Source organism: Pseudorca crassidens, chromosome 16, assembly GCF_039906515.1.
Source record: "Pseudorca crassidens isolate mPseCra1 chromosome 16, mPseCra1.hap1, whole genome shotgun sequence".
Classification (NCBI taxonomy): Eukaryota; Metazoa; Chordata; class Mammalia; order Artiodactyla; family Delphinidae; genus Pseudorca; species Pseudorca crassidens.
In genome coordinates, this window is record NC_090311.1 from 20,303,300 (window position 1) to 20,447,478 (window position 144,179).

The 144,179-nt window shown below is 38.8% G+C and overlaps 1 long non-coding RNA gene across 1 annotated transcript; it reads left to right on the top strand.

The window, feature by feature from the left end:
- Positions 1 to 20,902: 20,902 nt before the first annotated feature.
- Positions 20,903 to 100,084, top strand: LOC137208406 (uncharacterized). Its single transcript, XR_010935621.1, has 3 exons — positions 20,903 to 21,549; positions 93,163 to 93,251; positions 99,959 to 100,084. It is a non-coding gene; the product is annotated as an uncharacterized lncRNA (long non-coding RNA).
- Positions 100,085 to 144,179: the final 44,095 nt, after the last annotated feature.

Here is a 144,179-nt window from a genome sequence, read left to right on the forward strand (position 1 = left end):
GCCCTTTGGCAGTAAGTATTGAAAGCTAAAAATGTTCATTCTATTTTATCCAATATTTCTTCACATAGGGATTTATCCTAAAAAATTAATCATAGGCACACAAATATTTATGAACAAGTATAATGTGAACAATAGGAAACAACATAAAATCTAATAACAGGACACTGACTAAACAAATTGCAGACACAATGCAGCCACACACAGTCAAATTTTAAAGGAATACTTAATGGTATGAAAGATGTTCATAATGTATTAAGTGAGAAGCAAGTTACAAAATAGTAGATGCAGAATACACCCCATTTTGCACAATACAGCTAAATGAAAACACATGCAGATATGAAAAAAACGGAAGGGTTGACATCAAAATCTGTACGTTTTGTCTTTGGAATGAGGAATAACTAAGTAATTTTTTTCTGCTTTACTTTTCCTTTTCTGCATTTTAAAAATACCTCCATTGGATTATCCTAACATAATCACTCTGCACTAAGTATTTAGGTGCCTCTTCTCAGTAAAGAATTCCAAGCACAAGTGTTCCTAAAATTAGCAGTGATAATGAAATTGCTCCTCCTAGTCACCCCCTTTATGGATCTTCAAATTTAAAAGGCTTCTCCATCTGGGGAGTTTCTCCAGACAACAGTGGAATCAGACGACATGGGAGGCTACGTGGAGCCCAGACATTTGGTTTTTATCTACACTGAACATGTGGAAAATCTATGAAAGATCCAACAAATCTGCAATGTTCAAGAAGTTCCCTAACGAGGCTCAGAGCAACAATTTTATCTCAAACCAAAATCTACCCCCATGTTACTACTTCCTTTTTCTACTGCAGGAATCCTTCCCAAACTCTCTCAACACATTTCTCCAAGGAAGCAAACTGGGATTCGGACTTTATCAGCTCATACTGACTGCTGCTATGTATTCACATGGTTTTGATCACTGTACTATTATTTTCAGAGGTAGGGAGTCTCTGAGAGTCATGGAGAAAAAAGCAGTTCAGCTGATTATAAATCAAAATCTAAGACTAGTTAGTTTGGACCACTCTTTTGGTGCCCCCAATGTAGAAATTCATTTTCCTCCTATATTATGTGTTTTTCCATAGTATCCTGATGATCTGTACAGATTTTTTTTCTACACATATTAAATTCATTTATTTTGCTTATACTAACCTTGAAACATTTTACTTTTTAAAGTACAGTGATTCCTTTATTTACTGATACTGCCCAATTTTGTTTGCCAAAGAGCAGAGCTCTCAATCGCTTATTTCACACTTACTCCATATGCTTGACCAATTTTCCATTCTCTCTCCAGTAAATCACGATGACCATTAAACAAGGTGAAACATGATGTTCTCAGCAATCATCTCCCCAAAAAGATCTACCTAAAATAAATCTCTGTTCTCTTAACACTGAAACTTGCATAACTGCTTTCCCCAGTAAGAGCAGATATACTGAATGGAGTTGTGGTTTGGCACATCATGAAGAATTTTAAAGTTCTTCACTTTATTGACCAGTTAAGTGACAAACTAAAGATATCTGGATTAGTGAGGAACCCGGACCCCATATCATACAATTATCATTTGGACTCTTTAGGAAAAAGCATTTAGATATATTGATACTTAGGGAAAAAAATCTATAGCAGGGATTAGATAAAGAATTCCAAAATCTGAAGAGTTTTCAGGCAGAACTTTTTGGTCTGGAGTAAACATTAAAATCACCTGATCTATCATTCTTTCTGCTATATACAAGTAGATCTTTGTGTAAATGGAGAAGACAGTCCTAAATTGAGGTCAAAGACCAATACTGACTCACATTAAGAAAAAGTGTCTTAGACACTTTCCCAAAGATCTAATTAAACAGTTTACCTCCATAAATATTTAGTAAGAGACTGCTGAGAATTTGTCAGAGAAATTTAGGAGATATTGGGTAGGAATTAGCTCTGTTTCATCCCAAATCATACATCTGAGAATATTTCAGTGACAGTTGTCCCTTGAAGCCTGTAAGTGGAAGGTAAATAAGAAAAAAATTCAATCATAAGCATGCCCATCTCTTAAAGATCATTGATTTGGCACCCGAATGTCTATTTTATGCACCTTAAATGTGCTTCCTGTGTCCAGAGATACAATGTGGTACTGGTAGAATGAAAAATGAACTGGACCTCAGGAAAGAAAGCCTGAGTTCTCCTGCCACTGGAAAGCTGTATGACTTTGAGTATTAACACCATCTGTCTAAAGTTGTATTGCAAGGATTATATCCATAACCTTTTGAAAGCTGTAAAATATTTTACAGATATTGAGTAATTTTAGTTACATATATTAGATGGAAGTTATTTCAATGGGAATGCTCATTTGTAGTTAATAAACTCTTTTCCAAAGTCCCAGTTTTCTAAGAAACACAAAGACCAACTACACATCTCATATGATTGATAAGTAGTTTCTAACCCCCCAGAAATGCTGGGTTCTTTTTCTTTTTTGCCTGCGGTCGGCACACTAAACATATTTGTTTCTACACTGTAAATAATCGCCTGAAACAGTTTCCTCTTATTAGTTGCTATTATCCATCGTTGGCTTATATCTTGATTTCTCTACATATGAAAAATAAGTCAATTTTATGTAAATCATCTAGAATAAGAGCAGAATAGAATAATTATGCAAAGAAAATCCCTTGAATAACTAGCTCTGGCATAGATGGCATGCATGGAGAACAACAATATTAACAAATACGGGTACTATCTTTAAGGGGATGTGGAATGATTTACATAAAGGAAATTATGGTTGTGCAATATCAGATACAACAGTCAAGTTACATGGCATTTCACTGCAGAAACAGGCTGAGCATCCATCTCCATCGTTTACCTGAGTCACAAGCCCGAGGCTTTCAGCTCACTCACCATGGGAATCAGTGGGGCCCAATGGACTGAGTGTGGGCTGTATGGGCTGTGGACTCATTTAGTCACCTTGGGCTAGATACTTAGGCCCTTGGAACAATTCATTCATGAAAAAGGGAGCCTCTTTTTGTTTTTTGTTTTTACCATCAACTTGCCTCAAAGGGTTACAGTGGGACTGGTAGAGACAGCAAGATTATTTCAAAGTTGAGCCTTATCATCCACCTGAGTTTGGAAAAATAAAGCAAAATCAAAATCCATAACCTAGAATCTGCCCCCAGTCATCTCAGAATGCTGTTGAACTATCTGCATTGGTTTGGATGGATAGGAAACAGTGATATTTGGTGGGTAAATGTTAATTTTTGGAATCAGACTGCCTGGTGTAGATGCCAAATCTGCTACTTCATAGGTGTTTAATACCAGGAAATCATTTACCCTCGCTGGCCTTAGTCTTTCACCTGAGAATGAGGATTATCATTGTAAAATCAGCTTGTTTGGAGCTATGGAATGAAATAATTCATTTCATGGGGTGTGCCAGTAAATGTTTGGCAAGCAGCTCTTCAGGTTGAGGTGGAGAGGTCAGCACATGCTGATTTCCATGGTGTAAGTGCCCCACCCTGGCCATTTCAAGCTGGGAAGATGTCCATACAATCAGCTTGCTGGCCCCAGCACACACTATTGATATAAATCACTTAGCGCTGTGCCTGGTATCTTACAGGGCTCTGTTACTGTAATTAGTTATTATTGTAAACTTCCTCATTATTTTGTTTTGAATTTTATTATTACTGAACTTCACTAAACTCCCTTGCTACCCTTCCTCCAAAATATAACAAAAGATAGAAAAATTATAAATTAGGGAAATGATAACGACAATTAAAAAAATAAAGCGAAACAGAAAGTCTCCTTAATGTCTCTTGTTTAGAAGGAAAAGCCAAGAACTAGAAGACTTTTAGGTCTTATTCTGCACTATGGCTCATCCGGCTTGGGCAAGTCATTTAATCTCTCTTTGGCTCAGTTTTTCTGCCTGTAAAATGGGTGAAATAATTTGTGCTTTGCCCACTTTACTGGAAAGTTTGAGTATTAAAATCAGAAACTTATAGGGAAATTCTTTATAAACTTAACAAGTTTTGTTTTATATTCAGAATCATCGATTCAGTAATCCAACTTACGAGATTTATCCTAAGGAAATACAGTCAGCTGCCCCCTATATCCACTGGTTCCTTATCCCTAGATATGGAAGTCCAACTGTGCTATGCCATAATCTCCACAGATTTTGGTAGCTCTGGGGGTCCTGGAACCAATTCTCTGCAGATACTAATTACGCCTATATTTTTATCTATATCTATATGTTTCTGTACAACACCCTGCATCCCCAAATCCCAGCTGTAATGATAAAGAAGTAAGAAGGCTTTTTAAAAAACCAAACAATTGAAAACAACTAAAATGTACATTATTGTATTTAACCTGTTTCAGGTAATTTATCTTAGGTAAATGCAATTGAATGTTATGTTAATGTAAATGAATATTATGCAAATGTATATGCATATTATGCTATCATTTTAATGTTAATAAAAGATAACTTTGCCATAGAATAATATTGTCTTCATGAATATAAAAACAGTATTTTTCTAAGAGAAAAATTTTATGACAGATTATATGGCAAAGAGTCACAACTGTATTATATTACAGACATAATGCAATATATGGTACAGTTGGGGAAAAAATTGGGAAAGAAATGCAAAAAGGACAAAACTGTGATGTTACAATCATGGATTTCATGCTATAAAAGCCATGAGTAAAAATCAAAATTTAAAAAACCCATTATGAAAATAGTTACAGGGTAATAATGTATTAATGGAAATCCAATAAGTAGAAAGACATCAGCCCAGAGAGTCATCTCTTTCAAAATGACCCTCCAGGGGTGGGATAGGGAGGGAGGGAGGGAGACACAAGAGGGAGGAGATATGGGGATATATATGTATGTATAGCGGATTCACTTTGTTATAAAGCAGAAATTAACACACTGTTGTAAAGCAATTATACTCCAATAAAGATGTTTAAAAAAAATAACCCTCCATATTTTTTTCCCATATCAGGCCTAGTTATTTGACTAATTACTCCAACAAAGGTGATTTTTCTGAGACCTGAGAGACAATGGAAAGGGTGGCAACTTTTTAAAACTAGAAATATAGAAATTTGAGCTGGTGACAGCTCTTCTTTTCCAGGTAAAACACATAACAAAATTGTCACATATACTGTCTCATGCCCATGGTCAACCCTCCTAGAGAGAATGGTACACTGAAGATTTCTGACAGAGGCAGACCTTGCCTCCCATTCTGGTCCACATGTTGGTGCTCAGATGACTTGAGTTTTGACTTGATTTACTCTAAGCCATGACTCTGGGGCCTTAGTTTTCCTTGACCTCCAGTTTGCTGCTGACTTCTTACAACCATATGTTTCTGTACAATACCCTGCATCCCCAAATCCCAGGCACACCTATGGCGCATACTCCAAAGCTCTATGGGGGCCCTGTAAATAATGACGCAGGATAAGAACCATATCTCTATTCTCTCATGGGTCTGAGTTACCATTACCTTTGCGGGGGGGTGGGGCGGGGGGCGGGGGAATCTTAAAGAACACCGGAATGAAACTTGGAATGTGCAATAAAATGAAGAGCAATAAAATTTTATCGACAACACTTGACAGAAACAACAGCCGTTTTCTGTGGCTATCAACAGGCTTTAACTTGAGTTTACAAACTAAAAATCATACAGGGGCAGGCAGATGGCACAGAAGGTGATGAAGTTGCTGAATTCTGTTAAGATCTAGGGTAACACGTTGCTAGTTATGCTATGTTTCAAAACACTCTGTGAACTAAATACACTAGCCACTCAGAACATGTCTGCAGGCTGCTGGTCTGCTCTAATTCATGCCTGCTGCCCAACATAGTGTAGAGAATAGCAGGGATGCTCGTGTGGTGATGTAGCATGTCCGGTTGAGAGAGAATGACCTCTGCCTGACCTTCCTTGCTGTGTCTCTCCCCTCGCTACAGCTGACCCCACAGATCCCTCTGTTCTACCTCTAAGACCAATCTGGGCTTAAGCCAGAAAGGATGTAAATAGTTCCTTACTGCTTTGACACAGTAATGCATACCCTCTGGTTCCCCACCTTGTTCCCAGAGTCTCTGTCCATCCCACCTTCAGGAGTCCAATCAATTCCCAGGTACATGCACCCAAGCACCTGGCTATACTGACTGCCTTCCAATTGCACCCGTTTCCAGAACATGATTCCTATATTAGTTATTGCAGAAATGAAAGCCAGGTCCTGCCTTCTAAACTGATAAAGCTTCCTTCCTGTGCCTTGTATCAAATGAAATGCCTTGGGACAAACATGACTGTCCTTTAAATGTAATATCTAAGCTGATGGGCTCGTAGTTTGATTACAGAAAAGGTTTTGTGGCTTAGACAGAGATGATCAAATGCCCTCTGGATTTTATCAAAAGCTGTGGTGAATTACTAGAATGTAATTCTGATGTTTTAAAATATGCTTAACAGAGCTGAAGATGACTTTGAGTTCCCTGTCAATAAATTAATCAAAATAGTTATTATATTGATAGTTGATATATACCTCTTTACTCTATGCTCAGTACTGTGCTAGGAGCTGTAAGGGATTTAGAAGAAAAGTAAACCACAGTCTCCGTCCTCAAAAAGTTTATATTTCAGATGTGGACCCTCACAATCATACTGAGAAAAAGAGTATACAATAAAAGTCAATATATAAATAATAAAAGTGAACAACTACTGAGCTTCTACTGGGCTGGGCAATTTACATAAGTGACCCTGTATCCTCATAAAAACTCGGAAAGTTGTCAGTTCTCCCTTCCCCATTTTACACGTTATAAACTGAGGTTCAGAGACCTCAGCCTGAGGTCACATAGTCAGCAGAATGGTGGAGCCAAGGGTGTCTAGATGCTGCTCTTTCCTCTGAATGAGCGGTTCTCATTCTTCTCTGTGTATTTGAATCAACTGATGTACTTTAAAAAATACAGATGCCTGGGTCATGCCATCAGAGATTCTGTTTATTTGAGGCCTGGGTATTGGCATATTTAAAGAATCCTAGGTGATAAATGTCCATCAGCAAATGAATGGACAAAGAAGATGTGCTATATATACACAATGGAATACTACTCAGCCACAAAAAAGAATGAAATAATGTCATTTGCAGAAAAATGAATGGACTTAGAGATTATCATACTAAGCGAAGTAAGTCAGATAAAGACAAATATCATATGATATCATTCATATGTAGAATCTAAAATATGATACAAATGAACTTATTTACAAAACAGAAACAGACCCACAGACAGGAGGATAAATTAGGAGTTTGAGATTAACAGATACTAACTACTATATATACAATAGATAAACAACAAGGTCCTACTATATAGCGTAGGGAACTATATTCAATACCTTTTAATAAACTATAATGGAAAATAATATGAAAAAGAATGTATATATATATATTTTTACATAACTGAATCACTTTGCTATACAGCAGAAACTGACACAACATTGTAACTTAACTATACTTCAATTAAAAAAAGAATCTTAAGTAATTCTAACATGTTACCAAGGTGAAGAACCACTGTGCCAAATCATACTGCCACCGTGCAGCCTAATGCTAAAAACAAGTATACGGTATTCTGAAGAGAGAGTTTGATGTGGGATGAGACAACTTGTCCCTAAACCACAGACTTACAGATTAAGCATCTTGCTCCAGAGTTGCAGCAACAGGTACCTGATTTCATCGAAATCTGTAAAAAAGAGATAAATGGATGAAATTTGTAATATGTGCATATTGCTCATTACTGATTGCACTGTGTCTTGGTACTCTTCTCATTTGAGCTTCACAACAACCTGTAGTGTGATAGGTCAGGTAATTTACATACTAATGAGAAAACTGAGACCCAGAGTGACCAAGTGACTTACTGAACCTCACTTGGTTCCTTAGTGCTCATTTCACTGCATCACTCAGCTGCTCCCACAGCATGGAACTTCGTGGCACTGCTGCAAGCTGAATGGTGAGATCAATCATTGAAGAAGCTGCTAACTGAGTGGGGAGCAGGGTATAGCTATATTAAGAGTAATCGCTACTCTAGGAAGTACTTTTTAAGCTCCTAGGACAGATATAGCTCAGCCTGTATTATCATAACCATCCCTCTAAATAAATAATTTAAATTAGGCTATGCATGTTCATGAGCTTGTGAAATGCAGATAAACACATTTTTTCCCAAGCCACTTGCTCAGGGCATTAGCGTGCATTTCCCTCCATCCCACATAACCCCAAATATAATGGCTTGAAACACTTCAGACCACGATGAGAGGAAGGCGTAGGAATGCCCATTCAAACAAGGGGCAAAGCATCGAATTAGTAGCTTTCAGCAAAACTACCCTATTTGGCCTGTGCTTCCAGAAAACAAGTTGTTATAGAAAAATTAATTTGGGGAGGCAGCTACACGAAGCTTCTACAACAGAGCGAGGAGCTGAAATACCAGATGGTGCTATCAATGAAGAGCAGATGTTTGTCAGTGAGCTGGGATCCGGACTTTAAATTCCCAGAGTAAAAGGATTTTCTAAACAGAGAAAAGCACTGTTATAGGTCCCCTCTATGGAATCTCTGCACATTGTGGAACTTTCTGGAGTTGCAGACCCAGCTCATTCTGTGTCAGTGCATTCCTCTTCTTGGCCTCTTGTGGATCATTTCACTTTTCTAGAAGACCTAAGGAAAAGGGGGACTTCTGGTCCTAGGACACTTGAGAAATCTGTTGACTGGTAATCAGAAAATAAGGAAGGAAAGAAAAGAAAGCTCCTAAATCATTAAGATGTATTGTCTATTAAATAAAATAATATTAGACAGCTAAAAGAGATATAAATCAACTAATATGAAGAGGTAAATGTTACTCCCACATACATTTAATTCTTCAAAAAATGTTCCTACTGCAAATATTTTCTGAAGAATTATTATCATTAATATCATTTCCATGTGAGAACACAGAGTTGCCATTTTGAGGTCACCAGATCTGGGTATAAATTCCAGCAGCAATTTAAGAACACACATTATGCTGTCTTGCTTTCAAGTAAAAAATAGTTAATTAAATAGGAAATGAATGGATCCAATAAAGAGCCAGAAGACTGGGCCTTGAAAAGCAGGTAAGAAAGTCCTTCTTCTCCCAAGGAATTGGAAATGACTTGAACGCAGCTTGGAAACCCTATTAAGATGGAAGCCATGTGCACCTCAGGTAGGAGGAGGCCAGCAAGCCTCATACATTTACTACACAGCCTGTGTCCAAAGGGCTTCCCAAGGCCTCTCATTTCTCAACAATGAGCTGAGAAGCACGTGCGTTTATGTGTTACTGAAGACATCCTGGTTTGTGACCTCTATTCTCTCCAGTTATCATCCTCCTTGAAGAGTCCCTCCACCTTCTATGGAATGTAAGGGATGTCTAACAGGCAGTCCCTCCTCAACATGCAGACAAGGGAAGAGCAGGAGATAGAATGCCAGGGAGCACATTGATACTTCCCTCTGGCTCATAAAAATGCTTTATTTATATCGAAAGAGAAAAATATGACTGAGGACACACCTTTACCCACTTCTAACACATCTTTTCCAAGTGGCAATCACTGATTGCATGTGAAAAAGAAAATATAATTAAAAGAAATATAACTAAAATTAAAAACTTCTCCAAATCCAGAAATCCTGTCCACAAATTTAGTAGAGAAATAAAATAATAATAGAGAAATAAAATTTAATAATGCTTATTAAATAAGCATTGACCCAGAATGGGATGCACATCACAGGCAATCCTGAGCCTTCAGTAAAGACTGACAAGTATGAAAGGCTGGCACCTCCCATTCTGGGACAGGTCAAAGTTATCACATTCAACACAGAGAAATGAATCAATACTATGTCCTGGGCCTGTATTTAGTGAGGATTTGATTGACACTTGTCCCTCTCACCCCTGGAGACAGGAGTCCTCAGGAGAAAATAATTCTTCCAACTCCTCTATCAAGGTATCTCCCTTCTCCTCCCTCACACAACCTTTACCTGTTTGCCCAGACTCAGACTTTAAGGGCCAGAAAAATCCTTTCCAGAAGTGGTAGTCCTCAATCAACTGGCAGATGTCAGTAAATATTAAACAGTCTAAAAGTTTCAAGTGTTGGCAAGGCTTATGGGAAATGGGTCCTGTCATGCATACCTAAACTTAATCTAAATTTGAAAAATCAGTTACTCTTTCATTCATGTCTTTGGTCCTTTAATGGAAAGGTGAAAGGAAATATGTGCATTTAATACCTGATTTCTGGAATCCCATAATTGCCTAGGCTTGGATGAGACATGGGTATTGTGGATATCCACTGGCCTTCAGCAGACACCTGTTATGATGCCAGTGTTACAATAATTATCACACATGGATTGCTAATTATCAAAGATTGGGACTGCAGAAATTACACACAGTACTCATAATGGCTATGCATGGTAGCCTATTAGCTCAGAAGTGTAAGAAATATAACTTTCATTCATTTTAACCAACATAATTTAGCCCCATGTATCATCCAGCTGGACTAGATAGAAAATCAGTTTCAGTCATTACGGGGCCCCTTCTATCCACAGAACTATTCTAGCATCTCGAGACACAGGTAATGTCCAGAAAAGGGAGGCAGAATCCCTTCTTTCCTTGCATGCTGACTGCTGACATCCTCACTGTCCATGCCTGTAGGGGGCGCTCTTTTTATTGACTCCATTTGTGGTATGAGAGACTCTGGGGTGAGGCTAGGTCCTTGGTGCTGGTGGTGTTATCCTGGTGACCCTTGCATCTATTCTTCTCTAGAGCCTGCCTAGGTGCTGTCTCAGCACCCCCTACCCTCACCTGCCCAGGGATGTAGAGCTCGCTCTCTTCCCCCAGCATGAGGGCACTGCTTCCTGCCTTTGGAAAAGCTCTGCACTCTTCTTCAAGCCACTCTCCACTTTCCTGTAAAACCCTTTATCTTTAACAGACTTGGATCTTTACTATACAAAGGGGAGCCAGGAAGATAGGCAAAGTCTTCCTGCCTTCCAGGACAAACACATGTGCATATACATTTACCACAGATTGTTCTGAAATCACTTCATATTTTTACAGTGCTTCAAATCACAATCATGAACCAAAACTGGCATAGATGGTGAAATGATTCAAGTTGTTAGAAATTTTGGAGTGGCTAGTGATTTTGAAATTACCTGTGAGTGAATCTTTCATGAGGTTTCTAAAGTTACTTTTTTATTTTGTGCAGAAATCTGAGTTATTCACCTTTACAGATCTGTATTTAGATATATTTGTATCTTTATTTTGGCAATGCAGAAGATTAGTGACTCAGAGCAGTTAAGCCATTTAAGTTAGGTTGCACAGGGACTTTCTGATTAAAGACTAAATGCTGTTCAGAATCACACACATGTGCGTGCGCGTACACACAAACACACTCAGCCAGCTATCTCTTCACTTAAATGTGAACCGCCTTAGGTTAATAACATTCAGAGAGGCAATCAAGTTCATACTTTATTAGAGACAAGGACTGAAATACAATATAACAAAATGCCATTGCCTTTGGGTTTATTTCATGGCCCTCATTCAGTACAAACACACCCCTAAACTGTCTTAGGATTCTGATTCTCAAGTTAAGTCTATGTAGGAAGCTCTTGAGGGGATAGCCTGTCTTGGGGCTTTAAATTCATATGATTGTCAGTTGCCATCGGTACTATCCAGGTACAGAGCCTTCTTGATAAAAAAACAAAACAAAACAAACAACTTATTCATCTGAAGATAAAATGACTAAGCAGGGACTGAACTACTTCTCACTATTCTGAGCCAAACTGAGGTTATCATGAGTTAATATTAACAAGAAAGAATGAAGATAAATTTGATGAATAAATGTATACATCAAGAAAAAAGAAAAATCTCAAATAAACAACCTAACTTTAAACCTGAAGAAAATAGAAAAAGTAGAATAAACAAAGCCCAAAGTTAGCAGAGGAAGTAAATATTAAACATTAGAGCAGAAATAAGTAAAATGGAGAATAATAAAATAGAGAAGATTAACAAAACTAAGAGTTGGTTATTTGAAAAGATAAATAAAATCAACAAATCTTCAGCTAGACTAACCAGGAAAAAAGAGAGAAGGACCCACCCCCAAATAAAATTTTAAATAAGAGACATTACAACTGATACCACAGAAATATAAAGGATCATGAGACATTACTATGAACAATTATACACCAACGAAGTGGACAACCTAGAAGAAATGGAAATATTTCTAGAAACATACAGCCTACCAGGACAGAATCATGAAGAAATTGAAAATAATGAGTAAGACCAAAGTTGAATAAGGATATTGAATCAGTAATAAAAAAAATCTCCCAACAAAGAAAAGCCCAGGGCCAGATGTTTTCACTGGTGAATTCTACCAAAAATTTTAAAAAGAATTAGTACTAATCCTTTTCAAACTCTTCCAAAAAAATTGAAGAGGAGGGAACATTACCCTGATACAAAAGCCAGATAATGACTCTACAGGAAAACTATAGACCAATATCCCTTATGAATACAGACGTAAGAATTCTCAACAAATGCTAACAAACTGAATTCAGCAGCTCATTAAAAGGATTATCAAGTGGGATTTATCCCTGGGATGCAAGGATGGCTCAACACACACAATCAATAAATATGATACATCCTATTAATAGAATTAAAGAAAAAAATATGATCATCTCAATAGACACAGAAAAAGCATTTGACGAAATTCAACATCCTTCATTATGAAGGAACATACCTCAAAATAGTAAGGCCATATTATGACAAGCCCACATCTAATATTATACACATGATGAAAGGAGAAAGGTTGAAAGCTTTCCTCTAAGATCAAGAACAAGACAAGGATGCTCACTCTTACCACTCCTATTCAGCATAGTCCTGGAAGTCTTAGAACAATCAGGCAAGAAAAAGAAATGAAAAGCATCCAAATCAGAAAGATAGAAGTAAAACTGTTTCTGTTTGCTGATGACATGGTCTTATATAGAGAAAATCCTGTAGGCTCCACCAAAAACTGTTAGAACGAATAAATAAATTTAGTAAAGCTGTAGGATCCAAAACAAATGCTGGTGACGATGTGGGGAAAAGGGAACTCTTGCATGCTGTGAATGTTAATATAAATTGGTGCAGCCCCTATGAAAGACAATATGGACCCATCATTCACATTCTGGGCTCAGTTTCCTCATCTGAAAAATACAGACACTTACACCAGCCCCACATTTTCATGGAGTTCTCATGAGATTCAAATAGGAGAGCAAAGTGTTTTGAAAAGCTAAAAACACTATCCAAATGGAAGATTGCATCATTATTTCTTACTATGTGCTTCCTCCTAGACATAAAATGAACAGATTTTTTTTTTTCTGACAGCCTTTCTGAAATTAGAGGGGAGGTGAGACTTTGTCACAATAACAGTTTTATAAACACATAGCTGAAAAGGCAAAATTTACAGCAAATAATTTATCCTTCCATTTCTATTCTGTCCCAAAATAATGCTTTTAAATTTGGATGCTCTTTTTGCTAACTCTGTAGCAGGACAATGTAAAATAAATTTTGTACTCAACAAAAAGTTTTTCTTGAAATCAAATGAAAAGTGTTTCCCTGCATTTACCTGTATTTGGTAAGCAGAGATGTCTTGTTGGATGCCTCCTTCCTACTAATTAACTCATACTCTTATGCATTCACCTGAATGTTTTCTTCTGCAAGCTGAGCGGAAATTCCTCCCAGGAAACACTTCAAATATCCTAAGAGGTCCCTTCTTTGTAACTCCAAATGAGAATGGGAACATCACTTTAAACTAAATTGTCATTCATTGCTGTAAGGAAACAGGTGAAATGTTGCATTCTGTGAATGATTGCTTCAAAGAACAAAGCCCAAATGTCGCAGGCTAAAGCAATGACATTCATGTTTTGTCCCATTTATTTTAACAGGTGCAGTTATGCATGTTCACGTAGGTAAATAAAGTGGCAGGCAGCATGCTGGCAAAAAGGAAAGACACGTTTTTGCCAAAGAAAGTCTTACTGTAGCTTAAGGTCATCAAATTTTGCCTGAGATGAGCACCAAGCTACTTTGCGTGTTCTTACAAATTTTTTGTAATGCACAGTACTGGGAATCTTTTCGAAATTGCATCCTTCAATGAGATAAGTAAACAACCCTCTAAAAGCAGTCACATGGGGAATCCCAGGTTTGGCCCCCTGCTGGTGAGGGATTCAAGGCTGACTTTGGCCTCAGGGCAATGCTCTCTCTCTGGAAGGCCACTGATTCTATGGAGCCCTGGGACTTGAGAAGGGAAGGCAGAAAGATGTCCTTCTCCTTTCACTGTGCTCCTTTGGGATACAAGGCTGAGACAGAATAACAACTAGAAGAATTGTGAAAAGAAGAGATGCAAAAACTACAGAAAGCAAAGGCAATGTACATATAAAGGGGATAAATGATGGTACACTGGCATGAATTTAATACTTAAGAACTATGGCTATAACAACCATCAGAAAACTGAAACCAGGAAAATGACTAAAATTGTTTATTTCTAGGAAGGGAGGTTTCAGGTGAGGAGCAGTGAGATCAAAAGCTGTTGCTTTTTATGATAACCATGAATTTTGAATTTTTATTTAATCATCTTGAATTTTTATTTGAATAAAATTTTTATTTAACCATGAGCCTGTATTACTTTGATATAAATAATTAATGAGGGATAATATAAATATGGCACAGACTGAAAGGACATAAGTTGAGATACAGTGTGAACTAAATCCCAGACAAATGGTTGGGATCCATGAATCCCCATCTTAGAAAGCTTCCCAGAAAATTATGATAACTAACACGTATTGAGTCCTTATGATGTATCGGGTATCATTTTTAGAGCTTTATGTATATTAACTTATCTAATCTTTACGAAACATTGTGCAGTAGATACTATTGTTCCCATTTTACACAGAAGGAGACTAACAGCTAAATAGGTTGATCATTTGCTCAAGTGTACATCACTAGCTCCAGGGCCAGGGTTCAACCCCAGGCGCTCCGCTGGCACACACTGTGTTTGTCTGCTCTGCTACACCCAGGTGACTCCAATGCACAGGAAGGTCTGAGAACACTGAGTGACAGGATGGATTTGTGGGGGCCCCTAATTTAGAAGGTCCAAGGTACAGCTTGGGAAACACTGCAGTAAATATTTAATGGTCTTCACTTTTACTCCTAAACTTAGACCTTTGGCCCAGATATTTCCAATTGAACTCCATACCCCTACACCCTACAACCTATTCTGTATATTTCAAATGCACCCCACCACGTCTTAGAACAAACCCACAAAATCCTGTGAGTGGTTCTTCTCTTGGTACTCCTTGTCCTAAGGAAGAGTATTACATTCCACACAGGTGAGCAAGTCTGAAGCTTGGAAATCACTCCCTCATCTTCATTCCCTCATCACCCGCATCACCCTGCAGTCAGTAACTGGTGCCTATCACTCTTCCCTAAGTCTCTCACAAAGCCACATGCTTTCTCCTTGACTCTTGTAATCACCCCTCAAATCCATTCCTCACACTACAGTGAGTGTGAAGAAGATACAAAGAAGTCTCTCCTTAACATTTGCCATTAACCCCTTCCTGAGCTGCACTGCCTGCCTCCTGGGCCGCAGATTGGACTCTCCCCCATCCCCATGCTCCAGCCATAAGGCCTTCCTTTAACTTCCTCCATCTCCCCGTGTGCCTTTGACCTCAGCTTCTGCACAACACAAGCTGGTCCCTTTGCCTGGAATGCCCCCCTCCATCTGGCTTAGGAAAATTACTTAATCACTCAAAGCCTTGGTTATCTCATCTGTCAAGTGGGAGTGAAAGTGCCATAGATCAGAGTTGTTAAAAATACGAAATAAAATAAAGACAGAATGCTCCTGGCACAAAACAGATGTTCACCAAATTTGTTTCCCTAAAAATATCCCAGAATCTTAAAAATTTCCCAATAACCTTCATATAAAGATAAATTCATTTAAACTTGTTCTCTAATTGTGATTTATAAAACTTCAAAGTAGGAAAGAACCTTTAAAGATCTGTTTATCTCATTTTAGAAATTTATTAAAATCATAATGTATCTTTCAGTGAAGCGTTTGTGCTGTAGTTTTTAACTGCTGTCAACTTAATCATATCCCTTAGAGTGTGGAGTCTTTGTTAAATGTAGATGTTAGATGGTTATAATTTTCAAATTACTGCTTTGTTTGTTAACCCATCAGCAAAAATAAGTAATGAAAAGTATGCACTTTTGGAGGTAATTACATGAAAAAGGATTTCAAATAAATGAGCAAATAAAGAAAGTAGCATCTAATTTGTAATTAGACATTATAATCCTTGATAATTGGCAAATGAATTGAACCTTTATGTTAATATACAGTTGACCCTTGAACAACGTGGTGGTTAGGGGAGCCAACACTTCCTGCAGTTGAAAATCTGCCTATAACTTATGGTCGGCCCTTCACATACGTGGTTTTCCTGTATTCATACTTCCAAATTGGCAGATTTAACCAACCGTGGATCATGTAGTACTGCAGTACTTACTATTGGAAAAAATCCTTGTATAAATGGACCTGCACAGTTCAAAGCCATGTTGTTCAAAGCCATGTTTTTCAAGGGTCAACTGTGTCAGGTGGCAGCAGAGTCACATTCCCAACGAGGGTGAAATGACTAATAAAAATACTATCAAGTTGGGGGTGGGGAGGGATAAACAGGCTGAGCACAGAGGATTTTTATGGTAGTGAAACTACTCTGTACAATACTATTGACATAATGATGGATACATGTCATTATACATTTGTCCAAACCCACAGAATGTACAACACCAAGAATGAACTGTAATGTAAATTATGGACTTTGGGTGATTATGATGTGTCAATATAGGTTCATCAACTGTAGCAAATGTACCACTCTGCTGGGGGATGTTGATAATGGGCCAAGCTTGTGCAGGGGCAGGGGCTATATGGGAAATCTCTGTACCTTCCATTCAATTTTGTGATAAACTTAAAACTGCTCTAAAACATGTCTATTAAAATACTATAAAGAAAACGGAATTATTGAAATAACAAAAGTATAATTATATAAGGAACTTCAGTAAAAAGATAAACTCAACTTGTTATGGTCACAAAGGGAGTATTTAAAGTACAGTATGGACATGCTTGCTTTTGAATATAAAAACTAAGGATATATAAAAACAAATTATTTTCCACCTTCTCCCCCCCCACTGTGTCACTGTCTGGTCCTGCTGGGTGTATAAACCCACTTTGCGAATGAATTTTATACAGAAGAAATAGAGAGGGAATATCAGAGAAGCAGGGACAGTAGTGTGGAAGCTGCTAGGGTAGACATGATAAGGAGAAAGAGGTGAGATATATTTTTCATGTTTAGAGTCTTCAGATTTCTTGTAGGAACCACCTATCTATACTCACTGCCTGGCCGCTGACATCAACTTCCCCTCCCCCTCCCCCACCCACTGGAGAGCTCATCCTTCTAGCATCCCGTCAGTGGGATCTGTTCAAAACTCTTAAGGAAAGGGTGGATTAGAAACTACTTGATTATATTAGTTCACTTCTCTACCTGATTAGGCTATTTCTTTGGTAGTTTTGTTAAAGGAGATGTATTTGGGGAATTTGTGGTGTTTTTTAACCACTTCCTGTTGACAGTGGGCAGAGGGGAGCAGAGATCTATGAATTAAAAGGTAGTGTAATAGTAGTAACCACACACACACACACACACACACACACACACAAAACCCAAGCAGACCACAAACCAACCTTGGAACTAATTTAATCTAGATCTTTCTGATTAAACCCTTCTTCAAATGGAAAACTAAAACTGGAGATGAAAAAAATGATGAAGCCTTAGTGAATTCCTCTCAAATGGATCTCAAACTTCCCCATTCCAAGGAGCTTAGGGAGGAAGTTCAGGAAGAAAGGAAATGTAACCTTAATGGGGAGAAAAATCAGCTGTATTTTCACCAAGTTTCTGCAGGAAGTACTTCAGGTTGGAAAAATAATTTAAGGCAGTAACAGTCCTAAGTTGAAATGTAAGCACATTAAGGCAAATAAGTATTGGCTCATAGCCTTCAAATATTCTGATTTCTTCTCTCCTACCCACTTTATATATGCTTTTCCCAGTCCTATGTTTGACTAGGTATCTATCTGGGTTCTACTCTTTAATCTGCTTTTCCTCTCTTGGAGGAACTCCAGCATACTTACCCAGGTTGGAAAGGAGGTAAGCTGGACTTGAAGAGAAGGCATTAAGAAAATGATTCTGGGGCTTCCCTGGTGGCGCAGTGGTTGAGAGTCCGCCTGCCGATGCAGTGGGTACGGGTTTGTGCCGCGGTCCGGGAAGATCCCACATGCCGCGGAGCGGCTGGGCCCGTGAGCCGTGGCCGCTGGGCCTGCGCGTCCGGAGCCTGTGCTCCGCAACCGGAGAGGCTACAGCAGGGAGCGGCCACAGCAGTGAGAAAGAATCCGCCTTCCATTGCAGGGGACAAGGGTTCAAGCGCCCTGGTCCGGGAGGTTCCCGCACGTCGCAGAGCAATGAAGCCCAGGTGCCACAACTACTGGGCCTACGCTCTGGAGCCCGCGAGCTACAACTACGGAAGCCCGCGTGCCTAGAGCCCATGCTCCGCAACAAGAGAAGCCACCGCAATGAGAAGCCACCGCACCGCAACGAAGTGCAGCCTCCGCTCGCCGCAACTGGAGAAAGCACGCACGCAGCAAGGAAGAGCCAATGCGGCCAAAAATAAATTAATTAAATTAATTAATTAATTAATTTTTTTAAAAAAGAAAATGATTCTGGAAAGCTTTCTGAGTAGAAGGGAATGGCTTAGCCTGGATTTCACAAAGAACACTTGTAATCTAGGGTGAGGGAGAATCTCCACTGTCCTTTCTCCTATCTAGAGGCCACATCCCACCAGATATTGTTATCTTTATGGAAGGGTACAGAGCTAGGCTCCAAGGATGAGACATTATTCAAGGGACAAAAAAGGGAAATTTGGAAGGTAATTCCAGGCTGTTTTAATGTTAGACATCCCTCCATTAAATATCAACACATTCAACCTCATTGGCTGAGAAGGCTGCCCTCCTTCTATTCCTACTTACCTTGGAGTGATCTTAAGAATTATGACTCAGGGAACTTTGTTATAATCCCACCTTGGGAGAGTTTGTGCAAGAGAAGTTTTCTTGAACTCTACTGGAAACATCAGTGAGGATCTATTCTTATGTTGTCTTCAAGGTAGGCCTGTCATAGACACAGGGGTCAAATTTTTAGTGATGTTACCATGAAAATAGCAATGGAAAACACACACACACAGGAATTATTATTATTATTATTTTTGTAATAGGCATGAATTGTTCTCAGATTCATTAATTTAGTCATGGATATCTATTTTCTAATTCCTATATACAAATAGCAATGTTACAAAGTCTATGACGACTTAGAAATTTGAAGACATTTTAGCCGTATTTTTTTTTTGAACATCTCTTTTGGAGCATAATTGCTTTACAATGTTGTGTTAATTTCTGCTGTATAACAAAGTGAATCAGCTATATGTATACATATATCCCCATATCCCCTCCCTCTTGCATCGCCCTCCCACCCTCCCTATCATAGCCCTATTTTTTTTTAAATTTATTTATTTTTGGCCGCATTGGGTCTTCGTTGCTGTGCGTGGGCTTTCTTTAGTTTCAGCGAGCAGGGGCTACTCTTTGTTGCAGTGCAAGGGCTTCTCTTGCTGTGGAGCACAGGCTCTAGGCACGCGGGCTTCAGTAGTTATGGCACGCAGGCTCTAGAGCTCAGGCTTAGTAGTTGTGGCCCACGGGCTTAGTTGCTCCGCGGCATGTGGGATCTTCCCGGACCAGGGCTTGCTTGAAGCCCTGTCTCCTGCATTGGCAGGCAGATTCTTAACCACTGCACCACTAGGGAAGCCCCCTATCCCGATTTTTTAAAAAGACTGGCTTTTAAATAAAAACTTAGTAATTTAAAACATATTTTTAAAATTCACCCACCAAAGATCTTCATCTGAACCTTTAAACAGCAGTTGAGATTCTGGGCTGATATGATCCTACAATTCAAAACTTTAGATACTGGAGGGGACTTTGCCATCTACACAACCCCTTCATTTTAAGGCTCAGTTAGCCGAGAGGTGGCTGGAATATGGATCCTGTACAAACGAGTGGCAGAATATCCAGTACTGGAGCTGAAGTTGGCTAACTCCACTTAGGTTCATTCGGAGACACTAAAATGCACATATCACCACCTCTGGGCTCCGCCTGAAGGTGAAAACAAGATCAATGTTGTCTGGTACCTGCGAGGGATATCTGTGTCATCCTTGGCCTTCCGCATATTTCTAAGTAGGGCTGCAAAGGTGAGCAAAATCCAACACAGGGCTTTCTCTCCTGGAACTCGCGATTTAGTCTTTCTGTCTTCAAGAAGTTTGCAGTATTTTGAGGAAGCCAAAACACACACCCACAAACCTGCGAAGGTGGCCTGTGGGAAAGTGTTCTTTTAAATAGGATGAGGTGCACAATGAGAGAGGAGCACTTTCGGAAGTCGGGATCCAAAGCACACACAAGATCAGTGATTAGCATCATTTTCTGCCCAGGCCAGGAAACACACTTTGTGCTCCAGGTCAGGTCAAGATGCCCCCAAACAGAGAGGAGGAAGCCTCCACCTCACGATGTAGTGCCAGCTTTGAGACTGTAAAGTCCGCGGGGTTAGAGCAGCCGGCCGGCGGTGCGCCAGCTAGTGGGTGGGGGTCTTGGCGGCGGCGGTGCACCCAGCGTGTCCACAACCCATGCCGGCTCACTGTGGGGAGCCTGGCGCCAAGCGGGACCTTTTGCCGCTCCGGCTCTGCGCATGCGCTCCGCAGGCGGCGCGTCCGGCTAGCGTCGCGAGACCCCAGCTCCAGCCCGCGTGGTGACGCCTTGCTCCTCGCTGGCGGTCGCCGCCTGCCCGCGAAGCTTCGGTGCATCCACACCGCTGCCCGACTTGGCTGGAGCTGGGGTTCTGAGAGACTGACCCCTACAGCCGGCCAGCAGAGAGCCCCACGCCGCCGTCCCTGGTCCGGGATCCACTCCGCTCTTCTCCGCTCCCACGATGGGAAAAGTTGGCGCCGGCGGCGGCTCCCCAGCCGGGCCGAGCGCGCTCCTCGCCTTCACGGGGCTCTGGGTTCTCCAGGTACTGGGTGCCTGCGGCGGCGGCTCCTGCTGGGTCCCTCGGGCCTAGGGTCCTCACCCTCAGGGGACTTCTGTCCCTCACCAAGGCCAAGAGGCCGGGCTCCTGCCACTTCTTTGCCTCGTTCCGTGCGCTCCCTAATCTGAGGGGACCAAGGCGAGGGCCCGGACTGCGACCCCCGAGAGCCGGAGCACAGGACCAGTACCCAGGCGAAGCCACCCACCTGGAGCTGGAGAGCTAAGGCTAGTCAGTATCGAACTGGCTCTCGACAGGGAGACTCCAAACGCGTCTTTAGACTTGGTGCACTCTTGTGGCCACGACAGCAGCCCGAGGAGAGGAGAGGTGAGGGGTGAAATTGTTAACGGTGATCTCCTGGAGAATGTGAGTAGATGGGGCTTCTAAACTCCGGAGTTGCTGCAAACTTAGAGCCTTTGAGACCATCTTCTACAGAAGTGACCTCCATCCCACCCAATCCCCATGTTCCTTTCCAAAGCCCAAACCTGACAGAAACTTCACAGTGAGCAGACAGTGTGACCTGTCTCCCTGCTCACAGGGGTGTGAAGACCAGGCCAAAAATTGGGAGCCACAAAGTGTCAGGGCTATGGAGATGAAAGAGTTAAATTTCAACAGGCTGTCTTTCCTTCCAGGGACTTTACTTGCTGGGCTTTCTTGTGGGCTTAAGTTAGACCCAAAACTCTCCTGTTTGTAGGGGAATTTAGATGAGGATTCCCACCCCTTCTACCTTCTTCCCTCAGAGGGGAGGAGAATGCCAGTGGACAGTCTGCCCTTAGAGATTCCCTTTTTGTGGGAACTCACCACAGGCGTTACAGGGAGGGAGCTCTGTGGCATCTTCTCATCTCATGGAGAGTGTGGTCAGACTGTCCAGCCTGTGCATGAGCCGCCGTTCCCTGGTGTGATCACTCCTAGGAAAAGATATCCCAGTGACAACAACCCCCTCTTGTCCCATTGCCTCACCTCCTGTAATGAAGAGAACAAAATCATAGGCCTCCTCCCTGCTTTAATGGAGGAAAGGGATTGCTGTATTCCTGCAGGCTGAAACTGGGGAGAGAGGCATGAGTAGGCTTGGGCGAGACACAGAGCAGGTGGAAGCCAGTAATCTTTGATCTTTTCCGGGGAGGTTTTATGTTTTTGAGAAAATTCTTCATCTTTTCAACCTGAAAGAACGGTTACAATTTAAGCTGATCCTAGAAATTTTAACTTCTTGAGAAAAAAAAATCTTGGATGCCATAGGTAAAGACTATTTTAAAGTGTTCTCCAGGCATTGAGAACATTAATACCAAATAAAGGTATCCTTCATGGTGTTTTCAGTTGTCATGTAATTGCCAGAAACGTTCCCAGAGGGGTGTCACTTTTAGTTGTGACTCATTGCCAGCTGGTAATGAAATTTGTGAACACATTAAAAGTTTTTGTGAATCCCTTTGGTGTCCAGGCACAGATTGTATTAAGACAAATCACAATAGCAGTTCTTACACCATCAGCTAATTTTGCCTCTACTTTTGAACTTCAAGTAAATATGTACTATTTTGGATCTGGCCTCTTTGGCTCAACATTATGTTTGTGAGATTCATGTGCAGCTGTCCTTTTAGCAAGCAAGTATTGCTTGCTAAAGAGTAACATAATCCTATGAATATCTTGGTTTGGTTTTAACTTGTTGGTGTGGTACAACAGAAATAAAATGTCAAACATATTTTATCAGACTCCTACCGTGTACCCAGGCTCTGTGCTGGGCACTAGGGAGACATAGATGACAAAGTTAGGGAAGCTGCTCCCCAAGGGTTATCAGTCTGAGAGTCTTACTAACCCAAGACCATTACATTGTGACAAATGTTGCAGAACATATGTGTAAGAGTGATAGGAACACAGAGCTGATTGGGGGTCACATTCTCTAGGGCATTGTCATTGTCACAGAGGAGGCAAATATCTGCTAGTTCTTGAAGGATGAGTAACAGCTCAGCCAAGTAGAAATTTGAGATGGAAACTTGGAGGTTGTTATAGGAAGATGTCTCAGTTTGGCTCTGTCAACCAGACTTGAGATGTGGTCTCTGAATCCAGATTCCTTCTCTGTCACAGTGAGATGTTCTGCACTACTCACCCTCACGGGCTTCTGGGTGAGATCTAAGGAGTTGTTGTTATGATACATTTCTCATGCTAAGAGTGCTGTATATGTTACCAAATGCAAGTCCGTGTGCCCGAAGCACAGTGAGGCCAAACAATACCAAGACATCGGCGTTTGGAAGAGAGAAAGTTTTATTGCACGGCCTTGCAAGGAGACCGGTGTTGCGTGTCTTAAAAACCCCGGAACTCCCAGAAAGCCCTTTTATAGGAGAGGTGAGGGAGGGGTGTGGTTAAGTTGTTGCAAACTTCTTGGTGTCAGATCCTTTGTTCTTGAGGTCAGGCCACGGTCAGGTCACGGTGTTCCTGTAAATTTCCACCAAACAAATCGTATTCTCTGTTCTGACAAGAAAGGGCAAGGTCCCAAGGCACAACTTTCACCCTCCGAGGTCCTGGCTCTGCGGGGGCTGGTTACCCTGCCCGGGAGCGTTCATCCAGCACCCAGTCTGCGTCCTCCCGCCAGTGCCCAGGCCCAGCTGAGGAGGTAGATGTCAGCTGGTGGCATCCTCAGGGACAGGTCCCTAGACTCTACCCAGCCATCATCACTGAGGGAGCCAGGCCCCCAGGACCCAGCCTCCCCAGTCTGCCCAAACGGCAGGGGCCAGGTCCCAGGGACTGAGACCCATGCAGACTGCCGCTGCCATTAGGTTGCAGAGGCGGGGATGGGGGAGAGGTTCACTGCCACTTTAAGGCCTGGGCCTGGACTGTGGGCGGCCTTGGCGAGGGCTCTGGAACCCTGAAGTACACAGCCCCCAGCCCGTTCCCCAGGCCCCCCCCCCAGCACACCTGCTGGCCTGAGGCTGGAAGGCCTGGAGGGCCCTGGGGAGAAGGCTGCGATGTGCCTCTCACCTAACTGTCCGCTGCTGGAGGACAGCTACCCACCCGACCTTTGGCCTAACCTGGGCCTTCCACCTAAAGCGCTAGTGGTCTCATAGTAACGGTTGCCTGGTAATGGTAGTGGCAGCGGGCCTGCTAACGGCTCTGCACCGCACCTCTTCTATCACACTGTCGTGGTTGCCCAGTAACAGTCACGCGGTAAAGGCTGCCTGCCAATAGCTGCACACCCACCCCATCCCTATTGCATATAGAGATAGCAATCATCATTAACTATAAATAGATTCATCAATACTTATTGAACACAACCCATGTGCCAGGAATTCCTCTGATGATGGTATCAAGAATGGAAGAAGTAGCTCTCCCACCATGGGAGAGCTATTTTTATGTTCTGTTACGTTATGCATATGTTACGCTTTTTTTTTTAATTGGGGTATAGTTGTCTTACAATGTTGTGTTAGTTTCTACTGTACAGCAAAGTGGAGTTCCCTACAATATACAGCAGGTTCTCATTAGTTATCTATTTTATGCATATTAGTGTATATATGTCAATCCCAAACTCCCAGTTCCTCCTACCCCCTCCCCTTTATGTTATGCTTTTTACAAGATGCCTTGAAAACTGGTAGTTTGTGTGAGGAGTAACTGCAAAAGTGAGGAAACCACCGAGGAAGGGTGGTGAATATAGAACTTGTCAGCCTCAAAAATAAAATAGCCAGTTATTTTACCAGCAAAATGGGTTTACTTGGGAATAGCAGAGAATTGCAATTCGTGACAGGCAAGCTATGATGAATTATAGGCAAATCCAAATAGACAAAGGGAAGGTCAGCTTTTATGAGGGTTTAGGAGGAACTTGGGGAGTGTTGTTTTGGATAAAAGTTCATTGGAGAGGAACAGGAATTTGAGGTTGTGGCAGTTTCTTATTGGCTGCAAGTGGTGGCTAAAGCATTGTTGCTGAGGCAGGGAGATGCTTAAAAGCAAGAGATGAAATTTCCATGTGAAAAATGTCCTCCTTTGTACTAGAAGAAAAGTAGTATTCTTATCATCATGGATAAGAAGTTGAGACTGAGAGAATTTTACACAAAGAATTAATTGTATCCAAACAGACCTTGTTAAAATGATTTTTATTGTTGTTCTTCCTGCTGGTTATGCAGGCAGCCACGAGTGGTACATGCATGAGAGCTTTCCCTTCAGGGCTTCCTGACTCCATTTTAAATGAAGTTTTCTTTTATTTATTTTCACATTTCCCTATTTTGGTCAAGATCTTTCCTCGAAAGCATTGCTGATCAAGAGTCAGGTTGTCCATATTTAGTGGTTTTTGTCGCTTTGGTACCAGGAAGGACCCTTAGTGGTTGTCATGTTTCATGTCAGAGGGAAAGTGCATAGCAATTGGAAACCATTGAAGCCACATTTGAGTAACAAGGAGGGGCATGAGGAAGAACTCTCAGGGATTTCCCATCTAAAGTCTATATCCCATCTAGGTTGTAAGCATTAGAGATCATCTTGAAGCACTGAGCTAGTGTCACCCTATTGGGTATGTCGTTTCTAAAGGTTTGACAGGCAACAGGTACAGAGCTTAAAAATAACTGTGCAAAAACAGTAATTATGCAAAGCAGAGTTAAAAGTAATATAAGTCCAGTTTGTATGATGTTAGCCAGATAAACAGATCAAAAGACCATAGAGTATCAGGGGAAATTTGTTGTGATCAGTGCACTTGTTCCCTGATCATGTGTAATTGAATTTCTGCCTCTCCAGAGGTATTTATCCATGTGCAACAGGTGGTATTTTCTATCATACAAATACCTCCTTGTTTAGCAAGTAGATAATTAAGGGCCATGCCATTGTCTAAAACTACTTTATCCAAAGAGTCACGTGGTCATTTTTGGCCTGCTACTGCTTTGGCCGTGGAATTGTCTTGCTCTCCTAATGTTAGGGAGAAATTTCTGATCATGTGTTCATTGGCACTTATTCTGATCCTAAGGAGAAAGGCTCTTCCTGTGGAGGCACACTTATAGTCATGTATGCCCCTGGGTAGTTCCTGTTTAAGGTGGCCATGGAGGCTTAATGGGGTGGACCGTGGGAGGCTTCAAAAGTCTTACTTTGTAGCTGATGTCAAGGGGACACTGGGTGAAATTAGCAGTAACACTTGTGACAAGTGAAAAAATTTGTTACAGGATGGACTAAATGGTCACCATTGTCAAGAATTGATTGAAATTTCTGGTGGCAAGCCCAACAATTAGGTAAGTTTCACCCTTTTGTAATAGATGGAAAAATGCAGATATGGGTGTTTCTTTCCAAGAAAAAAAGGGAGAGGATAAGATAAGTAACTGTGGGAAAAAGGTATACAGGTCTGGTCCTGACATCTTGAGAAAGCTGTCTCCTTCAGCTGTCTTCTGCTTCAATTCCTGCAGGTGAATTTGATTCAGAAGTCTCCAGCGCTTGTATAGGACTAGATGTCAGGTGGAGCCTTCTTTACCTATAAGATGTGCACCTAAGGCTTGAGTCTCTAAAGTTTGGCTGCCATCTGGGTAAAGTGAGGAGGACCCGGTATAGTCCCTTCCAAGGAAATTTAAGGGCAGTCTTTGTTCTTACTGATTCCAAATCAAAAGGGTGGGAGAAAATTGGAAACAGTTTAGAGATTTGTAGTCTGATATTTGAGGAAACCAGAAGAGTTTAGTATCCAGTCCAGTTTACAGGTGTATAACAGAGCCTTAAAGACAATTAATAGGATAAGAACCTAATATCTACAAAGATGCAAAACTAATTTCTCCCTCCATAATTATCCTCCTTTTTATCAAAGATGATCATAGTAAAACTAATTTGTTTACATTGAAATGGCCTGATTATTTACATTAATGCGGCAAGAATAATGATTGACCATATAAGCCCTTTTTAAGGTTACTTTGCTGGAAGTTTACAAGCAAGGTACTAGGCTGATTTTTCCCAGCACTTCCTTAAAATTGTTTGGTCATATCTGAGTCTTTGTATATCTCTCTCCAATATGACATTCTATTCAAATTCTTGGTATTGTAGCCTGTATTTCCGATTGTGTCCTGTTACAAGGAGAACAGGTTCTTATTGAACTCATGCAAATGACTATACTGCCATAAAAATAAGAATACTCAAATGAGAGTTTCCAAATTCTGGAGAGATAAGGCAGAGAGAAAAAGTAAATGCTTCATTTTTGTTTACAAGGTACATTTTATCAAATTGCTGTGAATCATAGATAGCCTAAGAGAAAAAGTTTCCTTAAATATGGAAAACTAAAATGTTAAAAAATTCAGCAATGTTTCAAATAAAAAAGTCATATTATAATTATTCTCCTCAGTTCATTTAGTCCCATACAATTACTTCTTGTTGGTCTTGATCTTTTTTTTTTTAAGATTTATTTTTATTTATTTATTTACTTTGGTTGCACCAGGTCTTAGTTGCAACACGCAGGATCTTAATTGTGTCATGTGGGATCTTTTAGTTGCCGCATGTGGGATCTAGTTCCCCAATCAGGGATCGAACTCGGGCCCCCTGCGTTGGGAGCTCTGAGTCTTATCCACTGGACCACCAGGGAAGTCCCGGTCTTCATCTTTTGTTAGAAGTTTTGCAAAGCCATCAGTTTCTTCATTAGAGTTCTGTAAATTCTTACCTAGTTCAGTGGTATGATCTGAAAAGTTATCAGAAACCTGTATTTTTCAGTACTTGTCAGAGTCCTTTCCATGAATCTCTTGCAGTTTCGCAGGAACACTTTTGTAATGTTGTTTTAATATAATTTTGAGGGTGAAACTAACCAGCATGGATTCCTACTGCTTATCAGGAAAATTCTGGCTGGTTTTCCTGTTTTTAAATTTAACATTGTATCATAAGCATACTCTGCAATGTTACAAATAAGTTGGTCATTTCAAAACAAACCTGCAATGGATATATTTGTGTCTATTACTTGTTTATTCCTTGCATTATTTTTTTATGTGAAAATTACAAGAAATATGCACACTGGGTCAAAGAGTGTGAATTCTGTATGTCATTGTGCTTTCCTGAAAAGTAGTAACAATTTATACTGCTGCGCACAGTGTATGAAAGTGCTAATCTTATTACATCTTTATTTACGTGGTTGATATTATCAGTGACAAATATTTCTACTATCATCCTGGGTGAAAAACAGTACTTTCATGTTTTAATTTTCACTTCTCTGATTACTAGTGAGAATAACATTGTTCCCTTATTTTGTTTAAGGGAAATCCCATATTTAGTTGGGATTTCCAACTGATTTTTCTGTTCACAAGGCAGGAAGGTAAAATAGGCATATATAAACTGTAGAATGTGCTTCTTAACAGGGTTACAAATACAAAATCGCTACATCTATTTGAGCAGAGTGGGAAAATTGATGAAGTTGTGATGCGGGGCAGGGGATTCAAGAGGTATAGATGCAATAAAGTTTTTCAGTCCTGAGTTTTTTTTTTTTTTATTCTTGGGGGGAAGGAAATGCAGAAGCATGCTGTACCTGCAAGTGCTCAATTCAGAGTAGCAGAATTACCAAGGAATAATTCTTTCTCTTATAGGTTCTGCCTCAATGTTCTCACTTCTTTTCTTACATATTTTCTTTTGCCCATCCTAGGAAACTAAATCTTGGCAACATTCTAATGGTCACTTTCTGATTAGTACCTTTTAGAACTGACACGTTTTAGCCTGACATTTTCTTTCCTTCATTTCAAGGGTCTTAAGATCCAACCTTGTTTCTCCAAGATGATTTCTTGCCAGGGGGTGGCAGCCTGTTGCTTTCAAGAGAAGCAGGAAGAAGCTTTTGCGTGTAGAGGGCGGGGTGGAAGGAATATGGTGGGTAAGAGATAACTGGAATTTGGGGGCAGATAAAAGCTGTTGAATCTACTTGATAGTAGGATCGATTTGGCAGTTTTGCTTGAACAGTTTTTAATGATGACTGATTTATACAAACATATTGCATAAGCTTTAGGATTACTCTTGGGAAGTTTTGGGGGGCACCCTACAGAGAAAAATGTTTATTTGATTTTTTTTTTTCTGCTTCCAAACTCTCACAAAGAGATTTGATTTCATCAGAAGATACAAGCACTTGGCCCTCCCCACTACCACCCCAGGAGTCCACCACCCTGAGTCAGAGGATAAGTAGCAATGGGGTAATCTCAAACTCCTCTTGCTAAGGTTAAGGTTTGCATCATGCTTGTGACCATTTCATCCATGTGTTAAATAGTGGGCCTGAGAGAAAAAGGAGGATTTTTCCTTAATTCCTGGAGGAGAAGTAATTATGATCATTTTATAAAAAGTTTGGGTGAATTGGGGAAGCAGAACTCCCAGAGCTATAATGGTCCATACACTGGTTAGTGAGGTCTCTCAGTTTGTCTTTGCACCTCCAAATAGCTTTGCCTAAGCCATTCTTCAGGGAGGTAAGGAGCTGGAGAGCATGGAAAGAGCAACAAATGATGATTAACTAAACTGGGGTTCTCTATTTTTTTTTTTAAAGATTTATTTGATGTGGACAATTTTTAAAGTCTTTATTGAATTTGTTACAATATTGCTTCTTTTTTTTATGTTTTGGTTTTTTGGCTGAGAGGCATGTGGGATCTTAGCTCTCCGACCAGGGATTGAACCCATACCACCTGCACTGGAAGGCAAAGTCTTAACTACTGGACCACCGGGGAAGCCCCCAAACTGGGGTTCTTGATCACAATCCACCACCAGTTGGTTGAGGGACTAGGTGGACACTTTCATGTCTCTCTGGGTACCAGACTTTCAACTACAACAAGGGAGGACTGTGCTGGACAGTCTCCAGGGTCAACTCCTGCTCTAAAATTTTGTGAGGCTTCCATCTTTCCTGTCTTAAACTTCTTAGGCAATCCAATCCCATCTTTTAAAATTAATATTTCCTTAAAATGGGCTCTGGATACATAACAGGTTGTATATTTTCTTCACATTTCCCTCACTGGGGACAGTAGCATATGTCTTACTTCTCTGTGTGTATTTTGCTCCACAGGAAGGTTCTCCTGGTGAGAAAGTTAGTGAGCTCAGAAAGTATTCTTGTCAACTTTTTGTGCTTCCTTTAGTTGGCTGAGAGAGCCCTCTGAATTGCCTGTTCAGCTCCATTAGATCGCTAAAGAGCAGTTCATTCATTCATTCAATCATTCATTATTCATATTCTCACAAATATTCAGTGAGATCTACTGAGTTGCAGGTACTCTGCCAGCTTCAGTAGTGCTTCCCAAGGACTGTTTGAGAGTCTACTACCTTTCTCTTGCCTAAAAACAAATCTGTCTACATGGGTGGAAGATCCTCAGAGTCTCAGAACTTCCCTAGAGGCAGGAGTTGCAAGTGAGGGAATAGGCAGTCCCTCAACAGAACCTTCCCTACAGGCTCCCACCCTTATGATTTAAATCATAAGGCACGCTGCTCTGAAGGTGAGTGGGACAATCCTGGGCAAAGGATTTTCTAATTTGTACACAAGCATCTTATGGAATGTGGTGGCTCTGCTTCCAGGGTCTAAACATCTGAGATTTTATTCCTTCCCTCCTCCTTCTTGGATTCTTTCTCATATTCAACTCTAGATCTCCACTCCCACAAATGAGAGATTTTGGCCCATGATGGACCCTTCCTTTTTTTTTTAATAAATAAATTTATTTATTTATTTTTGGCTGCGTTGGGTCTTTGTTGTTGCATGTGGGCTTTCTCTAGTTGCGGCGAGTGGGGGTACTCTTCGTTGTGGTGGCTTCTCTTGTTGTGGAGCACTGGCTCTAGGTGCACGAACTCCGTAGTTGTGGCGCATGGGCTCAGTAGTTGTGGCTCATGGGCTCTAGGTGCATGGACTCAGTAGTTGTGGTGCACGGGCTTAGTTGCTCTGCGGCATGTGGGATCTTCCTGGACCAGGGCTCAAACCCATGTCCCCTGCATTGGCAGGCGGATTCTTAACCACTGCACCACGAGGGAAGCCCCATGGACCCTTCCTCATTTAACACTTTTCCTTGGTAAAAAATGCTCAAAAATGCATTTAAATTTTTATGAAGCTCTTGGTTTATTATACTAATAAATCCTCTTTTGGTTTGTGAAAGATTTTTAGTAAACACAATGAGTTTATATAGAAATTAAGGTAGTTCTACATCTTTTAATTAGACAGACATATATGTAAAACGAAACAAATATCTACTGGAATGGAAGAAGGATTGGGCTTGAAGGAGAGTTTATCCTCAGTTATTTTCATAGGTTAATTTGCAGACTGTTGACTCACAGGGTCCTTTGTGGTAGCGCCTCCTCCTTAGAAAGAGGGAAGGTCTGGTTTTTTTGCCTCCTTCTCCCCCTGATATTAGTGATGTCACAGGCAAGGAAAGCAGTGTGCATCTTTCTAGGGAGAATGGAAGAGGCCTGTCCATTTCCCTGATACAGTCTTTCTCAACCATGGCTGCACATTAGAATTGCCTGGGTGCTTCACAAAGATCTCATATTTGGACTCCACTGCAGAGTAATAAATGGCAATTATAATCTCTGGAGTTTGGGCATCAGTGTTTCTTTAAAAGCTCCCCGGAACCCGTGCAGATAGATGGAAAACCAGTGGCCTGTGTTTTCCAAGAGTTTGACAATAGCACAGAGTAATTAAGGAGCATTGATGGGCCACATTGAAGTTGTTCCGTTCTGTCTTTTGTCACAGAAACACATGCTTGTGGCCCCTTTGGTAAGGGACATAAACAAGGAGTTTCACTGACAGACACAGCACAGAGAGAACATAGATACGTATACAACCCTGATGAGCGACTCACACATCACAGACAGAGGCACATGCACACACCCCCCCATGGTCCATGGTTAGAGACTATGGCTCCTGACACACATATACACATGTATCCTGGTACAGAAGGACAATCCTAGAACTTCATAAAAAAGAACACGGGTGCAGACATATACCCACACACATTCATAACATAGACTCTGGATACATATCCAGAGAAACATGCACTCAAGAAGAGGTAGACATATAGTTTCATGGAGAGACAAACAGTTATACACAGAAAGAGACACACACACAAGAGTTCACGTGTATAGACGTAGCCAAGGATACACACAGAGACACAAAGAGACCTACATTCACAGAGATATGGAAGGCAACATAGAGGCCCATTTAGGCACCCTGAAGTGAAGACACACATGCTCATAAAAGCACTCTCAGGCAATGTTAGGACATTTTGTGGTAAGATCTTGAAGCATAGAAGTGCCTTTGCCTAGATCTGTTTCCAAGTGGGCATGAAGCATGCAAATTGTGTAGCCTCAGAGGAGTGAACACACTAGCTTTCGATGGAAATAGATTCTGCCGAGAAGTTCTCCTTCGCAGGGCCCTGCAATCTTGGGGAAGGAACAACAACAGCACAACAACAACGAGATGACCCCTGTGGGGTGCTGGCAGCTCTGGAGACTAGAACAAAAGATCCTGTAATAGTAATTCCTTACAGTGCACCAATTTCCCTGCCACCTTTGAACTCAAACTTATCACTTGCAGCATACTTTACAGGTATAATGTCATTTGATCTTTAGAACAACTTAGTGGGCTAAGTTCTATTTTTTGCCCTCATTTTGTAGGTATGGAAAGTCAGGCACAAAGAGGTTAGTTAAGTAACTTTCCCTGGGTCACTCAGCTAACAGGTTCAAGTTCACGTCTGACTTGAGGCTGTGCTCCTCTCCACTCCTGACACTGCTACCTATTCCACTGAGAGGTATTTGCAAGCTGACTGTTCCTACTCTTCAGCTGAGAAGACAGAGGGTCAGAGAGGCTAGGCACCTTAGCCAGGGCTCTTGAGGGATAAACTAAAGCTTTGAATCTGAGTGTCTGGTTCCTTGGTTTGAACCTGCCTTTACTACAGAGATGGACCTTTGGTTCATTCCTTAGGCTTTTTGTGAACTTGATGGTGTGAAGTTGGTGATTCTGAGGGTAAGGACCCAGAACTATGAATGAACAACAATGGCCGTGCCACAACTTTACTAAGAGTCAGGATATTATTCTCCTAAAAGACAGAGGGGTTGGAAGCCTTTTCTGTTTCTCTCTACAGCTCTGCCTGTCTGAGAACTGGGCATCTTCTCTTTGTACTACACGGACCACTGGAATTTAAAAGCTCTTGAATTTGAATTTGTCCTGGCAGAGTGTCCAGAATGTGACCTGGCATCCCATCCCTTGGGGGCAGATGACGTTGACTTTGGGAGGATCTATTTTCTGTGCACGTGTGTCTCACTGGAATGACACTCACTGGATAGGCAGCACCTTGGTCATAGTGTCCCATTGTGGGATCCCCTCCAGACCTCTCCCTAGCACTCTGTCATGGAGAGGACTGTGCCTCGGGGTATGCATATGATGTCACCTGTCCACCAACAGTCAATCAATGGTTTATCAAGCATTTATCATATGCTTTTCTGTCATGGTTACAAAGCGGGTGTTCCTGTACTCAAGGGGTTTATGATTTAATTGAAGAGAAAATTAAACTGATCAACTGATTAGTTGATCAGTTAACAGTTAAACCAGAGGATAGAGATTGGAAGTGGGATGATTGAATCTGACCAGGAGCTAACTCCCCTCACCCGCACCCCACCCCCAGAACACACACATATAATGCTTTAAAAATGTATTTAAATGAGTTGGCAATATTTAAAGGTCAAAATATTTCACATAAAAAATTTGGATTCCTAAAAAACAAAAAACAACACTGTTGATAACCAAATGACCTAAAAACACAATTAAAAGTGAAGACTGTAAAACTGGATTTAAAAAGAAGATCCAGTTAGGGTGACTTTATTATAAGAAACACATAAATAAAAAGACACAGAGAGGTTTAATGAAAAGGACTAAAAATGCATTTAAAGTGTATATATATATATATATATATATATATATATATATATATATTTTTTTTTTTTTTTTTCCGGTACACGGGCCTCTCACTTTTGTGGCCTCTCCCGTTGCGGAGCACAGGCTCCGGATGCGCAGGCTCAGCGGCCATGGCTCACGGGCCTAGTCGCTCCGCGGCCTGTGGGATCTTCCCAGACCGGGGCACGAACCCGTGTTCCTTGCATCGGCAGGCGGACTCTCAACCACTGCGCCACCAGGGAAGCCCTAAAGTATATTTAATACAATGAATAATCATGAGAGAGCTAGAGTAGCTGTGCAATATGAGAAAAAAATAGTCTTCATAACAAGGAAGATTTGCACGTGTAAAGAAGAAAATTTCATGATGAAAGGGTTAATTCATCAACAAAACATAGCAATCCTAAATGTGTAAGCACAACAACATAGTTTCAAAATGCATAAAGCAAAATCTGGCATTACTGAAAGGAGAAATAGATAAACCTATAATTATGATTGGATATTTCAAAACATTACTCTAAAATTTGATTTAATAATTGCCACAGAAAAACAGTAATGATGTAGAAGACTTGAATAGCACCATTAACCAGCTCGAGCTAATTGATGTTTATAGAACACAGCACTCAGTAAGAGCAGAAAACAATCCTTTCACATGGGATATTCAAGACGGACCACATACTGAGCCATAAAACAATTTTCAGTAAATTATGAAGATTGAACTCACACAGAGTATGTCCTGTGACCACAACAGAAGTAAATTAGAAACCAATAACAGGAAGATATCTTGGAAATCCATGAAACTTGAAATTAAATAACATACTTCTAAATAATTAACAGATCCAAGAGGAGATCACAAGGGAAAATAGTTTTAACTGAATGAAAATGAAACAAAACTTCAAAATTGTGGCCTGCAGCTGAAGCAGTGATTGTGGGAAATATATATATATATATATATATATATAATTTATAAGAATTATATTACAGTGTTAACCTTCTAGCCCAGGGGATTAGATTACAGGGCAATTACAATGTATGCCTTGACACTTCCCATAATTTTCAGTTTTCCACAAAGACCTTTCATTTTCTTAACATTCAGAGAAAATGATATTAATTTAAAAAACTGAGATTCAAAGATATTTTATAACTTTCCCAGTCTCAAACAGCTGATCAAGGAGTGGGTCATTTCAGATTTGAATCTAATGGTGTCTCAGTTAGAAAACCCACATCCTTATCACTGTGTTGTGCTGTTTCCCTGTAATAACCTCTGGGCAAACCCTTGTCTTAGTTAAGCACACTCATAGTACACAGTTCTTTTTGTCTTGCAGCACTCCAACATGTTATCTCTTGTCCATCCACAATGAGTGGGGCAAGTGAAAGGAAACTGAGAGTAAAACTCTTCTGTCTTAGGACTAGTATTCGTGTTCCACGTCTTCTGGACATTTGTGAACGTTTTAGTACTTCTGGATGTGTGAGCCTCAACTGATACTTATCAATAAAACCCATCCAAGTGAATATGCCTGTATTAGAAGAGTTCAGAGTGTGGATATATGAACTTCACTGAATCTTTCAGTAGAAACCACGTTGCTGTGATGGCAGAGACCAAGAGGAAAGTTCTACCAAGTTTATTTGAGGAGGTCCTTGGAGTTGTCCTTGTTCTCACTCTTCGTATAGCCTGGTTATTCAACTATTTACTGGGTTTAGTAAGATACTCTAGTATCTTTTCCTATTTGCTTAAGTTGGTTTTTGTTACTCCAGATCAAAAGAACCCAATATTCCTAATTAAGCTCACCCAGATATTAAATAGCTAATGGGGATTTAAATACAGACTGGTTGAACTCCAGGACAAGCAACTGTTTATATTCATGTTCAAATGGAGTAGATGATAACTGCTGTCCAACAATATATTGTAGTCTATGCACACTTGTTTTGAAGAATAAAATCGACATTTGTGTAACTTTTCCCTTATTCATGTTTGATTGATTTAAATGCTTTCTTTTTCCTAGAGCACATTTAGCTTATTTTTAATGAAAAAAAAAAAGAAAGAAACATGTTACTTATGCAGGAATGTTTCCTTCTCTCCTTCTCCACCCCCCAAATGCACATTTCCTGGTTCAAAAATCTTTCTGGAGTTTTCTTGACAAGATTGCCAGTTTTCAGAAGTTTTCTAGTAAGATCAAAGTACAGATAACAGGACAAGAAGGCAATCTGCTGGTTCTTCACTCTTCCCTCATAAGGAACGGAGTTGGTTCTCACACCCAAATAGTTCTGCGGTGTGGTGTTCAGAGGTGACTGACAACAGTGGGCTTTTTTATACATTCCGGAATCTCATGTTCCTCTGGAAATTCAAACAGCAGATCCCAGCTCGCCTGCAAACATCTGCTGTTCATTGATAGCACTGCCAGTCTCTTATTTCAGCTCTTCACTCGGTTGTGAAAGCACCTGTGTAGCTGCCTTCCTGAAGTTGTTTGTTCTGAAATGGCATGCTAGAAGCATAGGCCAAATAGAGTAAGTTTGCTGAAAGCTACAAGTTAATTTGATGGTTTTCCTGCTCTTGAATGAACTTTCTGATGCCTTCACTTTCTCACAGTCTGAAGCATGTCAGTTCATTACATTTGGGAAAATACATATTAATGTGTTCAGTAAGTAACTTGGGAAGAAATGTGTTTATCTCATTCCCTCAAAAGCTGATGGGCGTGCATTTCCTAATCTGAATAATTTATGATCATACAGCTTGGATTGCTGGATTGCATTTGTCACAGGTACTTTTGCAGTGCTTCCTGGAGAAGTGATTAGTTTTAGTACATCCATACCCTTTGCCTTATTCAATTAGTAGCTCCTTGAATTATTGATTTCATAGTTTAATTTGCAGTGGTGTCATCAGGGCCAGCTTCACGGGCATGCCACCTGTGCAGTTACTTAGAAGGGCCCCATGCTGCTTTAATACCCTGCAGTTGCTGTTTTGAAATTCCTAATACACTTTGAAATTCTTAATACACTTTGAATCCTGATTTTCATTTTGCATTGGGCCCCACAGATAGGTATCCTGTCCTGGGTGTCATCAAGCTGCAGGGACATGGGGGTGGGCTAGTCAGAGTCGAGTAATGAAATGAGCACAGAGCTTGCTAACTGGGTAGTTGTATGACCTGCAGCAAGTTTGATCCTTGGTTTTCTCAATAGGAAACAAATAAATAAAATAACTACCCCTACTTGCTCCCAAATTCTTGTGATACTTAAAATGAAATGATGCTTGTGAAGATACAGTGTAAGCTTTCGTGAATAATATGTATATATTAGTATTATCCATTCATTTACTTTTTCTTAGACCTGAAGTCAAGCTATGACTACGGAACAAGTTGATTAACATTTAAGTCCCAGGTGGCTGGGAAACACCTGTTATAGGGCACATTATTTCTTCCCAGCATACCTGCTAGAAATTTTCCCTTACTAAAAGCTTTTAATATGTATATTCTTTAGTACTTGGGCCATGCAATGAATTATTGTTTTAGTTCACTTCTACTCCTTGGCCGTATAGTACACCACGTGATATCCTAAAAAACTATTAAATGCCAGACTGTAACTGAATAAGAATCTTAAGAGGAACTCAGGATCTTGCATTTATTTTGTGTTGCTTGGTTTTGTTTTAGGTGGAAAGGACATCAACTTTGGTATCAGAAAGACTTGGCTCTGCCCATTTTGCTGTGAAAATAAGTGAGAACTTTCAGAATTGTTGTGAGGCTGCAAAATCACTCTTTAAAGTGACTAGTTCCATAGATCCTCAAAATGTGGCAACTATAATTATTTATTTTTATCTTTTATTGTGTACTCTTGTTTCATGAATAGTGTGTGTGTGTGTGTGTGTGTGTGTATCCACAACTGGATTGTAAAGTCTTTGAGGTCATAAACTGTGGTTTACTCTTCTTTTTAATCCCCTACAGCTTCTAGTATAGTGCTGAGCATTTAACAAATAAGTTCATAAAAGCTATTTTTTGATTGATTTTTTTTGACAGAACTGAAATTAAAAATCAGCTCAGCTTTGTCAAATGCATTTATAAACACCAAAATTGCATTCTGGTAGACTAACCACAGATTTCAATAAGATCCTAAGAGCATTTGTTCATCTGTGTCTAGGCTACAGAGACATTTTTTAATAATCAGTCTGTGAAGCCCATCAGTTTAGAAATTCCATTTGGAGAACTGATAAATGTGTCCTGAGTCATTCCAGGCTATCCTGGACTTCAAGAAGCAAGCTGTGCATAAGTTTTGAGGATGGTGCCTGTATATCATTTCTGAAAGGACTAATGCATATGCCACGTTTTACAAACTGGAGATACTGAGGGAGTGTGGTAGAAAGTGTCAGGAGAGTGTGTCTGAGCACAGAGAACAGGACTGTGACACAGCTGGGGAATGAGAAGTCATTCAATAGTATCAGAATAACAAGGAATGTGGCTGGGGAGTGACGATGTCTAATGGTCAGCGCTGAACCTTACCTTTCTGGAAATCCCAAAGAAGAATGGTTTGGCCTTAGTTAAGGTTCACTGGATTTGGGGAGGAGAGTAAGGGGAAAGGATGAAAATACACAAGTGTTTTGTGCTCTAAGCCTGGACTTATCTTAGAAGTAGAGCAGAACTGAACCTATAGATGGGAGGACAGTGGCCTCAGTGGTAGTGCACGAGACGTGTTCTTCAAGAGATGAAGAGCAAGGGAGGTCAGGCAGAGGGGCTGGACTCCTGTCCCCACTGAACTTACTGCACTACTGGATGAGCTCCTCTGCTGTTATCTCCACTGAGATGGGAAGCAGGCAGAAGTCAGGGCAGACTGGAGGCTCATAGGCATGTTTTATGTCATTTTTAAAATAGTACACACAGTGTTTGTGCCAGATAGATCCTAGGGTAACCTCATGATTTCTATGCCCTAATATTCATGTCCTGTGTACTCTCTTCCCCTTGAGCGTGAGCATGAATTGTGATTTGCTTCTAGCCAGTAGAACATGCCAAAGTGACAAGGGATTTTGCAGATGTATTTAAGGATCCAAATCAGTTGATTTTTATTTAAACAGAATGATTTATTCTGATCTATCCTGGGTGGGTCTGGAGTGAAAGCCATTAAAAGAGAAACGGGGTCCTTCCCTAGGTGAGAGGCTGTCCTCATGGGTTTGACAAAGTAAGTGATCATGTTGGAGAAGCCCATGTGGCGAAGAGGTGGTCAACCTTGAAGATCTGAGGCAAGCTTCCAGCCAAAGCCAGTAAAAATCTGGCTTATACAGTTGCAAGGAAATGAATCTGAGTGAGCAGATTTTTCCCCAGTTAATCCTGCACCTGAGAATTCAGGCTTGCTGATGTCTGTCCTGAAGCCTTATGAGACTTTGAGCAGAAGACCCAAATAAGCCATGCTCAGACTCCTGACCCACCACCACCATGACATAATATGTGTGTGTTGTTTTAAGATACTAAATTTGTGGTAGTTTGTTATGCAAAGACAGAATACTAATGCAGTGTTTTAAATAACAATGCAATCAGGCAGGAATCACTCCAGGTCTTTGTTTTTATTTTATTTTACTTTATTTTTTTCTAGCTTTATTGAGGTATAATTGAGCAAGTAAAATTGTATATATTTAAGGTGTACGACATGATGATTTGATATACATGTACATTGTGAAATGATTACCACAATCAAGTTAATTATCAGCTTATCTATCAACTCTCAAAGTTACCTTTGTATGTGTGTGTGTGTGTGTGTGTGTGTGTGTGTGTGATTAGAACACTTAAGATTTACTCTCTTAGGACATTTCAAGTATACAATACAGTACAACATCTCCCCATTTTCCCTGTTCTCTGCCCCCTGGAAACCACAGTTCTACTTTCAGTTTTATGAGTTCAACTATTTTAGATTCCACATATAAGTGAGATCATGTGTTATTTGTCTTTGTCTGGCTTATTTCACTTAGCACAATATCCTCCAGATTCAACCATATTGTCACAAAGTGACATATATATCACATTTTCTATATGCATTCATCCATCGTTAGACATTTATGTTGTTCCTATGTCTTGGCTATTGTAAATAGTGATGCAATGAACATGCGGGTACAGATATATATACCCAGAAGTGGGACTGCTGGGTCATATGGTATTTCTAGTTTTAATTTTTTGAGGAACCTCTATACAGTTTTCCATAATGGCTATACCAATTTACATTCCCACCAACAATGTACAAGGATTTCCTTTTCTCTATAAATTAGCCAATACTTCTTGTCTCTTATCTTTTTGATAATAGCCATACTAACAGGTGTGAAGTAATATCTCATTGTGGTTTTGATTTTTATTTACCTGATTAGTGATATTGAGCACCTTTTCATATACAAATTGGCCATTTGTATGTCTTCTTTGGAAAAATGTCTATTCAGGTTTTTTGCTCATTTTTAAATTGAGTTTTTTGTTTTTTTGGTTTTTTTTTTGCTGGAGTTATATGAGTTCCTTATATATCTTGGATACCAATGCCTTATCAAATATATAGTTTGCAAATATTTTCTCCAATTCTGTAGATTATCTTTTCATTTTTTTCATTATTTTCTTTGTTGTGCATAAGCTTTTTAGTTTAATGTAGTTCTACTGTTTATTTTTACTTTGTTTCCTATGTTTTTGGGGTCATATCCAAAAAGTTGTTGCCAAGACCAATGTAAAGGTGCTTTTTCCCTATGGTTTCTTCTAGGAGTTTTATGGTTTTGGGTCTTATATGTAAGTTGATCGATTTTCAAGTTAATTTTTGTGTATGGTGTGAAATAAAGGCCAAATTTCATTCTTTTGAATGTGGATATCTAGTTTTCCCAGCACCATTTATTGATAAGACTATCCTTTCTCTATGTTACATTCTTGGTGCCCTTGCCAAATATTAGTTGACCATATATACATGGATTTATATCTGGCATCTCTATTCTGTTCCATTGGTTTTTTGTGTCTGTTTTTATGCCAGTACTATACTGTTTTGATTACTATAGTTTTGTACTATAGTTTGAAATCAGGCAGTATAATGCCACCCACTCAAGATTCAGGGTCTTTTATGGTTCCATATGAATTTTAGAATTTTTTTTCTATTTTTGTTAAAAGTACCATTGGAATTTTGATAGGGATTGTATGGAATCTGTAGATTGCTTTCAGTAGTATGGACATTTTAGCAATATTAATTATTCCAATTTATATACACAAGATATCATTCCATTTATTTGTATCTTTTAAAATTTATTTCATCAAAGTCTTATAGTTTTCAGTGTACAGATTGTTTATCAACTTGGTTAAATTTATTCCTATTTTATTCTTTTTGAAACTATTGTAAATGGGATTGTTTTAATACAAGGACCTTGGGAGCTTCAACCTTTCTCCTGCTGATATTTACATGCCTGATAGGCATGTACATTTGCAAACTCTTAGTTGAAGCCTTTGGATGGCTACAGGGGTTTTCTGTTGTGTCTTTCAGACATTAGAATTGTTCTTCCTCATTTTATTGCATATTCCATGACTCAGACTTTTTAATCTTTGAGATTTCCTATGCAGAGGTAATGGGAAGTCAGACCAAGAAGAAAGCAAAGGTTGAGTTTGTATTTCCAATCATTAGCTATAAGGCACCCAAGTAATTTTGACTTGTGTGTCTTAGGTATGCATGGAGTTTGGGGGGGCAGAGAGTTGTGTGAAGGCGTACAGTTGCAAGAGATCAAAGCAAAAGTGGTCCAGTGCTCAGGCAAGCAAAGCAGCCTGAATTTTCAGGGAATCCAAATCGGAGGTCAAGGAATGAAGGTTCCAGAATCTTGGCAGACAGTAAATAAAACCTATACATCCGTCATCTGAACACCTTGTTCAGTTCAATTTAGAAGAAAGGTCTGTCTTTGCCTGGAATGTCTTTCCACCAGAATAGTGGTGGTCCCAAGCATAAGACTGCTTGAGCCAGAGCTCTGATACGTGTTTGTTCCTGGCTGAGCAGGTCTGCCAGCAGCTCATATTTAAACATATTTCTAGCTTAAGGAAGTTGCCTCCTTTTCCTGCTTACAAGGCTCAGGAAAATTACCTTTGTCAAGTAAATAATAGAATAGCTGGGTCTGATACGGACACAAACACAGAGAGTCACTGTGAAAGGAATGACCGCACGAGTGAATGTCTTCCTACTTACTGGAATTCAATGAGGCTGATTTCCATTAGCACCTAATTACCACATAATAATTTATCGTTTTCTGAATCCAACAACACATAAAAAGGATCATACACCATGATCAAGTTGGATTCATTCCAGGGTCACAAAGATGGTTCTACATATGCAAGTCAATCAGTGTGATACACCACATCAACAAAAGAAAATACAAAAACCAAATGATCATCTCAATAGATGCAGAAAAAGCATTTGATAAAATTCAACATCTATTCATGATAAAAACTCTTGCCAAAGTGGGTACAGAGGGAACATATCTCAACATAATAAAAGCCATTTATGACAAACCCACAGCCAATATAATACTAAATGGTGAAAAGCTGAAAACCTTCCTGCTAAATTCTGGAACAAGACAAGGATGCCCACATAGTATTGGAAGTCTTGGCCATAGCAATCAGACAAGATAAAGAAATAAAAGGTATACAAATCAGAAGTGAAGAGGTAAAATTGTCATTATATGCAGATGACATGGTACTATATATAAAAAACCCTGAAGACTCCACACAAAACTATTAGAACTGATAAATGAATTCAGCAAGGTAGCAGGATGCAAGATTAATATAGAGAAATATGTTGCATTTCTTAACAGTGAAATATCAGAAAGAGAAAGTAAAAAAAAGTCCCGTTTAAAATCACATCAAAAAAACGCAAAAACCTAGGAATAAACCTAATCAAGGAAGTGTAAGACTTATACACCAAGAACTATAAATCATTGATAAAGGAAATTGAAGATGATTCAAATAAATAGAAATATATCCCATGCTCTTGGATTGGAAGAATTAATATAGTTAAAATGGCTATATTACCCAAAGAAATCTGCAGATTTAATGTGATCCCTATCAAATTATCCATGACATTTTTCACAGAGCCAGAACAAATAATCCTAAAATTTATATGGAACCACAAAGGACCCAGAATTGCCAAAGCAATCCTGAGGAAAAAGAACAAAGCCAGAAGCATAACCCTTCCAGACTTCAGACAATACTACAAAGCTACAGTAATCAAAACAGCATGGCATTGGCACAAAAAAATGACATATGGATCAATGGAACAGAATAGAGAATCTAGAAACAAGCCCACACATGGTCAATTAATCTTTGACAAAGGAGGCAAGAATATACAATGGAGAAAAGACAGTCTCTTCAGCAAGTGGTGTTGGGAAAGCTAGACAGCTGCATGTTAATCAATGAAGTTGGACTACTTCCTCACATGATACACAAAAATAAACTCAAAATGGCTTAAAGGCTTAAATATAAGACTTGATATTGTAAAACTCCTAGAAGAGAACATAGGCAAAACATTCTCTGACATAAATTGTAGCAATATTTTCTTAGGTCAGTCTCCCAAGGCAAAAGAAATAAAAAGCAAAAATAAACAATTGGGACTTAAACTCAAAAACTTCTGTACAGCAAAGGAAACCAGAAACAAAATAAAAAAGAAGCTTATGGAATGGGAGAAAATATTTGCAAACAACGTGACTGACTAGGGATTAATTTCCAAAATATATAAACAGTTCATACAACTCAATATCAAACAAACAAAGAAACAATCAAGAAATGGGCAGAAAACCTAAATAGACGTTTCTCCAGAGGTGACATACAGATGGTCAACAGGCACATGGAAGGATGCTCAGCATCGCTAATTATTAGAGAAAGGCAAATCAAAACTACAATGAAGTACCACCTCACACCAGTCAGAATGGCCAACATCAAAAAATCTACAAATAATAAATGCTGGAGAGGGTGTGGAGAAAAGGGAACCCTCCTATACTGCTGACAGGAATGTAAATTGGTGCAGCCACTCTGGAAAACAGTATGGAGGTTCCTTAAAAAACTAAAAATAGAGTTACCATATGATCCAGCAATCCCGTTCCTGGGCATATATCTGGATAAGATGAAAACTCTGATTTGAAAAGGTAATGCACCCCAGTGTTCATAGCAGCACTATTTACAATAGTCAAGACATGGCAGCAGCCTAAGTGTTCATCAACAGAGGAATGGATAAAGAAGATGTGGCACATGTATAAAATGGAATATTAACCATAAAAAAGAATGAAATAATGCTATTTGTAGCAATATGGATGGACCTAGAGATTATCATACTAAATATGTAAGTCAGACAGAGATAGATAAATATTATATGATATTACTTATATGTGGAATCTAAAAAACAGTGCAAATGAACTTATTTACAAAAACAGAAACAGACTCACAGAAAACAGACTTATGGTTACCAGGGGGAAGGTAGGGAGAGGGATAAACTAGGAGTATGGGATTAACAGATACACACTACCATATATAAAATATGTGAACAACAAGGATTTACTGTATAGCACAGGGAACTATATTTAATATCTTATAATACCCTATAATGGAAAAGAATCGAAAAAAGAATATATATATATAATCAAATCACTTTGCTGTATACCTGAAACTAACACACTATTGTAAATCAACTATACTTCAATTAAAAATAAAAAACCTATTTTCCATATACTTTGAATATTTAATTTTTATTCGTTATGATTTTTATAGAAAAAAATCCCAAGACTTTAACACAATTGGCTCATCTTTTTTTGCATTTCTTTATCATTTTTGTTCAAGTGCACCATAATTTTTGCATTATTATACTTTATAATAAAGTTTTTTCTACCAACTTTCTACTTATTATTTTGTCATTAACATCTCTCACGGAGAAGCATAGTCTATATGAAATAATCTTTAATCATAGCATTCAATTGCACACTTACTTAAAAAAGTAAATTTACTAGCATAATTTACTTAAAAAAAGACTAAGTAAAATAAAGATCGTATCAGTGGTTTCCTATTGTTTGATATTATTAAGAGGTTTCTTCTTTGAATTATTTCTTCATTAATTATATTACTAGATCACTAGTTAAAAATATGAAAAAGTCATATGTTTTAGGTTTTAATACAACTTCAGTGATGTGAGCAAATTGCATATCATTTCCCCCATTTATAGCTGAGAAGCAGGCTAAGAAAGTTAAGTGATTTTTCCAATTTAAAACAGTCATTTACTGGCAGAACCATTCTTATAACAAGTGATCTCTGATTCTTGATTTTTCCTTTTAAACAAGGGATATCAAAAGCCTTTTCTTGTTCAGCTTTGTTCTGTTGCGCATTTAAAATTTTCTTTATTATTTCCCCAATTCATAGTTTTTCCATATTTGGTTACAAGATTTTGGAGAAAGGGTTTCAAGGGAAGAGAGAAGAAAAATTTGGTGGATTTAATATATTTAGATGGCTATCATTATATGATAGTGAACTAAGATAATAATAAATATTAATAACGACCTGCACTTATTAAATGCTTCAATATGCCAGGCACTGTGCTAAAGGCTATTAATCAGTTATCATAATGTTTTCTTCAAGCCCATGAGGTTTTTGGTATAGAAATTCCTATTTACACATGAAGAAACTCAAGGCCCAGAGAGGTTAAATATTTTTTTGCGGTACGCGGGCCTCTCACTGTTGTGGCCTCTCCCGCCACAAATGCCAGATAAGCTGGGGCTTAAAAAGCACATGATGTAACCTCAGCTCCCCCCTTTTTATCACCGAGGTCCTGTGAGCAACTCTCCCTCATGCCTGGTGGTTGCAAAATACTGTTTTCATTTACATCTTTAATGGAAGGTGAAGGGGTAGGCCGGCTAGTCATTAGGAAATAGGCTTTCAAGCTGAAAATAAAAGAAGGGGATTATCAGAACTGTGCATTTTTCTGAGTATCCATTTCAGACTAGTCTGGATAAAGCACTGCAGACATTACTGTCTGGAACAATTTCATATTATCTCTAGGGCTGAATCAGGTGACCTGTCTGTAATGGGAGCTTTTTTTCCTATGCAGTCACTTCAAAAATCCTATTGTGATGGAAATGGCCTGGCCAAATCTGCTTCAATTGCATCCAGACTTCAAAAGTCATTTCATAACTGCTTTTAATATAGCTATTTAAAGGTATAACCTCCAGATGAATTTCTCCATCTATCTCCCTTATAGAAATAGCAATTTTTAATAAGAAAGAGATAATTATTTCAATATATCTCTTATCACTTGGCATTTTGAAATTATACCTACCTTGGGTTTTTCAAGTACATTGTGCATGTTTCCATAATTACAAACACACTCCTGTCTCTTTTCTTCCTGCTAAGAAAAAAATCTTTTGGAAAGGGCTTATTGATGGCTTACAATCAAATGTGCAAATAATGTGCTTAGATAACATTAGAACATCTCTGATAGGGTGAAAATTTATTTCCTTTTCAATACGTATGATGAAAAACTTCAAAAGCACATGTACTTAATGATTTCACCATGAAGAATGGAATTCCACACTGATGTAATTCTAAAATTCAGTATTGCTTGTACATTGCATAGGAAGGATGGACAGAAGAGCAGTAGCTTAGGAGAGGGCCTGGGCTCAATAAGACATGAGCGATTAGACTATCAGCTCTTTCGAAATTTCTTTTAGAGTTTGCAGAGACCAAGATCCTGCATCTCTCCTAGAATTAATATATATTATTTCTTTAAAATAGTGAGTCTGAAAATATCACTCAACAGCTACCTCCATTGAAGTGTCTGTAGTGCTCTTGATTCTGGATAGAGCCATATCCCTTTGACCATCTGGGTCACCATGTCAAGTTTTAATGGTCTTAGAAATGTGTTGAGCCAGGTAATGAGGTCTCTGGAGTCCTAGAAGCAATAAGTTTGGTTCTGGCTCTTTCTCAACTGGACATGATCTTCCATGTTGGCAGCATCCAAACTAGTGCTGGTATCATGTAGGGCAGCACATAGTAGCATGTAGAGTACCATGTAGAGAGTCCTCCCTTTTGCAGAAGTGAGGGCTATTATTGTACAGAATAATGAGAACAGGGCAAAATAGCACTGGGTTCCATCTCTTTGATGAAAGCAGTGGAGGAGTCCAGGGAATATTTAGCAAATCCTCATCACGTTTACTCTTGAAACTGTAGTTTGATTATCTCTACTGCTTTTCTTAGATGGGAGAATTTTGTTACACTACGCAATATTGTTGCTAATGAACATTTTAGATGAATAATGCTAAGTAAGAAAAGGTCCTACCCTGTCTTAAGAAATCCTTTAAGGCCCAGGCTCATACTTTGGTAATTAAACCTTATAGCAAGTATGCATAATAGTGACAATTTCTTCATTACATTTGCCAATGACTCTATGAATTATCTGTTGATACCCAGGGGTTGGATTATTCTAGTTAATTATTGTGATTTGATGCTAACATAACACCTTGGGAATCCCAAGGAATTATGTTAGGATGGTGAAAACTTCATCCCCATCAGTAATTATGAATTTCTTGTTAAGTGAGAAGGCAGCCTGAGATAAATTACCCTGGGTAATTTTAATCAAGAGCTTAATTTTAATGATCACCTGCTGCACAAATAAAATACAAGAAGCAATGAAACCACCATTATCAAGGTAAGTCATATGTGTCTCTGAGGGATGTTATTTGTAGCAATGTTCGTTAAGTATTTCTGTAAACTCTGAATGGACTAACAGGATGGTAGAACAAAACCACAACGATAGCATAAATATGTAACTAAGTAATGGAAAGTATCTTATCTTGCACTTGATGATTGCTTTGGGAGTGTCCTTTAGTTTAACAGCTACATGTCTTGTTCTACAACCAGGCTGAATATTTCTCTGAGACAGTGTCCACACTGTCCTAACAATTTGAATTTCTCCATGAAACAAGAACCTAATACAAGTACAAAACCAGCTCTTCTCTAACTAGACATTTAAGGGAACAAACAGATAAAAGTAGTTTGGACAAGTGAGAAGAGTCAGAAGGGAATGAAATGTGAAAAGATAATGATGACTTATTGGTACATCCTTTCCCAAAAAACTGATTTTGGCTTTCTGTGTTAATATAGAAGAGCATAGGCTGCCATGTCTTAGGACAAAGAAAATAATGCATTTCAAAAAAACTGTATCCATGTATTTTTCTCCTTACTTAATTTTTCTGAGTGTCTGTTGTGCTGAGTTTCATGGCAAAGTTACAGGATGCAGGATCAATAAGACTTCTCTGTCAAATAAGGTCCTTCACCCGAGGCAACTCAGTCTTGGCAAATTGGTCCCTCCCCTGGTGTAGAATTTCCTAGGTCTCCAAAGGCTTCTCAGAGTTGAGGAATTTGCCTGACATACAGGAAACGTCAGGATGTTTCTCTGCAGGGAGCAGTGACTTTACCAAGTGAACACGGTGCTACCAAACTCAGGTTCTGCTGCTTGCCCACGGGAAAGCCATTACTCTAGAGACGAGTGCTGGTAGGAATGGAAAGCTTGCTTTATTCAAGAGGTTGGCAACCTGGTGAGAAGGCAGACTCATGTCCCAGAACCAACTCCGAAGATTCTGCTGGCCATGAGAGTTTTTAAAGGGAAAAAGGGGAAGTAATCTCAGTTAATCATCAAGGTAGGGAGTAGGATTCTTTGCCATCTCCCACTGCGTGCAGGCTTGTCAGCTTCTTGTGATCTTTCTTTAGATGCTATTCTCATTCACACAATTTGCTTGTGAGAAGGGTAAGTGGGGGAAAAGATATATTCATCTGTTAATTACTTATTCTTCATTTCTACTTCTTTAATCCAAGAAAAGAATCAACAGGTTAGGCGAGGCATTCTGTGATCAAAAGATTTGAAAATTGTGCTTAGGCAGGACTTTAGTTAAAATAGAGCTTTGCTAAAGTGACAAGACAAAAGGGCCCCCTGCAAAGAGCTGCTTCCTGCAAAGGTCTGTTTCCTGCAAAAAAAAAAAAAAAAGCTGCCTGCAAAGAGCTGCTTACAGTTCCCCACTGTCAGACATTATTTCATGTCTATGGAATTATGGGTGAAAATAACTTCTTCATGTTGTTACAGGGCACCCTATCCTTAGGGTGGGAGATGTCGACGCGGGTCTGTAGCATCTTTTTGCTGACAATTTTAGTTGCTTGCTTACATACATGGGCAAGCAAGTTACAGTTAGTTTTCCTCACAGAGGGACAGATTATTGTGAGCAGTAGTGTTAATCCCATTCGCTTGAGGCTAGTTCTTAGAATTGTGCTAGCCATAGATTCAGTACTGCTCACGATGGAGCAGCTTATGTGGTGGCTACAGTCTGTTCATCATGCAGTTAGCTTTTTCCCTCTGGTGGCAGTTATAGTATCTGTAAAACAGCTCAGGAATGTGCATCAAACATTGAAAGATTCTGTGACTCTATTGTCCTATTCATTAACTGCTTGAACCTGCTCTTTTGTAACTCAGGGAGGCCTGGGAGACTTCAGCTTTTCTATTACAAACAAGAGGCAGGGGACATGGAGGGGCCTTTGTACTTGGGAGGGGGCTCAGGGTTCTGCTCAGTTTCAGTAGGGTTCTACCATTTCCTCAGTAGCTCTGTTGGGTCAGACTAAAAGCAGAGTTAGCGATCTGCTGGATGGGGCTGCCCAGGGCTTTGTGTAGGAGACATAAAAATGAATATGATGTGGCATCTGATTTCAAGGAGCTTATAGATATCCTATCAGATAGGTATTCATGCTCACATGAATCAGAATTTCACAAGGCAATAAGCACAGGAGAATAACGATTCTGAATGTTAGTCTTTAGACCCATGTTTCAAAGTGGGGCACTTTGTAAACCCATTCAAGATAATGAAATTTTGTATCCTGGCTCTGCAATTCGCCAGCTATATGATAATAGTCATTTAAACCTCTCTAAACTTTGGTATTCTCATCTGTAAAATGAGAAAAATGATAGTATACCCTTACAGGGTTATTGTGAGATGATGAGATTAAATATGTCAAGTGCTTATCACATTGTCTGATAAGATGGGTATTGAATAAATGATAGCTATTATTTTTAACCTTTAATGACCTTATTCTGTAGCCCACGTGCTTTCAAGTGCTACCAAGTGCTACACTTTGGTATCCCAACGGTACACCAGGGTAATTAGATTGTTGGTTTTAGTCCAAAAAATGACTTATTATTGCAACTTACTAGTAAGTTTATTGTTTTGCTAAATTAAGACTATATTAAAACAAACTGTGATTTCCCTCAGCTTTGCTAAAGTACTTGAGCTATAGAATAGGTGCTTAAGGTCATTAAGGGTTAAAAAATTCATAGGCATAATGCTTATTAAGCAAAGCTAATTTCGTTTAAAAGTAGCAAAGCATTTGCTTCATACCTGGAACTCTTAGCAAATTAACTCTCATTCTGTATGAAAAGGAATCCTGGGTTTGAAAGGAAATTCAGGTCTTGAATTAGGGTGAGAAGACGGAAAATGTGAGGAAATAATTTTGTGTCTAAATGGCATAGAGGGGACTTCCCTGGCAGTCCAGTGGTTAAGACTCCACGCTCCCAATGCAGGGGGCACGGGTTCAGTCCCTGGTCGGGGAACTAAGGTCCCGCATGCCACACAGCGTGCCGCCCCATGCCCCCCAAAAGGCATAGATGACATAGAAAGGGATAAGTTCTTGTATCCTAGACCCTGGCCCTTTAAGAAATCTCTGGCGACATCTGTCATGGGGAAGCTTTTTTTCCCCTTGTTACCTATGGGTTTATAATGACTTAAATACTTTCTGAAACTCATCATTGCTAATGAGAAACAAACATCAAAATCTGAATCACTATGTGTTTTTCAAATGTGAAATTTTCTCTTCCCTCACTGTTGAAAACCCACCACTCCTCTTACTTATTCAAATTCTATGTATCCCTGAAGACTTTCCTTGGCCTCTGTTCTGTCTTCCAGGATCACCCAAGTCCCAGCCAGTTCCCAAAGCAGTACTCGATTGATTGCTTGATTCTGTGCTATTCCATGGTGTTTGCTTATTCTCTCATGAGTGAAAATTCATCCTCCTCAAAGAATTTCAAACTCTTCAAAAGCAGAGGCAGTGATGCCTCCACATGGCTTGACTAGGTTTCTGTGAAAAAGTCAAGTATCCTTGGCACTGTTCAGGGAATCCTTTTCTGGCTTCCCCTTTCACCAGTGGCTACACTGTAATACTGAGGCTGGATTATTGGTTTTACCTAGGCCTAGGGGCCATGGCCTGACTGGGCTGAGCCATTTGACAAATGAATTCAAGACTTGAACCTCATTAGTGTCCCATGGTAATTAAATGAGCTAACTAGCCCCAGATTTAAGATAGCAAAGACAGAGTTAATTGGATGAAACAGCAAGGAAAATACAATTGCTGTTTCATTTTATAGTTGGGAATGGGGATAGTAGAGAGCAGGGGATGGAACAGGCTTGCTTGTGAGTGGGAGCCATGTGGCATGCCCTGTCAAGAATTTATTTGCTTGGGGCCTGAAGCAGTGCCTGAGAGAGAACCCTAAGGAAGAATGGTCTGGGGATGAAGAAAGCTTCCATTGTTGGAGGTGAGTGACAATTCTGTATACAGGTGGAATTCATTACTTAGCTTTGTCTCTTGAGCCAGCCCCTGAAGGAGTTATTTATATGATTAGTATAGCACACTGGGGTAAAACAGAAATAAACTCTGCAAGGGCTTTGTGCATAGGAACATTCTTTGGGTGTCCCTATGACAAAGCATCCCCCAAGGGACATAGGAATCCTTCTATGTATCACAGTAATAGCTTACCACATTGTCACTTGGCTCTAGTGCCTCTGCTAAGGAGGAAATAGAAAACCTGGTGTTTCCTAGTGGACACTCAGCTAGAAAGAGAAACATCTGAAGGGCCTAGAGAAAAATGACAGACCTCTTCAGCTTTTCTGTTCACAGTTACTCTTTGAAATACATCTGTAACTGCTAGCTAGGATGTATTGTCTGTCACCCCCGTCAGCCCCTATCATCTTTTTGTGGGAGCACTCAAGATACCTGCAAAAACTAAGCGTATTATCATTCACTTATAATTCTCTCCAATTACTATAAAAACAAAAGACTTAAGTTTTAGACAAATAACCAAAGAGAGTTAGCAAGGGAAACGTAAACAGAATGTGAATAATAAATGTTTTTTTTTTCTGTTCAATTCTTTCTCATTCATTCACTCTAACTTCTTGTCTTTAAAGGTATTTATGAAATAAGAGGCAATGCTGTTCCTTCTCTCAGGAATATATATTTTACAGTTAAAATGGAGGATTGAATTTTCCTGAGGCCATCTGCAGTTTACTCTAGTGGGACTTAGCCAGCTCTAGAGAAGTGGGATTCTTAAAATATCATGAGCTTATACCTTTAGAAGAACCATGTGTTGTTCCCTTATAGGAAGCTGCCTCTGGTGGAAGGGAGGAATTTCTTTTGTTGTAAATAGAATAAAAAGAGAGGCTGATACTTGAAATGTTTGAATGAGGGCTAAACATTGTTTCTGAATAGGGAATTATCCATTATAAGGCTGAAAATTTAAAAAGTCAAACGGGAAAATAATTCAGGAATAAAAATGAAGACCTTGCATGTTATTAAAGAGCAAGGAGACTTGTGCTTTCTGAGTATGGTGTTTTCTCCCTGCTCTATCAAAAGAAATTCAGACCTGTGACTTAGTGATAGGGAGATAATTGGGAAATGGGGCACTTGCTGAATTTACATGATGAAGCGGGGGAAATCACCCCCAGTAAATAAATGGATATGCTGGTTGGGCTGAATTCTGAGCAGTGTGAGTTGGGAGGGTGTGGGTGGGTGGAAGGAGCTCAGTAAGGGGCAGTCACAGAGCAAAAAATGAGATTCTTTAGGCACTCAATGGTTTCTAGTGACCTTCAGGGAAGGCTTCAAAGAAAAACCAGAGCTGAGCAGTAGTAAAAGTGGTAAAAACAGATTTTATTCAGGACGACTGCAATAGGAGAAATGAGACCTCAGTATAGAACCGGCTCAAGTCCAAATATAGCATGGGCAAGTGGGAATTTATAGCCACGGAGCAAAGTGACGGTCAGTAAATGGAAAATTACTAAAAGGAAATAGTCACCCAAGTCCAGGAAGCACAGAGAGTCCCATACAGGATAAACCCAAGGAGAAACATGCCGAGACACATAGTAATCAAATTGGCAAAAATTAAAGACAAAGAAAAGTTATTGAAAGCAGCAAGGGAAAAACGACAAATAGCATACAAGGGAACTCCCATGAGGTTAACAGCTGATTTCTCAGCAGAAACTCTACAAGCCAGAAGGGAGTGGCATGATATACTTAGAGTGATGAAAGGGAAGAACCTACAACCAAGATTACTCTACCCGGCAAGGATCTCATTCAGACTCGATGGAGAAATCAAAATCTTTACAGACAAGCAAAAGCTAAGAGAATTCAGCACTACCAACCCAGCTCTACAACAAATGCTAAAGGAACTTCTCTAAGTGGGAAACACAAGAGAAGAAAAGGACCTACAAAAGCAAACCCAAAACAATTAAGAAACACTCCCAAACTCATTCTATGAGGCCACCATCACCCTGATACCAAAACCAGACAAAGATACTAGAAACAAAGAAAATTAGAGACCAATATCACTGATGAATATAGATTCAAAAATCCTCAACAAAATACTAGCAAACAGAATCCAACAACACATTAAAAGGATCATACACCATGATCAAGTGGGATTTATTCCAGGGATGCAAGGATTCTTCAATATATGCTAATCAATCAATGTGATACACCATATTAACAAATTGAAGAATAAAAACCATAAGATCATCATCTGAGTAGATGCAGAAAAACTTTTGATAAAATTCAACACCAATTTATGTTAAAAACTCTCCAGAAAGTGGGCATAGAGGGAACCTACCTCAACATAATAAAGGCCATATATGACAAACCCATGGCAAACATCATTGTCAATGGTGAAAAACTGAAAGCATTTCCTTCAAGATCAGGAATAAGACAAGGATGTCCACTCTCACCACTATTAGTCAACATAGTTTTGGAAGTCCTAGCCATTGCAATCAGAGAAGAAAAAGAAATAAAAGGAATACAAATTGGAAAAGAAGAAGTAAAACTGTCAGTGTTTGCAGATGACATGATACTATATATAGGGAATCCTAAAAATGCCACCAGAAAACTACTAGAGCTAATCAATGAATTTGGTAAAGTTGCAGGGTACAAAATTAATGACAGAAATCTCTTGCATTCCTATACCCTAATGATGAAAAATCTGAAAGAGAAATTAAGGAAACGCTCCCATTTACCACTGCAACAAAAAGAATAAAATACCTAGGAATAAACCTACCTAGGGAGACAAAAGACCTTTAGGCAGAAAACTATAAGACACTGATGAAAGAAATTAAAGATGATACCCACAGATGGAGAGATATACCATGTTCTTGGATTGGAAGAATCAATATTGTGAAAATGACTCTACTACCCAAAGCAATCTACAGATTCAGTGCAATCCCTATCAAAATACCAATGGCATTTTTTTACAGAACTAGAACAAAAAACCTTAAAATTTGTATGGAGACACAAAAGACCCCGAATAGCCAAAGCAGTCTCGAGGAAAAAAAAATGGAGCTGGAGGAATAAGACTCCCTGACTTCAGGCTATACTACAAAGCTACAGTAATCAAGACAATATGGTACTGGCACAAAAACAGAAACATAGATCAATGGAACAGGATAGAAAGCCCAGAGGTAAACCCACGCACCTATGGTTAACTAATCTATGACAAAGGAGTCAAGCATATACACTGGAGAAAAGACAATGTCTTCAATAAGTGGTGCTGGGAAAACGGGACAGCTACATGTAAAAGAATGAAATTAGAACACTCCCTAACACCAAACACAAAAACAAACTCAAAATTGATTAGAGACCTAAATGTAAGACTGGACACCGTAAAACTCTTAGAGGAAAACATTGGAAGAACACTCTTTGACATAAATCACAGCAAGATCTTTTTTCATCCACCTCCTACAGTAATGGAAATAAAAACAAAAATAAGCAAATGGGACCTAATGAAACTTCAAAGCTTTTACACAGCAAAGGAAACCATAAACAAGACAAAAATATAACCTTCAGAATGGGAGAAAATATTTGCAATCGAATCAATGGACAAAAGATTAATCTCCAAAATATATAAACAGCTCATGCAGCTCAATATTAAAAAAAAAACAACCCAACCCAAAAATGGGCAGAAGACCTAAATAGACATTTCTCCAAAGAAGACATACAGATGGCCAAGATGCATATGATAAGCTGCTCAATATTACTAATTATTAGAGAAATGCAAATCAAAACTACAATGAGGTACCACCTCATACCAGTTAGAATGGGCATCATCAGAAAATGTACAAACAACAAATGCTGGAGAGGGTGTGGAGAAAAGGGAACCCTCTTGCACTGTTGGTGGGAATGTAAATTGATACAGCCACTATGGAGAACAGTATGGAGGTTCCTTAAAGAACTAAAAATAGAATTACTATATGACCGAGCAATCCCATTACTGGGCATATACCCAGAGAAAACCATAATTCCAAAAGACACATGTACCCCAATGTTCATTGCAGCAGTATTTACAATAGCCAGGTCATGGAAGCAACCTAGATGCCCATTGACAGACGAATGGATAAAGAAGATGTGGTACATATATACAATGGAATATTACTCAGCCATAAAAAAGAACATAATTGGGTCATTTGTTGAGATGTGGATGGATCTAGAGACTGTCATACAGAGTGAAGTAAGTCAGAAAGAGAAAAACAAATATCGTGTATTAACGCATGTATGTGGAACCTAGAAAAATGATACAGATTAACTGGTTTGCAGGGCAGAAGTTGAGACACAGATGTAGAGAACAAACATATGGACACCAAGGGGGGAAGCCGCAGGGGTTGGGAATAGTGGTGTGATGAATTGGGCGATTGGGATTCACATGTATACACTGATGTGTATAAAATTGATGACTAATAAGAACTTACTGTATAAAAAATAAAATAAAATCCAAAAATTCAAAAAACGAAAAACAAACAAACAGACAAAAACTAATACTAAACTTTCTTTGGGTTATTTGTACGGAAATATGTTAATATAAATGTTTCAGACATTACATGAAATTCCTAAAAATCTTATATGTTCTAGTATATGTTATAAGTCTTAATTCTAATTATTATTTTAAAATGTATGTCTCAGAAATAACTAAATTTCCTTGTCAATTGCATTATTATGAACTTTCATCAAATCTTAAAAAAAAAAAAGAGTGATCAGATAGAGAGGATTAGGGATTCTTACTAACTAACTTGGCAGGGTTATTGCTAAAACTGAATTTTATGAGGAAGTGTACAGATGGGTTGGGAGATGGTTCGGGAGGCTGATTAAAGTTTGGTCAAGCAAAGAACCTTTGTCAAAGCTTCATATAAGCGAGTACCTGCGTATCGGTGGCTGGGCTAGGAGAATGGTCCTGGGTGTCACCATCTTCATTGTTGGAGTTGAAAGATTGAGTTAAAAGGGTGTGAAGAACTTAAGTGCTGGTTTGTCATGACCAAAATTTGTTATTACTGATATTTAACCAGGAGGAGGGTTGAGGGATTTCTTTAGCCAAATACTCCATGGAGAACTTCTGCTTCTCTCCTTTAAACATACCTCACCAGGAGCTGCCACCTCACAAGTGCTTCTTAAATATTTTCTGAGGATCTCTAAGAACAAGAGCAGGGTTGGTGCTGGAGACTGAGAAGAGTTTCCCTGTGGCGGCAGAGATGGATTGCTCTTTGGCATAAAAGCTGTGCTTGACAACCGCGCATTCTTCAATATGCTGCTTCCAAATTGGTTCATGAAATCTAGGTACTAGTCTGACACTATGGTTTAAAAATCCTGCAATCCATTAGTATGTGTACTTGACACAGCATATTCTCTGTGTTCCTTGAATAACCATGTGCAAGTTGAATCATATTTTAAAGTTTTCTAATGAGTCTCACTTTTTAAAAGCCTTATGATCATTATATTTGAATAATCTGAATATTGGTTAGCTTTAGCTAAGGGAAGAAACATGATATTATATGGAAATAATCATAACCACAATTATTATATTGTCAATAATAAGAGTTAATGTAGCAAGCATCTATAAGTCATTGTGCTGGATAATAAAGTCACATTCATTTTCTCACTATATTATTTGGGGTTCCAGGATAATATACTTGTGTAGGTACTGCATCAAACAAGTGTCACCTTGTAAAGAGATTTTATTTTGTCACTAAACTGTCCCCTAAGTTAGTTGAAAATCGTAGGTCCTAAGATATAAATAGCCTCATGATACATTGTTATGAGGCAGTAATTTGAATTTTGGTGCAGGTGATGAGTGTGAAAAATGTGTGTGTGTTCAGCTTCTTGCAATATAATTTGGAGGAATGGCTGGGTTAATTGTGTGTAGGTAAATAGACTTTGCATGCTAGCCACTCTTGAGAGTCAAGACTGTATCAAGCTATTCCCATAGGAGAGAAAGCTTCTTGGCCTTTTATATAGGGCAGTTTGAGGCATGGGGACATGCCATCTGGTCTGTTTTGATGTCACAAACCTATACATGAATTGTTGACCCTCTTTGATCACATGAGGCTGACCAAGCCGCCTTTGATTCCCAGAAGCTTGGAACCTTTCTCTTTTGTCTGCCATCCCTCATGCTCAGCAACTTGCCAAAGTAACATCTTTCTCTGAGGTCCATTGCATTTCTAAGTACATTTTAGAATCAGCTCATCAATTAAAAAAAAAGCAAAGTTTTTTTTTGTTGTTGCAGTTGCTTTGCTTTTATAGATCAATTTGAAATTTGGGAAGCATTGATAACGTAATGATATCGTGTCTTGAAATTCATGAACTTAGAATCTCACCCTATCTAGATATCTTAAAATTTCTCTAAGCAATAATTCATTGTACTTTTTTTGTGCCATGGTCTTTCACATCTTTTGTTAGATTGATTGCTATATATATTAATAATTTTTGATGCTGTTGTAAATCATATTGCTTTTCTAATTTTATTTCCAAATTTTTTTTGCAATGTGATTTCAGAGACAACACCATGCTGATAGCTGTTTGACTCTGAGCCTAGCCAGAGTGAAGAGACCTTTTTAACATGCCAAACATTCACTTGGGACTCAAGAAAAAGTACAAAGAGTAAAGTAATCGATTATGGAATATTCATGTTGTATCTAGCACCTTTCTAAATTCACTTACTAATTTCAGATTTTCTATATCCAACATCATGTTATCTGTGAAAAAGACTATGTCACTTCTTTCCTTCTAATTATTATGCTCTTCATTTCTTTATCGTGCTTTATTGTGCAGGCTAGAAGTTCCAGTAAAATATTGAATGGCAGTGATTATAGTGGACATCTTTGTCTTATTCCTGACATTAGGGGAAAATGATAACAATAGTTTACCTTTAAGTATGATGTTAATTATAGGTCTGTTGTAGATACTTTTATCAGGTTAAATATTTCTACCTTTTTCTAGTGTGCTGAAAGCTTTTATCATAAATATATAATAAAACTTATCAAATTCTCTTTCAACAATAAATGTTCTTGTTCATCTCTTGTAATATTTCTTGCCTTAGAGTCTAGGTTACTGATATTAATGGAGGCAGAATATTTTATGTAGCGTTTATATGGTATAATTTATTCTATCATTTTACTTTCAACCTATCTGTGTCTTTATATTAAAGTGTATTTCTTATAAATAGTAAAGTTGGATCTGATTGGTACTAGCCTGACAATCTCTGTCTTTAAATTGGATTGTTCACTTAACATATTTGGAGTTAATTGCAGCATCTTGCTATTTGTTTTTTATTGGTCTTTTTAATATATATAATATACAATATATATAATATATATATTATATATATATATATTTTTTGCGGTATGCGGGCCTCTCACTGCTGTGGCCTCTCCCGTTGCGGAGCACAGGCTCCGGACGCGCAGGCTCAGCGGCCATGGCTCACGGGCCTAGCCGCTCCGCGGCATGTGGGATCCTCCCGGACCGGGGCACGAACCCACGTCCCCTGCATCGGCAGGTGGACTCTCAAGCACTGCGCCACCAGGGAAGCCCTATATATGTATTCTTTAGGGCACCACAACAGTCCCATTCCATAAAATTTAAATCATAAAGAAAATGTACTTGCAGGCAATAGGAAGAACTGGCACTATGACAGAAGCTGTTCTATAAGATTATGCCCAATTGTGAAAGCAGAAATTTTCTAAAAAATATGAAATTTCAAAATGAGAGAAACAAGTTGCTTTCAAAGATCTCTCTGATATCATTGCAAAATGCTTAGTATGTGTTTTCGTTGTGGTTTCAGAATAGGAACATTTCCTGCTCTTTTTACAAAGAGAAAAAAGATTTTCTATAATGAAAATTGGCCCCCATATGGGACTAATGCTGATGAGTTACTAGCCTAAAACTATACCAGTCATAATCCCTGAAGTTTAACTTTCCAACTCTCCAGGATTTTCAAAGAAAAAATTAATTTTATCCGAAGACAAAAGCGTTACTATTTAATAAAACTAAGCCAGATGACTGTGTCAGTGAAAAAATGAGGAATTTACATAGAGCCCTTCTCTGTTTGAATAGGACCACTGAATTAAATAGTGCTAACTCCCAGACCTGAAAGGTGATGTGAATGAGAGAAAAAATTTTTGACTGAAGAAATATGTGGCTACTAAACTATAAGATATCCAGTGAATTTGAGTTAGCAAGAGAACAAACTTGTGTTCTTAGAATCATTGTCCTTGCAGCTGCTGATGAACTGTGGACATGTGTTATATCAAATCATCCAGGAATTTGGCAGCATTATATAATAATTTATTTACCAGAATGTCACTAAGGCCATGGAACATATAATGCAACCAATTGGTTTTTCCTGTGTTGGTCCTCTTGGGGAGTGGTTCTGTAGTAGGTACATGACTCAAACCAGTAGAATTAGGATTAGGCCTGAGATTTGTGCTAAAAAATGGGAAAGTAGTGTTTTTAGAAATCAGAATAGACTGGACTCTGCTGCAGAAAAAAATACTCCCTGACAGCTTAATTTCTTGCTCATATCCAGTCTAATTCAGGATGGGCAGCCCTCTGCTATATTGTAGATCTTCTGTATGAAACATGGGGCGTCTAACAGGATGCAGGCCTTTTTGTATTTTATGAACACCCTTCAAACAAGATGATTTATTGAGCTCTTTTGCAGGATTTTGCCAGTTACCAACACCCCCCCCCCCAGCTGCAGCATCTTTTTTGACAAGTTCAGTCTGTTCTCTCTTATTGCAGCAAACTCTCAGTCCTGATATTTTCATACAGATTAGTCTTGTCATATCAACTAGATTGCACATTAGTTGAAATAGAGTCCTGTATCCCCCTGGTCATAAGTACAGTTTAGAGGACATAATAGTTTTTCAAATAAGATTTCTTGGTTTTTTGATTCGTCAGTTCTCAGAGATATCTGACATTGCAGCTCTTTTCACTTTATGTACTCAGACATTTTATACAAAGGGAAAAACAAAAATCTTGAATTGTGTCTATAAATCTTTTCATCTTTGTTACTAGCCAGTAAAGGAGCAAGGGGCTGAGATGTAATGTTTCAAGTCATGGACCTCCTTTGACCCCACAATCAATCTCTCCCTAGGTATCTTCAGAGTTGAACATTTGTAACTGATGGATGCTTCCCATCTCGCCTGTTTACATTACTGCTGGTAACAAAGTTGTGTTGAATATTTTATAATTTTCTACATTTCCACTCACTGCTTTGACACCGTTGTAGGTTGAGTGCTGGTGTGCCTAAATGAGTAACAGAATGGTTTATTGTTCTAGAGCCATCTCTTGTTCTAGCACCATCATCTAAGGTCTAAGGCTTTTGGGAGATATCAAACTGTTACCTGGTACATAATCTGCTAATTAAGGAGCATCAGTTAGCAAATGAATAGAAATGAGCTATCATGTAAAAACCAATTTTGGTCCACTTAGCATACCTCCTAGAACCATCTTTCAGCAAGAAATTTCTAATCTATATTAAATTTGCGTTTAAAAAATGGAAATGGAGGCCAATGGATCAATATAAACAAGAGAAGAACTGACTCAAAATCATTTTCACTTTTTAACCTGAAATGTGCTCTCAGATTCAGTATGTTATTGGTATTCACTTCATCTTCAAGGAATTTTATCATTAGACATCTTGATAGCATGAGAAAAGTGTCAAAGCCCAATATTTTTCCTGCTGAGTCATCTAGGTACCTCTTTGGAGGCCTTTGTATTACATTCTGGGCAAAGAAAAACCTGGTTCTGAGAAGCTATTATGTGGAACTGGGGTCTGTTTTGCTTGGCACGAATGATGTCCTAAAGTGGCAGTCAACAAAGTGGTCAAATGGAGCAGCCTTGCCTTTCCAAAGAAAAATACATGAGGAGCAGCCTATGAGGTAGGGCTACTGAGAAGCAGGTCTCTTTAAAAGGTCAAGATTTCTAGGTGAGTGAAAACTTGTCTGCTAAAAAGCCTCTGAGTAATGGTTCTCCTTAAACTCACCCTAGATTTTATCTTTTTATTTTACCCAAATAAAAAATGAATTTACCCAACTGAGACATATGGAATCACATCTTAAAGTTCTCAGGACTTCCCAAGTCCTTTGTCCTTTGCCTGAGCCCAGCAGTCCTGTTCTGCAGCCAGTCCGTTGCGTTCCTTCAATAAGGCCCTATTTGCTGCAGCCCTGTTGCTGCCAGGAGTCCTTGTCAGCACTGCTTCTTGGCAGGTCTTCCTGGGAGCTAGTGGTACTCTAATAAATTTGAGAATGCAGATACCTGACACAATCCATTAGTTTTGGAGTCACACATTCTCCTGGCTTGGCCAGTATTGTCTGAGTCATCTGCCTCTAAAGTCAAGGGGAAGAGGAACTCAGGCATGAGGGTCAGAAAATGAGGAGGGAGGAAAGGAGGAAGATGAAGAAGAGGAAAAGGACATCCTCTATAGTTGAAAAGCAGAGCAGAGAGTTGAAGATTTTAAGACTAGAAGAGGTTAGAATTTAGGTGTAAAGAAGTGTCAAGAAATCCAGACTTACCATGCTATTTAATACAAAGGACAATTCTGGCCCAGGAAAGCATGATGATTTTGATGATGATGATGGTGATGATAACAATAATTGACATTTATTAAGTGGTCATTGTAGTCAAGGCGTACTTTTAAATTGCTTTGCATATCTTTCTAATCTGCATCTTATAACAAACTTACAAAGTATATGCTATTAACGTGTCACATGTAATGAAGCTGAAGCTCAGGAATGAGAAATAGCTTGCCTAGGGCAGCACAGGTAGTGGGCACGGAGCTGAGATTCTGACTTAATTCTAACTGATCCATGGTATGTGTCTTTCTTTTTTCAATTATTTTAAATATTGTAGTAGATACTGTAGGTACACTGCTCAGATACCCTCTATCACTTTTACCTGCTCTGGGCGCGTAGCTACTAATTTCTGTGTGCCTCTCCTAAGAACTCACTTCCACAACTTTCTTTTGAGGACTATCCTTGGGCTACTGGAGCCTCTTTGACCAGAGCAGGAAGTGTTTAGTAATTTACAGCCCCCTGTATGACCCCAAACCAGTGACTGACTGGTGTAGCGGCCTGAAAACCTAACAACTTTGCATCAGGTTGGGACAGACAACTGTGATAAACTACAGAGGAGTTGATCTCCAGAGCTCCTTATTGGATCAGGCAGAGAATGGGACTTCACCTGATATCATACGTTTGTTTGGCCTCATCCCCCTATGCATCTTGCAACTCCCACTCCTTTACTGGTTTCTCCTGGTGGCATTTATTAATAAATCACTGGGACACTAATCTTTGTCTCAGTGTCTTGTTTCTGGGGAATCTGAATTAAGACAAATATAGTTTGCTCTTGCTCCAAATTTGACCTTGGAAAAAGAAGTAATTTTAATAATGGGGTTTATATAATAATAATGTCTACATCTAATGAAGAAACCTTAGAAATTGTCTCAGTATTTCAAAATTTTTTTAATTTATTAAAGTACAGTTGACATACAATATTAGTTTCAGGTGTACAACATAGTGAGTTGACATTTATATACATTACAAATTGATGACAATGATAAGTCTAGTGATCATCTGTCACCATAAAAAGTTATGACAATATTATTGACTAAATTCTCTACTCAGTACATTACATCCCCATGACTTTATTTATTTTATAACTGAAAGATTGTATCTCTTAATCCCCTTCACCTATTTTGCCCAAACACTTACCCCCTTCCCCTCTGGTGACCAACGGTTTGTTCTCTGTATCTATGAGTTTGTTTCTCTTCTCTCTTATTTGTTCATTTGTTTTGTATTTTTATATTTCACATGTAAACGAAATTATACAATATTCGTCTTTCTCTGTATGACTTATTTCACTTAGCATAATCCCCTCTAAGTACATCCATGCTGTTGCAATTGGCAGGATTTCGTTTTTGTTTTTTTTTTAACTTATTTAATTTATTTATTTTTGGCTGCATTGGGTCTTTGCTGCTGCACGTGGGCTTTTTCTAGTTGCGGCAAGTGGGGGCTGCTCTTCGTTGTGGTGCGCGGGCTTCTCATTTCGGTGGCTTGTCTTGTTGCAGAGCACGGGCTCTAGGCACGCGGGCTTCAGTAGTTGTGGCACCCGGGCTTCAGTAGTTGTGGCTCACGGGCTCTAGGGCTCAGGCTCAGTAGCTGTGGTGCACGGGCCCAATTGCTCCGTGGCATGTGGGATCTTCCCGGACCAGGGCCTCAAACCCGTGTCTCCTGCACTGGCGGGCAGATTCTTAACCACTGCGCCACCAGGGAAGCCCAAGATTTCATTTTTTAATAGTTATATTCCATTATATGTATCACATCTTCTTTATCCATTCACCTATCATTGAGCACTTAGGTTGCTTTCATATCTTGGCTATTATAAATAATGCTGCAATGAAAAGTTAGAGTGCATATATCTTTTCAAATTAGTGCCTTCATTTTCTTTGGATAAATACCTAGAAATAGAGTTGCTGGATCATATGATAGTTCTATTTTTATTTTTTTGAAGAACCTCCATACTTTTTCCAAAGTGGCTGCACCAATTTACATTCTCTACCAACAGTGCACGAGGGTCTTTTCACCATATCCTCACCAACACTTGTTATTTCCTGTCTTTTTGGTGATGACCATTTTGACAGGCATGAGGTAATATCTCACCGTGGTTTTGATATGTATGTCCCTGATGATTTGTGATGTTGAGCATGTTTTCATTGTCTGTTGGCCATCTGTAGGTTTTCCTTGAAAAAATGTCTATTCAGTTCCTCTGTCCATTTTTTAATTAGATTGTTTGGTTTTTGATATTGAGTTGAATGAGTTCTTCATATATTCTGGATATTAACCCCTTACCTGATGTATGATTTGTGAATATCTTTTCCTATTCAGTAGGTTGCCTTTTTATTTTGCTAATAGTTTTCTTTGCTGTGAAAAAGCTTTTTAGTTTGATGCAGTCCCATTTGTTTATTTTTGCTTTTGTTGCCCTTGCCTGAGGAGACAGGTCCAAAGAAATGTTGCTCAGACTGATGTCAAAGAATGTACTGTCTCTTTTTATTGTCTGATTGCTGTGGCTAGGACTTCCAGTACTATTTTGAATAAAAGTGGCAATAGTGGTTATCCTTGCCTTGTTCCTGATCTTAGAAGAAGTGCTTTCAGCTTACCACCATTGAGTATGTTGTTGGCTGTAGGTTTGTCATATGTGACCTTTATTATGTTGAGGTGTGTTCCCTCTGTACCAACTTCGTTGAGAGTTTTTATGATGAGTGGATGTTGAATTTTGTCAAACACTTTTTCTGTTTTTATTGAGATGACCATGGGATTTTTATCCTTCATTTTGTTAATTTGGTGTAGATGTTGATTGATTTGCAGATATCAAAGCATCCTTGCATCCCACTTGATCATGGTGTATAATCCTCTTAATGTATAATTGAATTTGGTTTGCTAATATTTTGTTGAGGATATTTTCATCTATGTTCATTGGTGATATTGGCCTGTAATTTTTTGTGTGTGGTGTCTTTTTCTGGTTTTGGTATCAGTGTGATGCTGGCTTCATGGAATAAGTTCAGAAACATTCTTTCCTCTTCAATTTTTGGGAATAGTTTGAGAAGTGCAGGTGTTAACTCTTCTTTAAATGTTTGCTAGAATTCATTTGTGAATCCATCCGGTCTTAAACTTTGTTTATTGGAAGGTTTTTGATTACTGATCCAATTACTGATTACTGGTAATCAGTCTGTCCAGATTTTCTACTTCTTTTTAATATCGATTAACACCCCAGTTACCCCTGATTCATTCATTCATAATTCATTCATTTATTCATCAGTCAGGCATATATATCTTATCAAGCACGTGGCATCTTTCCAGATGCTCATAAATGCCCTTCATGTAGAGGGGAAAAGAGCAACCTCCACTGCATGTGCTAACTGAATATACCTGCTGAGAGAAGGGAAAACAGGTAAAGAAGATTTAGTGAAATGAACTTCTTTAAGCCCTTGTGAAACCTTTCTATTATGCCCAGTCTAATTTTTCCCAGGATCTGCATCCAGAGGTTAGAGCTCTTTTTCATGGCTGAATTTGTATATAAATTATAGAGTCTGGGGCTGGGAGTGGTGGTGGCAGGATTCAGGGTAGAAACTGACATCAGTGAAGGTTTGTTACATGTGTTACATATAATAGATACACTGGCCTCTGTAATCCTTATGAGGTGATCATGGGATGGAGGGAAAATCAGAGAAGCAAAATATTGTGGGATGAAACTAAGAAGGTTAAATGTGGGAATGAGATTTAATCTGTGTTGGAATACCTCCATGAGATAGAGATGAGAATTCTTGGAGTAAAGTGCTTGATGAGCCCAAGATTTCGAACTTAGGTCTCTTCAAGCCCATAAACATTCCTCCTATCCAGTTATTATTATTTTTTTACTAATTTTTTACTTTGTTTACCTCACTTGTCCTATTTTCTCCCTATACAAGAATTGTGTATTATCTGCATATTCTATCTTCTCTCTCTCTCATTCATACAGTGCAGTCTCTCTCATTCAGTAACCCTTGGCTGTTTTCCAGAGTCAGAGATGTAGTACCTATTTTAGCTTTAATGTGCTGTACTTTTTTCCTAATGACATTCTCAATCTTCTAATCCAGAATATGAACATATGCAGTATTTCATGAGGAATATAAAAATGAAATTCCAGACAATGGCATCACTATGTTGATTTAAATATAATATCAAATATGGTTTTGAGATATATATATATATATATATATATTTTTTTTTTTTTGCATTACGCGGGCCTCTCACCGCTGTGGCCTCTCCCGTTGCGGAGCGCAGGCTCCGGACGCGCAGGCCCAGCGGCCATGGCTCACGGGCCCAGCCGGTCCGCGGCACGTGGGATCCTCCTGGACCGGGACACGAACCTGCGTCCCCTGCATTGGCAGGCAGACTCTCAACCACTGCGCCACCAGGGAAGCCATATATATATATATATATATATATATATATATATATATTTAAAGGAACCAATGTATAAAAGAGAAACAAATTTTGTGTCTGTGTAAGACAGCAAATGTTTTAACTTTTGTAGAAATATTGAATTTAGAAATACTACACAAAATATCTGGCATGAATCCTGGCACCCAGGGCAGAAAGAAAGTTAGTATAGAAGACCCTTCAGCTGAGAAGACTCACAAATTCAGATCCCCTGAACTGAGTCAAATAGATTTGCTCTGTTTTTTTTCTGGTAGAAAATCTGGGTTAGCAGGAATTTTTGTTTTTTCTTTTTCTCCCTTTTTATTTCAGTGGTTAAAATAAGACTAACTTTTTCAAATAGGTGTAGACTGTCAAAAACATGTTAAATCAAGTTGCATCTGTTATGAAATAGCAATTGTCATGGTTCCATTTGTTCTGTGATTGTGTAGAAAATCATAAACTCAATAATATAACTATAAATATGAATAAAGGCTATGAATGCCCTCTCATGGAGAAACCATACCAGAGTACATACTCCACATTGAATTGAATATAAATCACATACTATACAATTTATCTACTTAAAGTATAAAATTCAGTGCTTTTTGGTATATTCACAGGATTGTATAACCATCACAAAAATGTAAGTTTAGACATTTTTGTCCCCTTTAAAATAAACATTGTACCCATTAGCAATCAATCCCCATTCTCCTCTACCAACAGCCTCCCAGGCCCTAAGCAGTCACTGACATAATTTGTGGCTCTAAAATATGCCTATTCAAGTTCATATAAATGGAATCACAGAAAATGTCTTCTGTTATTGGCTTCCTTTACTTTCATTTAGCATAATGCTTTCAAGGTTCATCAATGTTGTAGCATATATCAGTATTCCATTCCTTTTTATTGCCAAATAGTATTATATTACATGGTTATGCCATATTTTGTTTATCTGTTCATCAATTGATGGACATTTGGATTTTTCTACTCTTTGGAAATTATGAATAATGCTGCTGTGAACATTCATGTACAGGTTTCTGTGTGGACAAGTTTTCATTTCTTATGAGTATATACATAGGAGTAGAGTTGCTGGGCCATATGTAACTCTATGTTTAACATTTTGAGGAACTGTCAAACTGTTTTCCAAAATGACTGTACCATTTTGCATTTCCACAAGTAATGCATGAAAGTGCTAATTTCTCTGTATCCTCACCAGCACTTGCTATTGTCTCTCTTTTCTATTATAGTTTCCTAGTGGTTGTAAACTGGTATTGTGTTGTGGTTTTGATTTGTATTTCTCTAATGATTAATGATGTTTAATTTCTTTTCATTTACTTACTAGCCATTTGTATATGTTCTTTGGAGAAATATCTATTCAAATTCCTTGCTCACTTTTTTTTTTAAACATCTTTATTGGGGTATAATTGCTTTACAATGGTGTGTTAGTTTCTGCTTTATAACAAAGTGAATCAGTTATACATATACATATGTCCCCATATCTCTTCCCTCTTGCGTCTCCCTCCCTCCCACCCTCCCTATCCCACCCCTCCAGGCTGTCACAAAGCACCGAGCCAATATCCCTGTGCCATGCGGCTGCTTCCCACTAGCTATCTACCTTACGTTTGTTAGTGTGTATATGTCCATGACTCTCTCTCGCCCTGTCACAGCTCACCCTTCCCCCTCCCCATATCCTCAAGTCCATTCTCCAGTAGGTCTGCGTCTTTATTCCTGTCTTACCCCTAGGTTCTTCATGACATTTTTTTTCTTAAATTCCATATATATATGTGTTAGCATACGGTATTTGTCTTTTTCTTTCTGACTTACTTCACTCTGTATGACAGACTCTAGGTCTATCCACCTCATTACAAATAGCTCAATTTCGTTTCTTTTTATGGCTGAATAATATTCCATTGTATATATGTGCCACATCTTCTTTATCCATTCATCTGATGATGGGCACTTAAGTTGTTTCCATCTCCGGGCTATTGTAAATAGAGCTGCAATGAACATTTTGGTACATGACTCTTTGAATTTTGGGTTTCTCAGGGTATATGCCCAGTAGTGGGATTGCTGGGTCATATGGTAGTTCTATTTGTAGTTTTTTAAGGAACCTCCATACTGTTCTCCATAGCGGCTGAACCAATTCACATTCCCACCACCTTGCTCACTTTTTAAATGGGTTCTGTGCCTCCTTATTATTGAGTTGTGAGAGTTGTTTATAGATTCTGGAAAAAAGTCTCTATCAGATATATAATTTGAAAATATTTTCTCCTATTCTGTGGATTATACTTTCACTTTGTTTATGATAGATTTCAGTATAAAATATTTAACTTTTGAGGTAATCTAATATATTTTTTCTTTTGTTGCTTATGCTATTTGTATTGTATCTAAGAAATTATTACCCAAACAAGGTCAAGAAAATTTATGTCTGCTTTCTCCTAAGTGTTTTTCAGTTTTATCTCTTACATTTAGGCCTCAGAACTATTATGAGCTCGTTTTTGAATATGTTGTGAGGTAGAGGTCCACCTTTGTTCCTTTAATGGGGCTACCAGTTGTACCAGCACCATTTGTTGAAAAGACTATTCATTCCCCATTGAATTGTTTTGGCAGCCTTGTAAAAAAAATCAGTTGACCATAAATGCATGGGTTTACATCTGGACTCTAAATTCTATTCCATTGATCTATCTGTCTATTTTATGTCGGTATTACACTATGTTGATTACTGTAGTTTTGTAGTAGGTTTTGAAATCAAGAAATGTGAGTCATCCAACTTTATTCTTTTTTCAAGATTGATTTGGCTCTTCTGTATTTTGTTTTTGTATTTGTGTATGAATGTTTTGATCAGCTTGTCAAGTTTTGCAAACTTCGCAGCTGAAATTTTGATAGGAATTGTGTTGAATCTATAGATCTGTTTGGGGAGTATCGACATTTTAACAATACTTTCTTCCAATTCATGAATATGGAATGTCTTTCCTTTTATTTAAACCTTTCTAAATTACTTTCAACAATGTTTTGTAGTGTTTAGTGTACAAGTCTTGCACTTCTTTTGTTGAATTTATACCTGAGTATTTTATTCTTTCTGATACTATTGTAACTGGAATTGTTTTCTTAAATTCATTTTCAAAATGTTCATTGACAGTGTGTAGAAATACAGTAGATTTTTATATATTGATCTTGTATCCTGAAACCTTTCTGGACATATTAGTTTATTAGTATTACTTAGCTTATATTAATTATTTTACTATTATTAGTATTAATTTTTAGTTGATTTAAACATATATGTTTATACATATATACATATATGATCATATCATATGCAAACAGGGATAGTTTTACTTCTGTCTTCTCGTCTCTTTTTATTGCCTAATTTCCCTGGTAGAACCTCTAACACAATATTAAATAAAAATGGTAAAAGTTGACATTCTTGAATAGTTCTTGATCATAGGGAGAAAGTATTAAGTCATTAACCATTAAATACTATAGTCATTGTTTTACACAGGTATTCCTTTGCCATGTAGAAGAAGTTCCTTTATATTCCTAGTTCACTGAATATTATTGTGAAATGGGGTTAGATATTATAAAATTTTTTTGCATCAATTAATAATGGTCATGTAGTTTTTGTCATTTATACTATCGATAAGGTGTATTACATTATTTGATTTATACATGTTAAGCCAACTATGCATTACTGGGATAAATCCCATTTAGTCATGGTGGATAATCCTTTTTTTTTTATATATAGTCTACCTATAGCACAAAATTAATTTATTCTATTAGATAGTTGATTTTCTTTGTAATTCTTCAATTTTATTTTATTTACTTTTTTATACAGCAAGTCCTTATTAGTCATCAATTTTATACACATCAGTGTATACATGTCATTCCCAATTGCCCAATTCATCACACCACCACCACCTCCTGCCACTTTCACTCCTAGGTGTCCATACGTTTGTTCTCTGCATCTGTGTCTCAATTTCTGCCCTGCAAACAGGTACATCTGTACCATCTTTCTAGGTTCCACATACATGCGTTAATATATGATATTTGTTTTTCTTTCTGACTTACTTCACTCTGTATGACAGTCTCTAGATCCATCCATCTCAACAAATGACCCAATTTCGTTCCATTTTATGGCTGAGTAATATTCCATTGTATATATGTACCACATCTTCTTTATCCATTCGTCTGTTGATGGGCATTTAAGTTGCTTCTGTGACCTGGCTATTGTAAATAGTGCTGCAGTGAACATTGGGGTGCATGTGTCGTTTTGAATTATGGTTTTCTTGGGGAATATACCCAGTAGTGGGACTGCTGGGTCATATGGTAATTCTACTTTTAGTTCTTTAAGGAACCTACATACTGTTCTCCATAGTGGCTATATCAATTTACATTCCCACCAATAGTGCAAGAGGGTTCCCTTTTCTCCACACACTCTCCAGAATTTGTTGTTTGTAGATTTTCTGATGATGCCCATTCTAACTGGTGTAAGATGATACCTCATTGTAGTTTTAATTTGCATTTCTCTAATAATTAGTGATGCTGAGCAGCTTTACATGTGCTTCTTGGCCATCTGTGTGTCTTCTTTGGAGAAATGTCTGTTTAGATCTTCTGCCCATTTTGGGGTTGGGTTGTTTGTTTTTTAAATATTGAGCTGCATGAGCTGTTTATATATTTTGGAGATTAATCCTGTGTCAGTTGCTTCATTTGCAAATATTTTCTCCCATTCTGAGGGTTGTCTTTTCGTCTTGTTTATGGTTTCCTTTGCTGTGCAAAAGCTTTGAAATTTCATTAGGTCCCATTTGTTTATTTTTGTTTTTATTTCCATTACTCTAGGAGGTGGATCAAAAAAGATCTTGCTGTAATTTATGTCAAAGAGTGTTCTCCTATGTTTTCCTCTAAGAGTTTTATAGTGTCCGGTCTTACATTTAGGTCTCGAATCCATTTTGAGTTTATTTTTGTGTATGGTGTTAGGGAATGTTCTAATTTCATTCTTTTACATGTAGCTGTCCCGTTTTCCCAGCACCACTTATTGAAGAGACTGTCTTTTCTCCATTGTATATCCTTGCCTCCTTTGTCATAGATTAGTTGACCATAGGTGCGTGGGTTTACCTCTGGGCTTTCTATCTTGTTCCATTGATCTATGTTTCTATTTTTGTGCCAGTACCATATTGTCTTGATTACTGTAGCTTTGTAGTATAGTCTGAAGTAAGGGAGTCTGATTCCTCCAGCTCCGTTTTATTCCCTCAAGACTGCTTTGGCTATTTGGGGTCTTTTGTGTCTCCATACAAATTTTAAGATTTTTTGTTCTAGTTCCGTAAAAAATTGCCATTGGTATTTTGATAGGGATTGCCATGAATCTGTAGATTGCTTTGGGTAGTATAGTCATTTTCATAATATTGATTCTTCCAATCAAAGAACATGGTATATCTCTCCATCTGTTGGTATCATCTTTAATTTCTTTCATCAGTGTGTTATAGTTTTCTGCATACAGGTCTTCTGTCTCCCTAGGTAGGTTTTTTCCTAGATATTTTATTCTTTTTGTTGCAATGGTAAATGGGAGTGTTTCCTTAATCTCTCTTTCAGATTTTTCATCATTAGTGTCTACGAATGCAAGAGATTTCTGTGCATTAATTTTGTATCCTGCAACTTTACCAAATTCATTGATTAGTTCTAGAAGTTTTCTGGTGGCATCTTTAGGCTTCTCTATGTATAGTATCATGTCATCTACAAACAGTGACAGTTTTACGTCTTCTTTTCCAATTTGTATTCCTTTTATTTCTTTTTCTTTGATTGCCATGGCTAGCGCTTCCAAAATTATGCTGAATAATAGTGGTGAGAGTGGATATCCTTGTCTTGTTCCTGATCTTAGAGCAAATGCTTTCAATTTTTCACCATTGAGACGATGTTTGCTGTGGGTTTGTCGTATATGACCTTTATTATGTTGAGGTAGGTTCCCTCTATGCCCACTTTCTGGAGAGTTTTTATCATTAATGGGTGTTGAATTTTGTCAAAAGCTTCTTCTGCATCTATTGAGATGATCATATTGTTTTTATTCTTCAGTTTGTTAACATGGTTTATCACACGATTTGCATATATTGAAGAATCCTTGCATCCCTGGGATAAATGCCACTTGATCATGATGTATGATCTTTTTAATGTGCTGGTGGATTCTGTTTGCTAGTATTTTGTTGAGGATTTTTGCATCTATATTCATCAGTGATGTTGGTGTGTAATTTTATTTTTTTGTAGTATATTTGTCTGGTTTTGGTATCAGGGTGATGGTGGCCTCATAGAGAGAGTTTGGGAATGCTCCTTCCTCTGCAATTTTTTGGAAGAGCTTGAGAAGGATGGGTGTTAGCTCTTCTCTAAATGTTTTATAGAATTCACATGTGCAGCCATCTGGTCCTGGACTTTTGTTTGTTGGAAGATTTTAAATCACAGTTTCAGTTTCAGTGCTTGTGATTGGTTTATTCATATTTTCTATTTCTTCCTTGTTCAGTCTTGGAAGGTTATACCTTTCTAAGTTTTTGTCCATTTCTTCCAGGTTGTCCATTTTATTGGCAGAGTTGCTTCTAGTAGTCTCTTAGGATGCTTTGTATTTCTGCGGTGTCTGTTGTAACTTCTCCTTTTTCATTTCTAATTTTATTGATTTGAGTCCTCTCCCTCTTTTTCTTGATGAGTCTGGCTAATGTTTTATCAGTTTTGTTTATCTTCTCAAAGAACCAGCTTTTAGTTTTATTGATCTTTGCTATCGTCTTCTTTGTTTCTATTTCATTTATTTCTGCTCTAATATTTATGATTTCTTTCCTTGTGCTAACTTTGGGGTTTTTTTGTTCTTCTTTCTCTAGTTCGTTTAGGTATAAGGTTAGATTGTTTATTTGAGATTTTTCTTGTTTCTTGAGGTAGGCTTGTATAGGTATAAACTTCCCTCTTAGAACTGCTTTTGATGCATCCCATAGGTTTTGGGTCCTCGTGTTTTCATTGTCATTTGTCTCTATGTATTTTTTGATTTCCTCTTTGATATTTTCAGTGATCTCTTGGTTATTTAGTAACGTACTGTTTAGCTACCAGGTGTTTGTGTTTTTTACGTTTTTTTCCCTGTAATTCATTCCTAATCTCATAGCGTTGTGATCGGAAAAGATGCTTGATATGATTTCAATTTTCTTAAATTTACTGAGGCCTGATTTGTGACCCAGATGTGATCTATCCTGGAGAATGTTCCATGCGCACTTGAGAAGAATGTGTAATCTGCTGTTTTTGGGTGGAATATCCTATAAATATCAATTAAATCTATCTGGTCTATTGTGTCATTTAAAGTTTCTGTTTCCTTATTTATTTTCATTTTGTATGATCTGTCTATTGGTGTAAGTGAGGTGTTAAAAGTCCCCCACTATTATTGTGTTACTGTCGATTTCCTCTTTTATTGTTGTTAGCAGTTGCCTTATGTATTGAGGTGCTCCTATGTTGGGTGCATATATATTTATAATTTTTATATCTTCTTATTGGATTGATTCCTTGATCATTATGTAGTTCCCTTCCTTGTCTCTTGTAACATTCTTTATTTTAAAGTCTATTTTATCTAATATGAGTATTGCTACTCCTGCTTTCTTTTGATTTCCATTTGCATGGAATATCTTTTTCCATCCCCTCACTTTCAGTCTGTATGTGTCCCTAAGGCTGAAGTGGGTCTCTTGTAGAAAGCATATATATGGGTCTTGTTTTTTTCTCCATTCAGCAAGCCTGTGTCTTTTGGTTGGAGTATTTAATCCGTTCACATTTAAGGTAATTATCGATATGTATGTTCCTATGACTATTTTCTTAATTTTGTTGAGTTTGTTTTTGTACGTCCTTTTCTTCTCTTGTGTTTCCCAGTTAGAGAAGTTCCTTTAGCATTTGTTGTAGAGCTGGGTTGGTAGTGCTGAATTCTCTTAGCTCTTGCTTGTCTGTAAAGCTTTTGATTTCTCCATCAAATCTGAATGAGATCCTTGCAGGGTAGAGTAATCTTGGTTGTAGGTTCTTCCCTTTTATCACTCTAAGTATATCATGCCACTCCCTTCTGGCTTGTAGAGTTTCTGCTGAGAAATCAGCTGTTATACTTATGGGAGTTCCCTTGTATGTTATTTGTCGTTTTTCCCTTGCTGCTTTCAATAATTTTTCTTTGTCTTTACTTTTTGTCAGTTTGATTACTGTGTGTCTCGGCATGTTTCTCCTTGGGTTTATCCTGTATGGGACTCTCTGTGCTTCCTGGACTTGGGTGACTATTTCCTTTCCCATGTTAGGGAAGTTTTCGACTATAATCTCTTCAAATATTTTCTCTGGTCCTTTCTCTTTCTTTTCTCCTTCTGGGACCTATATAATGTGAATGTTGTTGAATTTAATGTTGTGCCAGAGGTCTCTTAGGCTGTCTTCATTTCTTTTCATTCTTTTTTCTATATTCTGTTCTGCAGCAGTGAATTCCACCATTCTGTCTTCCAGGTCACTTATCCGTTCTTCTGCCTCAGTTATTCTGCTATTGATTCCTTCTAGTGCAGTTTTCATTTCAGTTACTGTATTGTTCATGTCTGTTCTTTAATTCTTTGTCTTTGTTAAACATTTCTTGCATCTTCTCAATCTTTGCCTCCATTCTTTTTCTGAGGTCCTGGATCATCTTCACTATCATTATTCTGAATTCTTTTTCTGGAAGGTTGCCTATCTCCACTTCATTTAGTTGTTTTTCTGGGGTTTTATCTTGTTCCTTCATCTGGTACCTAGCCCTCTGCCTTTCCATCTTGTCTATCTTTCTGTGAATGTGGTTTTTGTTCCACAGGCTGCAGGACTGTTGTTCTTCTTGCTTCTGCTGTCTGCCCTCTGTTGTATGAGGCTATCTGATAGGCTTGTGCAAGTTTTCTGATCGATAATCCTTTTTATATCTTGCTGGATTTGGTTTTCTAGTACTTTGCTGAGAATTTTTGATTCTGTGTTTGTAGGGTATATTGGTTTTATATTTTTTTTCTTCTTGTGGTATGTTTGTCCGGTGTTGGTATGAAGATAATTCTGGCCTCATAGAATGAGTCGGGAAGTGTTTCTTCCTTTTTTCTTTTTTTGGGAACACTTTGTGAAGTACTGGCATCAATTTTTCTATGAACCTCTGATATAATTCATCAGTGAAGTCATCTAGGCCTGGACTTTCTTTGTGATAAGTTCTTAAATTACTAAGTTGATCTCTTTGCTTTTATAGGTCAATTTAGATTGTCTAAATCTTCTTGAGTCAGATTCAGTAATTTGTGTCAAGAATTTATCAGTTTTATCCAAGTTACCTAATTTATTAACATACTGTTGTTCATAGTATTCCCTTATTATATATTTTACTTCTGTGTACTCAGTTGTGATGTCCTCTCTTGATTCCTGAATTTTGTAGTTTGACCCCTCTCTCTCTGTCTCTCTCTCTCCAGTCTACCTGAAAGGTTTGTGAATTTTGTTGATGTCTTCAATGAACCAATTTTTGGTTTTGTTGATTTTTCCTGTCATTTTTCTACTCTCTATTTTGTTTGTTTCTCTTCTAGTTTTCATTATTTCCTTCCTTTTGCATTCTTTGGGTTTAGTCTACTTTGAATCAGGGGTGGTTTAGATCTCCTTTCCCCTCAACTTGACTTCTTTCTTTGAGCTTTGGACTCCCGTTGATTTAGGTCTTCTGATGAATTCCATGAGATCAAGTCTGTAAGAGAGAAGTGTGTTGGACTGGGCATCAGATTCCAGCATTGACAGATATTTCCAATTAACTTTGCCACAGTGGGATTTCATTATTCAATATGTTCTTGTATATTTTTAAAAATATAATATTAAGATTAATAGCTGAATGGGATTGCTAAACTCAAAAATGTTTGAGAATAATGAAGGATAAAAAGAAATCAAGTTATAGAGATATTGTTCACTGTGCTAAGAAATGAAACTCACGTAATAAATGATTCCATGGGTCCTTCTTTCAACATTTGCTTGTTGAGAGTTTGATAAAGTGTCAGGCACTGAGTTGGGTGCTATAGGAGCTAGGAAGAAGAATGAGATTAAATGCCATTTAGATCAAGAGAAAGGACACATTATAATAATCACAGTAACAATGAGTGTATGTTAAGAAGGTGATCTACAATATTCAGAAAGAAGGAAAGCTGTAGCTGCCTGGAGAATTCAGGAAGCTTTTTCTTGTAAATACATCTTGAAGAATGACTGGGGACTTCCCTGGTGGCACTGTGGTTAAGAATCCACCTGCCAATGCAGGGGACACCGGTTCGATCCCTGGTCGGGGAAGATCCCACATGCTTCAGAGCAAGTAGCCCCCGCTCACCACAACTAGAGAAAGACTGTGCAAAGCAACGAAGACCCAACACAGCCAAAAATAAATTTAAATAAATAAATAAATAAATAAATATAAAAACAGAATTTATTAAAAAAAAGACTGGGAATTTAGAGAAAGAGATTTGAAATTTCAGGCAGAGGCAATAACATTTCCAAGGATGCTTAATGAACTTTCATCAGTTGAGAACTTGGAGTACCTTTTGGGAACAAGTTATGGTATCTGGTATAGTTTGTTATAATTTGGCTATCTTAAGAATACATCATAAGAGGAAGAATTCTGCAGATGGTTGTGATCAAGAAGTAAGCTCTCAAACTGGAGTTCAGTTTCCTGGTACAGAGATCTCATTGCTGGCTCTCCAGATATGTTTTTTATTACGTTTATTCAGCTTCCTATCTGATTTGCTCTTTCAGTTTAGAGGCTTTTTCCCATTCCTTCCCAGGTTTAATTTTGGTATTTATTTCCTGTTTTGGCTTTAATCTTCTCTCCTTCTGGAGTAGAAGTTTCTCAGGTGCAAAACAACTAACTGAGGCCTGAGTCCAGCACCCAGTGTACCAACATTGCACCCCTAAGGACAGCTCAATGAGAGTCAATTTAAAGTATGATCAGTGAAGCTGAGAAGGTAGGTATGTGTGATTTGGGGATGGATTGGGGGAAAGAGTATACTGGATTTTTCTGCAAATTTTAAAATATCTATTTATTTTAATGTTTTGAAATTGTATTCTTTAGAGAACCAGGGATCCTTAGAGATATCTCTGGGTTCACTACCTGGGAAATGGGGAAGTTGAGTGAGTGCAGTTTTACTGCCCTCTTTTCTATTGCCTTCTTCTTTCTCTCTTCCTGCATTCATTTATATGCCTTGAGATTTGCATAATATTTTGGTTTTATACACTGAAGGTCTACATAATATTTGATTTTAAAAAATTTAAAAGATCCCTGCTGGAGAAAGAGGTAAAATTATAACCGTCAGCAATGAAGATCCCTAAGTATTTTTGAAGGAAACAAATGGTTTAATTTGGGTTTTAGAAGATAATACTGGTGACAGGATAGAGGATACCCTGGAGGAGAAAGAAAAAACTAGATGTGGGGGGGGGGAGGGGGAGGTTGTTGAAAGAGTCTGCGCAGGGAGGACACAGACCTGAACTAAGGCTTTAGAAGTTAGAATGGAGAGTAATGTGACACAGTCAAGAAGCACTTGAGAGGTAGTACAGATAGGACTTTGTAACAAATTGATTCGATTTAGGGCCAGCAATAGAAGGCTGTCATTTTTAGCTTTGGCTGTCATAACTGGGAAGTCCAACGGGTGGATTTGTCTTCAGGTGCAGCTATTTCAGATAATGGCCTTAGGTTCTTATCTTTCTTCATCTCTTGAATTTTCATCCTTCTAAGCTGGTTTCCTTCTTGAGAAGGCTTCCTACTATGCAGTGAGATGATCCCTAGAATATATAGGCTTACAAATTTATTATTTCAGTGGAAGAGTACAACTCTTTTGCCATCCAGAATCCATGTCAGTCCAAATAAGGGACTCTTATTGACCCTGCTTGGGTCATGTGCCCACCAGTACCAATTACTGAATCAGAAAGGTTTATATTTCCCGTTAACTTTGGATGTTTTTGAAGGGTGTTTACACTTTTACATTGCTAGTTACCTTAAGACACTGGTGGGTTGTAATGGCTCTATTTTATACTCCCCACTTTCCCTCATTTTCACATAGTCCCTGTAAGGATAGAGAATGATGTAACTAAGTGCCAATGGAGAGCTCTTGAATTTAGGCAGTACTGAACATTTCTAAGTTTCAGAGGAAAATTAGAATCTATTCTCCTTTGGGCATTTCTACATGAGAGCTGAAGTGATGACCAGACCTGTATTGGGCTGTGGGTGAAGGGAGGGACAAGGTGGAACCCCACAAAGGGGTTGGCCTCATGGTTGCCTTCTTACTCCTTGCAGCCTTCAGTCTCACCAAAACAGGCTCTTATCTGGACAGATAGGAGACATGGAGTTTATACTAGTGGTTAAATCCTGGGAAGCCACAGACTAATGAGAACGGAGAGAAGAAAGGAAGGAAATCACAATAAGCAGGAGAGAAGGAAAGAACTTGTCCATACTTTTCTTCAAGAGGTTTTCCATATTTTAGGATATTATAGGTCAGGACTTTCACAGTGGGCTTTCACTCTTTTAATGCACTTTCCAAAAATGGGTGTGAGGTAGAAAGATGGGAGTGAGCAATGGTGGGCCCTGAGTATAGATACTAGATCACAGAAAAAGATTCAATAGAGACAAAGAAATACGCAAACAGCAAATAAAAATAAAGAAATGATTTTGTAGAATATTTTAAAAAATCCTTCAATTTATATCTGTGCTGGTCTTTTGAGACCATCTAGTCCAATGGATCCAAGTCCTGGCTGTCCTTTAGAGTCATCTATGGAACTTGATAAAGATACAGAAGCCTGGGTCCTTTCTGGACCTACTGAATTGGAATTTTTGGAGTTGGGTATTAGACATTTGCCGTTTTACAAACACTGCTCAAGATATTCTGTGTCTCAGGCTGTTGGAATCTACCTTGCATGCAGCCCAGGCTCCCCTGAAACTGTACCAGCCTACAGGTTGAGTTGGATTAAAACCACACATATCACTGTCTCTCATCCCTGCTTCTCCTATAAAACTTAAGTTTGCTGAAAGTTCCCTAAAATATTTTGGTGTCCCTAGGGGGAGTCTTATATGAGCTTATGAACAGGTCTGGGCAGATGCCATGTAATGTTCACTGAGCACTGATGCTCCAGCAATCACTACTACGGCTTCCTCAGAAGGACCCAGTTGTGCCCCAGTGCTCAAAATCTCCCTCTGGGCATCTTCCCTGGTGCCTTGGATCCTCAGAGCTTTGTGGATGGCCTATACTGGGCCATTGTGAGTCCTCTTCCAGGAGTTCTCTTTCTAGCCCATCTTTCACAAGACCTATAAAATAACTGTGGTTCTCATCAGCAGACCAAGGCACTTATCAAAGAAGAAACTGAGTATCAGAGAGCTTGTGGGACTGGCGCAGATGAGCCAGGGTGTAAGGAACACAGCTGAATCAGCACCAAGGGGCTCAGGTCCAGCTCTAAGCCCCATCCACAGCATGGTTGCTTAGATCTGTAATGAGCTTGTTTTGCTTCCATGTTATGTGTCTCTCTGGTCCAGGCTGGTTAAAAATTTGGAAACTTGGATAAAAGATGCAAAATATCAAATGCTCGGATTATCAGAGTGAAAATTATGCATCTTCCAGAGAAAGAAATTATGCTTCATTCAAGTGTGAACTAAGTCTTATTTTAGCCCCAGAGATATTGCTCATTTTCCAGATGTCAGGGACAATTCAAGTTAGGACAAAGAAAGAATTAGGTTTATTCTAGATATGGATAAGGAGCACAAATGGGCAGCAGCAAGAGAGGAGAGGTTACTGCAGAGTTTAATGCTTGAAACTTGCTGATCACTTTCCAGGAGAAACCTGTCAGACCAGGGCCACACAGGCAGATAACATATTCACTTACCTTTGTTCTGAGAGCTAGTAGAAAAATCAAACGGAGTATACAGGACACAGCATGAAGTTTTGACCTCGTTCCAAGTCAAGGACACTGGAATTACATTACCTATTTTTTAAAGTTTACTCTGGATGTTATATGTCGAGCTGGGAGACCATAGTATTCATCGCTGTGAGAGCTCCCTGCCACCATGGACCTTTGGAACCCAGGGTGTTCATGTGTATATCTAGGTATTTGGGGTAGAGAGTCTATTTAATGAAAGCACTCACCCCAGCTCCTGGAAAGAACTGGACTCTAATAGTGTTGTAGCATTAAAGGATCAGCAGTTGGTGGCTTTGGTTTTTTAAATTTGATTTAATCCCTCACATGATAAGACAACACCATGCCAAAGGCATTGAGCTTCCACTGTCCCATCAGGCATGGTTGCAAGGGGTAGTCGAGGTGACCACCGTCAGCAACATACTCCCGAAGTGGTTTACTTAAATGATTGTGGCTAGGAAGAGAGGTTGGAGGACTGTGACATAATCACTCTACTCAGAACTCACATGGCTTCCTCCTTTCCTCCACCAGGCTCAGATTTATAAATATGCATCCTTTATCCATGAGGGCTGCTTTGACTTCTGAAGATCAGCAGAGACACTCATATACATTTCCTTTTATTTACTATGAACAAAATAGCATTCCCAGAGGAAATGGGACATGCAGTAACAGAGACCCTTTCGGGACAACTAGAATTGGGGCTACGTTTAGAGTAATGTAGCTAAAGCTCCAACCTCTTCTCCCTTCAATGAAAGAGGGAGGCACATTTGAATTTTTGCCATGTTATCTACTAGCTGGTGATCTAAGAGATAGCAAGATGTAAAAATAGAAGTGAAGGGCTACATCTTTTGGAATAAAGAAACCCTAGAGAGAAAGCAAGTGATTTAAAGAGAACCAACACTGGAAAATCACAAAGGCACGCTGGGGCTAGAGATTTATGGATTTAGAACAAGAGAGCAATGAATATGTGAGTGGTTTTATGTTTTGAACTCTTCGAGATGCACATGTAATAAATTTCCAACCTCTTTTTGGTGTCATGCAAATCCAAGGGCTTCTTGACAGAGTGGACAAAAAAGTGATAGGAAAGAAACAAAGAGAGCAAAAGAGGATAAGTGATGCTGGACACATTTTTATGCACAAGAGGATGACTTTTCCTGAGTAATGTTGATTACCAGATAGAGATGGCTTGATGTCATAATAACGTCACAGAGCCTCAGAAGCTAGTAACCATGGGACATCCTGATGATGGTGATTGAAATCTGGTAAGTTGTGTTTCACGTTGCCTTTTAGACACAACTTATCCCAGGCTACGTGGACATGTTAATGTTCACAAGGGACATGATTATTGGAATAGTTTGTGGACTGTCATGTGTGGAGAGAGTGGGCTGGCTTAACTCATATCTAAACGCCCTGTCCAATGATTTTTACAATTAGGTATTATTATGGCAATATATTTTAAAAATATAGTATTTTCTCAATATTATAATTAATATATACAGCCCTCTCCAAGTGAAATCAGAGGAGTTTTTATGCAGAGACACTTTTATAGATCCTGTAAGTCACACCATCATATAGGTAGTAAATGTTTATATTTTTATAGAAATATTGATCGATATACTGCCATCATTTTTATATTCACAGTCCCTTCTTATTCCATCATCTTCCAAACAAATTTCTTACTTCTTTCCCTCGATGGTATGATTTTTGCTCCTTTGGCCATTTGAAAAGACTGTTTAATTTTTTTTCAGTGTTATCAAATAGATCAATACTCCTAGGTTGGTGACTAAAGTTTCTTTGTATTGTGCAGTCTTACACTTTTTGTGTGGTGAGGAATTTTAAAACAATTTTATTTTCTGAATGGGCTTTTTTCATGGGGATCACAGAGTAATAGAAATAAAGAAAGATGAATTAGAAAGCAAATGCGTATGCCCATTGGATGGAGGTGTGAGATGAAGAGCTCCAGGAACATCAGGAGGCTGGTTACGAGCCAGAGTGAGAGTCTCAGGTGGAGACCGCATTAGTCAAACAGCACAACCACTGCGCCACCAGGGAAGCCCAAGACCTTAATTCTTAAGATGTATATCTAAGAGATTACTATTATTGAGCTAACTTCTTAGAGTTGGAGCGCCTCAGTGCCTTTTGGCCTGTACAGAGTGAAGACTTTCTGCAGGGAGCAGACAGCAATGTTTCAGTCTTTGAGAGCCTCTGCTTGCCATCAGCTGCGAGTGCCCACACAATAAACCGAGCATCCTCCAGGTGGACCCTGGCTTTGAAATTTAGAGCTGTGTGCAGTAGTGAGAGAGCTAGGGATTTTTAAAAATCAGCAGTTTTGAAACAGGGAGAAAAACGTTCATAAAGATAACTCTATTAAAGACATCAAAATGTCTCTTGTTTAAGGTTGAAAAACTTACAGCATGCCAGAACACTATAATATTACAAATGACTGTCGGTAGTCATCCTTTTTCTTTTTTTGTCATGTTTATGCCTGGGGATAAAAATATTTGATCATTTTTCTTTTAATGGTCTTAAATAAATGGACAAGCTTTGAGAGCCACGATACATGCAGATGTAAAATTTAAAAAAGAGAGAGAGGTAAGTTTAGGGTCTAGAGATTTTTTTTCTTTTTTCCCATGCATACTACATCATCTAAGTCAATCTGGCAGAAAAGAGATTTATTGTTGAGGATGGAAGTCTGTCAAGAAGGTAATTATGCCCATGAATCCATCTTGGAGGAAGAAAGGCACAAAGGAGGAGAAGTTTCCAAAGGGAAGCCCCTCTTCAGGGTGCATACTTGTGAGTCAGGAGAGTTTTGGGGTCAGGTTTATCCAGTACACACTTAATTGGGCTGACAGAGATACCTTCTTCAGAGATAATCGGGTGTAAATCTTTGGGTGGTGGGAGAAGGGTTATGGATCGTATTTGCTATTCTCCTTTCCTTTTCTGAGGTTCTTATCATCGATCACCTCCAATAACTAGATCATTGAGTCTCAGAATCTCCAGGTGATTCCGATGGATGGTCTTTGAACCATATTTTGAGGACACTGAAATCAAATCACATCATTTTGATCCCCCCCCACTTCCTCCTTAATCTCAGAGCAGCAGTTAGAATTTAATTTGCCCATCTAGGAAAACTCTATGCTCAGCAGAGTGGCTTCTGCTAGGTGACTTGGAGAGGTGTCACTTTCCTTCACAGAGGGAATGATTTGGGACTGTCACTAAGTCTGTTATTAGAGGTTGGAAACCGTGAGAATATTTGGGGAAGTTTCTGTAACCCCAAGAGTATAGGGATAGGTCCGTCCTTATTGGTCTGAGAGCTCAACCAAACCAAAGTAGAGACAAGGTCCTCTGTCCCTGTGGGGCACAGGAGAAAGGAGCTGAGGGAGCAAATGGCAGGGGGCCTAGAACCAGAGCTCAGAAAGGCCAATTGCAGCATAGTATCAATTATTATTGGGCTCTCATTAGAGCTGCACAGCTTTGGATAAGCCCAAGAGCTGTTTGAAAGAGACTGCTCTTCCATGTATTTCTAGATCTTACAATTTTTTTTTTTTTTTTTTTTGCGGTGCGCGGGCCTCTCACTGTTGTGGTCTCTCCCGTTGCGGAGCACAGGCTCCGGACGCGTAGCCTCAGTGGCCATGGTTCACGGGCCCAGCCGCTCTGCGGCATGTGGGATCTTCCCGGACCGGGGCACGAACCCATGTCCCCTGCATCGGCAAGCAGACTGTCAACCACTGCGCTACCAGGGAAGCCCCCAACCTATTGTCTTTAACGTGTCTCTTTCTGCCTATTTCATTTACGGTATGGTGGAAAAAGCATTTGGTACAGGTGCTGGATCTGGCTCTGCTAATTACCAGCTAAGACCTCAGGTAATTTATTTTCCTTCTTAACCTCAATTTCTTTGTTTGTAAAATGGACATAATAGTGCCAGCCTGACCTTTCTGTGATGTTACTCAAAAGAATTTTAGGTCCTACTGTATAGCACAGGGAACTCTGCTCAATGTTATGTGGCAGCGTGGATGGGAGGGGAGTCTGGGAGAGAATGGATACATGTATATGTATGGCTGAGTTGCTTTGCTGTGCCCCTGAAACTATCACAACATTTGTTAATTGGCTGTACTCCAATATAAAATAAAAAATTAAGAAAAGGGAATAAGGAGAAATAAAAGCTGGACAAGTGAATGAAATAGGACAGGGGCATGTTACTCACACACACACACACAAAAGAATCTTAGATCCATGTCAAATATGTGGGAATGATTTTGGACCAGTGAACTCTTGGTGCTCCTATGCATGTAATGGGATGGTCATTCAACAAAGAACACAGGTTTTCTGACACAAGTTCCCTGGACTCTATTAAACTTGCACTGGTAGATTGATATAAGGGTACATTAACACACACCAGGTGTGTGGGCTTTAGATTCAGACAATCCTGGTTCTTAGCACAATTGCCATATGGCCTTGAACAAATAATGTTACCACTGTGAGCCTCAGTTTCTTCACCTGTAAGAGGGTAATGTAGAATAATGATATCACTCCCCAAAGCTGTTAGGAAATTTTGGATAGAACAATGAACACCATGCTTGACACGTAGCATGTACCCCAAACTGTAGTTATTATACCAGTACTGCTATCACTAGGACAATTTCTGAACTAAAATTGTTACAAAAAAGACTTTGCGTAGAACACTCAGGTGATGCCAATCTTTCAGGCAGTTCCTGATCCTTCTCTGCTTTAGTTTCTTCCCAGGCTCTGGGATTAAATATAGTCATCAAAGTCCAGATAAGATTTCCCCCAGGGGGCACTTTCTCTGCAGTGAGTCAGACTGAGCACAGGTGATTGTGGTGGCATTGGATGGAAGCCTGGATGAGTAAGCATGAATCTGATCACAGAATAACTTAGAAAGCCTGACCAACAGAGTTATAGCCTGGCTGAGCTCTGCCAGAACATGGCCCATCTCTTTTTCTTCAAACAATAGCTTATCATAAATGATAAAATTAAAGAACACCTCCAAAATCTGCCACTTTAATAAAGTGGCATGTGGTATCTGAACTGGCGAATGGTGGCAAGGCCTCTCATTTGGGGCAAGCTAATTTCTTCTGAGCATAAAAGACCATTCAAAATGAAAAGAACATCTTTTCCTACCTGGTTCATGCAGAAAATGGTACCACAATTAATCAAAGCAGTCAGATGATGACATTTTAAGTGCTAACCTGCTCAGAAAAGATTCCCAGGGAAGCCTCTGCAAAAAGAAATACAGGCGGCTATCAAAGCTTGTGTCTCGACTCCTTGTTGGAAACCACATCTTTCTACTCTCTTCAGACTGAATGTCTGGTTAAGCGTGAACAGGGAAGGGTGGAGTTGTTTACCTGCAGCTGACAGACCTGGGGAGAGGTAAAGTATTATTTATTTAAGAAACCTGGGACAAGACCTGGGATTGTAAGGCTTTATATGTCATCTCCGATGGGATGGAGATTTCTTGTTGGCCAGTTCTCCTGACGAATACAATTTTGGGAATCACTTAAAGAAATGGATTTTAGATCACTGAGAAACCGTTAGAAATTGTACCCAGTACACTCAGTATCTCCCTTAGATTTTTCTTTGCATTAAATCAAAAGAAAATTTCTTCTATAAATATATTATTACTCTTGAAACTACTATGCGGCTAGAATCTTAATTTAGTGATTTATAGTAATAGTACCAGTAACAATAAATAATTAATAAGATTTTATGTATCAGTGTTCATTGTTTTGTTAGTTCCCCACAAGCAGACCTCTAAGTTGGTGTTGTGTTTTTTTTTTGTTTTTTTTTTTTATGGTACGCGGGCCTCTCACTGCTGCGGCCTCTCCCGTTGCAGAGCACAGGCTCCGGACGCGCAGGCTCAGCGGCCATGGCTCACGGGCCCAGCCGCTCCGCGGCATGTGGGATCTTCCCAGACCGGGGTGCGAACCCGTGTCCCCTGCATCGGCAGGCGGACTCTCAACCACTGCGCCACCATGGAAGCCCGGTGATGTGTTTTAATAGTGTGGTCTACAGACCTACTGCAATAGGTTCTGCAGATTGGGGATGGGACAGGGTAGTGCATGCATGTTTTAAATACAGATCATGGGTCTCTCTCAGAATCCACTGTGTTTGGACTGGGAAGCCACATTGTTAGCAACCTTTACAAATGATTGTTGTGCACCACTTGTGATGACAGAGTATTGCTGATGATTCTGTCCCTGGAAAGAGCTCATTTGGTATAGGTCCTGGCTTTTCTCCACCATTTTACTGACTGCAGCCAAGAGAGGTGGAGTAATATTTCTGATTGGTAAATTTGTAAAGAATAATCTGGGCTTGATTGGCTTAGCTCGATTATCTTATCTCTAGAGAGGTAACTGCCTGCTGAAAGGAGCCTCTTTACTCCTTCCTGCCATGTGGGCAGGTAACTACCCCACCTCGTTCGCTCCGGTTAGAGAAACAACTTTTTTTTGAAACAGACTCTTGTTTTTATTTTTGTTTTCTTTTTCAATGATAAAGTACAAGCTGACAATATGTGTGGTAAGCATGAAGAATGCTTGCTTTTGCTACTAAACCTTACTTTCCAACGAATATTAATTCGTTTATTCCCATGAAGGATGTGGCCATGTGCATCAACCTCCAGGCGACTCATTAAAACTCTCCTGCCAATCACTCTTTTCTTTGCCCACTTCCTTTTGGCCAGTCATTCATTCTTTCTTTCACTCAGCTACCAACATCTGTTACTTGCAACTTGATTGAAAGGTAATTTCATTCTGCCATAAATAAGTAGTTGTTTGCATTGTTTTCTACTCTTACTCAATCGTAAGCTCCTTAAGGAAGAGGCAACATGTTAGTTTCTATTTTGTACAACTCTAGATTCTATCACGATGCTAAGCACAGAATGCATGCTAGATAAATGTTTGTTAAACTGAACTGCATTGAAATTATTTTTTAATTATGTAGGTAATACCTACTGTTGTAAAAAATAGGAAAATTTTGAAGTAGGTAAATGAAAAGAATTTGTAATACATTCACCAAAAGCCACCAGTTTTAATCTTTAAAAAAATATCTTTATTAACCTAACTTACAGTAAAAGAATATGCAATAACTTACATACAGTAAAAAGATTATGTGTAGAGTTCAATAAATTTATACAGTTTTGCAACAATCACTGCAATTCAGTTTTAGGACATATCCATCATCCCCAAAAGTTCCTTTCTACTTATTTGAATCATATTGCAATAAATACATTTAAGATACATAGCTGGCTATCAAATTCTGTGTAGAATTTTACACTTAAAGAAATAAAAATAAATAATTTCATTAAGATAATGACTATATTTTGGCTGGTAAAAAAATTCTAATATAAAGTATTTCCTCCATGGAATTAGGAACATTAGATGTAAACATTTGAATCTCTGTTTTACAACCTACTAATGATGTGCTCCAAATTACCATATGGATTCTAATTTTATTTCAATATAAACTATAATCTTGGAAACATATTTGTGTATTATTCTGAAGTAAAAACAATCTTTAATACTGATTACCATAGTCAGCATAACTGAATTTTGACTTATTACATATCATGTGATTGTTCTACAAACATTTTCCAACTTTTCCCCAAATAGCATGAGTGATTATTGTCACCTTTAAGTAATTACTTATGGTAATTAAGTCATGGTTTTTGTGCTTATATAAGCTTTTGTAAATTTGAAGGGTGATTTCAGAGAATGTGGCTGTGTATTGGGAATGGGGCTGGTATGTACAGTTTTGAGTAGTTTGTGTGATCCTTCTGGAGAGATGCTTGGGACTGAGCTCAGTCTGTGTTGATCAGCCAAGCTCTACATATAGGGCTGCATCTACCCAGGACCCTCCTCTAAATCAGGGAAAGGCATGCTCTCCTCACCAAGCCACGTATAGGGCACTTTTGCCTAGTTAGTTCAAAGCCTCCCTGTAGGCCAGCTGGGGCTTTGATTGGGGTCTTAGAACAACTGGAGTCTTTGCTTGCTCTTTAAATACTGCTTTCTGGAAGCAGCAACGCTCAACTGTGGAGACTAGCTTGTAGAGGAGGCCAGGCAAACAGAGCCGTCAGTTTGGGGAGGTTGGAAGGATTTAAACTCCGTAGTCAAAATTCTTCACAATTGACCTGTCCATCCTTATATCTCACTGCCATTCTTCTGGGTTCTTCCCTCCTGTCGCCCCACACCTACTGCCATCTTCATACTGAGTTTTCTCACTCTACTTCCATCATCTTCTCTTCTGTCCATACAAATACTCCTCATCCTTTAAGGTTTGGCTCATCATATTCTTATGATTGGAACTTTCTCTTATCACTCCAATTCTTAACTATCCCTTGTGTATTATTTTGCTAATTAATTATCCTGCCTTTCCCTTCTTTGAACACATAGGACTTTTTGTCACTATATGATATGGTAGCTATGTGCTCATGCTGAGGTTGACTGGGTTTGAAACCTCGCTGTTACTTAAGCAACAGAGAGGTCTTCTAATATTTCTGAATCGCTCTGTGCCTCAGTTTTCTTGTGTGCAAAATAGAAATGATAATAATAATGCCTACCTCTTTGGGTTGTTATGAAGCTCAACCAGATGATACTGTTTTTGGAGAAGTTCCTAGCAAGTGGTTATTTTTATCTTTTACGTGAATTACTTTGTTTCGCCAAATGTATTACAAACTCTTTGAGAGCAGCAATTGTATCTTATATTTTGTTGTTTTCTCAGAGGCAGAAACTAAATGAGTGTTGTTTCTCTTTCCAGACAAGGGAAAGTAAGTTCAGAAAGATTGTGACTCACTAGGGACATTAGTATACAGGTCTGCTTGTTCTCAGCTTTGTGCTCCTTCAACTTTTACTATTTTGTCTGACATCAATGATATTTTTCATAATACAATAGTAATGATATTGATTGACATATTAAAGATGTCTTCAAAGTGTGTTATGTGCAATATTTTAAGAAATTTGTGCAAACATGCCTTCTTTATGGTTATACATAAATGAGATGTCATGCATTTCATATCATGACAGATATTTTTCTTCCCTTTTCCCCCAGGCATCCTCTCCCATCCCATGAAATACGTTTCAGTGCCATGTGTTCTTACTTTAAATAAGATACAGGAGGGAGTATTTAATCAAAACAATTCTAAGCGGCTACAAATATAACCTCAACTTCATTTCACCCATATTGTTAGAAGAGTTAATTGGACCTGCAGAGCCACCAGCTAAATACATTGGTTTATGCAAACAGTGAATCTAATTTCCTCCAAAATCATCCTTCTGCAGGAGCAGTTGAAGGAGAGAAGATTCTGGTTGGAAATTCAAAAGACCAATTTGGTGTCAATTATCTGCTCTTGCTAGATAAACTTGAAAAAAAGTCATTGCTCTACTTAAGTGAAAAAATATAATAAATATGTACACACACATAATTCTTTTCAAATTGGAAGAACAAAAACAAAAGAAATAATAAATTTTACCTTGCATTTGAGCTCAACCAATATTAACATGGATGGACTCCCTCCCCCTCTGCCTTTTCCCCCTGCTCCTTCATAAATATAGTCTTTAAGAGTTTAGAGAATTAATCCAGAAGTGAAAACATTTTTCTTTTTTCCTTTCTTTTTCTCCTTTGTAATTTTTGCCATATGGGAATACATGTCTCTCAGGAATAAAACAAAAACAAAGTCAAGTCATACTTATTTAGACTTCACTGATTTAGAATTTGTACAGTTCAGACTAGTTACCTGATCTACCTTTGGCAAGTCGGCAAACATTTTAAAACTCATTTTTGTTTTTTTTTTTTAACACCATGAAGTCATGGTAAAAAGTAATATAAATGTTGCGTGAGAATGTGCTGCTAAACTGATAAGTATTGCACAAATGTGAGAAAAAATGTGGGAAATTAAATTTCAGAAACAATAATTTAGACAAGTATGAAAGGGGAAATTTGCCTTACTCTTTAATAAAAGGCTGTTTTCAGCCAGTCTGGGAGCATTGTTCACAACCTAACAATAAATATGCTAATATACAATTATCATAATGAGTTCACTAAATAAGGTGCTCTCTGTGGCATATTTTCCTTTAATATTTAGTTCATCAGATTCCAGTTATTGTGTCTTTCAAATATGCCTCATAATTTTTACTTCCCATAATGTCTAAATGATGGCATTTAGTTATGCAAATTCGTGAGCCCTGCTTGTCACTTTCGTCGCCTTAGTTAACAAGTTTCAGATTTTTGAATCTGGGAAGAATTATAAACTTCCATTGCCTTATAGACAGAATGTTCCTTTCTGTATATCTTCTGAACTTCCTTTTTATTTGGGGTTTCTTTAAGCAGAGAAAAACAAAGGTGGGGTAATTGTGTCCTCACTCCTAGCTCATTATTGGTATAGCATTTTATAGGGTACCGAGTACTACCACATATTTTACAAATGCTTGAGATCTTTCCTTTGCATATCATTTGGTGGCTTGAGAGTTTTTCTTGGTGTATTATCTAGTACATGTCTCAGGAAAGAAACTCACCCTGCCTCTCGTCTGATATGCCTGCTGTGGCGCTATCGGTGTGCTTTGTGTAAGTAATGCTAAATCCCATCTTCCCAAGGTCTGTACCCAATACTGAGCGCAGGAAAAAAATTGTTAATTTTTTTTGCTTAAGTACTTGTAGGATGACACTTTTTTGACTATACATTTTCAGGAGGCACATTCAATTCAATATAAATGATATAGGGCCTTCCCTTTTTTATGTAATTTTAATAGGTGTTACTGTTGTATTTGACTATCAGTTTGCTTTCCTTTGGGAAAAGGCATTTCTTTCCTTCTGAAAGGCTTTCTTTCCCCATACCCACAGCTGGCCACTTCATATATATGCCTTCTAAATAGTTATCTTTTTTTCATATGATCCTGCCCTCTGACCACATTTGATTTGCCCAGGAGTTGCAACATGGCTTTCTGACCCAGGCTGGACCAATAAGTCTCCTGCCCAGGAATTTGGACACGGAAACAGGAAGAATGTCAGACTTTGTAATTATTCAGGGTATCTTGGGATGCTTACCAAGATAACATACCTTTGAATCAAGTGTTTTGATTCTCAGGAAATGGTTTTTGATCACTTCTGTTCATGATAGCTTCTGTAATAACCCACATACGTGCGAACTCTTGTGAGGCATGGGGGTAAATGGGAAGGGGTAAAAATTGTTTACAGGGATAAAATAACACTGGGTAAGAAGGGAAAGTGGCTGGTTTACACTTTGCCTTGTGATTTGAACAGGAATTTCTAAAAGAGCATTTAATAAGTAGAGTACAAAAAGAAAACTAAACCAATGTTATTTATGAATATTGATGCAAAAGTACTAAATAAAATATTAGCAAACAGAATCTTATAGCACAGTAAGAAAATAACAAACCATGATCAGCAGAGATTTATTCAATGAATGCATGATTTGCTCAATATTAGAATTAGTATTAATAAAATACCCCTTATAAGTAGATCTAAGGAAAAAAAATCATGTGATTGTCTCCCTGAAAAAAACCTCCAATAGTACACAAAACCCTTTTCTGATTAAAAAACTTTAATGGATACTTTCTTAATGTGATAAAAAGTATATATATTTAGTACAAAAGCCAGCATCTTACTTAAGATCTAATAGATACTAGAGGAATTTCCACTAAGATAGGAACATGGCAAAGGTGTCTGTTATCTCTATTCATCATTGTTTTAGAAGTATTAACTAATTTAATTAAACATGAAAATTCAATTAGAAGCTTAAGAAATGGCCAAGAAAGAGGAAGAAAAATTAAAGAAGAGCTAAATAAATGGAGGAGCATACCATTTTCATGAACTAAAAGATGATATTGTTGATGTCAATTCTTCCCAAATTAACCTAATGAGTCAATGCAATCCCAATTAAAATCCCAGCAGTTGTTTGCTATAAGTCAGAACTGTTTCTAAAATTATATGGAAACAAACAGGACTTTGAATAGCTAAATAATTTTTACAAATAAGAAAACTAGAGAACCTAAACCATTTAATTTCTAGTCTTATTTTAAAGCTATAGTAATCAAGAGAGTATGTTATTGGCTTAGGTATAAACATATATAGATCCATGGAATTGAATTGGGAGTCTGGAAGAAGACCCTCCCATGTATGGCAATTTTGTTTTTTACAAAGTTGTCCAGGTAATTTATTTTGTCTTTATTTTATTGTGGTAAGATCGCTTAACATGAAATCTATCCTCTTAAATGTTAAGTGTATAATACATTACTGTTGACTATATGTACAGTGTTGTACAGCAGATCTCTAAAGCTTATTCATCTTACTCAACTGAAACTTTATGTTTAGTGGTTAATAACTCTCATGCCCACCTCCCCCTAGGCCCTGGTAAGCACCTTTTCATTCTCCTGGTAACTATGATTCCAGTTTCCTGGTAACCACCATTCCAGTCTTCAGGTGATTATTTTCGGCAAATTGTGCTGAAAATGTCAGTGTATAAGCGACCTCTTAGCCCCCTCATCCGTTGTGGGGATAACTCTCAAAAAATAATTTTTACTTTGGCTCCAGTGCTTTTCCATGGAGTTAACCACCAGTTACACATGGTGGGAACTTGCTTGAAGAGTCATCCTTTATCAGCCTCCTTCCTTTCCCTACCTCATTTTCCTGCCTCTCTCTTTGTGTTTTCTGCGGTCACCCCCAAACAACTATGTTCACTAGTTCATTCTCTTTTCAGGGTCTGTTTCTGGGGGAGCCTGTAGCTTCTAAGATGGAAGAGCATGTACAGGGCCTGGAAGAAGCGAGGAGCTGCCTCTCACTGGGAAGGTAAGTTCTCCAAGTGGTGAGGGTTAAAACTGCTTTTGGATTATTTTCCATTATAGGTTATTACAAGATATCGAATATTGTTCCTTGTATTATACAGTAAATCCTTGTTGCTTATCTATTTTATATATAGTAGTGTATATCTATTAATCCCATACTCCTAATTTATCCCTCCTGCCCTTCTCCCTTTCCCCTTTGGTAATCATTAAAGTTTGATTGCAATTCAGCTATACTTCAATTTAAAAAAAACCTTCTTTTGGAAATGCCTTAGGAAGACACCCCGGTGGAGGCCAACGTGCCTTCTCTAATTCATCACAGCCAGATTTTCTTCTTGGGTTGGAATTGATGGCTTTATTTGTTTTAGAATCCACTAACATGGCTTAATTTTAGGAACTGTGTTGTCTGAAAAAATTAAATCCTCGAACACTGATCCAGAGTTACATCTTCGGTGCTCCTACTGCGAGGATGGGAATAGCACTGCCAGGTGCCTTCTCTTGCTCCCTCCAGGACACATGACCACTGAGCAGTATAGCAGGGAACAGTCCTTTCACTGTTTGAATAGTTATCTGGTCTCTTCTCTTTCTCTGTCTCCCCTGCCCCTGCCTCTGCCCCTTTCTCACCATACCCAAATTTCTCAAAAGAGTGCGGTTTGAGAATGAGGATCAGATTAACTCATACTCTATGTATAAGGGTTAACAATCACACTGATTGCACTTGTATTTAGACATTATGACTTATTTGCCACCTAATCAAGCTACTTAAACTCTAAGCTTCAGTTTACTCATATGTCAAAAGGGAATCATGTTAAGTGAACATCTCATATGTTTATTATAAGAATTAAGTAACAAATGTCAACTAATTAGCAAGTGCCCTAGCATTTATTTAACACCTGATAAAGGCTAACCACTAATATTTTCTCATGATTGGTGCCCTAGCACCCTTTCCCTGGACTTTTCTCCAGTATTTTCTCTTCTTTCTTACATCACCATAGATATTTAATATGATTACTCACTTTGGCTACCAACAACACCTGAAAGTTGGCAGTCTGTGTAATGAATAATTTTCTTTCATTTAGCTTGGATTGTTGGCAGAGTATTTCATTAACTTTTGCTCCAGTGTCTACAGTCTGGGATTTCAAGTAAATCATTTGTAGTCTGTGCTGGGATTTATTTTCTGGGTGGACATACTTCTTTCTAAACTGGAAACTTGTGGTAAAAATAAGGCGTGGGCTAGGAGAAAGGAAAGTCTTAAAGATGGCCTGGAGGACCTTTACCTTGCCAAGAGCCTCCCTCTCTCTCAATGCATTTTGACTCAATTAAGGAGATTTACTTTTCTCTTGTCCCTAAAAAGAAATACATCTCCAGAAAGAGTGAAGGTGACATAATACAGTAGATGGGGCTTCCCTGGTAGCACAGTGGTTAAGAATCTGCCTGCCAATGTGGGGGACATGGGTTCAAGCCCTGGTCTGTGAAGATCCCACATGCCGTGTGGGATCTCCCAACTAAGCCCGTGAACCACAACTACTGAGCCTGTGCTCTAGAACCCGTGAGCCACAACTACTGATCCCACGTGCTGCAACTACTGAAGCCTGCGCGCCTGGAGCCCGTGCTCCGCAACAAGAGAAGCCACCGCAATGAGAAGCCCGTGCACCACGACGAAGGGTCGCCCCCGCTCGCTGCAACTAAAAGAAAGCCCTGCACAGCAACGAGGGCCCAACGCAGCCAAAAATAAAATAAATAAATAAAAATTAAAAAAAACCCCAAAACAATACAGTAGATGGTAAATGTACTGACTAAGCTTGAAAGGTGTTCCAGCCACCAATGTGACAGGATACTTTGAGAACAAAGAGAAGCCCCTGCTTTGTTTGGGTGTGTAGATTATCTGAAGCATGAAAATGCTACTTGACAAAGATACAGAATAGTCAAGCTTCCTCTCCAGATTTACTTTTAAAACATATTCTAGTTGCTGGACAATTTGACTTATTCAGCAAAGTTTGATTCAAGAGCAAATTATCCTGTTCAGTGTTAGTCTGGTGCTTGCAAAATGTTGTAGCTAAAGATGAAATTCTGTCTATAGGAAGGAATGGCATTCAGTAAATTAATGAGTTGAGGGAGATAAAAATGTATTAATGAATTAGAATCTGCTTTGCCTTATGTTGTGAAAGGTAATTAATTCATCATTGTTTTGGATTACTTATAGAAACATAACCTAAGTGGACTCCTATTGTGAAGTGATAAAATGTATGGAGTTAAAGGACAAATGGGGAAAATCAACATTTTTAATTTAATATTCTACACTTAAGATTTAATTAATACAGACTATGCACTGATATCAATGGCTGGCGTTGACCGATTGTACTGTGACTGATGCATTTACTTGTAGTTTTCTCTGCTCCAGACTTGAGAGAGTCACGGGATTCTTGCTGTGACACATATTTGTGATGCATTCGTCACCATTCCTTGTGTTTGAGGATGAAGCTGTTGAGGATGTGTGTAGGTGTGTGAGTATGCTGGTGGATGTCATGCATTTTTTCCCTATCATTGTCATGTGACTATCCTTTTCTGTGGTCAAAGATTTTAGGGTCTCTGGTTAAAGCTGACATTGATGCTTAGATTCATGATTGGCATATGATTGTTTAGACTTGGTAGCTTCAAACATCTTGGCCAACTCATTGCTGTGCACTCCCACACCTGTCTTCCCTCATGCTTCTATATTGGCATGTTGCATCAAGGTATTTTTAAGGTATTTTTCTTATTTGGCTCCTGTCCACAACACAGCTGTTTGGATTTAAATGAAATGAGAGACGAAAGCACAGCTCATACCATGGTGACTTATGTCACCCAAAAAGTGTTTCCCCTTCACTGCTTGGAAGAAGGCTAAAATCAAACTGTAGCCCACCTCTCGAGAGTGTGTGTTATAAGGATGACAATTCTTTATGGAATAAAGATGAGTATTAAGAATAAATAAATAGATAAGTTCCATGGTCCCATGAATTATATCTTCATGTCCTTTATGCCTTTTGGTCATTGCATAGCTCTTTTTTCTTTTCTTTTTTTTTTTTTTGGCCATGCTGTGCAGCATGCGGAGTCTTAGTTCTCTGACCAGGGATCGAACCTGTGTCCCCTGCAGTGGAAGCACAGAGTCTTAACCACTGGACTGCCAGGGAAGTCCCTGCATGGCTCATTGGCAACACAGCATTTGCCACATTACCCCTGACACACCACAGGTCAATAAGACACATGTGGATCTAGCAAATGGGACTCGTCTGCTTTGGAGAAATCCTCTATCTTAAGGTTGAAATTTTAATCCCATACCTACCAAAGTGCTATGGATGCCCAGTAGGCTTTTTGGGAAATCTGTAATGTGGTTAACAGCACACAGATGTGGCCAAGCACTGGGGAATCTGACTCCCATTTTCTCTCCTTCCCCAAATTCGAATTATGATCCTTGTTACCTCATCCTTTTTGGCCTTAAGAGAAGCTGGTCTCTCATGAGGATGTGCTTGTTTCCTAACAAAATCTCTCTGTTCTGGCATGTCTTCTGGCCTCCCTCCTAACACCTTAGCCCAGGAGGGTTCAATGCAGACTCAAGACCAGGATACATTTGATTAAGGCAATTAAATGTTAATATTGGGTATGATGCTGATCATGGACATATATCAGATTGGGACACAGATTCTCTGTGAGGCAAACTTGACATCTGTGACACCCATGTATCTTAGTCTGTTTAGGCTGCCGTAACAAAATACCATAGACAGGGTGGCTTAAACAACAGAAATTTATTTCTTACAATTATGGAAGCTGGGAAGTCCAAGATAAAGGTGCCATCAGGGTAGGTTTCATCCTGGAGCCTGTTCTCTTGGCTTGTACGTGTCCAAGAGAACATTTGTGCTTATATGACCTCTTCTTGTGCACAGTGAGGAGAGTGAACAAGCTCTTGAGTCTCTTCTTATAAGGCCACCAATCTCATCATGAGGGCCCCACCTTTATGACTTCATCTGAAGCTAATTACCTCCCAAAGGCTCCATCTCCAAGTATGATCACATTTTGGGTCAGGGCTTCAACATGTGAAATTTGGAAGGACATTAACGTTCAGTTCACAGCACCATTGTTTGTTTGGGAAGACTTCATGGCCAACTTCAGTGACCTACAATCTAGATTCTGCCCTGGGACTCTGTGGCTTAGATAGGGCAGAGATAGATGGGGAGTGGGAGTGGGACTTGGGTTATTAAAGAAGTGACTCATGTAACATAAAAACAGTCATCCAAAACTTACTACACTCTTCTGTGAAACCCTGTTAGTCTGAAATATGGAATTCTAGAGAAAATCAGATTCCAATTAGAGAAGGTTAATAACTCATTCTGCCTCCAAAGAACAGAGTTCTTACAAATAACTCTTTGAAAACTTCACGACCTGATAGTTGAGAGGGAGGCTAGTGAAAAGTTTAATTGCTTCATTTGTCACTCATTCCTCCCCTTCCCTTCCCTCCACTCTGTCCCCATCCATCTCTTCCTCCTAATTTGTCTTTCAGTGACCCTTCCCCATCTCACTTTACCTGGAAGTCTCCTCATATTCCTCATTCTTGATTTGAATAACATGCCTTGTTTTCTAGGAAGCAATGGCTGGTTTGTGGTCTAAAAGGAAACTACTTGACGTTTCCAATTGCTGCCGCACCTTCAAGTGAAGCTTTGGCAGACTGAACATGTCCCACTAAACTCCTCTCTCAAAATTGCTTCTTCTTCCATATTTGTCATCTCAGTGGATGACATCACTTTCTCCATGGTCATTTATCCTAGAGATTTTCTTTCCAATCTCACTCTCTTTATCAGCTCCTGCATCTAACTGCTCGTGAGGTAATATCAATTTTAGATTCTAATGACTCTCTCTTCCCTTATCAGACAGCCCCCTCCTCCATTCACTGTTTAAGTCTCCCTCCCTCTATTTTTCTTGTCAGAAATAATACAATAGTGTGCTAGCTGGTCTCTCTGCTCTAGCTTTGCCAATTTCCAATCCATCTTCCACAATTTTAGTGATTTTCCTAAAATGCACATGTAATTGTGCCTCTCCTTTAAAAAGTCTCTTTAGTAGTTCTTTGACTTTCACAGGATAAAACTCAAACTCCGTAAGCTGGCATTCAGTGGTCTCTTAATGATCCAGCCAGATCAAGACTTTCCAAGCAGAAAGTCTTCTTTCTGGCTTCAGATTGTATGCCTTCACTTGTATAATCTTTGCTTTCACTGGCTTGAGCCACTTAAATTTTCCCAAAGTATCATGTTTCACCAAGCTCTGTGCCTTTGCATGTGTTGTTCACTTGACTTGGAATACTTTTTTCTCTTTTCTTTATCCAGCAAACTCATATTCAGGCTTTAATATTTAAACTCATATTCAGGTCAAGCATCACCTCCTTTTAGAAATGTTTCTCCCTGACTACTCCCTTCCTTTTCTTCCTCCTCTTTCCATTCAAGATGAATTAACTACACCTCCTTTATGTGTTACTTATTACTTTTATAATCTGGAATTTTTAAAACAGAATTTTAATTTAATTTTAATTGAAGTATAGTACAATATTATATTAGTTTCAGATGTACATCATAGTGATTCAGTGTTTTTACAGATTATACTCCATTAAGTTATTACAAGATAATTGGAATTTTCTTGATATTACCACAGAACTCTGAGATCATCCTTTTTTGACCTAGTTTTCCTTGGGGACTAGCTTAGTGCCTGGTACACAGTTGGTGGTAAAATATGTTTACTGAGTGGATGAATAAATGAATTAATGAAGAAAAATAAAGAAAAATATCTTTTAATAAACTGTTACTGAATTGTCAAAGATTTTTTGTTTTCATTTCTTATATTTACATATTTATTCAGCAAAGGATTTCTCCATGAACTTGATGAACTTTATCACTTAAAGATTTAGAAGAGTCTGGAATTACTTTTTACTCTGAGGCACACAGGACATTAAAAACTAAGCACTTGCTTATAGATAAAGAAGAACAGAATCGGAGGGTCTAACACTGGTTTTAGTATTTTTCCATTGGAAATCATAGTCTCACGTATCACTGTTCAATAAGAAAAATGTGTCCTGTTTCTAGACATAAGAGGATGGAAGGATGACTGTGCAGATAAGAATCATCCACCTCTGAAATTCACTCTCCTCTACTGAGACTCTTTTCCCCCTCACTGTGAAAACAAGTTTATTATTGTTTCTATTTATATAATCAGCACATGCTCTTTGGAATAATTTCAATAATGCACAGAAGAGTAAGAAAGATCCTAAAAGCTCACTTAAAATCCTTCCATCCTGAGATGATCCCAATAGTCATTTGTTGACATTTTTACACCCACTTTAGGTACATATCCATACATATACATTGTTTGACATATATGAGATTATTTCAGGCGTGTTATTTTTCTTTGGGGATATATTTTTAAAATGCATTCTTTTATAATCTTAGTTCCCTGCTTCTCTTCTGCATGTCCTTTCATCTGCATCAACCCTTCTTTCCAATCCAGATAAGCCATGGTAACCGCCTTTTGATCTAGGTCCTGTTGTAGGACAGATGGGCTGGAATGAATGAATAAATAAAGTCATATTGTTTCAAAAAATCTCCTAGAAATTTCTCCTAGTTTCTTGAGATAGATCTAATTCCTTCTTTTATTAGTTTATTCTTTAGTGATTTGTTGTGTTTTTGTTTGTTTGTTTAGATTTTGGTGGTGATTTTGGTTGACCATTTGGACCAACTCTGCCATGAATATCGTTGAAGATCTGACCATTACATTCCCAATAACTGTTGCTTCAATTTCCATTAGATGGATTTCAAGCAGAGGTATTGATGGGTGAAACAGTACATGGCTTTTTTATTTTAAAAGATAGAACAAAGTTGGTCTGTTTTACTTTTCACATTTCTACGTATAACGAAAGATAACATTTTGGGGGCACCTCACCTCAACATTCTCACAAATAGTAGCTGTTTCCATTCTTTAACTTTTTGCCAGTTTGGTGGATCTAAAATGGTACCTCATAAATTTAAAATTTTGCATTTCTCTGATTATTAGGGGTGCTGGGCATATTTTCACATGTAATTGGCAAACTTGTTCTTTTATAAATTGCCTACTCATAGCTTTTGCCTTTTCCCCCTCTTTTCCTTTTCAAGAACTTGTTATTTTGAAATAATTTTAGACTTATGTAAGATATCTTGACGATTTCACTGGTTATGTTAACTTTTATCACTTGGTTAAGACAGTGTCTGCAGATTTCTTTACTGCAAAGTTACTATTTTTCCCTTTGAAATTAATAAATATTTTAGAGAGAAATACTTTGAGATTACCCAGATATCCTATTTCTTCTTAAACATTTGCTCACTAATTTTAGTATTAATTGGTGGATCTTGCCTATAGTAATTATTACTGTGGTGCTCTAGTGGTGAGTTTCTATTTCCCTCATTCCTTCTACATTTACTAATTAGAGTTCTTCTGTAAGGAGTTGTCACCTATTTATTTATTCCACAATTATTTATATCAGTATATACTCATGGAAATTTGTTTTCTTCTTTGGATTATAATCTTATAGTAACATTCTCTTTTTGCACAAATTATTACAGACTTGGCCATTGGGAGCTGTCGGATCTTACTCTGCCTGAAAAACTTCTTTAAATAATTATTAAAGAGTAGGTCTGCTGGCAGTAAATTCCCAAAGTCTGTGCTTGTCTGAGAAAATATTTTTCTTTATTTTTTGAAACACATTTTTAACATTCAGTTCTCTCATCCCCCTACTCTCTCCTTTTCCCATGGCAACTACTAATCTGTTCTTTATTTCTACAATATTGTTATTTCAAGGATATTCTATACCACGTAGACTGTACGTAATCTTTTGAGATTGCTTTATCACCCAGTAAATTTCCCTGGAAATTCATCCAGGTTGTCGTGTATGCCAAGAGTTTGTTCCTTTTTATTGCCAAGTAGTATTCCATGGTATGAATGCATCACAGATTGTTTAACCATTCACCTCGTGAAGGACATCTGTGTTGTTTCAACATTTTGGCTCTTATGAATAAAGCTTCTCTGTGAGCATTTGTATATAGGTTCTCATGTGAACATAAGTTTTTCATTTCTCTGAATAAATGACCAGGAATTACAATTGCTAAGCTGAGTGGTATGAAAAACTGCCAAACTTCTCCAGAGTGGCTGTACTATTTTACATTTCCACCAGCAATGTATGAGTGGAAATGTACTTCTTTACCAGAACTTGATGGAGTTACTACTTTTTACATGAGCCATTCTACTAGATGTGTAGTAATATATCATTGTGGTTTGAATTTTCATTTCCCTAATGGCTCATGATGTAAAACATCTTTCCATGTGCTTATTTTCATCTGTGTATCTTCTGTAGTAAAATGTGTCTTCATGTTTTTTGCTTGTTTTTTTAATTGGAATTTTTGTTTTATTACTGTTGAACTTTGAGAGATTTTAATATATGCTACATACTAGTACTTGTTGAATATGTGATTTGAAAATATTTTCTCCCAATCTGTAGCTTGTCTTTCATTTTCTTAACAGGATCTTTTACCTTGCAAAAATTTTTAATTGTGATGAATTCCAATTTGTCAATCTTTCCTTTTGTGGACTGTGCTTTTGGTGTCAACTCTGTAATTTTATTTTTTTTCTTTGAAGTCCCCTCTATCCCTTTTGACTTCTTTTGGATTATCTGGATATTTTTAAGAATTCCATCCTAATTAGCTATTGGTTTTAACTCTACTTTTTGTATTTTTAGTGGTTCTCTAAGGATAATACTACTGCCATGTCCTTTATTTTAACAGTCTATTTAGAATTAACATTTTAATACTGCCTATAAAATATAAAAATGTTACCACTTCCTCTTAACATACTCCTTGCCATCCTTCAATTAATAGTTGTCAAAGGTATTATATCTACATAGAATATAAACCCATAAGAAAATATTATAATCTTGTTTTAAACAGTCATATGCATTTTAAAGAAATTAAGAGTAAAAATAATCTAATAGTAACATAGATATTTATCACCTTAAATATTCTCCATTCCTTCCTGAAGATCTGAGTGTCACTCTATTATCATTTTTTTCAGCTTGAAGAAATTTCTTTAGCATTTCTTGTAGTATTGATCTACTGGTGACAGATTTTCTAAGTTTTATTTATGCAAAACAGTCTTTATTTTGCCTTCATTCTTTGAAGGCATATAGAGTTTTAAATTGATATTTTATTTTTTTTCCTCATTCAGTATGTTAAAGATGCACTTGCAGTGTCTTCTGGTTTCCATGATTTCTCATTTGCTCTTTTCCTTATATCGTGTCTTTTGTTTCTGACTGTCTTCAAGAATTTCTCAGTATTTTTGATTATCAACAGTTTGAATATAATTTTCCTAGGTGTGGTTTTCATCATATTTATCCTATTTGAAATTTGCTGAGCTTGTTGAATCTGTAAATTTATGTATCTTATCAAATGTGGAGAGTTCTAAAGCATTATTTCTTTAACTGTTCTTTATACCCATTTTTACTTCCTCTCCTTCAGCAATTTCAGTGACAAGTATGTTAAGAACTTTTTATATTGTCTAACACTTCTCTGTCTTAATTTTTTAAATATTTTTTTCCTTCAGGTTGGATATTTTCTATTAAAGTATTTTTAAGTTCACTGACCTTTTCCTGAGCCCTTCAAGTTATTTTTTTCAGATATTGTACTTTTCAATTCTAATATTACATTTATTCTTTTTAAATATTTTCTATTTTTATGCTGAGACAGCTTGGGTTTTCATTCATATGAGAATATTTTGCTTTACCTCATTGATCATGGTTATTATAGTTGTTTTAAAAGTTCTTGCTGTTTATTCCAACTACTGGAGTATTTTGGGATTAGACTCAATTATCTTTTCCCATGAGAATGGGTGACATTTGCCTTTCTTTTTGTGTTGGGTAATTTCAGTTTGAATCTTGAATACTGTAATTATTATGTTTTAGAGATTCTGAATTCTGTTAATTTTATGTGAAGACTGTTGATGTTTTTATTTATGCAGGCAATGAGCTTAATTAGACTCAAACTGAAAACTCTTTTGGGTAGCATGAGCAGTGAGTAACAGCCTAGATTCTAGTTCAGGCTGATTTTAGTGGACACTGCACATGAGTAATTTAATAGGCAGCCAAACATTTTGGCAGAGTTCATATACGGTATTTGGCTTTTGCATTCTCTGGTGTTCTCCTTTCTGAGATTCACTCCATCTTTCTGGTGACCTTGGTTGCTTCAGGCAGCTTACTCTGTTTCCTCTGGCTAGAAAGATCGCAGACCTTCCTGAAGAGGTTTAGTCCCTCTATATCATGCCACAACTACAAATATTCTCATAGCAAAGTCCCATAATTGGGAAATTCATTCAATACCTGCCATTTCTTCTAAGTATTGATGCCTCTGCAAAATCCGTCTAACTTTATTCAGTTTCCAGAGCACTCAGGTAATTGCTTGTTATATTTCCCCCAGAGTTTAGAGCTATTATCATAGGAGGGTCAGTTTGCTAGTCTTAACTTATCCATACCATTAGTGTGTTTAAATTAGGGTTACATTAATTTTGTTTAAGGAATATGTTGATTTGCCACTTTGAGATGGTAGTAACCCAGGTTGATTTCATTGTTCCAAGTTTCTGGGCTCAAGGATAGGGAGTTATTCCTTCATGTTTATATCTTTAAAAATTTCCAGGTTGTTCAAAGTTTACCTGGAATGAAGATATGACTAATAGCTCAGACTTTGGATTCAAGCACACTGGGTTTAAATCCTTGCTCTACTAATTTCTTAACTATTGACCTTGGGGAAGTTGTTTCATTCCTGCCAACCTCAGTTTTTATCACCTATAAATTCAGTGTCCACCTCATAGAGTTGTTGAGTGAATTATAAGGCATTAAAATTATATACGGCAGTTATATACTTAAGGAACACTTGCTTTAGTTTTAATCATTGTATCCTTTACCACCCCAAATCACCTCCTATTTCATAATTTGATGCAACATGCTGTGGACTGAGAGTCCAGAGGAATAAGATACATGATAATTGGTAGTGCATGGAAGAGAAAATGTATAGCTTGTAGTTGTGGGGATGCAGTGGGAGCAGGCCCAAGTAGTACCTCTAGCACTGGGTTCCAGGCAACATGAAGATATTGGATTCAGGAATCCCAGGAGGAACAAAGATGGTGATAGAAGAAGTGAGGGTTGACAGTGAAAGGAAAATATATCCCAATTCAGTTCTGCTAAGGTCTGAAACTAGAAAGAAGGTGGCTGATGTGACTGCGTAAATGCAACAGCTGTTTTAACTGAGACAGTGGGCTTCTTTCTTTGGCTATGGGGTAGCTGGGATGTGGTCCTAAGGGAAGAGGGAAAGAGAATACACAGAAATTTGAGTTTCAGTTCTCATCACCCTGAAGATGCACAAGCCTGACACAGAGATGCTGCCATTTCCCTAAGGTGATCTGTTCAGGAAATTCCAAAGCCAAAATGTTTTTGGAGATGCCAAGAGGATTATTGACATCTGTGACAAAGCACTCTTTTCAGCAGCACTGTCTCAAGATACACCAGACAGGAAGTAGTGAAAGCCTCATCAAATTCACATTCCTTTTTACTGGACGCTGTCATCTGGGCCACCATTTTCGATCCTTTAGCATTGCTGTGGATCCCATGAGATTGTACAAGATGCTCTTCTCTGTAAATTTGCTGTTGAAATTAAGATCTCTCCTAAAGAATTTGTGTCTCCTCCCTCCCTCCTTGCAGAGTTTACAGTGCTTCATATACAAGAGGAATGGACTTGCCCTTAATAATACCTAGCATTTATTAAGCTTTTTATGGGTACCATGCGTACTATGTGTAGTATTTCTCATGCCTTATCACATTTAATTCTCATAATCCCTCTCTCAAATCAGTCTGAGAATGTATTACACAAAACCCAGCTTTTATAAATAATTTCCAAAATCCCAGGTCCCCAAATTCAGCTATTCTCTGCACCCATTTTGTTCCATTTTCCCAAGACAGCCTCTTAGTTCTTCTCAAATTAAAAAGGAAATTTTTTTCCTGACAGCTTTAGCACATGAACGACACAGTGAAAATTGATTATGACCCAAGTACCCCAGTGAGTAAGGAAAAAGAGGAAGCAGGAGGTTTCAAGACACTCACCCCAATTTTCATATCATAATTTTTCTCTGTGTTACATTTATTAATATGCCTCTCAAAACTAAGGGGTATATGAGAGGGAGGGAAGGAAGACAGAATAATAAGGTAGCTTGTAGACTATGCCATTCAAGGTGAAAGAAAAGAGTGTGAAGTTAGCAAGAGCTGGAACTTGGTTGGCTACCTTCATAAAGCCTTGTTAGTTCCACTTCTGAGGGTTACTCACAAGAAAAGGATCATGCCAGGAATGTTTTTCCCTCAGTGTGTGTGTGTATGTGTGTGTGTGTGTGTGTCTGTGTTTTGTAAATGCTTAACAACTGTACGTGTACAAAATCCATTTAGCAAAGTGCTACCTTGGGTTTCCAAATTTGTAACACTGAAAAGCAGAAATTAGACCTCCTGTGACTCATAAAATATACAATAAGGGGTTTTGAGTAAGATGGAAAAATAGGAAAATTTAGTGCTTTTTGCAGGGAAAATATTGCTGACATATTTAATAATAATGAAGTATAATACCTAGTTGGGGCAAAACTAAAATCCATTGTGCAGTGAAAGAATAGATCCATTTAATTTGTTTAGGTTTCTTTGTTCATTTTGTATTTCTTATTGAATCAGTTCAAGGTTATGACCAGTGTTACTAATGTCTAAATGATTGAGGGGAGTCATGGTACAGAGAACTGACTTTCCCAACCAGATTTTGGAAGGTTAGGTGTTAATGCAAAAAGTGACTTTTCCCTCTTTGCTGTAAGAATTTAGTTTAATGTTCACAAGTTCAATAGCAAAATGACTTCCTTTTATAGAATCTGTTTTCTTGTAGGTATGCATGAATGTAAAGGTATAGTTCTGTTTCTGGCCTTAATGTTTTAGGGTAATATATTTTGTCACATTTCGGGCCTATTCTCAGGAAAGATGTCACAACACAGATCCCCTAATGTTGAACACTTAACGATGTCCTCTCACATTATTGGTAGGGTTGCTGGTAAAATACAGGATCCCAGTTAAATTTGAATTTCAGATTAGCTACATATAATTTTTTAGTGTAATTATGTTCCTTGCAATAGGTGAGTCATACTAACACTAAAAAATTATTTGCTGCTTATTTGAAATTCAAATTTAACTGGGCATCATATCTTATTAGCTAAATCTGACTATCCTAATTGTTGGTTATTCTTGTGCAGAGAGAGATGGTGAGACAGGGCTGGGGTTTCTATTGAAGTCATGCTCCACAGGGCAAGCTCCACAGGGCAAGACTTGAACAGATACACCATTACTTGAACTTAAATTGACCTCACAATGATGCAATTTTAATGGTGTTTTTAAAAGCCCTTAAAGTAAAATTTTAAAATTGTTCTACACGTATGGACAGATAGTGGAGCTGGAAGGGAATGATGATGACAGTGTATTCAGTGCTTGTTGGGGTCTAGAAAAATTTCTTTTAATTATTATTACTTATGTTAGGCAGAGGGGAAGGAAGATAAAAGCACATTATTTTAAATTTCATTTCCTGGATTGAAAAAATGGTATTAGAAGATATTCCCTCAGCATCCACCCAGCATTGCATGTTTCCGTAGAAGAGCTGCTTTGGTTTAAGGTACAACCTATTGGGGTATTTTAATCTGCTTAGAAGTTGCTGTTCATCATTTGTTCTTAGAGAATCTGCTTGTTCACTCTAAATCCCATCCACAAGTTGATGGGCTGAAGTGCAATATTTGTTGTTTACACTTATTCTCAATTTAAAAATTTTATTGGCTTTTGGGAGCAAACAGTCAGTTTATAGAAAATTTTAATTACGCAATACTAAAATATCTACAGAGATGGGTACATGGAATATGTTAAAACAGGACCTCTAAAAGACAGAATAAACAGAGCACACCCCAAAGCACCCTCACACAACTCTCACAAGCTTCACAGAGGGGAGTGGGGAGCAGAATAATAAAAACAGCTCATGATAGTACACCCTTATTTAATTTTCATGCTTTTGAAAGAATGCCAGGAGGGAATTATGTTATTCCAACTTGATATTTGGGAAACCTGATGTGTAGAGTGGTCAAGTTAATTTCCCCCAAATGTTAGTAACTTAGGCACTGAGCTGAAAGCTGTGGTTCTTCAGGTCTTTTGGGAGGTAGACTCTTTAAAAATAATTTCATAGCTTTAGCTCTTCTTCCTGTAGCAGTGGGCATTGCGCAAGTTGGCAAATTTTTGCGGTTCATTTCAGTGGATTCTTAGATCCCTGAAGTCCTTGGAGTCTGTATTAAGGACATGTCCTCACCTGATAGTCATTTTCCAAACTTCACTCTGTCAAGCTTGGGGGCGTGGTGATTTCAGAACCTACGTATGTGCTATTAAAAGTAAAATGTTGAGAGGGAATTAAATTCATTTATTTTGTATAGGTGTTTGAAGGGCATTTGTAAAATGGCTTATGAACAACATCCCAACAATGACTGACATGGTTAAGCTCTTGATCTACAATGTCCAGAGTGTAAGTCTGGAATAAAACTGGAAACCACGTTGCTGATGTCTTGGTCCTCGTCTCCTTAATGCAGGGTGCTGGGTCCAGCAGTAGTTTTTGACAAAACCTTTACCAGTCTACAGTGAATTAAAAAAAATAAGATCAAGTGAATTCTTTATAAAGATAACTGTACACTGACATTATGTCCTTGTACTGGTTTTCTCTTCTTTTGGTAATAAATGGATATTTCTTTTTTAATGATATGGTCATGTTACATAGCATGGCAGTGTCAGGAATCCAAACTCTGGTGCCAGATTCACAGCCTGGTTCTATCACTTACTAAATGATTACAGTGGACATTAGCCTCTTTTAACTTGAGGTTCCTTATCTGTAAAATAGGAATAATAATGGGACCCAGGTTAAAGGCTATTGTGCTTATAAAATAAGTTAATATATTTAAGACACTTAGAAAAGTTTCTAAACATATTAAATACTCAGGAAAAGCTAGCTAATAATTACAGTGCTTGATTATATATGTATATGTTTATAATCATAAAAAAATATGTAAGTATTCTTTAATGGCAAAATGGTTTGAAAACCTGGGTGGATCCCCCCAATTCTCTTTTTTTTTAAAACATCTTTATTACACTGTAATTGCTTTACAATGGTATGTCAGTTTCTGCTTTATAACAAAGTGAATCAGTTATACGTATACATATGTCCCCATATCTCTTCCCTCTTGCATCTCCCTCCCTCCCACCGTCCCTATCCCACCCCTCTAGGTGGTCAAAAAGCACCTAGCTGATCTCCCTGTGTTATGTGGCTGCTTCCCACTAGCTATCTACCTTACGTTTGGTAGTGTATATATGTCCATGCCTCTCTCTCTGTCACAGCTTACCCTTCCCACTCCCATATCCTCAAGTGCATTCTCCAGTAGGTCTGTGTCTTTTTTCCCGTCTTACCCCTAGGTTCTTCATGACCTTTTTTTTTTTTTTTTTTTTAGATTCCATATATATGTGTTAGCATATGGTATTTGTTTTTCTCTTTCTGACTTACTTCAATCTGTATGATAGTCTTTAGGTCCATCCACCTCACTACAAATAACTCAGTTTCCTTCCTTTTTATGGCTGAGTAATATTCCATTGTATATATGTGCCACATCTTCTTTATCCATTCACTTGTTGATGGACACTTAGGTTGTTTCCATGTCCTGGCTATTGTAAATAGAGCTGCAATGAACATTTTGGTACATGACTCTTTTTGAATTATGGTTTTCTCAGGGTATATGCCCAGTCGTGGGATTGCTGGCTTCTATGGTAGTTCTATTTGTAGTTTTTTAAGGAACCTCCATACTGTTCTCCATAGTGGTTGTATCAATTTACATTCCCATCAACAGTGCAAGAGGGTTCCCTTTTCTCCATACCCTCTCCAGCATTTATTGTTTGTAGATTCTTTGATGATGGCCTTTCTGACTGGTGTGAGGTGATACCTCATTGTAGTTTTGATTTGCATTTCTCTAATGATTAATGATGTTGCTCATTCTTTCATGTGTTTGTTGGCAATCTGTATATCTTCTTTGGATAAATGTCTATTTAGGTCTTCTGTCCATTTTTGGATTGGGTTGTTTGTTTATTTCATATTGAGCTGCATGAATTGCTTGTATGTTTTGGAGATTAATCCTTTGTCAGTTGATTCATTTGCAAATATTTTCTCCCATTCTGAGAGTTATCTTTTCGTCTTCTTTATGGTTTCCTTTGCTATGCAAAAGATTTTAAGTTTCATTAGGTCCCATTTGTTTATTTTTGTTTTTATTTCCATTACTCTAGGAGGTGAGTCAAAAAGGATCCTTCTGTGATTTATGTCATAGTGTGTTCTGCCTATATTTTCCTCTAAGAGTTTGATGGTGCCTGGCCTTACATTTAGGTCTTTAATCCATTTTGAGTTTATTTTTGTACACGGTGTTAGGGAGAGTTCTAATTTCATTCTTTTACATGTAGCTGAACAGTTTTCTCAGCACCACTTATTGAAGAGGCTGTCTTTTCTCCCCTCTATATTCTTGCCTCCATCATCAAAGATAAGGTGACCATATGTGCGTGGTTATATCTCTGGGCTTTCTATCCTGTTCCATTGATCTATATTTCTGTTTTTGTGCCACTGCCATACTGTCTTGATTACTGTAGCTTTCTAGTATAGTCTGAAGTCAGGGAGACGAATTCCTCCAGTTCTGTTTTTCTTTCTCAATATTGCTTTGGCTATTCAAGGGTCTTTGGTGTTTCCATATAAATTGTGAAATTTTTTGTTCTAGTTCTGTGAAAAATGCCATTGGTAGTTTGATAGGGATTGCATTGAATCTGTAGATTGCTTTGGGTAGTAGAGTCATTTTCACAATGTTGATTCTTCCAATCTAAGAACATGGTATATCTCTCCATATATTTGTATCATCTTTAGTTTCTTTCTTCAGTGTCTTATAATTTTCTGCATACAGGTGTTTTTTCTCCTTAGGTAGGTTTATTCCTAGATATTTTATTCTTTTTGTTGCAATGGTAAATGGGAGTGATTTCTTAATTTCACTTTCAGATTTTTCATCAGTAGTTTATAGGAATGCAAGAGATTTCTGTGCATTAATTTTGTATCCTGCTACTTTGCCGAATTCATTGATTAGCTCTAGTAGTTTTCTGGTAGCATCTTTAGGATTCTCTATGTATAGTATCATGTCATCTGCAAACAGTGACAGTTTTACTTCTTCTTTTCCAATTTGGATTCCTTTTATTTCTTTTTCTTCTCTGATTGCTGTGGCTAAAACTTCCAAAACTATGTTGAATAATAGTGGTGAGAGCGGGCAACCTTGTCTTGTTCCTGATCTTAGTGGAAATGGTTTCATTTTTTCACCAATGAGGACGATATTGGCTGTGGATTTGTCATATATGGCCTTTATTATGTTGAGGAAAGTTCCCTCTATGCCTACTTTCTGCAGGGTTTTTATCATAAATGGGTGTTGAATTTTGTCAAAAGCTTTCTCTGCATCTATTGAGATGATCATATGGTTTTTATTCTTCAATTTGTTAATATGGTGTATCACGTTGATTGATCTGCATATATTGAAAAATCCTTGCATTCCTTGGATAAACCCCACTTGATCATAATGTATCATCCTTATAATGTGCTGTTGGATTCTGTTTCCTAGTATTTTGTTGAAGATTTTTGTATCTATGTTCATCCGTGATGTTGGCCTGCAGTTTTCTTTCTTTGTGACATCTTTGGTTTTGGTATGAGTGATGGTGGCCTTGTAGAATGAGTTTGGGAGTGTTCCTACCTCTGCTATATTTTGGAACAGTTTGAGAAGGATAGGTTAGCTCTTCTGTAAATATTTGATAGAATTTGCCTGTGAAGCCATCTGGTCCTGGGCTCTTGTTTGTTGGAAGATTTTTAATCACAGTTTCAATTTCAGTGCTTGTGATTGGTCTGTTCATATTTTCTATTTCTTCCTGGTTCAGTCTCGGAACGTTGTGCATTTCTAAGAATTTGTCCATTTCTTCCAGGTTGTCCATTTTATTGGCATAGAGTTGCTTGTAGTAATCTCTCATGATCCTTTGTATTTCTGCAGTGTCAGTTGTTACTTCTCCTTGTTCATTTCTAATTCTATTGATTTGAGTCTTCTCCCTTTCTTTCTTGATAAGTCTGGCTAGTGATTTATCAATTTTGTTTAACTTCTCAAAAACCAGCTTTTAGTTTTATTGATCTTTGTTATCATTTCCTTCATTTCTTTTTCATTTATTTCTGATCTCATCTTTATGATTTCTTTCCTTCTGCTAACTTTGGGGTTTTGTTGTTCTTCATTCTCTAATTGCTTTAGGTGTAAGGTTAGGTTGTCTATTTGAGATGTTTCTTGTTTCTTAAGGTAGGCTTGTATAGCTATAAACTTCCCTCTTAGAACTGCTTTTGCTGCATCCCATAGGTTTTGGGTCATTGTGTTTTCATTGTCATTTGTTTCTAGGTATTTTTGGATTTCCTCTTTGATTTCTTCAGTGATCTCTTGGTTATTAAGTAGTGTGTTGTTTAGCCTCCATGTGTTTGTATTTCTTAAAGATGTTTTCCTGTAATTGATATCTCGTCTCATAGCGTTGTGGTTGGAGGAGATACTTGATACGATTTCAGTTTTCTTAAATTTAGCAAGGCTTGATTTGTGACCCAAGATATGGTCTATCCTGGAGAATGTTCCATGAGCACTTGAGAAGAATTTGTATTGTGTTGTTTTCGGATGGAATGTCCTATAAATATCAATTAAGTTCATCTTGTTTAATGTATCATTTAAAGCTTTTGTTTCCTTATTTTCATTTTGGATGATCTGTCCCTTGGTGAAAGTGGGGTGTTAAAGTCCCCTACTATGATTGTGTTACTGTCGATTTCCCCTTTTATGGCTGTTAGTATTTGCCTTATGTATTGAGGTGCTCCTATGTTGGGTGCATACATAGTTACAGTTGTTATATCTTCTTGGATTGATCCCTTGATCATTATGTAGTGGCCTTCTTTGTCTCTTGTAATAGTCTTTGTTTTAATGTCTATTTTGTCTGATGTGAGAATTACTACTTCAGCTTCTTTTGATTTCCATTTGCATGGAATATCTTTTTCCACCCTCTCGCTTTCAGTCTGTGTGTGTCCCTAGGTCTGTAGTGGGTCTCTTGTAGACAGCATATATACGGGTCTTGTTTTTATCCATACAGCAGTCTATGTCTTTTTGTTGGAGCATTTAATCCATTTACATTTAAGGTAATTATTGATATGTATGTTCCTATTACCATTTTCTTAATTGTTTTCGGTTTATTATTGTCAGTCTTTTCCTTCTCTTGTGTTTCCTGCCTAGAGAAATTCCTTTAGCATTTGTTGTAAAGCTGGTTTGGTGGTGCTGAATTCTCTTAGCTTTTGCTTGTTTGTAAAGCTTTTAATTTGTCCCTCAAATCTGAATGAGATCCTTGCAGGGTAGAGTAATCTTGGTTGTAGGTTTTTCTCTTTCATCACTTTAAATATGTCTTGTCACTCCCTTCTGGCTTGCAGAGTTTCTGCCAAAGGTTTAGCTGTTAACCTTATGGGGATTCCCTTATGTGTTACTTGTTTTTTTTTCCCTTGCTGCTTTTAATATTTGTTCTTTGTATTTAATATTTGATAGTTTGATTAATATGTGTCAGCATGTTTCTCCTTGGATTTATCCTGTATGGGACTCTGCAGTTCCTGGACTTGATTGACCCTTTCCTTTCCCCTATTAGGGAGGTTTTCAACTATAATCTCTTCACATATTTTCTCAGTCCCTTTCTTTTTCTCTTCTTCTTCTGAGACCCCTATAATTTGAATGTTGGTGTGTTTAAGGTTGTCCCAGAGGTCTCTGAGACTGTCCTCAATTCTTTTCATTCCTTTTTCTTTATTCTGCTCTGCAGTATTTATTTCCACTATTTTATCTTCCAGGTCATTTATCCATTCTTCTGCCTCAGTTACTCTGCTATTAATTCCTTCTAGAGTATTTTTAATTTCACTTATTGTGTTGTTCACCTCTGTTTGTTTGCTCTTTAGTTTTTCTAGGTCCTTGTTAAATGTTTTTTGTATTTTCTCCATTCTATTTCCAAGATTTTGGATAATCTTTACTATCATTATTCTGAATTCTTTTTCAGGTAGACTGCCTATTTCCTCTTCATTTGTTAGGTCTGGTGGGTTTTTATCTTGCTCCTTCAACTGCTGTGTGTTTCTCTGTCTTCTCATTTTGCTTAACTTACTGTGTTTGTGGTCTCCTTTTCGCAGGCTGCATGTTTGTAGTTTCCGTTGTTTTTGGTGTCTGTCCCCAGAGGCTAAGCTTGGTTCAGTGGGTTGTGCAGGCTTCCTGGTGGAGGGGACTAGTGCCTGTGTTCTGGTGGATGAGGCTGAATCTTATCTTTCTGTCAGGCAGGTCCACGTCTGGTGGTGTGTTTTGGGGTGTCTGTGGCCTTATTGTGATTTTAGTCAGCCTCTGTACTAATGGATGGGGCTGTGTTCCTGTTTTGCTAGTTGTTTGGCATAAGGTGTTCTGCACTGTAGCTTGCTGGCCATTGAGTGGAGCTGGGTCTTGGCGTTGAGATGGAGATCTCTGGGAGATTTTCGCCATTTGATATTACGTGGAGCTGGGAGGTCTCTTGTGGACCAGTGTCCTGAACTTGCCTGTCTCACCTCAGTGGCACAGCCCTGGCGCCTGGCTGGAGCACCAAGAGCCTGTCCTCCCCATGGCTCAGAATAAAAGGGAGAAAAAAAAAGAAAGAAGATAAAATAATTAAAATAAAAAATAATTTTTAAGAAAAACATTTTTTAAGTGATAAAAAAACCCCAGACAAATGGTAAAAGCAAAGCTATATAGACAAAATCACATACAGAAGCATACACATATACACTCACAAAAAGAGAAAAAGGGGGAAAAATATATATCATTGCTCCCAAAGTCCACCTCCTCAATTTGGGATGATTCGTTGTCTATTCAGGTATTCCACAGATGCAGGTACATCACGTTGATTGTGGAGATTTAATCCACTGCTCCTGAGGCTGCTGGGAGAAATTTCCCTTTCTCTTCTTTGTTTGCACAGCTCCCAGTGTTCAGCTTTGGATTTGGACCCGCCTCTGCGTGTAGGTAGCCTGAGAGCGTCTGTTCTTCGCTCAGACAGGACGGGGTTAAAGGAGCAGCTGATTCGGAGGCTCTGGCTCACTCAGGCTGGGGGGAAGGGAGGGGCACGGAGTGCAGGGCAAGCCTGCGACGGCAGAGGCCGACTTGACGTTGCACCAGCCTGAGGCGCTCCGTGCGTTCTCCCGGGGAAGTTGTCCCTGGATCCCGGGACCCTGGCAGTGGCGGGCTGCACAGACTCCTGGGAAGGGAGGTGTGGATAGTGACCTGTGCTTGCACACAGGCTTCTTGGTGGCGGCAGCAGCAGCCTTAGCATCCCATGCCCTTCTCTGGGGTCCGCGCTGATAGCCGCGGCTTGTGCCTGTCTCTGGAGCTCCTTTAAGCGGCGCTCTTAATCCTTTCTCCTCATGCACCAGGAACCAAAGAGGCAAGAAAAAGTCTCTTGCCTCTTCGGCAGCTCCAGACTTTCTCGCGGACTCCCTCCCGGCTAGCCGTGGAGCACTAACCCCTTCAGGCCGTGTTCACGCCACCAACCCCCAGTCCTCTCCCTGCAATCCAACCGAAGCCCGAGCGTCAGCTCGGAGCCCCGCCCACCCCCGCGGGTGAGCAGACAAGCCTCTCGGCTGGTGAGTGCCGGTCGGCCCTGATCCTCTGTGCGGCAATCTTTCTGCTTTGCCCTCTGCACCCCTGTTGCTGCGCTCTCCTCCGTGGCTCTGAAGCTTCCCCTCTCCGCCACGCACAGTCTCCACCCGCGAAGGAACTTCCTAGTGTGTGGCAACCTTTCCTCCTGCACAGCTCCCTCCCACCGGTGCAGGTCCCGTCCCTATTCTTTGTCTCTGTTGTTTCTTTTATCTTTTGCCCTACCCAGGTACGTGGGGGAGTTTCTTGCCTTTTGTGAGGTCTTCTTCCAGCGTTCAGTAGGTGTTCTGTAGGAGTTGTTCCACGTGTAGATGTATTTCTGTTGTATTTGTGGGGAGGAAGGTGATCTCCGTGTGTTACTTTTCCGCCATCTTGAAGCTCCTCTGCCCCCAATTCTCTTAAATCTAAGTATCTAAGAATTATTGTTTTAGTATGCCAAGAAAAAAAAAAAAAAAGCGGAGGGAAGAAAAGAAAGAAAAGGAGAGAAAAAAGCAGAGTGAGAAGAAAAAAAGTTTTCTGGTTGACTTTACCCAAAACAGCTTCTTTTCCTACGGCAGGGATGGGGGTGGGAGGGGAGGGAGACAGAAACGGTAATTTTAGTTGCTTTGGACCTCAGATTTAATTTCCTTGGTGTTAATTTCCTGTTTCCCTTACTGGAATGCCAGCTTTACGAAAACAACAATCTAGTCTGTTTTGCTTGCTGCTTCATCTTCAACATTTGGAGCAGTGCATGGGACAGAATAGGTATCTGAATTTGATGAATGAATGAATGCAACATTAATGAATCAAATTAACTGACAAATACCCTCAGCATGGATATTTCTTAATCATGTAGGCCCTCAGTCCTCCTTTGGCACTAAGTGTCCCCGAAGGACCCACAAGATTAGCAGTCGCTGCCCGTGCCAGTCCAAAAGCCATCACTGTGTGGGTGCAGTTAGACCCTTCCCTTTAGCCTGGCTGTAACACAGCACAAAGGACAGTTCCAGTCAGTATCTCTCCCTCCACTCCTCTCTCAGTAGAAATTCAGCACCCAGGATGACCTAATCCAATAATTCACCAGCCTCAGGTAACTGGTTACAATTGTTTTTAAATATCAGATAGCTGCCACCTAGATATTAAAAGATATTTGTCTTTATTCAAGTGGAGAGAAAAGCTTTACCTTGGATGAATATATAATAGTAAGATGAGAGACACAGCTATTGGCCTTGGCTTAAAATAGCTGTGTTTATGAAAAAGAATACTGCCATGCCCACTTTAAGGACTAAACTGCTTTTTAATGACAAGTGTGCTGGGTGTGTGGAGATTATATTTCTTTTATCATCATGAAGGAAAATACATCTATGTCTTAAGATATTCTCTGGGGCAATGGGCAACATCCGAACACTATAAACCAAACAAATGTGATGAGTAACAGGTGTCTTCAGAGTTGAAGAGCATAGCATGTCAGCTGAGTGCATCCCACAGGATCCGCATCTAGGAGTTCTTCATACTGATGGAGTTTGTGCCTATTGCCTATTTCTTACCTGATGCAAACTGATTTTAAAGAGCTAAACCCAAGGTTCACGCAAACAAACAACTACCTAAAACAATAGGGAGAAAGGATATTACCTAGATCTTAACCCCAAACCAACAAAATGCTGAACTTCTTAACCATAAAAGCTGTTAATCAGAGCCCAAAGCTAATTAGCTTGTATCACTAGTACTTGTATATATAGGAATAGGAGGATAGAATATAGATATAGAAGACAAAATAGAAGATATGTATTTTATCTATTTAGTATGCTGACAAAGGGCACCCACTTTGAGAGATGTATTTGGTAAACACTATTTTTTTCCTAGAAAAATGACACATTTCAAAATATCATTGAAATCTGCAAAAACCATTAGTAAGGGTTGTTAGCCCCTCCCTGTTAGCTTTCAGAACAAGATCTTTAGGTCAGTAGGCTAGAGAATAAGAATTTGAAAATCAAAACTCATTTGATATTTGCAGTAAAAGCATATACAAAAAGGTAGAGAGATTTTAACTCTTTTTCAGGCTTCCATTCCACATCCATTTTATAGGTGACAGAGCTCATTCACAATGGAGAGGGAAGATGGAAGTTCATATGCTCAGGAAGGGAGATAGAAAAGCCAAGCAGCTTTCTTCTTTCCTTCAACAGGTGGTTTCCCCCCTTTAAATCAAGTCATTTACCAAGGGCAGAGCTGTTTCATTCAGTCTGAAGCTCTTAATGTGTATTATTCATATGGATTGATATTTCTAAAAATATTTTCTAATATATATTAATATAAATTATTTACATATTAATGAATGTTACTCCAAAATAGTTTCAGCTTTAAATAAGCTTGTTGAACCTATATGTATATTCCTACTTTTAAGTAGATATGGTTCATAGCAGGAGTTTTGGGAATTTTTATTAACTGAAGTGCATTGTGACTTTCTAAACTGTGGAGGGTTGGTGTATTGATTTATATTTTGGTATTTGTGAGGCAAGAAGTTTTCAGAGTTCTTTATCCCAGAGGGGGAAGCCTCAGCCATTGGCAAGACCAGATGCCAGACCATTAGCAATGGCTCAAGAGTTTGGTAAAAAAAGGTAAAGATGGTGTTAATTGCTGGCCTGTGTGTCCAGTGCTGAGATGGCTATGTAAAGTTTGGCCAGTGGTTCTAACCCTTCAGTCCCATCTTTTATCAGGGATGTCATGCTTAGGAAATGAAGATCAGCAACATTTCACTGAGCTCCATCATGTTGATGGTGATGATGTTGTCCATAAAGTGAGTGATCTTCAATTGCTGTTCGCTCAGTTTATGCTAGGGGGCCTCCCAGGTGTCAAGGGGTCTGAGACAGGGGGAGATCTCATCAAGCACCATGTCATCTGACAAGGGACCTAAGACAGAGGAGGTCACAGGTGGGACAGAGGGTCCTGGTTTGGCTCCATCTTGTAGCAAAGAAGCCTTGGTAGATGTACAAGTTTTCAGGATACTGCTTCCATGATCCAAGGCATAATAGGCAACTGGGTAAAAATGATTACAAGCTTAGGGTCTCCATTTCCAAGAGAGCCTGGTATGTGGCTAGCAGTTGCCACTCTAATGACATATAGCATGAGGCTAAGGTGGTCATTTGTTTGCATCAGAAACCCATGGCCAATTTATGGCTATCCTGGGAGGTCTGGAGACTCTAAGAAGAGACTGTAAAAACTCTACAGTGAAGGAATCTTTGGAGGACACTAAAGGGATGCCTGTTTTATTGCACTTTGGACAGATTTCAGAGTCTTTTGTTTTGGTAAGCGTTCCATTCAAGGCGGGTCAGTTTGTAAATAACAGCATATATTGGCTTAAGTTAAAGGAGTAAAGAAGGAATATGTTGATTCCAGAACTCCAAGAAGTCTGAGAGACTTTGGTATATTTTAATAGTGTGAGTACTGAAAGGGATCAATAGCTGTTTCCTGACAATGTCAAGAATGGAGCAGCCCTTGGTTTACCAAGTAATTTTTCAGGAATTTTACTAAGGTGGCAGGGTCTGGTATTAATACTGTATGTAGGGCAATGGCCCATCACCTTTTTGTGATCTTTTTGGGAATATTTTTCCTGAATGAATATGTTAAACTAATTGTGTCCGAGGAGGATGCTATTCACATAATGTCATACCTGTGCTCCTGGAGAAAGGTGGATGTGGTTGAGACCTTGCCTGCAAACATTGTGAGTGATAGCAAGGCTGCTGAGATACCCTGTGGATAGCCAGGAAAAGATGTATCATTTTCCTTTAGAGGAAAACGTAAACTATGCCTGGGAGGCTGTTGAAATAGGCACTGACAGACATATTAGTGAAATCTATAATAGCAAAAGATTGCTGATTGGATCGAGTGAGTAATTAAATAATATCAAATATGGAGGCATTAATGGATGGGACTATAGCATTAAAGTTGTGGTAATCCACTATGCTGTGTCATTTATTCTTTCCAGGTATAACAACAGACCAAATTGGGCTGTTAGATGGAGGAGCAGTGGGCATAACCATCCCTTCTCTAAATAGGTCTTGCATGATAGAGTCCAACCCTTTAAGACCCTGTTTTCATTTAGACTGGGCCATGCTAATTATTTAACTGGGAGGAATGGTCCATAGGATCGCATTTTGTCAAGCCAGTTCATAGGTGCCCAAGACTTAATTTTAATTTATTACTCATTGAGTCAGAGTATCCATGCTCACTATGTGGTGTAATAGAGTAATGGGTGATATGTCCATGGGAAATTTAGTCCAGGCAATAGTTTTAATGGTTAAGATGAGGCATCTCACCTTATCTATTTCCTTATCTATTTTATGTTTAGGAAGTCCCCTAAGATTGCAGGAAGCACCTTGATTAAATTTAATGGGACGCCAAAGTGTAAGTGCAATTTGAACCCCCGTATTGATTAAGGCCATGAATGTTTGCCAATTGGTGCATTTCATCAGATGTTAAAGATAATTCAGAACCTATATTGTAGAGGCATAAAGCCAGTGGTACCCTTTGGTCTTGTGTTGTATTAATTCTTTTAGGAAATTTTGGATGTTAAATTGGGTCAAATTGTGGACCTTTGCTTCAGTTTTTTCTCGTTGTTATTGTTTCCTGTCCTTATACCCAGGGCTTTTTCCTTTTTCTTTTTTGGTCAGTGGGCATACTTTTGTGGGGTTGGGCTACCCAACTCATATTCATAAATTTCTTCCTCCAAAGAACCTCAAATCAGTATCATCTGGGTTAGAGACATCCTTCATGACAATGGTTGACTTACAGGGTTTAAGAACCCGCCAGCTTATATTTGAACTAACCCCCTTGTTGTGCCTCAGGAGTGCCATGGGTAATTTTATCCTGTAACCCTGAGGATCAGAATCTTTGTTGCAATGAAGGCATAGGCAGCAGTAGCAGCAGAAGTAGTTAAGAGTCCTGGTGAACAACCTGCTCTTAGGAGTGTGGACCTCAATACACTACCTCATGACTGACTCTTTCTCTCTCTCTCCCCTACTTAATGACTGCTCTTTCAGAGGTGACCACGTTATGGGCCAATATTTCTCACAGGATGTAGTCTTTCCCCTGCGGAACATCAGATACAGCTTCATTCTGAGACTGACACATAAGTCTGGGTGGAGGCACATGACCCAGGGTCACATTAAGGAAGATCCCAATTCCATCCTCCAGTCCTTAAAAGCCAAAAATTGAAACTTCTGACTTAGGTTGATTAAATCTGTAACAGTGGCTTGGTAGAACATCCTTTCATGTGTTTGTTGGCAATCTGTATATCTCCTTTGGAGAAATGTCTATTTAGTTCTGCTGCCCATTTTTGGATTGGGTTGTTTGTTTTTTTGTTATTGAGCTTGATGACCTGCCTGTAAATTTTGGAGATTAATCCTTTGTCAGTTGCTTCATTTGCAAACATTTTCTCCCATTCTGAGGGTTGTCTTTTTGTCTTGTTTATGGTTCCTTTGCCGTGCAAAAGCTTTTAAGTTTCATTAGGTTCCATTTGTTTATTTTTGTTTTTATTTCCATTACTCTAAGGGGTGGGTCAAAAAGGATCTTGCTGTGATTTATGTCATAGAGTGTTCTGCCTAGGTTTCTTCTAAGAGTTTTATAGTGTCTGGCCTTACATTTAGGTCTTTAATCCATTTTGAGTTTATTTTTGTGTATGGTGTTAGGAAGTGTTCTAATTTCATTCATTTACATGTAGCTGTACAGTTTTCCCAGCACCACTTACAGAAGAGGCTGTCTTTTCTTCATTGTATATTCTTGCCTCCTTTATCAAAAATAAGGTGACCATATGTGCGTGGGTTTATCTCTGGGCTTTCTATCCTGTTTCATTGATCTGTCTTTCTGTTTCTGTGCTAGTACCATACTGTCTTGATTACTGTAGCTTTGTAGTATAGTCTGAAGTCAGGGAGCTGGATTCCTCCAGCTCCATTTTTCTTTCTCAAGATTGCTTTGGCTATTCGGGGTCTTTTGTGTTTCCATACAAATTATGAAATTTTTTGTTCTAGTTCTGTGAAAAATGCCAGTGGTAGTTCGATAGGGATTGCATTGAATCTGTAGATTGCTTTGGGTAGTAGAGTCATTTTCACAATGTTGATTCTTCCAATCTAAGAACATGGTATATCTCTCCATCTATTTGTATCATCTTTAATTTCTTTCCTCAGTGTCTTATAATTTTCTGCATACAGGTCTTTTGTCTCCTTAGGTAGGTTTATTCCTATATATTTTATTCTTTTTGTTGCATTGTTAAATGGGAGTGATTTCTTAATTTCACTTTCAGATTTTTCATCAGTAGTTTATAGGAATGCAAGAGATTTCTGTGCATTAATTTTGTACCCTGCTACTTTACTGAATTCATTTATTAGCTCTAGTAGTTTTCTGGTAGCATTTTGAGGATTCTCTATGTATAGTATCATGTCCTCTGCAAATAGTGACAGTTTCATTTTTTCTTTTCCAATATGGATTCCTTCTATTTCTTTTTCTTCTCTCATTGCTGTGGCTAAAACTTCCAAAATTATGTTGAATAATAGTGGTGAGAGTGGGCAATCTTGTCTTGTTCCTGATCTTACTGGAAATGGTTTCAGCTTTTCAACATTGAGAATGATGTTGGCTGTGGATTTGTCATATATGGCCTTTATTATGTTGAGGAAAGTTCCCTCTATGCCTACTTTCTGGAGGGTTTTTATCATAAATGGGTGTTGAATTTTGTCAAAAGCTTTTTCTGCATCTATTGAGATGATCATATGTTTTTTCTCCTTCAATTTGTTAATATGGGGTATCACATTGATTGATTTGCTTATAGTGAAGAATTCTTGCATTCCTAGGATAAACACCACGTGTTCATGGTGTATGATCCTTTTAATGTGCTGTTGGATTCTGTTTGCTAGTATTTTGTTGAGAATTTTTGCATCTATGTTCATCAGTGATATTGGCCTGTAGTTTTCTTTCTTTGTTACATCTTTGTCTGGTTTTGGTATCAGGGTGATGGTGGCCTCATACAATGAGTTTGGGAGTGTTCCTCCCTCTGCTATATTTTGGAAGAGTTTGAGAAGGATAGGTGTTAGCTCTTCTCTAAATGTTTGATAGAATTCCCCTGTGAAGCCATCTGGTCCTGGGCTTTCGTTTGCTTTAAGATTTTTAAATCACAGTTTCAATTTCAGTGCTTGTGATTGGTCTGTTTATATTTTCTATTTTTTCCTGGTTCAGTCTTGGAAGGTTGTGCTTTTCTAAATATTTGTCCATTTCTTCCCAGTTGTCCATTTTATTGGCATATAGTTGCTTGTAGTAATCTCTCATGATCCTTTGTATTTCTGCAGTGTCAGTTATTACTACTCCTTTTTCATTTCTAATTCTATTGATTTGAGTTTTCTCCCTTTTTTTCTTGATGAGTCTGGCTAATGGTTTATCAATTTTGTTTACCTTCTCAAAAACCAGCTTTTAGTTTTATTGATCTTTGCTATCGTTTCCTTCATTTCTTTTTCATTCATTTCTGATCTGATCTTTATGATTTCTTTCCTTCTGCTAACTTTGGGTTTTTTTAAAATCTTCTTTCTCTAATTGCTTTAGGTGTAAGGTTAGTTTGTTTATTTGAGATGTTTCTTGTTTCTTGATGTAGGATTGTATTGCTATTAACTTCCCTCTTACAACTGCTTTTGCTGCATCCCATAGGTTTTGGGTCATTGTGTTTTCATTGTCATTTGTTTCTAGGTATTTTTGGATTTCCTCTTTGATTTCTTCAGTGATCTCTTGGTTATTAAGTAGTATATTGTTTAGCCTTTATGTGTTTGTATTTTTTACAGATTTTTTCCTGTAATTGATATCTAGTCTCATAGCGTTGTGGTTGGAGGAGATACTTGATACGATTTCAGTTTTCTTAAAGGCTTTACCAAGGCTTGATTTGTGACCCAAGAGATGGTCTATCCTGGAGAATGTTCCATGAGCACTTGAGAAGAAAGTGTATTCTGTTGTTTTTGGATGGAATGTCCTATAAATGTCAATTAAGTTCATCTGGTCTAATGTGTCATTTAAAGCTTGTGTTTCCTTATTTATTTTCATTTTGGATGATCTGTCCATTGGTGAAAATGGGGTGGTAAAGTCTCCTACTATGGGTGGTAAAGTCTCCTCCCCTTTTATGGTTGTTAGCATATGCCTTATGTATTGAGGTGCTCCTGTGTTGGGTGCATAAATATTTACAATTGTTACATCTTCTTGGATTGATCCCTTGTTCATTATATAGTGTCCTTCTTTGTCTCTTGTAATAGTGTTTATTTTAAAATCTATTTTGTCTGATATGAGTATTGCTACTCCAGCTTTTTTTTGATTTCCATTTGCATGGAATATCTTTTTCCATCCCCTCACTTTCGGTCTGTATGTGTCCCTAGGTCTGAAGTGGATCTCTTGTAGACAGCATATATACGGGTCTTGTTTTCATATCCATGCAGCCAGTCTATGTCTTTTGGTTGGAGCATTTAATCCATTTACATTTAAGGTAGTTATTGATATGTATATTCCTATTACCATTTTCTTAATCGTTTTTGGTTTGTTATTGTAGGTCTTTTCCTTCTCTTGTGTTTTCTGCCTAGAGGAATTCCTTTAGCATTTGTTGTAAAGCTGGTTTGGTGGTGCTGAATTCTCTTAGCTTTTGCTTGTCTGTAAAGGTTTTAGTTTCTCCATTTAATCTGAATGAGATCCTTGCTGGGTAGAGTAATCTTGGTTGTAGGTTTTTCCCTTTCATCACTTTAAATATGTCCTGCCACTCCGTTCTGGCTTGCAGAGTTTCTGCTGAAAGATTAGCTGTTAACGTTGTGGGGATTCCCTTGTATATTATTTGTTGTTTTTCTCTTGATGCTTTTAATATTTTTTCTTTTTATTTAATTTTTGATAGTTTGATTAATATGTGTCTTGGTGTGTTTCTCCTTGGATTTTTCCTGTATAGGAGAGTCTGCAGTTCCTGGATTTGATTGACTATTTCCTTTCCCATATTAGGGAAAATTTCAACTATAATCTCTTCAAATATTTTCTCAGTCCCTTTCTTTTTCTCTTCCTCTTCTGGGACCCCTATAATTCGAATGTTGGTGCGTTTAATGTTATCCCAGAGACTGTTATGTTATGTTACTGTTATGTAATGTTTAATGTTATCCCAGAGACTGTTATGTTATGTTACTGTTATGTAATGTTATCTGAGACTGTCCTCAATTTTTTCATTCTTTTTTCTTTATTCTGCTCTGCAGTAGTTATTTCCACTATTTTATCTTCCAGGTCACTTATCTGTTCTTCTGCCTCAGTTAGTCTGCTATTGATTCCTTCTAGAGAATTTTTAGTTTCATTTATTTTGTTGGTCATCATTGTTTTTTTGCTCTTTAGTTTATCTAGGTCCTTGTTAAATGTTTCTTGTGTTTTCTCCATTCTATTTCCAAGGTTTTGGATAATCTTTACTATCATTACTCTGAATTCTTTTTCAGGTAGACTGACTATTTCCCTTCATTTATTTGGTCTGGTGGGTTTTTACCTTGCTCCTTCTGCTGTGTGTTTCTCTGTCTTCTCATTTTGCTTAACTTACTGTGCTTGGTGTCTCCATTTCGCAGGCTGCAGGTTCGTAGTTCCCATTGTTTTTGGTGTCTGTCCCCCGTGGCTAAGGTTGGTTCAGTGGGTTGTGCAGGCTTCCTGGTGGAGGAGACTAGTGCCTGTGTTCTGTTGGTTGAGACTGGATCTTGTCTTTCTGGTGGGCAGGTCCACGTCTGGTGGTTTGTTTTCGGGTGTCTGTGACCTTGTTATGATTTAAGGCAGCATCTCTGCTAATGGGTGGGGTTGTGTTCCTCTCTTCCTAGTTGTTTGGCATAGGGTGTCCACACTGTATCTTGCTCATTGTTGAGTGGAGCTGGGTCTTAGCATAGAGATGGAGATCTCTGGGAGAGCTTTTGCCATTTGATATTACATGGAGCCGGGAGGTCTCTGGTGGACTTGTCCTGAACTTGGCTCTCCCACCTCCGAGGCAGAGGCCTGACACCTGGCCGGAGCACCAATACCCTGTCAGCCACACAGCTCAGAAGAAAAGGGAGAAAATAAGAAGGAAAGAGATAAAAAAATAAAATAAATTTATTTAAAAAAATTAAAAATAATTATTGAAATAAAAAAATTAAAAAGCAATAAAAAAAGAAAAAAGAAAGAAGAGAGCAACCGAACCAAAGAACAAATCCATCAATGATATTAAGCTCTGTTTCACCCCTAGGTTTTTCATGACATTTTTTTTTTTTTCTTAAATTCCATATATATGTGTTAGCATACGGTATTTGTCTCTCTCTTTCTGACTTACTTCACTCTGTATGACAGACTCTAGGTCTATCCACCTCATTACAAATAGCTCAATTTCGTCTCTTTTTATGGCTGAGTAATATTCCATTGTATATATGTGCCACATCTTCTTTATCCATTCATCCGATGATGGACACTTAGGTTGTTTCCATCTCTGGGCTATTGTAAATAGAGCTGCAATGAACATTTTGGTACATGACTCTTTTTGAATTATGGTTTTCTCAGGGTATATGCCCAGTAGTGGGATTGCTGGGTCATATGGTAGTTCTATTCGTAGCTTTTTAAGGAACCTCCATACTGTTCTCCACAGTGGCTGTATCAATTTACATTCCCACCAACAGTGTAAGAGGGTTCCCTTTTCTCCACACCCTCTCCAGCATTTATTGTTTCTAGATTTTTTGAGGAATAAAGACACAGACTTACTAGAGAATGGACTTGAGGCTATGGGGAGGGGGAAGGGTAAACGGTGACAAAGCGATAAAGAGGCATGGACATATATACACTACCAAACGTAAGGTAGATAGCTAGTGGGAAGCAGCCGCATAGCACAGGGAGATCAGCACGGTGCTTTGTGACCGCCTGGAGGGGTGGGATAGGGAGGGTGGGAGGGAGGGAGACGCAAGCGGGAAGAGATATGGGAACATATGTATATATATAACTGATTCATTTTGTTGTGAAGCTGAAACTAACATACCATTGTAAAGCAATTATACTCCAATAAAGATGTTCAAAAAAATGATATTAAGCTCTAAAAACTATACTAAAAAAAAAAAAATGCACCGACAGAACCCTAGGACAAGTGGTAAAAGCAAAGCTATACAGACAAAATCACACAAAGAAGCATACACATACAGGCTCAAAAAAAGAGACAAGGGAAAAAATATATATATATCATTGTTCCCAAAGGCCACTGCCTCAATTTGGGATGATTCGTTGTCTATTTAGGTATTCCACAGATGCAGGGTACATCAAGTTGATTGTGAAGATTTAATCTGCTGCTCCTGAGGCTGCAGGGAGAGATTTCCTTTTCTCTTCTTTGTTTGCACAGCTCCTGGGGTTCAGCTTTGGATTTGGCCCTGACTCTGCATGTAGGTCGCCAGAGGGCATGTTTTTCCCGCCCAGACAGGAAGGGGTTAAAGGAGCAGCTGATTCGGGGGCTCTGGGTCACTCAGGCCAGGGGGAAGGAGGGGTACAGATGTGGATGCGGGGCGAGCCTGTGGCAGCAGAGGCCAGAATGATGTTGCAACAGCCTGAGGCATGCTGTGTGTTTTCCCTGGAAGTTGTTCCTGGATCACGTGATCTTGGCAGTGGTGCACTGCACAGGCTCCCGGCAGGGCAGGTGTGGATAGTGACCTGTGCTTGCACACAGCCTTCTTGGTGGCGGCAGTCGCAGCTTTAGCATTTCATGTCCTTCTCTGGGGTCTGTGCTGATAGATGTAGCTCGCACCCATCTCTGGAGCTTGTTTAGGCGGTCCTCTGAATCCCCTCTTCTCGCGCACCCTGAAACAATGGTCTCTTGCTTCTTCGGCAGTTCCAGACTTTTTCCCAGACTCCCTCCCGGCTAGCTGTGGCTCACTAGCCCCCTTCAGGCTGTGTTCATGCAGCCAACCCCAGTCCTCTCTCTGGGGTCTGACCTCCGAAGCCCAAGCCTCAGCTCCCAGCCCCTCCCGCCCCGGTGGGTGAGCAGACAAGCCTCTCGGGCCGGTGAGTGCTGGTCAGCACCGATCCTCTGTGCAGGAAGCTCTCCGCTTTGCCCTCTGCACCCCTGTTGCTGTGCTCTCCTCCGCGGCTCTGAAGCTTCCCCTTTCCGTCACCTGCAGTCTCCGCCTGCGAAGGGGCTTCCTAGTGTGTGGCAACCTTTCCTCCTGCACAGCTCCCTCCCACTGGTGCAGCTCCCGTCCCTATTCTTTTGTCTCTGTTTTTTCTTTTTTCTTTTGCGCTACCCAGGTACGTGGGGAGTTTCTTGCCTTTGGGGAGGTCTGAGGTCTTCTGCCAGCGTTGAGTAGGTGTTCTGTAGGAGCTGTTCCACATGTAGATGTATTTCTGATGTATTTGTGGGGAGGAAGGTGATCTCCACGTCTTACTCCTCCGCCATCTCGAAGGTCTCCCCCCTTCCCAAATATTTTTAAACATTTTTTTGACCTGATACATGGATGGGCCAGGAGGTTTTTTTTAACAAAAAAGAAAGGCAAAGTTTCAGAGTAGGGAAGGAGTAAAACTAAAATATTTGAAAAACACAAATGAAATTATTGTGACTTTTCCCTGTAGTGACATATGCTATATCATTTTAGGATTATTATAACATGTGTTGGGGAAAAACAAATTGGAACAATTATGTTCAAATGGTTCCAGCGTCTGTTGGTTATTTCAGCCTTTACCTCTGAAAACTGTTAGCAGGAAAAATTGGTCTTGTGGTATAATTTACATGAAATAGTCCCTCACACACACCTGGGAATCACCACTTAGAACATAGACTAGATTATTTCCCTCAATATATGATGTATCTCTCTCATCATTGCCTCTAGGACCCTAATAGAGAGAAATCTAAATAGTATCAACATGGTAAAGGAAAACCTGTTAATAGGTAGATATAGTTCTGTTTAGTCATTAGATTTGAGTTCTTTGGAAGAGCCACAATATGTTGTGTTGTCAAAATTGTATTATAAGGCTGATCAACATCCATATGGAGTTTTGTGATTCTGTGATTATGTAAGTAATGCCGACTGCTCTTGAGTAGCATAAGTACACAAGAAGATTGAGGAAAAGATGATGGGAGAAGATGCATTGTTCAATTTATTTCTCAATTAAAGCTGACACTTTGGGTAGAGAAATCTGTAGCTCATTGGCTTTTTTTATGGTTCATTTTGCAGCTGTGTTTATTGTTTTAATAAGTAAATATATTATCTCATTAAGGCAGCATTTTCATAACTATAACAACACAAGTTTCTCATATCCACTCACAACACGTATGCCCCAAGTGGAACCCCAAGAAAAAGATTTATTAAATCCAATAGAGTTGAAAGATAGGCCTTGTGGGGTGGAGTCTGTAGGTGTCATTGAGGTCCCAGCAAAAGGCAAAGTGTCTTTTATGCAGGAGCTAAAATTGTTGCAAAGATTTTTTTGTTTTGTTTTGTTTTCCTGAGTCCTTTTAATAATAAAGCTACTTAGAAATGTGTGGTGGTTTCCCAGCAACAAGTGTGTATGACAAACTACCTTTCAGACTGTAGATGAATAATATGTTTATTACATCCCATTTGGACACTCGGTACAACTCATAGTGCCATAGCAGCTGAGGAGGAGAGATCTGAGCCAACCTCTTGTACTGTAATCAAAGTCTTAAAAGCTCCAGCCTCTGGATTAGAGAAACGTGGCCCTGATTCTCAAGCAAACAGCTGCCCTGGTTAAGTTCTAACAACAGCTCCATTAGTATGGGTGCTGGTGGACACAGATTGAGTCAGTCAATCAATTAGCATGTATTTATTGAACACCTACTATTTCCCCTAGCTTGTTAGCTGTATGACGTTGGTGAAGAGTCCAAAATGAAGAGGATATTGATTCTAAGCAAAATAGGAAGGAAAGAAGTGTCACTGTCCACATATAACAGGCTGCCAATAGAAAACTGGAATCTGTTCTGTTTAAAAGTATTTCAAAGAGAGCAAGAAAGACTTAGTTTAGTTAAATGGTAGGATTTTGGGTGCTAGATTTTAAAGCTGCTTTGCTTGCACGTGAGGAACTGTGTGTGAGGTAAGAATGCACAAAAGGTTTCAGTGTACGTACTGGCTCATTTTCCATGTGACTTCTCTTTGTGACAACTGCCATTTATTGAACACTTACTAAATTCATTGTCTTACTTTGAACCTGTGTGATGAGACACGTTAGCCTCATTGTTTAAAGAAGGAGGAAGAATTAAGCCATTTACTTGAGGATACTTAGCAAGTAAACGAATAATTGGAAATTGCACCCAGATCTGACTCCAAAACTTATGTCAGATTTAGATATTTGGATAATCTAATTGCTGGATTTCAATGGTTTGAACACGGCTTTCCGCTCATTTGCGTCTGTTCCAGGAACGCCTGTTCTGCTCCATCTGTGCACGGCCTGTTTTCACGCATCCCTATTGTCTCTCCGTGTGTGAAGAAGAGCAGCCAGTTACTGCAGTGTGTGGCCATTTACCGCTAATGATGCCAGTGGCTCTTTGAATGGAAGGTAGGCGCTGCCATTGATTCATGAGACTCTAAAGTTGCGGTTCCTCGTGGATCAGGTCCCGGCTGCCGTGTGACGAGGCAATAGCACAACTCGGGACTTGCTTGCCTCTGCTGCGGCAAGTCCTTCCTTCAGTCAGGGGTGAGGCAAGGTGGCAAATCCAGTTTGGAATCATCACAGGGGCTGTGAGGTGGCTCCTCACCCCCTCTCTGCAGCAATGCTGGAGTAAAACATGGGGGAGCATGTTTTATTCTACCAGGAACCAGGATTCCATTTAGGGAGGGAAAGACATACATGGAAAATCCAGTGTTTGGTGCCAAGTGTGGGACCCAGGGTCTTCAGAAATAAGGTCCAAGTGCCTCTGCTTTGACATAGAGAGGACTTGGAGGCTCTAGGCAGGAACAAAAGAAGAAATAGGACAGATTAGAGGGGAGAATGGATTTTGGATAGGGTCCTGAGTGATGAGATTGCCAAAAAGTTCTTTTTTTTTTTTTAATCCAAGAATGGGTGAAGCTAGAAAAGAAGAAAGATTGAAAAATGGAAAGTGCATTCAAATTAGAGATGGAAGGCCCATATTTACAAAGCAACCGTTCTTTCCCACCTCCCCAACCTCAAGCTTTCTTATTGGTAGAAGCCAAGTTTTGTTTGGGTGTTTACCATCTCTTGGACTCTAGTGACATGAACTCCAAAAAGTTCTTTAGAGAGGAAAAATAGACCATTTTGTTCACTCTGTGATGTGGGATGTGATATTCACTCTTATGAAGTCATGCATATTTCATGAGAGTTGGGAATATGGGTGGAAGGTGGATGAGAAATCAAGGAAGGGACTGAATTTTAACTCTGGGTCAGTGTGATGAGCAACACGAACCCTGAATGAGGAATCTGAAGCCCAAGAGGCAGAGGAGGCCACAGGAGCAGCAGTACCTAAGGTATTCTCAGACATATCAAGGAGGGCTTTAGACTTCTGAAAGTCTCAATTTTTGGACTCCTGCAAGTGCCAGTTGATGTGCAGAGAGAATATGCAGAGAGAATATCCTCTTACTCCGAGATCCTCAGAAGTACAGCCTGTATAAACCCTGGGCTCAGAGCTCAACTTGTTGGTGAGTTTGCCTAGTCCATCACTGCCTGGATCTCTGCTCAGTGAGCGATTGGGTGAGTGATAGTGGCGGAAGGCAGGACTGGTTGGAGGACAGTGAAGGGCTGCATAGGTTCCTTTGAAGATGCCCTGGTGGTATGGGTAGGGCAATACCACCCTTTGTAGGCAGTGTCTTGGTCGATTCAGGCTGCTCTGACAAAGTATCACTGACTGGGGTGGCTTATAAATAGCAGGATTTTATTTCTCACAGTCTTGGAGGCTGAAAGTCCCAGATCAGAGTGCCAGCATTGTCGAGCTCTGGTGAGAGCCCTTTTCCACGTGGCAGACTGCCGATGTCTCGTTCTATCCTCACATATCAGAGATCAGAGGAAGCAAGCTATCTTGTGACTATTATAAGGGCACTAATTCCATTCATGAGGGCTGTACCCTCATGACTTAATCTAATCCTAATTACCTCCCCAAGACCCGAGCTCCTAATACCATCACACTGGGGAGTAGGGTTTCAATACATGAATTTTGGGGGACACAAATATTCAGTCCATAACACGCACTAATTGGCAAGATAAATGGGGAAACAGTCTCAGGAATTTGCTTTCCTAGCTTAGGTCACAGGCTTAAGTCACACAGATTGCAACAGAGAATGGATTTCACGCTGTTGTTATTTCCCTGCAATGGTTGCATTTCTTAAAAATGTTTGTGTCTGAGACATCTGCTGGCATAAAACGACCCACCTCAACTAAGAAGAGGAGGTCCAGACCCAGTTTCCCTGCTATATCCCACTTCTACTTATCCATCATAGCACTTGTCAGAATCTAGAAAGCTGTGGTGTTTCTATAGTTATTTGGTAATGTCTATTTTTCCTGTTAGATTTCCATGTTCCATAAAGGCAACGCTGGGTCTGCATTTATCTCTATTATATTCCAAATGCTGTTCTTGTCACTTAATGACTATGTGCTGGATGACTGAAATGAAGGGAACCCCATAATATGAATGAGCGGCTGATGGAAATGACATGAATTATTTCTAAGGGTAGCAGGGTCATGCTTTACAGTTTACAGTGTGCTTGACTACACTTGATCATCTCATGCTCCCTCTTGACTTTGGCAGGAAAGATTGGAATGATGACATGTTGGTTCAGAAAGGGAATATCATTACAGGTTTAACCTGCAAATCAAATGATATGTAAACCTGCCTGAACTAATTAATTGAGATGTGAGGAGTGTCGTTAGTTAAGGAGTGGGATTAAGATCTGAGGGCTGGAGATAATGAAGAAACAGTGTTTTACTAAGCGTAAGGTACAATGCCAAGACCCACAAACATGAAGATTTGCAAGAATAATAAAATCAGCTAATTTTGGACATCTGTCCACTTGAATCAGGTAACAGCCAGTCTACTGAGCCCTAGACCTGTGAATCAGTGAACCAGTGCCAGTGAAGAGACCAAAACAAAAGGAACTTAAAAACTACATACAGGGCCATAAGCTGCAGTAGTCCCACCCTCCTTTTTTACTGTGCAAAGGACTGTCGGCACCTCCCACAAATTTTCCCACTTATTGTCTTAGATCAGTGAAACGGACATACTATCTGCTTCCTGTGGTTGCTGGGAGAATCTCTTCTCATTTAATCAATTCTCTCTGCATAATTGTATCAATACCCATTGTGTCTTCTACCATCGCTATGCAGATACTCCAAGATACCAGTATCTTTCTGGAAAGTACAATGAGATCATTATGTTGCACATTTTCACTTACTCTGAAGTTTTGTGACCAGCAGGTATGAGTATTAAAAACAAAGAAATAAGGTGGCCTCCAGGCATGCTGCAATACTTCTCACTTTTCCCAAGCCTTGGGTTGTCAAGTGCTGGGAGTCTGTGAATTCAACCTAGTTTTTATTTCTGCAAGTCACACAATTGAATTTTGAGTGTGATTTTTAGTGAAATAGGATTCTTTAAGGGATGTATAGAGATTAAAGATCTTTTCTTTCTCCATCAATTGAGCTAAGGGTTTAAAGCCTTGAGCTGGTCACTTGTTTCTACATGCTCTCCAGCACAGAAGATATCCTATCCCATATGCATCAAGAGCAGACACTTGGTTCCAAAAGTGTGTTTAGATACTTTATCACAATAAACCACAGATGACAATTTAATTAATCATGATGCACAGCATGCCAAGAAGTACTGCATTCTCTTTTCCCGTTGACAAGGAGCTCAGCATATTTTTCAAGGCCAAGGATACAATGAAACCAACCCATGAATCTCATTTTAGTGGTTTTATAGCCTGGGACTGTTTGGTACCAATATAGTATCAGACTCAGGGTCCAGTTAGGAACACAGAAATCATATTAAATATGGCAACAGAAAGAATTTACTATATTGAACTGGATAAAGAGGTGTTAGAGCATGGAAAGATTAAAATAGAACACTAAGGTACAACAGAGTTATACATCTAAGGCTTGAAGCATGAAGAAAAGGGGTTGGAATTTCCAGAATCTGGAAACTTAGAGAAGATGCCCTGGAGAAATGAGACTCAAAGCTCTGAAAAGGGGGTACCATGCAGCTGCAGCTAATAGCACAGGAGCTTAGAGAAGGGGTATTGGAGAGCTAGACTCCAAACTCTGAAGAGGAGGCGATGCTTGGCTACTCTTGGTACCTCAGGAGATCAGAGGTTGAACACCACAGAGTTTGGGTCCAGATACCTGGGTATGGCCAACTCCCAGTAAGTGTTAGTCCCTATGAAGGAACACAGTGATGCTGGTTCCTAGAGGATCAAAATTATTGGAGACTGGGGCTAACTGCGACCCATTGCTGGAGTGAAATTGGAGTGATGGTGGCAGGAAGAGCAGGAAAACAGGAAGGGACCAGCCTTTTCCTTTTCTTCCTGCCTTCCAGTTTCAATCTAGCACCCCATATTGGTGGGACTTAACAGGAAGCCATCTGAAAAGGTGAGAAATAGAGTTTTCAGGATTCCAACCACATCATTGCAAAGAAGAGTGTAGATGGGTTGATTTAGATATGAGTGATATAGCTTAAAATAAACTTAATGTAGCTGTTAAGTAATATTTGCATATAAAATTAAAAAAGTATTCAGTTCAAGCTCAGGAAAAGGCATAAAGAATGAGTAAGGTTGGGGTGTAGGAAAGAGAAAGAATGACCATAAAATATTAATATACTATATTTATCTGTAAGATACAGGCAAATGTTATATGTCAGAAAATGGTTAATACTCTATGAGTCTAATTAAGGGAAATCTGTGTGTGTGTATGTCTGTGTGTCTAGGCTTTTACCTCTTTCAATAATTAGGACTTGAGTTTAAATAGAGAATTCATACTGTGGTTACCTTAAATGACTTATATCCCTGATTTTTTGAAAAAATCACTTTTATTGAGTTAAGTGCACTCTACTGTAATACAGCAAATCATCATAAAAAGAAGATATCAAATCCAACAGACATAAAGCATAAAATATAAACTATGAGTTAATGAGAGCTTATTGAGAAATCCTTGACAGCTTTTCCTTTTTTAGAAGGATTCATTATTTATAATAAAATGGTGTATTAGAACCCAAATGTAATAAGCCTTTCAATTTGTCTTTGCAAGAATAAGAAAGGAGAGGTATTTGAAATTTCTAACATGAAGTGTTTTTCCGTTTAGAGTGTAGGAGCATCAAAAAAATCCGGATAAAGGTAAAAGTTTGCATAGTCAGTGGTTCCATTCTCTCTGTACAGAAAATGGAAGGAAACAGAGAAGTCTTGCTTGAGTTAAGTGTTGTATACCATCAATGTCTCTGAAATCAAGTGAAAGGTGGTAGAGGGTCATTTTGGACATGATTTAAGGAAGATTCATGGAAGCAAGGAATGAGGAAAGCTAGGCTTGAGATTTAACTGAAAACTGACAGAACCAATTCTGAGTATTGCTCAGGTTGTGGAGTCTGGTGATAATAGTTGCTCCTGTTATTGCCAAGTAATCCTGAGTAGTCAGGAGAAAGGGCCATTGAAGTTGGATGTAAAAGCGAAGCATTTTGCAAATGATCTTTTGTAGACTGAAAGTTTTCTGCTAGAACATTTGGAGGCTATGCATATCTTTTAAAATTTAGCCCTTCAAGAGAATTCTCTGAATGATGATAAAGGTCAGGGCATCCTGACAAGACATAACAGAGAAAGCAAAACAGCCTTCTCTTTAAGAGAACTGAACTTTAAAACTGCAGTAGTTTTTTGAGGTTAAATAGCATATTCTTCATCCTGGAGATAGTGATCTTTCTAGAAAGAGCAAAGTGGCCAAAATAGTGAGAATCTCTTCTGAAATTCTAGATGGAAAGACGGGAAATGAGCCCCACTTTGTGTTTGTCATTCTTGGAAATTTGGAAAAATTGGCAGATTCAAAAACAAACAAGCAAGGAGTCCTTCATATTTTTATCTTGACTTTAGTGTAAGTACTTCTCAGATTGGCCCTAAATGCCAGTTTCTTGGTGGCAAGATTTTTTAAAAATTAATTTAATTGGACTATAGTTGATTTACAATGTTGTGTTAGTTTCTGCTGTACAGCAAAGTAAAATCAGTTACATATACATCTGTCCACTCTTTTTAAAATCCTATTCCCATATAGGTCATTACAGAGTATTGAGTAGAGTTCCCTGTGCTATACAGTAGGTTCTTATTAGTTATCTATTTTATTATAGTAGTGTGTATATGTCATACACACTACTATATATAAGATTTTCTTTAAACAAACAAATCAGCAGTTGGCACTTTTCTGCCCACTTACGATTCATTGAGAAAGAATGGATGTGAAACCACACAAAGGAGCTAAAATCAAGGTCACCTGCTGATGGTATGATTTGGGGCTTGGATGCATCCCACACATCACACTTATTTGGTTCCAGAGTCCTCAGTGGGCACCTGGTTTATGAGCTGTCATGTTGATCAGAGCTCAGCTGCCAAAATATAACTTCCAACTACCGATCTGGAAGTCAGTTGAGTGAGTAACCTCCATCAAGCCAAAAAACACCAATGCCCCGGCAACCTCCCCGTCTGTGAATGCACATCTTCTGGGTGCTGACATTCTGCAGCCTCCCATGAGCAGCTCACAGGCACTGAAAGCCGGCAGTGGACAGGACTCTGGCCCTGTGGGTTCTGAACCAGTGAGGCACAACCCCTGCCCTCAAGATGTTCATGGTCTTCTGAGAGGAGGCAGAAGACTGTATAATGAAGGAAGAGCTAATATGAAGGTGTCCTCAGGTGATGGGGGAGCACAGTGGAAGACTGAGGAAGGGGTGGGATGGCGGAAGGCAAGTCAGAGAGTATTCCTGAAGAGGTGTGGTCTGAGTCTTGAAATATGAATAGGGGCTTATGAGGCAGACAAATGGGGAAGGAATAAGATTAATATGAAGAGCCGTCACGTGTGAGTGCTTATTATATTCCAGGCACCTGCAAAGTGATTTGAGAACAGTACCGTATTTAAAATCTTAACTTCATTATGAGATAGACCGTATTATCCCCATTTTATGGATAAAAAAATGGAAATTCAGGGTGTAAATGACAAGCAGATCATTTAAACTTTTTCTGTGAAAAGCCAGGTGATAAATATTTTTAGCTTTGGGGGTCATATGGCCTCTGACAATTACTTAGTTCTGCTGTTGTGGCATGAAAGCAGTCCTGGAACAATATGTAAATGAGTGAATGGGGTTGTGCTCAAATAAAACTTTATTTACAAAAACAGGCAGGAGACCAGATTTGGCAGGGCTACAAGTAGAAGTGCCCAACAGAATATGTGGGTCTGGGATTCCGATGAGAGATAAAATGGAGTTTGCTAGAGATAGTGCCGTCTTTGACTTTAGCCATGTTTCTTTATTGGAGATATTGGGGAGGGGATCTAATCACTAGCTGGATTTCCAGCTTAGATACCATAAATATTTCCTGTGTGTTTTCTAAAGGCTCAGTAGTGCGTTAGGATAATAGAGCTTATTATTATTTTATATTATGATAGTGATGATACATGAGAAAGTGAATAATGGATACTTCTTCAGTATTCAAGCTGTGTTGAGACTGCCACAAGAATTCAGAGAAAAAAATTACAAGAAAATAAGATGTGACATATTTTTAGGATTTTAAATTATATATGAATTTATAAGCCCATGAAGTTTTATGTATTATTATGCATATAAATATTTTTGAAGTACATATGCATTATTCTGGGTTTGAGTTAGTCTGTGAAGAGAAAGAATGGCATTTGTAGTTTGTCTAATTAGGGGTAATTAGGAAGCTGTTTGCTGGAATTTAAAACTATTGTCACTTAGCAAGAGCAATAATAACCATTCAGAGTCCTGTTGGCACCGCTTGTTTCCAGAATTTGCTTTCACACCTCTGGGCCTGGTTGATGAGAGTCATAAAGGTAAATGAAACGTACATAGTCCCTGTAGTCCTGGGGCTTATAGACTAGTGATGGAGGTAGAATTAGCAAATTACCATGGCATTAAATGTACACTCATAAATTGTTATTTATATTACAAAGGGAAATGGTTTTATGAGAGCTTGTAAAGTGGGGATTTCACCCAGTGAAAGGTTAGGGAGTCAGGAAGGCTCACATCAATGGGAGAAGCAGGGACATTCAATGGAGCCAGCTCAGTAATCACCTGTGCCTCAAAGAAGGACTCTTCAAGGTGTCATCCTTCCCTTGCAGCTGATGATGCAAACCATGAATGGGGGAGAGGAAGGTACTTTACCAGGGGTTCATCTGCAACCAACTCCAATGCCAACTGCCTGATCTTCTCTTCTTGTGTTAGCATTGGTAGGAATTTATTGTATCTTTGGGATACAATGATAATATATCAGACCATGTAATATAATCAGACCATATAATATAATCAGATAATATATCAGACCATATATTAGTTTTTAGAAATAGGCAGTATTTTCCGCTTTGCTCAGCCTACACTGACTAACAGAAACCTTAATAGCTTCAGAACGTTTCCTCAAAGTGAAAACCCAGGAAAATTCATATTACATGAGTTGACTATGAGAACTCTCCTCCTATTAAAGTTACTAGACATTTTTCATAATGGGCCCTTCATTTCGCTCAGTGTGAGCTGCAGAAATCAGGCCCATTTTAGCATAAATCCTATCAGTATGGCAACAATGTTGTAAAACAAAAGTTATAGAAAGAAAAAAAAATTTTCTTTGTTTTGAAATTTGCTCTATAAGTATGTTTGAGTTTTAGACATGTGCAATAAATCGGAAGAGACAGTTTTTCTAAATGTACTTTTCTTTTCTTATGTTTACTATTCTTTCATGTTATGGGTTGAGTTACATCCCCCCCAAATTAACATGTTGAAATCCTAACCCCTAGTACCTCAGATTTGGAGACAGGATCTTTAATGAGGTAATTAATTTAAAATGAGGTCATATGGGTGGGTCCTAATCCAGTATGACTGGTGCCCTTATAAGAAGAGGAAATCTGGACACGGAGAGTTACAGAGAGAAGACCACGTGAAGACGTAGGGAGAGACAGCCATCTACAAGCTAAGAGAGAGATGCCTCAGAAGAAACCAACCCTGCCGACGCCTTGATCTCAGACTTCTAGCCTCCAGAACTGTGAGAAAAGTAATTTCTGTTGTCACCCAGACTGTGGTACTTTGCTACGACATCTCTAGCAAGCTAATGCATTCCATAAGAAACAAACAGTTTAAGACTAACCCCAAATTAGAAGGAAAATGAATTTCGAAGCTCACTTTGCAGTTTTGCACTAGTGTCTTTCCTGGGTGCAAACCCTTTCTTCTGCATATAGTGAACAGAAACATTTCTCATAAAATGATTGTTTTTGCTTTGCTCTCAGTATGTAACACTTTGTAACTGGATTTATTTATCCCTCCATTTACTCTGGACATAATCTAGAATATTACATTTATCACATCCTATATTTATAATATTGGAGAAGTCAACCTAAAGGGCTGCATTTCAGGAAAGAAACATGGTGACCACAAAACAAACTAATACTTTCCATGTAAAATAAAGAATCACATGTGTAAGAATGAGCAGAACTGCTCTGAGGAGAAACCATAGGCATCTCCAATTCAGTATGCAAATCTAGACTTACGCTGGTTATTCAACACCTTTCTGAAAGCTGAGGCTATTTCAGAATAGGGGAGTCTGGATTCCCAGAGGATTACCTCAGGCATCCCTCAAATACTGAATTGCCCCATGTTAAAAGTAGAATTCAGGGCTTCCCTGGTGGCGCAGTGGTTGAGAGTCCGCCTGCTGATGCAGGGGACATGGGTTCGTGCCCCGGTCTGGGAGAAAGGATCCCACATGCCACGGAGCGGCTGGGCCCGTGAGCCATGGCCGCTGGGCCTGCGCGTCCGGAGCCTGTGCTCCACGGCGGGAGAGGCCACAGCAGGGAGAGGCCCGTGTACAGCAAAAAAAAAAAAAAAAAAGTAGAATTCAGTTTATGAACACCAAACGGTCCCTGACTTTGCAGGAATGTGATTGATAACTCTTGTGTAAAGTGAAGCCCCACACTGTGAGGATTGGGTGGTTGTAGTGGCCAAATAGGGTCTCATCTCCAAGAAAATTCCCATAAATTTGTAAGCACAATTTTACCTGCAGCCCTTTCTGGTGTGAGGATGCTAAGACGTAGCCTGGGAGGGTTTCTTCCAATCACCCCCCTGGGGTCATCCTTTTAAAGCTGCTGCACCTGTAATGGCTCTGGACAGCAGTAGAGTCAGTGCGCCTGGCCAATACAATCAAAGGTAGCCCTGGGGTCCAGAAAGACCCTGACACCAACAAGAATGTGTTTGAGACTTTTAGTGCTTAAATTTTCCTTGTCCGTCATTCCCTGAAAATGATGAAGGAAGCTGCTCATCAAACGTTGGGCCATCTTCAGATGGGGTCATTGTCCCTCTGCAGAGGTCAGGGGTGAGGGAGGTACCCTCACAGTCTGGCCTGCCATTGCTTAAGAGGGTTAAATTTGAGGTTAAATCTGTGCATCTGACACTTCATCTTATTTCTAATAATATGAAAGAAGTACCCAAAAACGTTCCTTTTGAGTCTCCAGGGGAAGTCTGACTTCATTTAATACTGTGATTTAAAAAACACATCTTGCCTTTTCTGCTTTATTGGCAGTCTCTCCAGTTTGATTCAATACCATATTTATTTAAGGCTGCCACATGCTGTTCTTATGGGTCATGCAGAATGTAAGGACTCTGGGTGGTCCAGGAGCCTCTGACTTTGCCCTAGTTTCATTAATACGTGTGACCCGGGGCAGGGCTGGCTTCTGGACTGCGTACGGGGCTCCACACTCAGAGGAGCCCTCAGTCTTGGAGTTTAATGCTCTTCAATTGCTGTATGAAATTTTTAATAATTTTATCTTTAACTCTATGTTTTGTACGTGAAATCTGATGGGTCAATGGAGCATACACTGGGGTCTGGGAGCCTTGTTCATAGGCTGTGCTGTCTGTGTCTCCTGGACATGTTGTCAGCCTTCTCCCTTGTCTCTCTGCAGTGACAGCTGGCACCCTCCATCCCCAGCAGAGGCCTGGGCATGGGCACAGGTCTGCATTCAACCTGCAAATATCCACATGTCCAACATTAAGCAGCAAATAAAAAATACCACAACGGGTGGAGAAAAAGACCATGGAAAGAAGGAGAAATATTTTCCCCTGCTTTCTGAACAAGGGACCCACATTTTTATTTTGCACAGGGCCCTGCAAATTATATAGCTGGTCCTGACCCAAGGCCGTTCCATCCAGCAATAAATAAATTACATGTGTCCTTTTGATGTTTTCTGCAAACTAAAGCCTCAGTAGTCGTCTCTACTCTGACATACTGGGCTTTGTGTCTGCAGCCTTCTCTGTTCCTTCTACATTCCTTGACCCAGTTCAGCAAAACTGCTTTGTATCTGACTTGAGAATCACAGTCCACTGTTGTTGTCCCCAAGGAATTTGTAGTGCATGTGGAAAGAAGAAACACAAACTTAGGAATTAGAGAAAAATAGGGTAAGCTGGAATGAAGTGAGAGAGTGGCATGGACATATATACATTACCAAATGTAAAATAGATAGCTAGTGGGAAGCAGCTGCATAGCACAGGGAGATCAGCTCGGTGCTTTGTGACAACCTAGAGGGGTGGGATGGGGAGGGTGGGAGGGAGACGCAAGAGGGAGGAGATATGGGGATATATGTATATGTATAGCTGATTCACTTTGTTATACAGCAGAAACTAACACACCATTGTAAAGCAATTATACTCCAATAAAAAAAAAAAGAAAGTTTAAATCAAGGTAATGAGAAAAAAAATGAGAAGTCTTAGAATAAAAGCAGCTGAGTTGAAACCAGGCTCACCACAGGGATAATACACTCTGGGCCATTTGGTGTCTCTAATCCTCAATTTCCTAACCTGAAAAAAAAAATAGAACAAAGACAAGATTGCCTTATAGGGTTTAATGAAGGTAAAATGCTTCTATGGATGTGAAACTGTTGTGTGTTCTTAGCATCCCACAATTATAGAAAAATATGTGAACTGTTTCTAAAGTGCATGGTGTAAGAGTAACATATTCAGTAGAGGAAAGCAGTAGAGTTGCCAGTGAAGTTGGAATTTGGGCAGATACTAACCAGAGGTTCATTTTTTTCTCTGTCATTGTTGGGGGTCAACAATTTTCCCACATTTTCATCCATTAATGCTGTTCCCTCAAGTTTTCCAAACCATAGAGCAACTGGGGTAAGCGCTGAGCACCCTCAAATGAGAATCAGCTGTGCACTTTCTACACTCTGAATCCCCAGAAAGATGCAGTTATAAGGCTCCGTTATAGGAAACTGTACCTTGGGCACTTGCAGAACTAATCAAGTTCATTTGGGAGTTAGATGAAATAGAAAGTAGTATTGATTTCCTCTATCCAAGCTTCTTGAGTGTGAAAACATGCTTAAATGATTAATCAGCAAATGAATTGGGTCCTTCCAGTGGGCAGGATTTGTACAGGGTGTTAATATCCTTCAATGACAAGGATAGACATCTCTTCGATTTAGCCAGCAGTCTTTTATGCTGGAAGTCATTAAGCTCAGCAAAGTTAGAGCTAGGACAGGGACCCAGGCCTCTTGGTTTACAATTATTCAATAAATCCAACAGATTTTACTGATCAACGGTGTTAATTCTGAGGATGCACTGGAGAGCTTGGCAGGATTTGGCCCTGCCATCATGGATCTCTCACTGGGGAGGAGGTTTATATTAATCAAGAAATTATACATATAAATTAAATTATACCACTCAGAGGTATATTGCCTCATGAGATCACAAAGCAGAAGGTAATAACTTTGGGAGGTTGGGTGACTCTGAGGGGTGACATGGGAGCCGGGAGTCGGGGGAGGAATACCAGTTAACTAGGAGGTGATGGGGGGAGGAGAGAGAGAAGTGGATCAGGTAGAAGTTTCCATAGCAGGAGGGCGTGAGGCAAATGTGAGAGGCATGAAGCAGTGTGGCATGGTTAGTGTTCTTGAAGCAAAGAGAGAAGGAGGTGTGGGGTGAGATGAAGCTGGAGACAAAAATAGTGGCTAGATTATTCAGCCACTGAGTAATCATGAATCATGTTAGTTTTTACTTTAAGCTGGGAAAATGAGAATAACATCAGTTTTTCTTTTTTAAAAAATTCTTTCGTTTTAATATTGACCTGGACATGATAAGTATGGAATTCCTTTGAGACATCATGTGGGGATGTCAGTGGGACACCTGGGTAAGGGAGCCCATGGCTTAGAGGGGAGGCAGGTGACTCACCTGCATATAGATGGCAGTTGAAGGCATGGGAGTGGTGACTTCCTTCAGGGAGAGTGCAAAGCATGAGGAAAGAAGAACACTTAGGATGATCATCACCAGCATTTAATTATTGTATTTAGAGGCAGACAGATCTAAAATGGAATCTGATAAAGAGTGCCAAGAGAAAAAAAAAATAATAAAAGAAAGAATGTGCAGTGTGGGTCTTGGAAACCACGGAACAGAATGTTGTGAGAAGTAGAGTTGGTCATAGTGGAATATTCTTTTTTTTTTTTTTTAGAAGACGTTGGGGGTAGGAGTTTAGTAATTTATTTATTTATTTTTGCTGTGTTGGGTCTTTGTTTCTGTGTGAGGGCTTTCTCTAGTTGTGGCAAGCGGGGGCCACTCTTCATCGCGGTGCGCGGGCCTCTCACTATCGCGGCCTCTCTTGCTGCGGAGCACAGGCTCCAGACGCGCAGGCTCAGTAGTTGTGGCTCACGGGCCCTGTTGCTCCGTGGCATGTGGGATCTTCCCAGACCAGGGCTCGAACCCGTGTCCCCTGCATTAGCAGGCAGATTCTCAACCACTGCGCCACCAGGGAAGCCCCAGTGGAATATTCTTTTGATGGGTCAGGTTAGAGGATGATGAAAATATATCCCCTTTTTTATATTTAAAAATATTTTATTGCTAAAAAATGCTAAAACAATGACGGTAATGACATCAAAGATCACTGATCACAGATCACCATAACAAATATAAAATAATGGAAAAATTTGAAATATTGTGAGAATTACCAAAATGTGACACAGAGACACAAAGTGAGCAAATGATGTTGGAAAAATGGTGCCTATAGTCTTGCTCAACACAGGGTTGCCACAAACCTTCTAATTTGTAAAAAACATAGTATCTGCTAAGCACAATGAAGGGAAGCACGGTAAAATGAAGTATGCCTGTGTCTTCTAATTGTTATATATCCCTTGGTTTAGTGACATGGAGATTGTTGATGAATTTGGGGAGGGAGTTAGGGTGCAGTGATAGAGTGCTATCATGAGTGATCTGAGAAGTGATGAAGAGATGTGGAAGGGAAAAAACTCTCTTGAAAAGTTTTGACCGTGAAGAGATGGGGTGTGAGAGGGGGTAGCCAGATGAATTTCCCACTATGGTAAACATCCTCACTTCTGACTCTGAGATTCCAGATTTCTACTCCTGTATTCGCTGCTTCACAAAAACACACAGGGTTAGACTTCAGGTTGTTAGAGACATCTTGGGGTTCAGCTCAGAGCATCATCTCTGGTTCTAAAAAGTCAGTGAAATCCCATATATACCATCTCATGAAATAAGCCCCCCATATCCTTATGTGTCACAGTTAGATTGCTATTGGAAGGGTTTCAAAGAGGAAAAGATAAAATTCCACAACCCACATAGGGCTTTATTTTTATAAACAAAAGTAGAGCTCTGGGAAATATCTTAATATAAACAATTGATGTTTTTGTTAATACAGCTGCATTCAAAAGTAATAGATTCACTCCCTTCTATGGAAAGTGATGAGAACAGTTCTGTTCTGCTAATAGCCTGTTTAGTAACTAAAGATGTTTATTTCTTAGCATTAACTCACTGCTCCTGACATTAGGAAAAACAAAGCCTGTCTAAAATATATACTTATTTATGATTCTTCCAAACCCTTATTCTCTAAGGCTTCTTTTATTTTTATTG